Consider the following 144,179-nt stretch of genomic DNA (forward strand, 5'->3'; position numbering starts at 1 on the left):
ATCTAATAAATAGATCTGTATCTCACCACCAGATTGAGCCACTGCTGTGCCATCGTCAGACTACAGAGCAACCACAAAGTCACACATGCTGGTATATCTGCATATAGTACAACAGAAGATGAGGATCCCATTCCTCAAGCAGCTCCTCTTCCTTGCACGACTTTTTGGCTTTGGTCTGTACAGTAATACTGTGTGTGCTTGTTTGGTCCATGCAAAGCTATGAACAGTGTCTCGTTAAGAAAAAACGGAATTTATGTTGAAGAGGTATAGTTTCAGTTAATTTAGGATTAAAATGAAGTATCTCTCTGAGCACAGAATGGTTTGCACCTGCTCTTTCTGTGCATCTGTTTGAATGGTGGGGGAGGAAGTAGCTACTTAAGTGTTTTAAGCAACACAGCTCTTGGTGTCCAGACTCTACATAGGATACTCTGTTAGCCGAAGAGGTTAGTAAGGATTGTACTTCTGTTACAGCATGTGTTTGGGAAAGTACAGGCCGGGGGGGGAAAAACATGATCTGAAACTGGCACTTCTTTACCCACAGGCTTATCACACCATTAAGAACACTTTCACTCTGGACTATACAACATGGCAGCTGGGTTAAAACTGCAAACCGCATGTTTTCTATTGTCACAGGAATCAATAGCATACTTGAAAAAAAAAAAATGCTGCTGTTTTGCTGAATTGCAAGCAGTGTGCACATATGCCAGTTTTACAGAGAGATTTCCCATTAAAACAAACTTCAACAAAAACAGACCACGGGAAACAAACTGCATATTTAGTAAAATACCATTGGCACCACTTGCCAAAATGTACGATGCTGTAATTTTACAGTCCTGACAGAGAAGAGGGTGTGATCTTCACTCAAACATTTCATAATGGCGCGTTTGCCTTACACGGGGTATCATATCAATAAGCAACCTGCAGAGGAAAGCACAGGAGTGGTGATACAGAGACAGAGGAAAGCCCTGGAACTGGGGTGTTCTGTTTACTTATATTAATTTATTTTATGAATTAGAAAGAACTCAGAGGTAGTAACAGCCTTATCTTGCTTTCTCCTGATCAGGACTAATTCTGCCCCACAATTAATTCTGCCCAAAAGGGAGTGTAAAACAAACTGTGTGGAGAGGGGCTGTCCTTTAGGAAGCTGGGATGCAGGGCTGCACTGAGAAATGGAAATGCAGAGCAGCAGTCATTTTTGGCTGGAGAATCCATGAAGGGATTAGTGGGAAAGGGACTGTTGTAGCAACCTGTTTCACACCAGGCTGCTGGAAGAAGGTATCTAACAGTAGAGGAGAATAGCAGTAGTTTCACAAACTGTGAAAGCGGGTAGTTGCCAAAACAGAATTTAGTTTTATCCTTCATTAGCCTTCATTGTGTCTTGGTGACACAATGGCTGAGCACGCTGTCGAGGAGACTGATGGCATGTATGTATCGTGAGTTTCAGTGGCTGTACAAAATGTTCCTAATGCTGTTTGGTATGTTTAAATAAATACTTTTATATGGATTTGCCTCTACAGTTTTCCAGAACAGTTAGTTTTACAATGGAAATAGTAATTATAGTGATTTTTCCAAGAATGGTATTCCCCATTAAAATGGTAATTTAACTTTCCAAGTTTAAAAAAAAACCACACAGCTTCCAGATGACGGCTTACTGCAGCCTGGCCAAGGTCTGCTTCTTAACAGGCACGATTCCAATTCACTAAGATGCTACATCTCCCCCTTCCTCTTATGGCAGAAAGGGGGATAAAACACAAAACCCTTAGTTAGATTCCATGCAGCCAAGGGAAACTGTGGCAGCCATAAAGCGTGTGGTAGAGCTTCATTTGATTTTATTCTGTTTCTGGTGTTGTGAATCAAGAAACCATCTTAAAATTCAATAGAAACAATATTTGAAACATGACTGGCTAACCTTCAGTTCAGAAGTTGCTATAGGGTAGGGCTAGGATGGAAATCACTAGCAAGATCATTCTTTAAACTTGGGCACCTTACCTTTAACTTGGACTTTCTCTGGAAAAAAACAGTGCTTAGAAATGTGCCATAAAAGCAACAGGGACTGATTTTATCCAAGATTTGTGGTTATTTTTCAAATGTTTCAAACCTTCTATTTCCAAATTCAGGTATACAAAAGTCTTCTAAAATTATTCCAATTTCTTCTTAAGTCCTGGCTTCTTTCCAACTGATGTGAGACACACAATCTTTTATCCCTTTCCACACACTCTGCTTCAGTATTAGTAGCTAGCCTAATAAATTCCAGTGACTGATTTTACTGGAGTTATATAAACCTTTAAGAGCTATGGCTTATTACATTAAACAGACAGCCCATCTGCTGTACATACTGAAATACCTGCTAGCAGGAGATACTCACTTGATTCCATAGGCAAATATTGTAAGTCCAATTAAAACTCCTATACTGCCATCCAGATACCAGACAGAAGAATTGTGTTTAAAAACTTCTGCACTAAGAAGGATGGAAAATCCCATTATTCCACCTACAAGAGAGTTGAAACCTAGAAGGGGGGGGGAGAAAAAAAAGAGGAAGAAAGCAAATTCCTTGAGATTTGGTTAACTGTCTTGCCTAAGCAGCAGTAATCTGTAGGGAGATAAGACATTGTTATACCAGTACCACCAGAGAGGAGCACAGAGACCCTTGTGAGACATTACATAGTGGCACCTATGGGCTACTGCATTGCATTAAGGAGGAGGCAGGGCGATTTGTTCAGACAGTTAGCCAGAGGTCTTTGCCACGCTTCTCTTCAACAAATCAAAGACAGACCATTTGGTGTCTGACCAGTGCATTGCAAGACCTCTGTCAGTTGTCATGTCTGAGATAAATAACTTCACATTCATTTTGCTGTACTATCATCTTGATTTGGTCAGTCCTGAGTTTTTCATTCTCTGTTTAGTTCCAAATCCCAGTGCTAGCTGCTGTTTATTTGATAGGGCTTTCACCTCTTGATGCTCATTTTCCAAACAGCAATATTCCTTCAAAATACTGGACCTGCTCCACGTTGACTCCGACAGTCAAGTGCTTAGCTCTCAGCTCTCTTGTAGCATATCGTCATGAATGAAGTATCTTTGAGCTGGAAATAGTGGCTGGCTGGCTGCAGCCCTGAGTATGATTGCTGTAGCCCAGTTATCTTCCAAAGAACCTCTTCATAATGTATGTACCATTGCTGCATGTACAAATATCCCGTTAGAACTTCAAAGGCCACTTTGTAAGGTACCCAAAGGCTCTCACTTTCTCTCAAAAGGAGCCAACTGAAGTCCAGTATACCTGAGGAGCTCATGAAAAGGGAAATGGTTTTGGACAGTAATGTTTCAAAGACCTTCTCTTGAAGCTTTTTACCCCATCCTATATATTTATTTACATGTATTTGGCACTATAGCTTAGAGCTACATACACTGCTGAATGCATTAGGGAAGACATACAGGATAATCCTAGGAGTATTCTCCATTTATGCCTTATGTCACAGGAGCTTCCTATCTATTATTCACAATTTTTATGAACATCCTTTTAGATTCCTCTTTCTTTTTTAAACCCTTTCTCTTTGCCTCTGTGATTGTCCCTTCAAAATTCTCCTAGAGCTTTTGGAATAATTAATGCCATTTTGCCTTCAACTCTTGTTTGATTGGTTATTGCTTTGGGGTTCTTTAAGTCATTCCTTGTGTTCATTTTTTTTCCCCCAAATTCCTTTTTTTCTGATTTTTTTTTCCTCAATAACACAAAAGACATCACTATTGTTCTACAAAAAAAAAAAAAAGTCACCGATAATGCATTCATTTGGTAGATACATATACTACTTAACCTAGTTAACCAATGAAAAATCAAACTTGAAATAGTCTGTATTGCCTGGTGAGTCAACTCCAGTCAGCTGCTGCTTACAGTACTTAGACAGTTTTTTTCCAATTCCGCACAACTGCCAACAACCACATACATGACACTTATTCCTGAATGCCTCCTTTGATCCAGGCCTCTCGCAGCCAGTCCTCACCTAAATCATGTTAAGTCTTTCTGAAAGATGTAGCTTAAAATTGACCTTTCCTAGGTATCCAGCTGAAATACTTGTATAAACCATCAATATTTTGATTAAGATTCACCAGATCCCTATCAGTAGGTACTTAAATGCAAAGGAAACCCCAGCACGGAAAAGCATGTGTTACTTAGCAAGTCTGTGGCAGAATGGGGCATGTAAAGGTTTCAGGCCTCCAGTCCTGCAAAGAAAAGGGGGTTGGGGATTTTTTGGACTGTGGCAGTGCATTCTACAATTGGTATCACAGGCGTTGCATGTAAATGCCTGATTATTGGATTAATTATACCAGCATAGCTGAACCAATATAGACACGACTACTCTGTCAACACTGTAGTCTAGAAGAATCCTGATCCTTTTTTAATTCCCAGGCAATAGAACTTATACTGCTAATACATGTCAATGAAATGTAGTGTGTGTGTGTGTGTGTGTATAAAGAATATATAAAGAATATTAAGTATAAATTAATTAACTGTAAATTTTAAAAAGTGTTACTTCCCCGGCTCCAGCTTAAGTCAGAATCCATCAGCATGATATGCAAAAGGCAGGAATAATACATTTTATTGCCATTATTGGCTGATGGTTCCAAATGATCTAAAAGCTACTTAAAAAGGAAATTGTTCTCTCTTCCTGACTGTCATTCAGTCAAACCTTTCTTTGCTGGTGTGGCAGGAAATGATGTAATGGCTGCAGGTCTTAATCCAGATACCAAGTTCTGTGCGTAAGGCTAGCACAGGAAAAAACAGGTGGCTAATTCTGGGAGGGAAACAGGTCTTTAAAACCTACAGGAAAGTTGGCTGACATCATCCAACTGTTACATCTCTGCATTTGTCCTCTGAGAGGTTACAAAATTCGAGACAGGAAATGGCTGATTCTAATATCCAAAAGTCCATGAGCTTTTGCTATAAACAAATTGTACAAATAATGTTTTGCCTTATTAGGGTTCATACATTTAGGCTTTAAAGAGATATTATTGTCAAGCCCTACTGTAAAACAAAATTATTCTTTAAAAAAATAGTTAATAGAGGTTGACATCTATGAGAGAGAACTTGCTGTTTTGAAAATAAACCTCTTTTTCAGGAAGAAAAATGTATGCTCTTGTTACTCAAAACAGTTTGTTGGTCTACAGCCAGTGATCACAGGAGGTAAATTAGCAGGAAACAGAAAACACTAAAAAAAGATATGCAAGGGAGTGCTAAATCTGTCTCAGCTGCTGAATCACATTGTCTCCTCCTGCTTGTTAATAAATCAAGTATATATATAAAAATATATCTTGCAAAAGAAGATATTTAACCACACATGGTAAGAGCAGCCTCCTGCTTTTTCTAAAGTAGTTCTGAAGTTTTTTCTGAGAGAAAAACCAGACCGAGGTAATTGTGTACTTTATTCCCTTTTTTTTTTATCAAAGAATGAGCAATCTCCAGCTCAGAAGCAATATAATTAGCACGAGGATGTAATTATAGGGGAAGAGATTTCTGTGTCATACAGGAGACCAATTCAGAGCTAGAGTTATTCAGGAATTTTTCAGCTAATATTTTCTTTGAAAAAACTGCTCTGTTTCAAAAACAAGCTACATTTTTTTAAAGTAAGGGTTAATCATTTGCCTGCCTAGACACAGTTCTGAAACAGTTGACGTGGCCCACTTACACTCTGACAGCGAAGGCAGTCAGACTCACTGGTCTGTAGTTCCCAGGATCCTTTCCAGAATCCTTTTTGCAGGTTGGAGATCTTTTTGTTTCAAAATGTTTAGGGTGGCAGAGTCCAGAGTAAAGAATAAGATCACTGAACAGCATGGTCTGTTGGGAGAGAATCACAAATGCAGGGAGGCAGCAGCTTAGTTGTAACCCCCGCACTGCTGTTTTGATTACTTTTTTGCTTATTTTCTATTTAAAATATAAATACTCATGGAGCATTTATATAAGCAGGATGACATAAAATATAAATACTCATAATATGTGTTATCACACATCACCAAAAAAATTTTGAGTATGTTTAAATTACTTAAAATAAAGCAATTGTATGTATTTCTAGAGTAAGCTGAAAATTGGATTTCCTTAAAGGGAAATCTTCAGCAGAGTAAAATAATTTACGTACCACAATCCATGAACCGTTAACACCCTACCGTGTATGTTTACAGAGTATTTCAAACTGTCCTGTGCTTGCAGATAAAAACTGGTAGAGATTCACAGGGCACTGTGAAACCTCTGCCATGACTGTGGCCTCACTTGTTTGCAGAGTAGATCCCCGTGGCTTTCTGAAGATTCACAAGCTTGAGCCTTGTCAGTAAGAGGCATATCTGGACCTACTTTTAAAACATGCCTCTAAACATATCTTTGAAACCAGCAATAGTCAGGCCCTACATGCCTGTGCCAACAGAATACTGGCAGTGAGGTCTTCTAAGGATATAGTGGACAAGAGTCACCTTGTGCGGAACTCCGGCAGGGCCAGAGGAGTGCAGGGCAGGAGGCAGGCAAAGGCTTTGTTTTACACATGCGATTCTCCCCCAGCTCTGCTGAGTGGCAGGAAAAGCACTACAGTGTCAAATTAAGTCTACAGGGGGTATGTATGAATGATGGTTGTGATTCCTGCTCAAGGCAGGGAGGCGTTTTCTGCAACAGACTTGCTTCATTTTAACCGTGGGGATGGAATTGTTTACCGGGCATAGGCAGCGAGGATAGATGTGACTTAACCAAAGCTATATAAATTGGTGTCATAACCCTCCTCTGTAGTCTAACCTCTGACTAGTCCACACCTAATTTATTATGTGCTCTACCTCTAACTCTCTATTACTGCTTACTATCCACACATTAACTTTGACCTCCACCAGACATACCCATTTCAGCTGAGTTATCTATGCAAAAGGCTGGTGGTACCACAGGCTGTTCTGGGTTTTTTCCCCGTTTCCCAGTGGCTGCCTTATTTCAATACTCTTTCATAGTTGCCCTCGTGTGGGGGTCACTTGTATCCTCTGTGTCTACAACATTCCCTGGAAGAGTCCATAAATGCAGCAGGATCAACTTCACACTCACCATCGGTTATCAGCGCTCTGCTTGTAAGGACCTTTCCCAGCATAAATTTGATTACTGCCAAGACAGTGCAAAGTATTCCACTTAAAACGGAGACACTATACAGAAAGTCATCCTGAAAGAAAATATGTCAGGCATTAGTATATCTTCTGGTCATGCCCCATATATTAAATGACAAATAGTACTAGTTATTGTGCAATTATTTGTGCCACTGAAGTATACAACCTGAGAAAAAGATTTCCTGAGTTATGACTTTCAAAACAGCTGGTGCTTATTTTGCTTATACTGCTGTCTGTAATTGCTTTTGCAAACAGAATTAACGACGGTTCCAAGCAACAAATTTTGAACTGACCCAAACTCCTCAGAATCAAGAGGTTATATACCTGCAGGGCTTACTGCAGACTGCCTACTAATCTAGTGTCTAATGCAATCAGTAATGAAGTCCCCACATGCAGGATAAAGGCTTGAGAGTAGAATCCCACTTACCAGACCTTTGTTGATTTTTGGTGTGAGAAATAACCATTTAATATTGTTTCTGATTCTGCACTTGCTTTGGTTTCGTTTGGTTTCCTTCTTCTAAGGTAAAGTCTGGTCCAAGCTACATCCGCAAGAGTTTTGATACTGATGTGCAAAGTCAAGTTTAGCTCTTTCTTAGAAAACAAATTTTCCTTGGACTTTCATTTTGCAGCTACAGAAATATCCACATTTCTTAATTTAAATGTATAACACAGGCTCCCTAGGCTCCCTCAACAGAAAGCTGCATGTTTATGTAGGGCAAATAAGAGTAACTAATTATTGTTTAACACACATTCTCTAAAAGGTCATCTGGAGGCACCTACCTCTTTCTGCTTACTATTTTGTGTTTGGCTGGCGTGGGAAGAAACATTCCTGGGCGCCAAAACGCCAGCACTGCAATAAAGTGCCTAAAGGGAGTCCCTGTGCCTTCTCCCCAGAGGTACATCAGCCCATGGGCTATGCAGAAAAACCCAAGCGAGCTCTTAGCATGCTTGCCTGCCATCTAGCCACAGAGGTTTGAAATAGATTAAATTACTACTCTTAGTAGAAGCTTTAACTTAAGCTGTTGCAACATCAGTACAAATAAAGGAAATAGCAAGAATTTTTATTTTTTTTTTAATCTGCAGGTCTAAGTGGGCCAGTGCCACTGGGACCCTGTTACTGATTAAAACACTGGCAAAAATCCCTGTTGATAGTAAATATTGTCATGATGATTCATCATCAGCTCCATCCATTTTCATTATTTTAGCAGCAATTCAAAACCCAAAGAAATCAAAAAATGGTTTTGAAAGCTGCTTAGGAAGATACTGGGAATTAGATTACTGGTATAATGTACTCGCATCCCTAAATAAATCATTCAATATATTTTTATACAATTTTTTATGTCATATAATTTTTAACATCTACTTCATTCACTCTCAGTCATGAGCTCATTCTCTCTAGTCCTAGTATGATATTGAATATTAAGACAAAATGCACTGAGGGGAAGAGTATAAAATAGAAGCAGTGAGAACACAGAACTCAAGCACTGGGTAAAGGTAAGATAAAAAGGATTTGTAAAATTATTCTAACAAAACAACTAGAAAATACCCAGGCAATTTTGAAGTGCTATGGAATGACAAAGGAAGGACTGGGCATATTTGCTTGCTGTCAGCCTAGCAAGGAAAGCTGGGAGCTTTCAGAAGATCTAAGAAATGACAACAAAGCTCCAAAAGTCTGGATAATCTTTGCAAAAACCACTGGAAATTTGAGATCCTTGTCAAATTCATGCCTCCAAATTTTGTGCGTCTTTCCCAAAAATGTATATTTACCATGCCCAAAGACTTAATTTTCATAGCCTGACAAATTCGGATTGGTCTTGAGATTTTAATCTAATCTGTTCTTACACATTTTACCTAATATTTAATATACAACACATGTGTAAGACTTCAGAATAACCTGAAGCAGAATGATATGCTCCATCAACCTAGTCATGTCTACCCCAACCTGTCGAGTTAGCAGTCAGAGTGCCATTCCCACACTATCATACAGAAAGCGAGCTTCCATAGATGCATGAGTTTGGTTTTTACTTTAATCATTTGTAACCGTAAGCATGGCAAGCAAACCTGCTTGTGATGCTCTCAAGAGCATGAAGGCCCCTCACTCACTAAATGGTGAGTGAGGAGCAGATGAGAAGAGCAGTGCAAAGGGGTGTGCAAACTTGACGGGCTCTCAGCTGTGCACCAGCCAGTGGCTAGCCCCAGCTTTCCACAGGCAACTTGTGTTGGGTGAGTGCTCAGTGGAGTAATCGACAGTTCAACACTGTGTTTCTCCTGCATCTCGCTTGCCAGTGCTCAATGACTACATAAGATGTCTTATTTCATCATCACCCACAGACTCTCCAAAAACTTTCTGATGGCTCCCAGGCATCCCTACCTCTTGTCTTCGTCTTCCTCCTCAGCAAAGCACAAGCTTTTGTCATTAGCACAGAACTGAACATTGTAGACCCGGTGGAGGTGACAGCATAAATTACTTTTCTATCAAAAGCTATGTTACTGTCAGCCTTGGGCTGACAAAATTCAGTTTTCCTACACTGATGAAATTCTTGGGGATGGACCTGCAAACAATTACAAATTCACAGTTTGGAAAAAACTACAAATCCCAATACAAGAGAATTTGAAAATTATTGATACAGATGTTTAAAGTCCAATTATTAATTCAGAATCTTGGAAATGTTATGCCTTATTACTTGTGTTATAGTGCAAGGTTTCATCCTCTGCATGGCACATCATTACTTTGAGCTGGTTTGGTTTTTTCTTGCCATAGCATGTAACCATAGATTTTGGGGGTGAATTCAGGTTTTTTCCCTGCACGTGCCACTAAACTCACATTATGTGGAAATGCATCTTGCCATTTGTTCCAGCTGTAAAGTTGTGATCAAAATTAGTCTAGCTGCTTTACTGGAATCCAAGAATGACTTAAATGTGATTCAGATTTCTGAATCAACTCATAAAGTGAATTAATCAACAGGCTTTTTATAGAGGATTCAGGAACTAGAAATTCTTCATATGTTTGGTGTTTTTCTTCATAGAATCACAGAAGACAAGCTCATTTTGTTTCTAATACTAATCCAAGTAACCACTGATGATGCAGAAGACCTGAGAAATCAAAGCTCCTTTGTTATCGCAGTGGACACTTGAAAGGAAAAAATTAAAAATCCCTGCTCTTAATGCAAATGCCTCAGCAGTTTCTTGCTTTAGACTGTGCCAAACAGATTTGCAGAAGACGATACTCCTTTTTTTTAATCTCTAAACCCCTAAATCTAAATAATATCTAAAATCAACATCTCCAGTTGTGTGCAGCTTTTCACAACAGCCACGGGGAGGCGGCAGATACCTCAGTAACTGAGCGCACGGATGCATGCAGACAAACCCAAAGAGAATGAAAATCTTTTAAAAATTCACTTTCCTCAGTACTTTGCTATGCTTTCTGAGTGTCCAGGCACCCAAGAGCTGGAAGAAGAGTGAGGCTACTTGCTACTAACAGGAAGGTTTTGCAGCTGTAAGAGATGAGCCCAAAATCCGTGGCGAAGCCCAGCAGCGTAGACAGCCCCTGCGGCACGTTGCCTGAGCAGGTGAAGCGGTAACAGGAGAGAAACGGCTCAAAACGCTGCCTTGGCCCTACTTTGCTCCAATGATCAGAAGCTGGAACCGGTTTAGGACAGCGGCTGGCTGCACTGGTGAGCTATGAGTCAGGATGCCATGGTAGGTAGCGTCTGCCAAGAGGGATTCAACAAATTACCTGAGGGAGAGCTGCTGTGGGCTAAAGCACCTGTGCTGGAGCTGGGGCCTCCGGCCGACGACGGGACACACGACTGACACATGCACTTTGCTGCAGTGCTACAGGCTCCGAAGAGTTAAACACGTCATACTGTGGCTGTGAAATGATTCCCATTAAACTAACTCATCCTTTGGAGAAATGAAGAAAAGAGAAGCCATAATGGAGATCTAAATTAATAAAATAAGCCTGGCCATCTGGCACCATCTCCCTCCGGATCTTCCCGCAGTCCTGCCCTCTCTGTACCCCTTGCCTTCCCATCTGACAGTCATTAAGAGCACGAAGCACATCTAGCCAGGCTCACTCTACGCATCCTTGGTGTGATTTTAATTAAAGCAGCAGCAAATTGTGACAGATGATAAAAATTTAAATTCTGATCATTTCCATATGATAAGAGCTTCTCAGCGTGGTAAATAACGCTCTTTCCTTTTCCATTTCTTTTCATCACATTGCCTCATTATACTACACTGTACACGAGACCTCAATTAAAGGACACATATATCTTATTAGATGGCTTCGTGTATAAAACAGCACTGTATGTAAAGCAAGGTGCCCATCCTGGACTGCCATCTCATTACACAGCACTCTAATAGCTACAACGACCCTACTTAAGATTTATTTTGTGCAAGATTTTATGCTGTGACAGTTTCCCAAAAGAAAGCTTTCCTAGGATGCTCTTTTTTCAGTCCTAGGAAAGGAATAATAGAAGTCGGCAGGTAGCTTTCCTCCACTTTATCAAAACCCATTGTCCCCATCGGTCGAGCTCAGAAGAGGGATCTTCAAAAATGTGACAACAGTTCTGTCCCTGCTTTCAAGGATTTCAGCAAAAGCAGCAGTAATCTTATGGCTTAAGGAAAATTTGTTGATGATGATGTTGTGTCTTTGATCTCTTTCTGAAGCTATTGTAGAAACTAAAAATAAGCCACAGGGGACGCTTCAGTGCTTGGCTTATTAGGTGGAGATATTTTAACCCAATTCCCAGCCTAGTAACTAAATTTCAGCTGATTTGTGTTCCTAATTTTTTCCTAGAATGCATCTCACTAATTCTGACCCTAAAACTTTGCCCTGATTCCATATATTGTTTCTATCAACTCCCCTCCACCCCATCTCCTTTAATTACAGTCCTTTCACTTCTACTTCTGGGATGTAAAAATGTTCTCATTTCACCTGACGTGTACAGCGTTGAGTAAAAAGGTAAGTGTTGAGTAAAAAGGAGGAAGAAGGCATGTTCAGTGTTCCTCCTTAGTGGTCACAACACATATAATGTTATGATTAAAACCTATGTACACTCCTCTCCAGCTCTCCTTGGTAGCTCATTCCAGTGTGACCTCAGAACAAGCTGCTTCTCCTGCCCCCCAACAGCTGCAGGTTTCTTTCCACTCTTCTGCCCTCTTGGCTTCCTCTGTGAAACAGCCAAAGGCTGAACCACCTCCCCACTCCCAGAGGAGCGAGGAATTACCAGAACCCCATTTTTCATGCCACTTTTCCCCTTCCTGGTGAAGCCAGTGTCTCAAGGTGTTGCACTTCTCTGTTGAGCCTTGTTCATCTTGGCTGAGGAGGTAGGGTCGCGTTTCTGGAATGCTACAGATGCTGCTGGCAGAAGCTATGTCATGGCTAGCCCAAACTGAGCTGACTCTGTGTTATTAAATATTAATTTTGCCCATCTCTGCAACTCACCATCTGTCTCACAGGTCCTGACAATGACCCTTCTTCAGTCCAGGTGACTGGTCACCATCCTCCCCAGTGCCTGTCAGGTTCTGCTACCACCCTGCTCCCCATCCCCACCTCCACACACTTTCCACTGCCTCCCGCTCCTCCAGGTCCCTCAGCAGCTCTCACATCACCTGGGCCCGCTGGCTGTCAGGTCACTAAAAGCCAGTCTTGTGCAGCATGTTACTTAACCAAAAAGGACTGGTTTCCCCCCTCTCCTCCTGAAGGATTCTTTTTATATAGATAATAATGGAGATTTTTCTAATACAAACACTTTAAAAAAAAAAAAGTCCATGTCTCTATCACACTTTCTCCGAAGTAATAAATAGTTTATGTAATCAGTCTAGAGGGAGCTTCTGGGAAGCCAGAGGGTCTCTCTCCTCAGCTAACTTCAAAAGGGACAAGAGTTTTAATTGCACTTCACTGTCAGAAAACAAACCGACAGCCCAGTGTCTGACTCAGGTAGGAGACAGTCTCTTCACATGGAGATATAAAGATCTATTATTAGTACAAAAAAAAAAAAAAAAAAAAAAATCTTATGAATGTTTAAACTTGTATCTTTGGTGCTGAAGTGCTGTGACAAAGCAATTCCACAGCGCAGAACACTTCTTCAAGAAACAGATAACAAAGACAGGGTGTGCTGAATGCCACAGCAGCGGCACCAGGGCCCAAGAGCCGAGGGGCTATGAACTCCAGAGAACTATCTTAGGTGTCCTTAGGACTCCTGCAAAGGGTCTGCTTGAAACTCTGAAATCACTCGTGCTTCCTATTTTCCCAGAATTCATCTACATTGTTTCAGTATCAAACAGCTATAAAACATAATTTAAAATGGTATTTATCCACCCTCAGAAGTGTCTCTCTAGTGAGGCTGCCATTTCTCCAATTAGTAGGGAATTGAGACCAGCGATACATTTCACAAAACCTACTAAGTGGCTAGCAGCCACTTGCCAACTTTCATTTCTTATCACTGTGTGGTAAAGTCTGAAAACAAGACTTGCCACCGATCACCTGAACACAGAGGGATGTGTAGTTGATATGTTTTTCCTAACCCTGGCTTACTAGCTAGTTGAAGTATCCACAACATTCTCACCAACCTTTAAGAAGCATGTGTATTCTAGGGTTAAATTAATTATTTAAGGCCAAACACCAAACCACCAAACCATACATAATAGGTAACAATTATAAAACAGGATTCTAATGTATAATTAATGTATACAGTACTTTGATTTGAAATGGTAAGCAATAAATTATGTATCTATGAGAGATTAGAAATGTATAGGGAAGTATGTATAAGGACATATATTATGTGTATATAATCACAAGTACCATTTGCTATATTACTATTGACCTATAATTCAACTGTTGACATTATTAAATATATTTATGATTTATTTATTATAAGCGATTAAATTAGTAAATAAATTAGAACTCAAAGCTACACTGTACCACCCCTAGCTTCCCATTTCAACTTTAATCAACAGTGTATGACAGAATTACATGCGGCCTCATCTTTCAAGTGATTTCATTTATAAAAGCATTGGAGGCGCCACATCAGATGTGCTGCACATCTTTTGTACACAAACTGATTACATGTTTCCGTCTTTGTTCCGCAGAAAATGTCAGAAATATGGCATGATGCTTGCTTACTCTTGCAAAAAAGTGTCCTTTGCCATACTAATGAGGACAAATGCCAAACTGCATTGACATTACATGTGTTATACTATTACCTAGGGAAATGCAAGCAGTAACTGAATAGTAAATGGATATTGATTTACAACCCCAGGTGAAATTAAAACAGTCATTCTCAGTGTGGCTGGGTCAGGCTTTTTTAGCCTTCTTTAATAAACAAGAAAAGGTTTGCAAATTCTTTGTGGCAACAGCCAAAATAAAATACACCATGTACACTTAAATTATATTTATACTATCCAAGAATATATAGTAATTGACATGAAGAAGCTAAAGGGGCAAATGAAAAAGATTATTTATCAGGGAGATGGCAAGCATTAACACTAGCAAATGCAAAAGCAAACAATGCTCAAGACCTATGCTTGATTTGAGTTTTAAACTCCCTTCTCAATATATTAACAAAACGTCAAAAAATCACTAAAATTTACACAGAAATACAAGCATGACATCATCAACAATATGCAATATCATTATTCCTCCTTTTTTGTAGCGAAATGTGTGCATACCAAATCCTCAGGGTCAGTAGTGGCTGTGAATATAGCTCTCTGAAACATCAATAAAGGAATGGTAATTCCTTTTCCTAGTGGGAATTATCTTATTATGGCTAACATAGGTTGGAGAACAAATGCTGTGAGTAACAATAGGGGAAATATTCTAAATCTGATAGCTAAAGGAAAAAAAAAAAACTATTGTAAATCAATTCTGAGCCAACAAGAAGTAATTCTATTTTAGGTTCAACACGCAACATTGTAGAAAAGAAAACCTTAAATTACATGATCTGAGATATTCAGTTAAAATTAAATGGAAGGGTAAACAGAATGAAGGTTTTATATTCCAAATGCCAAATACCCATTAGCTTTCTAAGTCAGGTGTATCAAACAACAGCTAAAATTATCAGAAATCTTAATTCCAAACACCCCAGAAAGAGCAGCAGCCAGCCTACTTTTTCTAACACTTCCAGCAAGTGTATTACAAAGAAAAGACAGGGGGCGGGGGGGAGAAAGATCTGATCAGTGAAAAATATTTCCTTGGGCATCAACGATATGAAAATGAAGTAACTGTGACATGTCATGCTGAAGCAGACCCTCAAAGAGTAAAGATTCACAGCTATATAAAAAACAGAAGAACACAAAAAAGAAGTGGAATTTGTAGCTGTAAGGTTCCCACACATTAATGGCACACCTCTCTTTCCTGGAAAAAAGTTTGTTTTCTTTGGATTCCGTGATCTTTCCATATGTTTTAAAGTTTTCCAAGTGTACAATAGCACATTCACAGCTACTCCTCATTGCAAACACATGCATAGTGTTTGGGCAAATCCACTGTACAGCACATGCATAGAAAGTCTAAGACAGCATCACTTAAAAATTCTGCGGAGGGCTGGAGGCACTGTATGGGCTTTATATAGCACATGTACACCTGCTTTTTAGAGGAAGTCTTACCCAAATATCTAAGCATCCTAGTTACTTGATAAAAATAGGAGACAAACAGTAAGATTTCCTTCAAATCCAACATGTTCCAAGACAAGTGGAAAATGTCATCACATCTCTAAATTCATAAAATAAGAAAGCTTTAATTAAAAATATTTTCAGGCAAATGAGAATGGAGGTCACAGCCTGATAAAGAAAGCGACTTGCGCATATGTGTTGATGCAAGCAGAAACTGCGTCTACATACACACCCCCACACAAATTTGCTTCCAAAGGAAAATGAAGCACCTCTGCAAATTCAAGGTAAGGTTACATGACAGGCAGATGCTCTCTGGAAGGGACATGAAAGCTTTATTCTCACCATTTACTCCTCTGTCCAAAAGTCAGAGACCCATAATACATTTTCTGATGCTCACTAAAAGTAATGTCCAAAGATTCAAAAATGTGAGAGAAAAAATCCATTACACTTCTCACTATATATATTCAATATTGGCAGCTTCCAGGCTTTTTGGACAAATAGATCCCTTCAGTCGCAATATTTCTGCTACATCTACCTTATCATCAACCCTGTAATTCATGACTTCATGAATTAATACATTTAAAAACACAATACACAACACAATTCTATGGATCAGTTGTTGGAAAACACTGCTCTACACTGCAAATATTGAAAACGCTAGCACAAGGGATTGTATTTTGAACACTGAGGATTAATATATATCTCAATTACTTGAAAAGAAACTTTTCCCCATGATAGTAAGAAGTGTATAATTAGTACAAATACAGAATTGTATAGTAAGTGTATAATTAATTTACTGGCCAACCCTCCTGACACAGAATGTCATTTTTCAGGGCAGACTTCTTTTTAATTATAATATAAATATAAAGTACTATGCACAGGGAAAACCCTAAGTTTACCTAATTGTGACAGTTTCTGAACTTGCTGTTAACTGCAGGAGGTGGAATCTACAGTTAAAGATCTGTAAAAGTATCAGTTCAGTGCTCAATAGCAATTTGCAAAAAAAGAACATATTGCATAAATCCCTGGCGACCTCTATGCCTTGAATCTTGTGGGCTCTGCAGGCTTCCTCATCTAAAAATGGAGATAAAACTAAGAGGAAAGGTACAAAGAAAGTCAGTGATGATCAAAGATGGGCCTTTAGCCTGACCCAGTACATCCACAGTTGCTGCTGCATATAGAACACATACACACACAACCAGGAATCAAAATTCCAGATAAACATTTATCATTAACCTTATCCATATTTTAAACCAATTAATCTACCAGTCATTCATATCCTGTGTTATAGGCTATTTCAAAGTTAACTACAGTCCTTGGCATATCAAGCAAGAGAACCAAAAGGAGAAATACACCATTTCTGTTTCCCCCAAGGTTTTGTAGCATTCAAAAGAATGACAAAAAACATTCCCTGTGCTGAAAGCATGTATAGTGACATACACTACCTATTATTTATTTTTACTTAACACAGAGAAAGAGGTAAACCAAACAAAAACCAGAAAAGAAAGGCAGAAGCAGTACTAAGAAATGCAGAAAATCAGGAGCTCTAATTGTCCTCTCTTCTATGCCAGTGCAGATCAGGAGTCCTGTCATTCACGTTGTTTCAACAAAATTACATTCGGCATGGAATAAAAGAGAATTCAAATAGATGAATGAAAAATGCCTGACTGAGTTAAACTGAGGTCCTGTCCTGTAAATGAAGTAGCTCCTCTCTGCAGTCTAACAAGAAACTGTGGACATTTAAGCCCCTTACAGGATGGGGTAGACGAGCTGGAAATGCCATTAACGTGTAAACCTGTCATTCTCCTTTTGGTTCTCCGAATCCTCGTGAGGATCATCAGACCTGCAGCTGAAATCATCATATGAAATGACGACAATATTGAAGACTCCTCTTTCTAAATGTCCATGTAAGTAAAAGAAAATTTGTGTTCAACACATTTGAAAAAGCACTTTAAATGATTTCTTAGTCATGTGAATTTTATATCCTTTCTCATTGGTACTATTTTCATGAAAGCAACTCTTCTGAGATCCACTTCAAGGACAACAGAATCTCTGTATTAAAGATCTCATAAATTCCTTCCAAGGAAGTATCTTTCTTCCTACATGCATATTAAGAACCGAGAAATACATAACCGATATATCTTATATGCAACAAGAAATACAATGAACTTTGTATAATTGATCCAGAATTATTCAGAAGTGACTGACTATGCTTTTAGGATTTTAATCATAGCACCTTACAATGAGCAAGCAGATACTTAACTGCTTTATGTGTTTCGTTTCTTAAATTAAACTTGTCCATATCATACTATTTTCTCCAAAACTTACACAAATAAAAATGAACTCAGAGAATTATAACTGCTCCCAATTTTCAACTCTGACAAAGTCGCTGAAGTTTACCACAAATTAAGGTGTAAAAAGAGACTTTGTAGTTCTGACAATGAGGCAGTCAGTCATGTTGCTCTGCAGTAAATTACATTAATCTTGAATCCTCCACATACAGTAGAGCAATGTGTTCCAAACCATTTCTTTCTTCCAGACTGACAACACCAGCTTTGTGTTCAGCATCTGAACACCAAGAGCAACATTCTCCAGTTGGGTTTTAGCCACATTATCTGCCCTATAATTGAAGTCACACATCTAAAATTTCACAAGATGCTTTGAAAAGTACCCATATCTTCAATGACCTTTGCTTCAAGAAAGACTAATAAAAACATAAACTGTACAAAAAAAATCATGCGACTATGACTCATATGTGAAACTTATGTTGAAGCATATGTCCTCTTAATCTAGTGCAGAGCTCTTCACCCTAGTTTTATACCAGTTTGGGACACCAGTGGAGTTACACTAGCTGTCCTTGGTCTTAATGTTCTGTTCTTGCTCACACCATGAGGATACTTCTCTGGCATCAGAATAGTACATTAATATGAAATCCCAGCAATACAGAAATCACCATCAGAAAATATTTCAGGTCACTATTTTGATGCAGAACTGGTTACTTGACTGCTATGCAAAAAGCCACTAGCAGAAAACACTGTTCTATTATTTTTTCATATATGTCCATATATTACAGCTAAATTACATGATAAGATATTACAGAAATTAGGATCATTAGCAATTAGTTCATTGGTCATCCAAGAAGTAGAAGACAGCACCCTAGATAAAAGAGTAGAGGCAGAAACTTCTCCCCCTTACTGATTTAATTTGAGCAGACTTCCACTCTGCTAAGATGCTAATGATACCGCCTGGGCAGCTGCAGATTAGATGAGAACATACTCGATCAGCAAAGACCCAAACAACTTGGAAGAATGACCATTTCTGCTGAGACACAGAGCAGCTAAGGGAGCATTACACAAACAGAAAATCAGCATCAGTTTCAGGCACAGCTAGAGCAACTGAAAAGGTTTCTATTAAACAACATCCGTTTCCCCCCAACTATTTTAATACCTCCCTGGCCATGACTTGCAGCAGTAATGCTGTTCTCTCAGTCTCCCCATTTTTCAGTGTTATTTTTAGTTTACACAGAGATATTTCACCTGTCATGCAACCCTTACTGAATCAGTTTCCCACAGTGAGATGTACTGAAAGACTTTGAAATGAGAATCCTTGCTATGTCATTTAAGAGACTCTGAACAGAAGTAGCATCTTTTTTCATCCCTTTTTCTAACCTACTTTCCAGGCAGGATCACAAGGTATGAAAATACTTTACTTGCGTGCATGTGGCTTTCACCCACCCTGCCACTAGTCAGCCACAGTCCGTGCCCTGCCAGATAACATCTTTCAAACTGTTGACAGTACTTGAGGGCCTAAATGAGCAAGAACAGTCAGCCTGATGTCACAGGACAAAATCGTCTATTTATCCGGATACTGTGTCAAATATAAGTAGTGTCCATCCTAACTTCTACCTACTTGACACAGTTCTAGCGCATGGAAGTCTGAATCCAAGGTAGTCTGTGACAAAAGGCTTCTGTACAAATTATTCTTACAGGACACTTGAAATGTAATGGGATCTTCTCTTTGGGGATACCTTTCTGTATCTCTGATTTCATTTTTTTTTTCCTGCTGTAAACGCATTTCAAAATTAAAAATGAGGAAGTACAACATGTCTGCAAGTCATAAATAACTTTGATGCTGCAAATAGGAGACATTTCTGCCCATGTAAGAAACAGAGCCCTCACCTGTAGACAGTATCTGTAGTGATAGAAGAGTGAGATACAGATGACACACCTTTTAAACTTTTGTTCCTACTGCTAGAATTATTAGGACATTTGCCCACAATGAATTAGACTGAGACATCCAAATTAATCTGATCTACGCTACCATAAATTCACCAAACTAGTGTTTTAATTATTATTGCAGCCTCCCTTCTTACTTTAGTTCTGCTTCACAGAGTCAAGACTATATATTTCATTCTCTCTCTAATTAGTAGTCAAACTGTAGCCAGATGCACTGTTTGGGTACAGCCAAGTTAAGTGGTTGTCCTGTAGCTAGCCATCACTGCAGGGTCTCCCCTCACCCTTACCAGGATCTCCTTCAGCCTTACTGGCACAATGGCATGCACGCTCACTCCCTAACCCAGTTCTGTCAAAATGTTTTGGTTGAGTTTAAGAACCGACTATTAAAAGTGTTTAAGCTAACCTAGATCATTTTGACAGAACCAGGCTGGTGAACAACTACACGTGCTGTTATGCTGGCAGAGCTAAGGCAGCAGTAAATTATGAAGACTAGAAAAGAGGGAAGGTAAAATGCAAAGAGAACATGAATCACCTGTGGTCAAACAATGCACCTGGCTGTAATTCAGTAATGCATTAGTTCATGGGCTTTTGCTACGCTACTCACCTTTGCCCAAATTTTGCTAAACTACTCAAAGGAAGTTTCTGTAGTTGCCCAGCTTCTTGGAAGTTTCCATGAGAGCATAGGACTCACTAGGTCATCTGCACTGCTAACAGTGGGTAACAAGTTGAAATTCCATTTTGGCTTTTTTTTCCAGCTCTGCCTCCATCTCCTGGTTGAAAGTGAGGAGTTTAGGTTTCTCTTTAGTGATGCGTTGAGAATGGTACTTGGCAGGGTGAAGCCCCAACGCAAAAGTCTGCATGCACTTACAAATAGACCAAACTTCATCAAGACCGAATACAAAAGGTCCAAATCGGGTTATATATACAATAACTGAACTGAAGCCTCATTTTGTTTGAGCACACTAGGAAGAATCTTCCAGGAGTGGAACCATTGCCAAATAGCTCTCCCAGTGAGTAGCTGGTTTGGATGAGTAGAGCTCAGGGAAGTTAATACCCAGTACTGAAAGGAAGCAAGCAGGACAGGACAGAGCAGAGCTGAGAGAAAGGCCGCTGGGGAGAGCTGCTCTATAGGCCAAGTAGGGGCTGGCTTTCATAACCAAAAGAAAGCAGAGAGCAGGAGAAAAGCCCTTTGTGACGCTCCATGGTGAGCCAGTCAAAAAAACAGCTCTTTCACCCAGCATGCTCCCCTCACCTGTTTCATTCCTGCTACTCGTACATGGCTCTGGAATTGGAGGCAAGAGCTGGAAAACAAAAAAATACAATCCCAAAATACATTTTTTCCACATTAAAAATAAAATACTGAAGCCATTGGAGTAGTAAACTGTGGAGACATTCTCCTCATAAAATGCTACTACTTTCATTAAGCCTAGAGAGACTGCCTCTCTGTAAGTGAACTGCTACAGTCCTGTATAACAGCTTTAAGGGACTATGCCGAGAAAGATTTGGCCCATAAAGGTAACCATGGAGAAGAAGATATGGGGTCAAGCCTATAAAAACCCATAAAGACTAGACTCCCATCACATAAGGAGAAAATACTGCTTGAAGACTAGGACCAATATGTGCAGCTAAGCAGGAAATGCACCTGCTACAGCTTTGCCAAGTTCAATGGGGCTTCTTGAAAGGAGACGCTGGCCTTTCTCAGTCTCACTGGCAGTGTAGTGAATAAAGAGAACATTTTAAAGAACATGAATCACCTTACCACTTCTGGAAGCACCTTCTTCGCAAGATCATGGATGGCTTTGATCACAATACATATAGATGACAGGAGGAATATGACACCCAAGATAACACAAGCTCTGGGAAAAAAAGAGAAAAATTAAAAGAAACGTTAAGAACGTATTCAGAGTTGTCAACTCCCCCACTGAAGGATAACACACAACAGAATATTAATAATAAAAAAATCTTAAAGAGCTAGAGACTTGAATTAAAGAAGACAATGAAAAGAAGTGTCCAGTTCCTCTCCAGTTCTTAAAACCTGATTTATATGTGAGAAGACAGGGCAGACCAGACAATGTTTCAGAGTGAGAGAGAAACACATGTCTCTTCTGCTCCTGATGATTTATCATGAAGTCCTCTAGAGGTCTGTTTCTCTTTGTTTGTTTGTTTTGCTAGGATCTCACATTAGAAATAATAAGGGAACTTCATTCTCTTTACCCAACCAGGACAGATGTTTGGTAAATCTGGTCAGTAGCATAACAGAGCCTGAAACATCTGTTTTGTCCCCAAATGTCCAAGAAAAAAGATTTTAAGTGCAGATATAAAAAAAAAAAATCAGCAGGTTAGGTGCATCACTTTGTAGGTTGTCCAAGGGTCTCTCAATACCTAAATAAGGATCAGAGTCTCATCAGATTAGGTGTTTTGCAGAACCAGACTCTCTATTCATGCTCTGCAGAGCTTACGATACAGTCTTATAAAAAGCAAACAAATGGGTTAATGAAGAGAAGGTAAAGTAACAGAGAATAATTAGCAAAGAATAATTAAGTTTTCCATAGGACACAGGCACAATGAGGCTTACAAAGCACATAACGCATACCCATACTGTAAAAAAGAAAACTCTTGCTTTTGTTCAAACATACAGGCCGATACTACTCTGAGATCAAGTTCCTCTTGCCATGAAATACTACAGGATACGAGGCTTTGAGTCCCTTTACACAAACAATAATAGCCAGCCTTTTACAGTATTGATATATCCATAACTTCATTTTACTAATAACTCTTCATATAAAATTCTATTACTATAGGCGGATATATAGTAAGAGCCATTTTAATGTTTAAAGCATGAAATAATTAAGTGATATCTATATGTAGACTTTTTTCTTCAACAGTTTTATTTCCTTTGTTTGTTATTCATCATTTGGTACCTATCTGTTAGCTCAATTTATGGATGCTATAATTATTCCAGTAGCATTCTACTATTTTCAACAACTCAGACATCAGGCCATCTGGTGGTTGGCAGCACATGCAATGTTCACATCAAGCTCCATCTAGAGACTGCAGCTGAACTGGCATTGCTCTGCCTAGGTCAGAGGACACAGCTGCAGCAGTCATGTAGGTGAGTAGCTGGTCATTTTATCCCCCCACACAAGCAACACCAAACCACGCTGTGGACAATCCACATACTCCTATAGACAAGTCCTCAGTAAAGGGGCTGCCCTTCTACAGAGGAGTACAGACAACATAGAGGCTAGCATCCTTCCTAGCAATGGAGTAGAACACTAGATGAGGTACTTATCTCAGGTAGGCAAAACTCTGCCACACCGATTTTAAGAGAGATGTTTAACTCCTTTGCAGTAAATTGCAACAGAGCCCTCATTCTTGTTAAACGTAACCTGTTGTAAAAAGTAGGCAGAAAAGGCTTGAGACAGTCTGGTTACCCTAGTGTCCTTCCCCTAGACTCAGACGCAAGAACAAAAATCTGGCCTATCATCTGTGATAGAGGAAGAAACTTGCAGGATGGATGGATTCTCTGCAATCCTGCAGCAACAGGTGATCATTAAATGGTAATATGGATGGGAGGAAAGTTCATCTCCCAAAAAGAATGAGTAAAAGTGAAAATTAGAGGCCCTTCCATTTTCCATTGCGTATTTGTAAGCAGGTCTCTGTTCTGCAATAGCTTCTTTTCAGAGAATTGCAGTTTCACTCTATCTGAATGAATCACCACACAGACATCTGTCCAGAGCCTCTTGACCTACTTTTGTCAAACTCAAAACTTCTCGGTACAACCTTTATGTATTAGTTCTGTAATATTTAGCACTGCCATAACCCAAGAAGCTTATACTGCACAATCCTTTACAATAGATTCTGTTGTAATGAAATTTTTGGGGGTGGGGGATGAGGTACAGAAACATATTGAAAGTTCTGCTCATTTACCTGGGACAAATGCAGGCATTAGGTAACTTGAACACAGAACCGGTCCACAAAAGTTGGCTGACTTGTCTAAAGCCATTTGCTGAGCCAGTGACAGGCTGACATAAGATACATACACTTCATGCAAGAACATGCTGACGTTTCATCCGAAAGCAATGCTGAGACAAGCTTTTCTATCATTCCCAGCAGGCTTAAACCAACATAGCCACAAATCTGTGAGTTGGAAACAACAGATTAAACTTCCTTGTGCCAATACATATTGTTGAATGCCAAGGGTATGGGAAAGGGAAGATGGCAAAGCACCATCACTTCACCTTAGCATACCTTCTATTCCCTGCACACATCTTCTGAGGAAGACAGGCAAACATTCCCTAAGGGCCTGACAGGAGCCTTGCTGGCACAAGTCTAACGTGCCCAGGGAGCCAGCACTTGCCCTGACCACTGGCTGGAGTTTGTTCTCACGTATGTTGGGAGAGTTTGGGGTTGTGTCTGTAAACTCCAACCACCCAAGCCTAACAACAAATATTTTGCATCTTTGCCTATGTCAGCAGATAAGTAATGACTTCAGCAATCTTGAGCTGCTTCTTTTATTCCCCAGATCAGTTTTACTGTGTCAAAAGAATTCCCATACACCTACTTAACCAGAAATAGCTAAAAGTAGAAAGAAAAAAGGAAGGTGTTAATAGCAGTGACAGGGGTATTAATAGCAGACAGAAACGCAGTCTGAGGTTTGAATCAGCATTCAGTCGTCATATTTAGAAAGTCTAGCTTCTCCTTTATATGCTGGCTTTTGGAATCCATAGCCATGCAAAATTCATGAGCAATGGCATAGTACTTTAAGTGCAAAAATACATGTTTCTTGTCTTCTTGAATGTATCAATTTATCTGCAAAACCACTAGAACAAAATACTGCATAGTGTCTTCTTTCAATCTCATTTGCCAGAAAAATAATTTCTATCTAGACTGCAAATCATGCAAAATCCAGCTACAAATGTACAAAATAAGAAACCTTCAAAAATTAATCTGAAATTTTTACTGTAGTACATAATAAAAAAATTGTAATTGGTTATTGTAAGCTTGCTTTATTTTCAGGCCATTAGACAACGAAAACTTTAATACAAGCCTGCTAACTTCCATCTGCTAACAATTACTCAACTGATTTGTAACTAAATAATGTTTCCAACTGCACATGAAGGGTGTTAGTGCCAAGGTTGTTGGCAAATGCAATTTCATTAATAACATTCAATTAAATTAGATGAGCCAACTGCCATGTCTAAACAAGTTCAAGTCAGCTCAGAAGTACCCATAAAACTTAGTGAAAGAGGAGTTATACAGAAGTGAGGTTTGACTGAAAAACTAGCGAAGATTTTACAGATAGCCCTGGCTTGGAATCACCATAGTGTAATAAATGCTCCTCAATCTCCAGGTCCCCCATGATCACTGTCAGCTAGTCAGACACTCTGGAGCAACTGATGGTCCACCTAATGCCCTCATATTCCAGAGCATTGGTATCTTCTTGCTGAGACATGAGAGTGCTCTCTGTCCAGTGACACCCATGATGAACTGATCTCCACGTATCATATGCCACCAGTACCACTTACACCTGCAGCACCTATCGAAGATCATGTACTTATCTTACAGCCATTTCTATGTGAATTAGTGTAAGACCTTCCCACTAAATATCTACTACATCATTAGAGATATAATTGATCTATAATGCAAAATAATTGATCACTACAGGTTTGACAGGCAACAGAAAAGATCTAATGAAGAATGCACGAATCTAAAATCTCCTTCACTTCCATGTAACATATTGCTTCTAAAAATAAAGAGGAACAGAGACAATTTAGTCAAAACGTTTTAAAACATAATGGAAAACCATGATTTGATTTTCAGAAACAATAAGCTTTCTGGAATCCTTCAGAATGCAGTATTTTTTAAAGAACAATAGACTAATTCAGAAAGGACAAGGTGAGGGCATCTCTCTGATATCCAGGCAATAATCAACTTTTAGGTCAACTAGAGCTCAAACTTCCGAAGTTTTTTTTTCTTAGAGCAATGGCGCTTGGCATGCAAAAGTAATTAAAACTATATCATTAAGTTGTCGGTAAAAAGAATTCAGTATTACGATTTTAACAGTGAAACCACCAAGTCTTCTTTAGTTTGCTGTAGGTCTTGGTAGCAGATCATGATCTGCCAAAGATACTTCTTGATGTGATTTTGATGCAGTATTTCTATCTGAAAATCCAGAAGATAATATAAAGTATAATTCATTGTATTAAAAAATGAACTCATCAATTTTGTCAACTTTTCAATGTAACTTTGTCACAGATGAAACATACTGTTAAATCAGTTGTACTCAGCCTCAGGCATTGAGAATGAAATTATTTGGACTTTCAAAACTGCCAGACTTTATACAGATTTCAAGCTTCAGTTACTGCTAGTTCACTTCTAGTGGAATTCAGAAACATGATTATGTCTAAATCCTAAAAACTAAACGCATGTCTCCAATCTAAAGTTTGGTTCTGGGTGCGCTACAACCTGACAATTTCCAAAAGACATTCTTCTAAAAGCAGTATTACAACCCATATACAACCCATTTATACTTGTACAACCCTGTAAAACATCCATTTTCTATTACACCAGTCCTGGATATTTGCACTCACACACATCTAAATAAGATCAGTGTAACTGTATTACATGACACACAGCTGCCACCTCATCTTTTCTGTAACACATTCCCTGTATAGACCTCTAATAGCCACAATTCTTCATTTTGATAACAAATTCTCACAACTCATAGGAAACCAGAAAAGGAAATCTATCACTGTAAGCACCCAATAGTCTTTCCCTTAATCAAAAATCTGTTACTTTGCACAAGTTAATGGCTTTTAAGCAAATAGCTATGAAAAGTACTGAGATTCGGGGGTTCCATCTCCACAAACTGTCAATTTTCAAGCTGCTATTAGTAAGTTAACATTTTTCTTCCTCTTTTTATCAAAAAATCAACTTCTTAAGGTGAAAAAGTCCAACTATTCAATTCATTTGCATCTAGAAGACACAGCAAAACAGCCTTCTAATTAATGGATTTATCCTTAATTTTGTCTTATATAATTATTTGTTACGATTCCCTACAGGTAGTGATAAGACTAAAATTCCGTAATATTTCCATCATAGAACTAAATACTAATCTCACTCGGATCTCTATGGTGCTCAATCTTCAATGTAATAAAGCAATTTTACCTTTAGCATGGCTCTTGCCACACTGAATACTCTTTACATGAGTTGACCCATTCCAGCCAAAGGGACTGCCTTTCCATGTAAGCAGCAGTCAGCCTGAAGTAAGACTGCAGATTTAGACTCTCAGCTACTTGTTTTGTAACATTTTGTAAAAAATAAATAGATAATAATATTAAAGTCACAAACACACCCCCAGTTACAAGCTCTGCTATATACTACCTCAAAAGAGATCTGGGGTAAGCTACACAAGGGTGACTGGTAACAGGGTTTTCCTCATAATAATTGACTGGTATAAAACAGCCACTGCAGAAGGCTTCCTTTCTTAATTATCAACCTGCTATCTTTCTGGCAAATGGAATACAGTAACACAGTACCAATGAGGGTTTGTAATGAAGCTCTTGGTAATTACTCCTCTTAAGTCAATCTACTCTTATATGCAGCAAAGGTGGTGCAACAGAATTAAGGGTTCAGAAAAAATTATTGATGCATACAAATACAATCTGCAAAAATGTGTTAACTTTCTCCTAGTGGCTCACAGAGACAGTTGTTTTGGGGCAGTGGAGAGGGAAAGACATCTCACATACCTGGTAGTATGTCTGTTATATCCTGGAACCTATGTTACCACCACACTTCAAGTTCATGAAAATAGTCGCTAAGATGTGATGACACCATGTGGAATAAAACAAGATTGTCAGTAGCAGTCTAATTACTTCCCAGTTTTGTTAACATATGATACAACTAAAATGCAGTATTAAAAACCTAACGTTCTTGTCAAATACTGCTTTATTCTCCCACCTTTTTTATTCATTGCTGTATCCCAGATTACTTCATCTTTTCTGATTACATGGGTTATTTGGGTTTTTGTTACTTTTACCAGTGTAAAGAACCTCACAGAACCATAGAACAGCCCAGGTTGGAAGGGACCTCAAAAAATCATCTGGTCCAACATTTCATGGGAAGGGGAACCTAGATGAGATTATGTAGCACCCTGTCCAATTGCATCTTGAACACCTCCCATGATGAGAACTCTACCACATCCCTGGGGAAGTTGCTCCAGTAATTGATTGTTCTTACTGTAAAAAAAATCTATTTCTTGTATCAAGATTACTTATCTTATTCATTGAAAACATCACTTACCTTATTCATGGAAAACATTTTAATAATTTCAGCAGAGCTACAGAAGTAAACATGACAAAAAGAACTGTGAGAAAAGTCATTATAAACCACTAGCATTTGTGTTAATATTCTTGAGGTAGAAACTATATTCTTACATTTGGAAGCTGCCATCAAAACAAGCTTCAGTTCCTCATCCAATTCTCTGGCAGCTATGATACTATAAATAAAAGATAATACTCCTAATTCCTACAGACAATCCTGTTACCTTCCAAGAGCCCGTTTATATTAGTTTATTTTAATTCTGTATTTTCTTGATTGTTAAGAATCTTACCATGACGTATTTTTCTAAAAGAAATGAGTTTTCTATCATGGGAATAGTGAACCATTTTGCCCACAGAGGTTGTGGAGTCTCCATCCTTGGAAGTTTTCAAGGCCTAAATGGATAAAGTTCTGAGTAACCTATTCTGATCTCACAGCTGACTGCTTTGAGCAAGAGTCTGGGCTAGAGACCTCCAGAGGACCCTTCCAACCTGAATTATCCTATGATCCTGTGAATTTTTATTCATGAAATCTTTATCTCTGCAGGCTCTGTCAAGATCTTTCAGCTCTAATGGCTCCTCATAGCCCACAGAAAAGGAAATGTTAAAATCTCTACTGGCTGTTTTCACCGCTGGAGTGAAAAGGTAGTGTTAAAACTATACTTTGCAAGAAACTGTAACTTTGCATTAAAATGAGCTGCAGGCCAGTAAGAGCAATATGAGATCTAAGCCCAGGAGTAATCTGAGCTTTTTCAGCAAAGCTGAGAAAATCAGTTTTATGATGGACACAGGATTTAATCTCTGAATAAACCCACTAATGAAAAATCTGGAGTTTAAGAAAAAAAAAATTAAAAAGTAATTAATTTAATAAAAATTATAAATGTGCTAACTACTGTTTCCCTATGATTTGAAAGGATTTTAGTATTAGTGGGTGACAGAGTGAATATCATGTATGGAATCATTCAGGGGAAGTCATATGGCACAACAGGCAAGGCAATTGCCCAAGAGTTAGGAAAATACTTTTGAGCATACAGTTTTCATTCACTCTCTAATTCTCTATCTTTCTATACATTTTTCTCAATTGTTTTCAGTGCCTAACCACATAGAATCATAGAATCGTTCAGGTTGGAAAAGACCTTTAAGATCATCGAGTCCAACCATCAACCCAACACCACCATGCCCACTAATCCACGTCCAGAAGTGCCAAGTCTACGCGTTTTTTGAACACTTCCAGGGATGGTGACACCACCACTTCTCTGGGTAGCCTGTTCCAATGCTTGATAACCCTTTCAATGAAGAAGTTTTTCCTAATATCCAATCTAAATCTCCCTTGCCTCAACTTGAGGCGACTTTCTCTCGTCCTATCACTAGTTACACAATAGAAGAGACCAGTACCCACTTCACTACAAACTCCTTTCAGGTAGCTGTAGAGAGCGATAAGGTCTCCCCTCAGCCTCCTCTTCTCCAGACTAAACAGCCCCAGGTCCCTCAGCCGCTCCTCCTAAGACTTGTGCTCCAGACCCTTCACCAGCTTTGCTGCCCTTCTCTGGACACGCTCCAGCACCTCCATGTCTTTCCTGTAGTGAGGGGCCCAAGACTGAACACAGGACTCGAGGTGCGGCCTCACCAGTGCTGAGTACAGGGGAACAATCCCTTCCCTGCTCCTGCTGGCCACATTATCTCTGATACAGGCCAGGATGCCGTTGGCCTTCTTGGCCACCTGGGTACACTGCCGGCTCATATTCAGCCAGCTGTCAAACAGCCCCCTCAGGTCTTTTTCTGCCGGGCAGCTTTCCAGCCACTCTTCCCCAAGCCTGTAGCGCTGCATGGGGTTGTTGTGACCCAAGTGCAGGACCTGGCACTTGGCCTTGTTGAACCTCATACAAATGGCCTCAATCCAGCCTGTCCAGATCTCTCTGTAGAGCCTTCCTACCCTTGAGCAGATCAACACTCCCACCCAACTTGGTGTCATCCACAAACTTACTGAGGGTACACTCGATCCCCTCGTCCAGATCATTGATAAAGATATCAAAGAGAACTGGTCCCAAACCTGAGCCCTGGGGAACACCACTTCTCAAGGGGTATGCCATGAGAGACAGTGTCAAAGGCCTTACTGAAGTCCAGGTAGACAACATCCACAGCCTTTCCCTCATCCACTACGTGGGTCACCTGGTCATAGAAGGAGATCAGATTGGTCAAGCAGGACCTGCCTTTCATAAACCCATGCTGGCTGGGCCTGATCCCCTGATTGTCCTGCAACATGTCCTGTTGCAGGACATGACAGGAACCCTTTTGTATCTCCTCACTTTGCTGGTACTCTTGTTTTCATTCATTTCTTCCTGTAACCAAATACAAATTACATTCTGTGAATGCTCCTTCATGAGTAACTCAGAGCTTGCAATAATCTGCACATTTCTTCTGGATGAGAGGCAGTCAGCCTGTTTAAACAAAGCCAGGCCTACTTTCATTTAATATTTGTATTATGGCAGCTCTTATAGTCTGATTACAGTAGCCAAGTATAAAATTCCAGTCACACCCAGCCCAAGATTTCTCAAGCACAGGCAAAATTGAATGCTGATACTCAAAGGGTGAGAACTTGGGAGGAAAAAGCTCAATTTTTGGTCACCAACAAATGATTTTCTGGTGGCAAACCACTGGGTTCTGACTGATGGGGATGAAGTGGAGCATTGTAGAGAAAATGGAAGTGGACTCAGAACTAAGTCAGTGGACAAAGAATATGGAAAGGGAAAACATCAGAGGATGTTTTGGAAAGAAGGGGCTGAAAGTGTTTGTTCTGGTTTGCAGTCATTTGTGGTGCCAAGGGACAGCAGGGGATGTTGCTAGCGTGGGTCTCTCTTTGCTTTCTCTTCCCTTGATCTCAGCTGCAATCCATGTCCTTCTGAAACCCGCAGCTTTTCTTCTCCTCACAGCTACCTTCTCTTCCACAGCAGCCTCTGTTTGCTATCTACACACCCTAATCTGCTGTCACACAAGTGAGGAATAGGAGGAATCAAGCAAGGACCATTCCTGCCACCAAGGAAGAGTATGTAAACAAGCACGGGGGAGGCCTAAGCAGCCATGCTAGCAATATCTGCCTGCACAGAAATAGCCACCCCTGCACACACCCCAGACACAGCAGAGGCAGATGATAGCAAAATCTCTATGGCTGAGTAGCATATCTCTATAGCAGGAAAGGGCCTGTTCAGTCTACTGCATTCTATGCCGCAAGTACAGGTCTGCTGCCTATTATTTTAAAAAGAGGCATTAAAATTAAAATGCAGCTGTTCAATAACAGTTGTTCCTTACTACCCATTCTGCAATATTGCCGAGAGAATTCTAGCCACATTTTTCATTAGGGTGACATCCAGAACTGTGAAGACTGTAAAATCTGCCTCATAAACCCATTAAAGGGCTTACTCGAAAAATAACAATTACCAGCCACTGTGGCATATTACTGTAATACACAGGCAAATGATGTAATATCAGCCTAAGTCCTGAGATTCCTGCTTCTTTGTCATGCTCTACTGCTAATCTTAAGCTTCTTTGTGTCCAATTGGACAGTTACACTGCTTGTTTGTGTTTGCAGTGTAGCTTATCAATTATCAGGTTTAGATACTGAGGAGGGCTTGGACACCGAACTGTACAGAATCACAGCTGTTCAGAGTATTTACACCTGCCTGTTGCTGGGTGAAGAGGGAATAGAGTCACTTTCAGATGCACTTTAAAAGGAATCCAGTGGGCTCGCTGTTCATCGCACATGTTCCATAATACACCTCCAACTGCCAGAATCCAGACCAGCATCGTTACAGCTACTCTTTCTTTCCACCATAAAAAATAAAACCAAACCAGATCACAAAATAAAGAGAATTCAAGTAATAGTCCAAATCATCATTGAAAGCCAATTTCTCAATTATTACATTAAACAAATACACTGTGTTATCACATGGTCTGACCTCTTCTTAAACAACAGAGAGGGGAAATGCTGTTTATAGCTGAGATTCAGATTAGCTATGCTAAGGATCCATTTCATGTTGAAAATGTTACAGGCCTTCTAAAACTTTTATTATCCTCAGGAGTTCAACTAGTCACTGCAGAACAGGTTATTTACATCCTTTAAAATCATGCAGCTGAACTGAGGCAACAGTTCCATAAAGAATTTGATTCTCCAGGTATTAAATATCTGCCAATAAAAGCTAACAGACATTTCTACAACTCAGAGATTTTGAAAACTCTTACGACCTATTTTCTACTTCCCGGTCTGCACAGACTGTACAGTTACACTTATGATACACCTGCCTTATAACCACCCTCCTGGCTTATGAAGAGCTGATCACCCCTCCTAGCCTTGTAGCAGGTGATTGGACATTCTGACATTCCCCTGAAGCTGGACATTAAAGCCTTTTGAGAATTTCTGTAATATTCAGTTTTATGATGACTATCAAATTCCAGTACAGAACGCCACCATGTCCCTGATTTTTTTATATATATCTATGTGTAAATACTAGCCAATATACACAAATACTGCCTAATCAACTACTAGCAAAGTAAAAGGAAAGGCTTTCATAAATTAAATAGATTTTGGATCTAGCTCCAGTAAAATCATTGCCAAGTCTACAGATGCCATGCTTTTAGAAACAGATTTTAGAATGTATAAATATATACATTCGCTATTTCATATTTAATATAAATTCTATGTGTGAGGATTTTGTGTGTGTGCATGCATAAATGTATGCATACATGCATTTCTGCCTGGATAAGAGCAAAGTTTATGATTGCTTCACTTTTGCCTGAATATGGGATAATGGATATAAGGAGAAATGATGCAGTTTAATAAGTCAGCCTGATGAAGCACCTCTACAACTTGTTATCTAGCACTGTAGCTGGATGTAGTATTTCAGCTAAATATTTCAGAAGAAAGAATGGTTTAGAAATTTTCAGTGTGGTTAAAAAGAAACTATATTTCTCCACCTATAAAGTAGATATCCAAGCACAGGTGAACACTTATTTTGCAAACTCTGCACTGTGCTCCACTGGGTAGGAGGGACATGCATGTGCTTCGTGAGGACCAACTCATGGTAGCTGAGAACTAAACAAGAGCTGCAGTGGTAGGTTCTTAGCTATTTGTAGTTTGTAGGCTATCTCCGCGCATTTGACATTTTTCCAGATCACTTAGCTATTCCACTCACTCATCACAAAAGAGTTTTTCCTCCAGCCACAGAGGTTTGCCCTGAACTGTGGGTAGGTGTGGATTTTGCCATCTGTGCTTCAAGTCTCTTTCGTATGTATGGCATAGATAAAATTATCCACAGTTTTTTCAATGTGACTGATATGTTGGGTCTGAATTGAGAGGATTATTTTCATTCAACACTACCTAAATAGACAGTGCTCATTTAGTTGGGCTAACCAGTGCAGCAGAGCCAATCCACACATGAAAATTTAAATACAATACATGGCACTATTTCAAACACTAATATGCCTACTTGCTGCACTGCCCCATTTACCTGAAGAGGCTACTTACAATGAAAAACTGAACGCAAGGCATACTCTGTGAAAAGATAACTGACAGAGAGTACGTACCCAGGAGGCTATCAAGCAGCCAAGGAAAGGGATTGGTATACTGGTAATGTTGTAGTCATTGGGTATTATAAAAAGGCTGTTGATATCATTAAGATGCTTCATAAAATGTTTTTAAATATCCTAATTCCCATGTCATGCAGTTACACAGCTGTAAGTTTCACCCCTAGTGCATGAAGTCCTAGGAAAGGGTCAGAATATCCTTACTTCCTTTCTTCCTTCCTTCCTCTCTTCATGACATATGTAATCGATAACCCATATATACAGATATCCACATAGTGGATTCCTAGAGTTGTCTGACAACTGAAAACCCTGGTGAACCACCACCAGGTTCTTCCTTCATCAGAAAGAAAAAAAAGGCATAACAATGCTGACCACGTGTAAACTGAAGCTATATATACACACAGAGATTAGAAATAAAAATGTACATCTTTATCATTGAGCTTAATTAAACATAGTGATAGGGTAGTGAAGGATATAAGAGATTTTCTAATTGTTGCATCCAGCATTCTAATTATGAGTCAGGTTTCCTATTTACCCCGTCCCTGAGTAGTCGTCAAATATCTCTCTTAGAGATTGCTTTTAGCTCAAACCAAGCTAGAAATTCTTGGATTAAGCTCTTACAGTTGTGCTTTTCTAGATGTCAAAATAGATGAGAATACCAGCTCATTCTCCCCATAATTTAAGGATCTATTAAGAATCAAATCCTCAGGGCAGGCATTTTTCACTTGGCCAATGGGTTCAGCATTCTAACGGCATCAAATCCAGCTGCCACAGCTGAGGTATAACGTATGGAGATGAAAGTTAAACTACAGACACATAGCAAAGTTTTTAGATAAAGTCTAATTGCAAAGCTGCAAAGACTGCAAGACCTTCCCAATTCTTGATCCATTGTTTTTAAACATAGCATAAGGTGAGAAAAGATATGCAAAATAAATACATGAGCAGAGATAACTGAAGCCACCTACAGTGCCAGTTAACGTGTCATCTTACCCACAAAGAAAGAGCACTCCAGAACCATACCGTGCCCCACCTAAGATAGGAATGACTATTTTCTCCTAGCAAAAAGCTTTCACAGCAGCAGGTGGAGGTATGACAGATATCTGCACCTTTGTCTGCCACACAGTAGAATCCACCTTATTCTTGTTATTTTAATATTACTGCCAATGTTTTGGACAACAGCTTCACCAATATAAGGGGAAAAAAAAAAAAAGACATATCTGCATTCATTATGTATTATGTCATGGCAACACAGACTGCCACAAGTTCATTAAAAATTATTTGCCCTTGATACAATTTAATTTTCTTATTACAGTAATAAAGGAAAGAATAGCTGGAGTCTGACATACGCAATCCAAAAAAAAAAAAAAAAAACAAAAAAACCCGCACCCAAAAAAACCCACTTAACATTGAAAGAAATGTGAGCTTTCTGCTCTTGGCATAATCCAGAGTGCTCATTATGAGTAAGGTTTCCTATTTACTCTGGCACTGGGTTAAGAAAGATGTTGACAGATTGGTTCTTGGGAAACACAGAATTTAACTTGGTACCATCAACAAAATAATATATAATAAACACCAGCTGCAACTGTCAAGAATCACTATGTTAAATATGCTGTACAGAGTTAGTTTTTGCAATACTGAACATACAAGCTCAAACAAAATCCAGTAGCCAAAAAAATCCTAGGAGCTATGGATCCTACCGGCATAAGCAAATACTCAATGCTGCACTGCAATGTACGGAAATGCAAGATTGTAGCTCTGTAATGTAACAATAGGGATACTGCTTTATAGCCTAAGTAGCAGCACTACTCCATTTGACCTGAGCAGGCTGCCAACTCACTCTATTAACTTACCATGAGCAAAGTCCTTTTTTCCTGAGCAGGCAGAATCAAACAAGAGTTGTTTCCTTTGTTGACAGTTTTGAGATCTTTCCAACCAACTAGACATAAAAGCTCCATCTTTTACAGCTTTTTCACAAGGCTGTGTGCCTGAAGTTTGTTATTCTGTTTTCTCCATCTTTCCTTTTTTAGTGGTATTTCTCACTTTCTCCTCACACACAGTTCCAGCACTCCGATCCAAGTCCTTCATTCCTAAATTTAACAGATCAAAGAGCTGCCCTTTGGCTGTATAGCTAGTCACTTGTTCAACCTCTCATGAGACGTTTTTCCAGGTCCCTAATGCTTCAGTCTTCTATTAAGAAATTACTCCTACGGCTACTTACTGGGTTTATTTATGCACATGAAAAACCACTGTTACCACATCAATTTCAATAAATTTCTTCCTTCAACAGAATTTATATTTGCCTCAGCAGCTCAATAAGCTGTTATGTTGCTACAGATTTACTAAAGGGCAGAATATTCAAGAATACTTGTACACTGGTTATGGAGAGCAGGAAGGGGGACCATTCGGATTTCTTTGTGCATCTTGAATGGCTCAGTGATCATTCAATGTTCAAATCACAAAACAGAAGATTGGATTCAGACCTTTAACCTGACGACCTGCTCCAATAAACCCTGCTTTGAGCAAGGGGGTTGGACTGATGACTGCCCGAAGTGCCTGCCAACACCAGCCGTTCTATGGCATAGCACTGCATAAAACTCTTACCATGATGTAATAAGCTGTACCTGGCCCAAAGTGCACAGGTAGTGGGTCTACTATAGTTTTACAGTCTCTGGTTTATCAGCTACATCAGAGTATACTCCGTCTTAGTTTCTCCTCTTACAAAGAAAAATAGAGAATTGCAAAAATTTTATTTTGGTCATAAATTTTCATCTTTTGTTGAGATTCAGAATTATTTCTCAGGTTATTTCAGCCCTCTTCTCTTTCCTGGATTTCTTGATCATTGATTTGTTGATGATTTGTTCAGCACCTCTAAGTTTCCTGCATGTTCACTTGCAACCCAGCAGATCATACTGAGCAAATCAAGAACTCATGAACTACTCTGACTCTCCTCCCAGATAACTGTGCTCCTTCCCACCTCTTGCATTGCCTCAAGACCTACAATTCTTTCAACCACTCTTCTAAAATACACAAAAATGTAGTAGCCTGGTTTTACCCTCTTCTATTTGACTGCCAAAACAGAAAGATGGTGAAGTGCAAAACCGTCCAAAAAAGTACCAGTAACAAACACATCAAATATTCATCCCACTCCTACATACTCTTTCATTAATGAGCCAGCTAGGCAGAATCAAGCAGTGTCTCATATGGCCTACAATCTTACAGTGGTTTATACCTGATCTTGGTGAATATTCATTATATTTTCAAAGCCATTTGGTATATTTAAAAATAAAGCATAAAAATTTCATCATAATTTAAGACATACCTTGAACATATCCAGCTATATCTTTTTCACAATGACTTAAGAAAAATTCTCATCAATAAAAGACTTGAAAAGCCTGCCAGCTTTAGCTTCTCAGGCCATCAATATCAAAGACTTTTCAAGAAGGGTAAATTGCAGAGTTAAGTTAAAATATATTTTTCAGTTACTACATGTGAACCACCATAAGAATCAACAAAGATGTACATTGAATAACTTTGGTCACATATACACTGAAAAAGCACCTTCTCACCTTGCCCCAGAAAATTACAGAAATCAAACGATCTAGTAAAAATGAAACCCATTAAACTGAGTTAAACTCAGCAGGACAAATTTTCATTATAGTTTCAGCACTACAATTTCCCTGAAGTCAAATGGAAATGCATTGGTTCAGCTTAGCAGAACTTGGCACAGCAAGCAGTTTTGTAGTGTTCATTCTGAATACCAGCCCATGAAATGTTGCAACTCTAACTTCCATATGGCTACATCTTAAGTAAGATTACACAGTTCTCTTACATCTTAGCATTTTATTCTAAGTATTTAATTCATAGCACATCACGAGTCAAGCCGTATTCTCTGTGCCTTTTTCTGGGGTTTTGTTTTTCATTCTATCTTTACGTTCTCTCTCAACGACATCCAACAGTTAGGACTGGATCTAACGTTGCCCTTCCACGAAAGGCTTTCCACTGATTCCAACAGATTTTGGATCAACCTCTTGCTGTCAAGTTTATGAAACAGGAAATTTTATAAATTTGCAATACATAATTAATTGGCAATTCCATTTGACTTTTGTCAAGGAGCTCAATTCATTTTCAGATATGTTAGGATACACTGACAAATGTAATATTTAAATCCATAAAAGACAAGGCTATGAATAAAGAACTACCCTGAAGTCACTCTGGTAAACGATAGTAATGCTTTTGCAGAAACCCAGAGTTTTGCACAGGCTCCTCTGCTAAGGTAAAATATGGCTAGGCACACAGGGACAGGAATAACGCACAGCCTGACCTAAGCACCTAGATGAATTTGCACCAAACTCTCCAGGAGTCTGAGAGCAGATTTCCCCACTGAGGCACTGGCACACAGAAGACAAGGACTGTGACAGACCACATGTAGTTATAGGCACATATGATACTAAGATTATTTACAAGGTACGCAAGCAGCCAGGAGGAGTCATGAAACATTTTCCCAGTGCAGAGGAAAAATAATTGCATGCAATCTTTCAAGTAAGAGATTGATTAAACACAACAGGAAATTAGAAATGTGCCTCCCCCAAAAATCTGACACAGTAAGAATTGCCTTAAGAGACACAACCATCTCTTCACTTGTCAGTACTATGATGATTCTCCTGTCAATTCTAGAAATGGAGGGATAACCAGACTGCCTCTACAGTGATTCATATTCCCAGCATATGGTAACATTCTTTCACTCAGTACTAATCTCATCATGTAACCTTAGCTGTCTTCAACTACAGGGCATGGCAAGTAATTCATTGACTCAATTTAGCCTTATGAAAAGCAGAGGGATTATATGAAAGCAAATTAAAAATGAGCATAAAAAGCAGGAAGATATGTTTGCTACTTGGCTTGTTCACTTTATGGGCTTAGCCATAGGGATATGTTGTTTCTTCTTTTGTATTGGGATTTATTTTCTCTATAAAAGTATTTTACAAGGTTCACTTGAAAAAGCTCAACAGAAGGAGATTTCAAAAATATGTTAATTGAATGTTGACAGGAATCTCTGTAGACGCCCACAAAAGCAAGATACTCAGGAAATGTCTGTTAAGATCTCCAAATTTGTGCAGGAAGACTAATTTTAATCACATATTTCTGGATTTATTTTTATGAATCAATGCCACATCAATCTTCTATGGCCTTTTATTCCAAACTGTTATGTATGGAGCCCTGCCAGAAAGGAACTCAGTGCTGGTAAGCTGTTGCATGAGCCTGAGTTAATACTGCTTACTGTCTTCTTAGATTTTAGGAAAGGACTACGAAGACAAGTTACAGTCTCCTGTGTGGGGCTTTTTTTTTTTTTTTTTTACTTCATCCTACCAGTTATGTAAAAGCTCAGTTTCATCAGGCTTCCCTTCTTGTAGAAAGGACTTCACTAGACGTGTTTCAGAACAAAAACTACCTTATACCCCTTTATTGTAAAATTATAGTCCATTCCAGGGCATAGTTGAACTATCTTCAAACAAGCCAGATGGGAGGGATACTGCTAGCAATGGCAGCACAGAACAAAACCAAAGCAGATAAATGTACTGCAATTCTCCACCTAGATGTACCCAAAATTTGAGCAGGAGATTAAAGTCTTCTTTATACACTAGCTGGAACAATTCTTGAGCCAATCTCCACCTGATCTTCTCAGCTACCACATGCATTGCCAATAGAAATGCTGCACAATGCACAATGAAGCAGAATATTTTTCCACTGTGATCAATACTGCACTGAAAATTAAAGAACTTTTTTCCATAGGATCTATATAGCAAACATTAAACATACTTACTTTGCAAGCATATACTTTTTTCCATAAAGATGACATGCAAGTATTGATATACTCTTACCAAAGTGCGATAGTTCTGTAATAAAAAGGGTGTGTGGGTCTCTCTCTCTTTGCACAGCAGTTATAATAAACTGTATCACCCTACTACATATCACTAATGCAGGCTCAATCTTGTCAGATGTTCTGTAATCTCAACTTCTAATAACATCACTAGCAGTTGAAGTGATTTACATTCAAAGAGAAGGGGTTCATATTCCAGTCTTCTTAAGGGAAGCACAAATATAATACAAGCATCAATTTTAAAAACATACTCTAGTAAGAATAATGGAGTAAGATGCAAAATAAAAGATTTACAAATCCATTACAGATTGCAAACACAGTTCATTTGATACAGATGTTTCAAGGGAAAAAAAAAAAAAAAATCACAAAGCCCTAACAATTACTATCTTGGCTAAAATGAAACTGAAAATCACAATCACAGGGAGGTTTGCCTAAGTAAAAGCTGCATGTTTGGGACCAAACAGTATGAGTAAGTTGGCAGAAGGAAAGAATACTTGCTGACATGACAAAATGTTTTTTGTCAAAGCTCTGGAATCTGTAGCATCACAGCTTGACAGCAAAAGCTCTATAGGCCTCTACTAAAGCCAAAAGTAATTAAGTGTACTTACATGTACTCCCTGTGTGCAGAATGCACAGCAGCTGCGTTGCTGTAACGCCACAAAACTATTGCTGATGACAAAACATCCAGGGTAGCATCAAACTGAAAGAGATACAGAGTCAATTGTTTTGTGGGCCATTAAATGTGCCCTGTACTAACAGTACTGCATTTACTATCCTGCTGCACAGGCACAAAGCAGCTTCAAATAAATCATTTTAATGAAAGCAGGATTTACTTTTATTAAATTGATCTTCACATTTTTGCCATGTATTATCGCACAATGATACACTTCAGAGCTCAGGAAGTCACTCAAGGGATTAAAAACTTTTTATCTGTAATCCATCACCTGCAGAGAAGTTAAGGAAAAAAAAAAAAAAAAAAGAAAAACCCACAATCTGCCACTGTGGCACTAATACGATTCTTATGCAAAGACTCTTAAAAAAAAAAAAGTTTGAAAATGCCTGTCAAGCATTTCTTTTTCCTGCAAAGTCACTATTTTCTGCAGTAGAAGGTTTTGTCTCAAACCAAGCAAATATTAACTTTTTTTCAAAATCCCATTGTATCCAGAGTCATATTATTCTGTATCATCAGCAAAATTGTTGTGTTTGTATTTCCAGTTAATGAAGACATGATGTCAGGTAACACCAAAAACCAGGCTTGTCCCACTGTAAGAACTTTCATCCTTAAGTTAAACTTTCTACGGAGTCAATCTAACCTTCAAATTTGAAAGCAAAAGACAAATTATTGTAAATGAGTCATTTTGCTTGTCGTTAGGAATTTTTTGCTCTGCCACTAATTAGGAAAGTCATGGCAACTGCTAGAGAGGAAAGCTGTCATCCCAAAGTCAATAGGAGTTTCACCATAGACTTCAATAGCAAAAAGGTCACGCAAAGTTCAGAAGGGTACTTCAGAATTTGGCTCAAGTTCAACAACAGAACTGATTAAGCTGAGAGATATTGTAGAAGAAAACCATATCTGGTGGATAATATCTATCAATGATGAGATAAGTATTGATATTAACTCCAATATAAGACTTAGCAGTCAAACTGAAAAAGTATAATGAAAGTATCTTTAGGATTTGGAAAGTCCTTTCCAAGGTATGACTTCAACAGTACTTTTTCTAATCCATCATTGACTTTGCACACCTTGCCATTAATTTACAGTAAGAAAAAATACAGTATTTCACATTCAGAAAAAGCCTGTGAAAAAAAGTGGTAGGGAATATTGAAATATATCTCTACTTACAGCAAATCCAAATGATGATGCACTGTATCTCATTACGGAGACAGCTAAAGGAAAGAAAATATTATTTAGAATCACTTTAAATCTTTTTTGTATCCTTTCTTCTCTTGTCTGAGAGCTACAAAACTAGTTTCAACACACGGGCTTAGTTTCAACCAGTTCCCACTAAAATGACCTGACCGACACTTAAAAAAAGGTCTACAAGAAAGGCCTTGTGCTGCAGAAAATGGTTAGGTCACTCGAGAGATGCTTTTCTTTCTTCAAAACTGTAACATGGCAGACCTTGGCATAGCATTCAGAAACAGTCTGTTTATGAAACATGTTGCATTTCAAATGCAGTTTTGAGTAAAAATATGTTGCAACCACAATTTCAAACTCAGAAAACTTTGTCTCAAAGTGGTCCTTGCTCCAGCGAGGCACAGAAGTCCACCTGAAGTGGCTGACAGCACACTATGTAGGACCATCCAGACTTATTCACTGCCATCTTTTTGACAAAAAGCCTAAGGGTAATTCACAGAGCCCCAAGAAATGCTTCAAATTCCATCAGATCAGTGATTTCCAATGGAAAAAGCATTAGCAGGCAAAATTTTGACTGCATACTGCCTCTAAAAAATAAGAGACTTTAAAAATGGGCTAACATCTAGAAAAAAAACCTGTAATTTTTATAATTTTACTCCATGCATCCTAATTCTATCATCTCACAGTTCCCAATTCTAAGAGGTACTGTGCAAGGAAAAATACCTTTCAAGTAGCCCAGAGGAATACCAGGGAAGAAGCAGGCAGCAACAGAAGAGGCCATCACCTGGAGATGGGACTTCATCAAAGCACAACTCTGACAGGCTAACAGCAACACTGAAACTATGTCAAGCTCTCGAGCACTGAGCAGCTCTAGGCTTCTTGCTTTGTTTTGTAGCCTGTCGAGTGAGAACAGGACTAACCGAACCTGTGCTCCCTGAACAAAATGCACTGCACTCTAGTTCCAATATTAAGAGGGCTTGGAATAAAGCCTAAAAGAATTAATTTTACTACTCTTACAAATAGGTATCAGCTAACTTGCTAAGAAAAATATTTTTTTTTGTAAAAATAAAAATACATGCACTAAAAATAAAAAAAGGACTCATCAACAACTTTGTCAATCTTAGGCTGACAAACACAGTATCTAATTTTCAGCATTCATTAGAACAGCTTGGCAGAACAGAGCTGCTATGGTTTGACTGTTCTTTTCAGTAACAGCAAGCTGGAGTTCTGTGGCACTTATATGGATAAAAAGAAATTAAAATCTTGGAAAAAATAACCCTTTTCTTATTGATCTAAGACCTAGCTATGGCTACGAGCATGCCGGATATCACATATATTTGGACTTTATAACTACAGTTGGCCAAAACAGAAAGAAAAGTCATCAAGTTCATTTCCAGATTCCCATTTTCTCAAAGTTGAAGAGTATTGAAACAGTACAGATTTACATGTGCCTTTCATTGTTAAATCATGATTTCCCACACTTCATCTCCTAGGTGAAAAAAGAGGCTATATTTCTTGGTCAGACTTGCCAGGCAAGAGCTACACTTGACAAGCTGACACTAGCTTGCAGTGATCCAGGTGCAAATTTGAACACTTCACTGCATAATAATATATTACCTCTCAAATTTTCATTGTGTGACTCCTTAGCAGCATACGGTTTCAAAAACTGCAGAAGTTGCATCAAAAAAACCCACATGGGCATTCACAGGTACACATAAGCTTGCAATGTTCCCGTCATTACTGCTTTCATATGATACAGTTCAAAGCCACACTTTTACTCCTACTTCTATTTCTAGCCTGCCTCTGTAGTGGAATTAGCTCCTCAGTTTTTACTAAAATGCCATCTTTTTCCCCCAATCTAATCCAGACTTAAAACAAATTAAGTCTATGGTTCCCTTTAAAATGAATATATAAATTCTACAGGTGATGAAGTGCATAGAGATAGCCACACCTTTAGAATGCTTTAGGGGACATATTTGGTGTATTTAAAGTGTAAGGTCTTTAGCAAGAGAACTGTATGTTTATGTATTCTACCACAATGAATATCCACAGCACTACCACACAATCTGTTTAGCCTGAACTATCTAAAACAGTAATGAAAAACAAGTATTAACTAAGAGTGCCACAAGTCTGCCTAAACCTTTTTGCTAGCTAGTGAATATGACTGGAGGAAAGATTTTCCAAGGACTAGTACCTTAAAATACTAACTTGTAGTGGTAAAAGGCCATAATAAAAGTAGTAATGACCTTTTAATCACTGGAAAGATATGTTTTTATATTATTTATTTACATATGGGTTTTCTAATAGGAAAAACCCATTTGTCATCCTTTCAGAGTCAAATAAGAACATTAAAGCACCTTCAGCCCTGACTTAAGCACATTAATACTTCTAGCTGACAAGTACAGTCATAAAGATCACCAGTAAGTCAGCCCAGCTTAAACAGGATGTTTGTCCATAAGTCTCGCTCTATGGCAGAGAAAGCAACTGTAGTATTGGCTTACAGGGTATCAACCAATACAGGTTGCCACAGACTGAACACATACTCTAAAGACAACGAACGACTGGCTCCCGTTCTAGGCACCGAAGCTGAAAGGACTTTTAGGGAAGTACTTCTCAGCACCCAAGAACTTGAGACCCATGGGCAAAGGAATAACCATGGTCCTTCTGCTTCCAATATCACTGCTGTTCTCCAGGAGCAATGTATGGCACTGCAGGAATGGATCATAGAGCTTTTGCTGAAGCCTCACCTTCCTTCTTCTCAATACACATTTTCAGTTATTCCCAGACGAACCTCTGATGTAAAAAAACCCCAAAGATTCCTAATCTCCATATTGAATCAGTACGATGGTGGGAAACAAGCAATGAGGAAAGAACAGATCGGGCAGCTTAAAAATCCTGTGGAGCCACCTTATACATTCAGCAGCTACGCTGCCGTGACAGTGGGAGCCTGCTTTTAGCTATTTTATTGGCTAAATTAGACAGCATTTTATTACCTCCACAATAAAGCAGATAATCCTAATGCATTTTCCTGACATTTGTAAACGGAACTTGCAAGCAGTTAGAAACTAAAAATAGAGCCAGCACAGTAAGCCACATCTACCGCTGCCTCCACCTGCACAGCGACAATTTGTGAAGTCTGCCCACCTATAGGTCAGATTTTCCTGTAATTCCTTCAACCCTTTGAAACTGATTCCAAATAAAGAAAAATACCCCCTTTCCCACACATTCTACCCTCAGCAAGATAAAGGGTTTATTCATTTCCATGTGCCTCAGAAAAGTCATATGACTAGGGCCCTAACCCTACAAAATCATCCCAATTTAACCCTTCAGCCATCTAGTCTCCCACCAGTTTTTGCCAGGTTTAATCCATCTAAAATGTGTTCCTGGAGAGCGAGGATCCCACAGTGACCCTGGGCCTCTCATTTCCTTCTTTGCATTGGGAGAGGACCCTCATACCTTCCAAATGTAGAAGACAAGAAATAGTACAAGAAATTAACTCTGCCTCCAGTTCTCCCAAACAGAAATCTTTGGGATGAGTCTGGCTACAAATGAGAGGTGGTACACACAAATGGTTCCTCCATCTCTCATAAAAATCTCCTCTTGCCTACTCAGAGAGGGGAAAACTACTTTTAGGAAGCTCCTCTTGATGGGACAATCACTGCATCATGTCTGCTTTGAAATTAATCTTTTTGAAAGACACACCTGGATGCCAGCACATGAAATATCACGGCTTCAAAGCACATGACCTGCACTTAGCAGAAATCAGGCAGGCAATTTGAACAGCACTGAAAGTGTTGAGTTTATTTCTATATATATTACCATGCGTATCTTGCAGGTTGTACAGAGTCACAAGCAAGAAGAACTGGAAGTTGTGCTGAATCAGAATTGAAGCCGAAATAGCGTCTGTTCTCATTGCCCAGTGTTGGTAAAACATCAAAAACTAGTGTTACAATAAATATTTCTAAATAAATCCATTCTAAGCAGAGAAAACCAAATGAGTAATTCTTTCTAAAAATCCCTCACAACAACTGAAGGCAAAGAACAGACATGATTCTGATACCATTAATACTTGTAAAAAAAATGCTACTGACCAGACCAACAGGTAAACATACATTTCCCCAGGCACCTTCTCCCCTCCCTGAAATTCTAGTAGAGCAAAATTTAAGGATTTTTATGCACATGCCCAAGATTTCTGCAATCAGCACAGTAGCTACAAATGGCTGCTAAACATCCAATCTCTCAGACATAAGTCTGCCAGACATCTAATCTACATGGGCAGATCCAGTGCTATCCATCAGCGTCATCTTCCTCCACCCATATTTCCACCCCAAAGTCATTAGCAAAACTGTACCAACCCTATCTATACAAAATCTTCAGCTCATTTTCCCCAGCTTATAGTTGCATCAACATGGTAAAGACCCTTATTTCTGGGCAATACCATTATACTGTTATGTATGTATCTACCAAGTGGAAGCATAAGTTTAATGTATATTAAACCTGGATCTTGTTCTCATTAGAATTTATGACCAATTTCTAAAGAAGTCCCTAAGAGGGTTCATTTTTCCACGTGACTGAAAGGTGTCATAGTGACTTTGTGCAGAACAAACTGCAGCAGAATACTAGGAGACTTCTGTCCTTGTGAAAGGCTCAGCTGTGGGATATGACTCAGTGAATGGGGCTCTAAAGGAACCAGACAGGTCCTCAGCTCTGCCACTGCCTGGGGCATGACTGTTAGGCCAAGAAACTACTCTTCTCAAGCTTTTTGTTTTTCCAGTTTCTGTTTTTTTGTACAGATTCTACACACTTCAGAGCAGCAACTGTATCTTCCACAGTCTGTCGCTACTATCCCCTGGACTACAGGCAAGGCTGGAACTTTTTGCTTCTAAATGTGTACAAAGGCAACAGTGCTAAGGAACCTAGGATTTACTACTCCTTTCCTTCAAAAAGAAAGTGCAATCCCACCAAAACTATTAATCAGCTTTACCTTTTCCTCCATTTTTTTAAGGGACTAAGATCCTTGACATAAATGAGTGCCTCTATCTACTATTTAGTAATAATTTACTTTATTTCTTCCATAACAAAAAAATCCTCAAGGTATCCTAAAAATCTTTGCAGATTCAGTCTGGTAACAAATTCTGCTATTGGTAGTGGAAAAGCTTTCCAAGAATATCTTTCTTCCCTCGTCTATTACTCAGTTAATATTTGTTTGTTTGTTTTCATCTATTGCAATGGTCAAATCTTTAGCATCTGCGAACTTTTGTAACTTCATTTACTTCAGTGAACTACAACAGTGTATATCAGTTGAAGATTTTCCTCATTTCTTATTACAGAAACAGTAGAATTTCAGGGCTTTGTACAAAAGTTTTCCTTTGAGTTTAATCCAAACAATTCTTTCCAGTTTGCTGACAAGTTAGCAAAAAAAAAAAAAAAAAAAAAAAAATTACTATTATTACCATCATCTCTGACTTCAGGATTTTCTATCTTAAATTGTTCATTTTTCAATGTTTCAATTTCAGAATTTTTAAAAAACTTGGGGTTTGTGGTTCTTGCAAAGAATTAAATGTCAATTCTCCCTTAATTTCCTTTGTTTACATGTTTTCTGATTGTATTTGTCTTGTGGTTGCATGAGTGCCTCAAGGTGAAAGATAGAAATCTTCCATTTCATGGGTTAAATATTCACAGTATTGGCTTTCACACAGGCAGCACAGATGCAGTTTTCCCACACTGATCATTCACTATACCATGGTGCTCACCAATAGTAGCAATCTCAAAGAACAGCAAAGCAGTCCAGTCCTAAAGCTTACTCTGTCTCCTGATTCACTTCTGTTTAATTTGCTTTCATCTTCCCATTTACTACCAAAAGAGCACCCATGCCTCCACTAGCATTTCCCACAAATGAACAGAAGAGACTGGGCAACCAAGCAGGACTGCACAATCCTGAACTATGAAACAATCCTACTACAAAAATCAAGGTATAACTTATCAAATGATGAAAATATTATCCATGTGGAGAAAAGAGTGAAACAGCTTTTTCTACAATACAAAGTAGGCAGCCCCCAAAAGCATACCAGTATAAAAAAAACAAGCAAACACTGAATGATAGAGACACATACCCACCAAAGGTAAATCCATTCTGGATTTCAGAAAAAAATAATGTCTGGGCTCTCTTTTAACAGCTGCTGAAATATCTTCTATATACAACAAGCCTTCACTGCCACCCTTCAGTGAGTATAACACTAAAAAATGGTCAGCCAGCTATACGAAAGTAGTCAATTTTCTATGTCACTCTTTCCAGCATAGCTAGAGATGAACACAGGAAACCATTTGTTTAGGAAAAGCTTTTTGTAAAACCAGAAATCAGGGAACTCCAATAAGGCAGAGTTAACAGCAATTTCCAGGGTTGCTCAAAAAGTCCACGCAGGGGTAATATTACAGTATGTGCAAGCACTGTGCAGAGCCGTGCACTGCAGTGCCAGTTCTGGGAGAAAGCAGGACCCCTCCTGTCCAGCATCCCACTGCTTCACACACTCCCGTGCTTCCTTTCTCGGGTGCCAACCTTCTGTTTTCAAACAAGATCATCTCAAAAAAGAATGCAAATAAATCAGAGAAGAGGAGGAGTGGTATTTTTGGTTAGTTTGGTCTTTCCAGGGGGCAGGAACTAAAAGAGGGCCCATATGTTATAGCTCCAGTTGAGCTTTATCTGGATACTAAGTGCATACGTTTGCATTTAAGAACAGGAATAATAAAACTTGAAGGTCTAAAAGAAACAAACTAGTTTTCCTTCCAGATACATGGTGCAAAGTCTCTGCAATTGAATATACAGGTGCATAGTTTAATATGTTATATTTCAAATGGTGTCACTTGAACCACCCAAAATAACTCAGTTCAATGACATTAAAACACATTGCCTTTTAATGAAACTATGTATTATTAATGTTACAACTCCAAATATAAAAACTGAAATGGTCTAGAACGGTGCAAGTGACCGTAACTGCACATTTACCAGGGAAGCTTTCACAGCTCATACCTACAATCCACAGGCTTTGTAATTTCAAGCCTGAAACTAGCTTCCAAAACCAAAGAAAGCAGTTTGGCCCTGGACAGGGACAACGAGTGGTACCTTGGCTACAAAAGCCACAACCAACCAGCAATGCTGACTGATATCACACACAGTCAACAGCTGTTTCTAAAGCCCTGTGGCCAAGAGTTGTAACTCCATCCAAATGAAAGTTTTGTAGATTTAATGACCTAGGAGACTCTCTAAAGGCAAAATTTCTCCCTGGAAGGTTTCATACACCTTTTGTGTTTTAGTGACTGAAGGCAAAGCTAGCAGAGAAGTATTCAGGTTCTAAACAGCATAAAGAATTTATTCTTGGGAGTTTGGCCAGTTGCTTTAAAGCAGGTTTTACCTAAGTTAACAGAAGAAGCCAGAAGACTGAGGTGAAGGTTTGTAAATGCTTGTCTGACTTAAATGGGTTTCTGGAAGCTTCATAGAGATCCAGAGAACTCATATTTTATACACATATCCCCAAACCTGTAACAGCTTGGAGATAGCCTAAACATTTTCACTAGTCATTGAAGGTTTTGAAGAGCTGAAATATGGCCATTATTCTCAGGTTCTGGTAAGTTCCTGTCCTGTGGTCACACTAGAAAGTTGAGAGATCCTTTTAAAAAGATAATTAAAGAATGATATTGTACACAAGCTACAGCTCAGATATATTAACATAGAATTTACATGCAAGGAGTCACGCTAACTGCAGCACAACCAACAATAAATATATGAATATCGTTGGTTGTGGTACGTATTGTGCTAGGTATTGGTGTCTATATGAAAAAAAATCATTGTTAATTAGCTTTTATTTGGAACACAAGCACATTTAAAAGAACATAACCAGTAAGAACTGCATCCCCCACTCTGGATAAGGTTATTTGTCTCCATTACTGAAAAGAAGCCTAGTGGTTTAATTTTAAAAAGATGCTTAACTTGAAGTTTGCCAAATTTAGACTAAATGAAATATATCAGAAAAGCCCAAATGCCAAACCTCCAGATTCAGCACCTCGGCCCCCCCCCCATTTTTTATGCTATTATTTCAAACTTCACTTGATTGTGAATTGCATTTTCAACGGTTGTGGTATAGCAGGCGTCAAGAGCATCAAAACAAATCACCAATGCTGCTGTTAAAAAAACCAAGCAAAGTCCATTTTGAAAGTACTTCTGAGAAACATAAATAATTGTCCAACATTGTAAAACCTATTTCTCAGCAAGCTACAAAGATTCAAACCACAGGCCTTATGGTGCACACAAATAGTATTTCATCGGTTGATACTTCAGGTTCAAAATCCTCACACCAGCAGACAAACATAACACAGCTTTAAATACCTGGAATCATACTACAGTATAACCTCTACTCCATGTAAGTTGGTTGACATAGAGGATTTAGATCAAGAGAGGATTTAGTTAGCTTTGCCACATATCATATTTCTTTCTACAAGTATTCCACCAACTAGCCCATACCTTAAATATAGTTCTTAAATAAGATAAGGGGGGAAAAAAAGAAAAAAAAAAAACTATCCGTGGTTTAAGTGCACTCAAGGTGGATTCTTCCTGGTGTTCTTTAAACTTAGAGGAAAGAAACACATTTCAGCCATTGTAAGCATTTAAAACCAGTCCACAAAAGCACTGGCTAAATTCTCACTTTTCCACATTAACTGTAAGAACCCTTTCTTAATATCTGCTATTCACAATACAACACAGATGAATTTTCTAGTTCTAAAGAAATACAGACCTGCCAGATAATAATATTTTCTCTGGAGTTGCATCTGAGCTTCAAAATACAAACTTTTGACCAAAGGTCTTTTTTTCCTAGAATTTCAGTAAAATTTTAAGCAGCTCAATGGATGCAGCAATGAATTACAAAATTTTGTATTTACCATAGAAAGTTTTCCAAATAAATTAGAATCTATTTTATTTGATGGATTTTAACTTTTTCATTCAGCATGTGTGTGGAGAGTTATATCTTTTGAGGTCATTATAGACATATAACTACATTTACAACTACCTCAAAAAATAAGTCAAACCAAACTATTTCAGTAGTCTCTCTATTTCATAGATAAGGAAACAGAAGCAGATCAGGGATCTTAGGAGACATTTGAAGATTAGGGATCCAGAATAAGTTTAATAGCCAAACAACTGGACTCTGAAGAGAGAGTATAATTGTTTGAAAAGGCAGCTAGGTCTGGGTAGTTGGCACAGTCTCACACATCATACTGTCTTAATAAGTAACTTTTGACAAAACCCTTAAACATTCGCTTTTTTAGGATTCCTATATATAAAATGGGATGAAAGTACTTCCACACTTCAGGATGTTATACACAGAGAAAATCATTTCACCATATGGAAGCATCTAGTAATTCTGCAAAGAGTGACAGCAGGCACCATGAATATCTTATCCATTTGAATAAGCTGTTTGGTATTATGATCTGCCTTTTATGATATTTCACATTCTCAAAGCACTGCCTTAACTTTTAGAAATGCAAACTTTAACTATGGAAAATGATAACCCAATTAGAAATTATCTGCATGATCTTTATGGCATTCCCACAGCTTAACAGTTGTAAGATACTCTATTTTTATACTAGAAGTATTTCAACAGACTTCCTTTTATACAGAAATATAGCAATACTTCAGAAGTGTATCAAGTGCTGAAAAAATATTCATATTGAAAATAATTTTGTATTGCCCTTTAACTTGCATTAGTATAATGTAATTTTAATTATTGAAACTGATGTGACTAGTCATCCCCCATCAATGGGTTATTACAAACTCATTTTTGTCCTGCTGAAACCTCTAGAACACAAATGCAGTGAGACCCATGAATGCAAAGGTGACTATTTTAAGTATCCTTCATTTTAGACACCTTTGAAAGGTTCTGAATTTGGAACACAGAAAAATGAGTCCAAAATTGTCAGTTGGACACCCAATAATGAAGACACCCAAAATAATTATGAGAAAGAGCTATTAAAAAATACATTCAAACTCAGGTAAATAAGAACATACAGACAGACTGATTTTTTTTTTTAAACAATTTCTAGCGTAACGATTTATCCGTGTTCTATTTTTTTTGCAAAAAATCACACAAATGCAACAGGAAATCTGTCAGAAGGAATGAAGGTAAAATAAGATATTTGCTTGCCACTTTCTGTGGTATTTTCGTCTGGTTCCTCCCTCAACTAACAGGTGGTTAAGTCCTGCAATGCTGTTCTTGAGGAGAATAAACAGAATTCGAATAAATTCTCTGCAAATACACATTTGTGATTTAGAAATCTAAGACTGCTACCCCAGCTGGAGCCCATCCGTGACTGACCCTGGTTCAACAGATCCTGGAACAAGGAACGGCCGCTCTAACCTGGAAGCCAGAGGGCACAGATCACGATCCCACGCAGACCTGCCCCACACAGTGGTACAGCAGGCTGCTTCTCTGGAACCGACTGTTCTTCTCTGTCCATGGATCGGTGCCTGCCCCAGCACCTCCTACACCAGCCAATGACTAATGGCACAACTGAGTCCCTCTATCGTCATTGGGAATGACACAAGAGAGGAGCGTAATAATGCAAAGATTAACACGTTTTCCTTATCATAATAAATAAAATTAAAAAAAGAAAAAAGGAGGCTTATATTAATTTCTCTATGCCTGGCTTTCCTGAACACGCAAAAAATGGAACATGGTACGTGAAGACAAGACCAGAAGAAATTCACACTCGTGACATTTAGTCTCATATTAAATGTTTATTCTCTAAGCATTTTAATGACCTTAGGAATATGAAAACCAGGGAAGATTTGAACTGAAAAGCTTTGGTCATTGAAAAATAATTAGTCATCTTCACAGACTTTTTCATCATCCCTATCAATTTCAGAGACAAGACACATATCATGGTACCCCCCCATTTTAATTAGATGGCTAGTGAGCTGCTCCAGAACCAAAACAAACTGCCAAATACAATTAAGCAGGCTGCCAGAATATAGCACAATATTACAGAGATTTTCTTTTTACAAAGTGGGATTAAGAACGCAAACCATCCCAAACACCTCAGTGAATTAGTGGAGAAACTTTAAAACCTGGCTTTACATACACATTTAAAAAACAGAATTCCAATTTAAAGTTGCTTTTTGGTGTAAAAGGTTTTAGATACCGCAACTGAGTGTGGGAGAGGACATCCTATCAGACTTCTCCAGCTGCTGACATGCAGCCTGTTTTACTATGTAGGAGCCCAAAGGCCTGTTCTCAGAGGTATATTAGGCACAGAGCATGTCATGCTAAGGACACCCTGATGTACTACTAGACAGGAAATGAGCTATTCCATACCCCATTAAATCCTTCCATTTAATCTTCAATTTTAACAAGTGAAGGGTTCAGTTCCTTCTATTTATCATCTTAAACTTGCAAAAGTCTCACAGGGGCACTCCCACACTCTAAGAGGCTGCAGTTTTAAAAATGCAAAATCACTTGCAGTCCCTTTACTGGTCTATATGTTCAAGAATTCCTGTATGTGGCATATTTGACAAAGCACTAAAATTCAAACACAGAAGAATTATACCGGAATAAAGTAATATTTATTTTGGAACTGAGGGTAAATTGGGAAAACTGTCACAATTTTACACAATAAATTTTACTGGTCAATTCTGCTAATAAACCTAAAAAATGCCCAAACAACTATAGTAGTTCTGAATCAGCAAGTATTTTCATAATTTAATTTTATTTCAGTACTGTCCTATCAACATTTATTTACATTCACTGTATTGTCAGATAGTTCGTGGCAGTTTATCACCTAGATTCTTACACTATAAACTCATTTCTATGGTCAGATAACTGGGAAGCAAGAGATGACTGAAAATGTTACCTTGTTGTTTATTCAGTTAGACCAACGGGCGGATTTTTATCACCTATTTCAGTATAATGTATCATGGGTTCTGATCAAAGTGACATTTAACTTACATTCCTATCTCTATTAGGGAAGATTATTTTATTTTCACAAAATAGTTAAATAGTCCAGGAAACTGCAAGTAAAATGTACTGATAAAGAAGGGAGGAAATTGCAAGCTTATGTATTGCTATTCACTGTGTGTAAGCAAACTGATGAACATACTGACTTCCACCCAAGTCAACAGGGCTCTGAGGGACAAAAAGAGGTTTGCTCACAAAATAAATGATGAAACTAGGATCTAATATGTATAAAGCCATTTATTTGAGTCCTCTAAGCACAAAGGAAATAACATTTGCTGATCGCTTCTTAAAAAGGCCATTTTGCAAGCCCAAAAGAGAAGGTAGGAAGCCATACAAGTATAAATCTTTAGACAGGCACTCCCTACAGCTCTTATTCTACAAAAGCTATCCACTCTTAGTTTTATTTTAGCATTGTGTTTAATGGAAGGCATGTTGGTTCATTCTTGTATAATAATTTTACTCTTTTCTATTCCCAAATACACTTTAAAGTGCGCATGTCCAGAAGATTCTTTCTTTGCTGGACCTTATTTGCCTATGCTTTTATAACTAAAAGATATTTTATGTGTTTTGTTGGCACGATTTCAGCTGAACAACTAAAAGATAGCAGACTCTTTCTTTACTTCTCATATGGCTGCCAGAATGTAAAAAAATCTTAAAGTCTGAACTAGATTATTAATGCTCCTTTAATACAGATCACCAAGCAATGAAAATTCACCCTTCTTATGCAAATTTAATTAAACATCCAAGTTCTGAATACAGACAATTCTGATAAATAAATCAAAAGTCAGGAAGAAGAAAAGAAAAAAAAAAAAAAGGAAATCCTCTGTGTTATCTTTTTTTATCTTTCTAGGCTGAAATATAAACAAACCTTCCAGGGAAAGAAATCAACTGTCTGATAGCTCTCTGTTGAATTTAACTGTAGGAAGGAATTGCAAGCCCTTCAGACAAATCTCTTCCTCAGACGTGCTAATCTTAACAATCTATTGCTAAGGGACGCAGTAAAGCAGCCTGTCATCAATCCTACTTCAGGGTTGTAATATGGAGATGACACACACTGTACACACAAAACAGCACTGCAGTAGGCTTAGTATAACCACTCAAGAGCAAACCCCATATATTAAGTTAGCTGTGGGCTCCAAGTCATTTAGTTAAAATTACAATGAAATATGAGTCTTAATAACAAATTTCCTTTGTTCTGGGGTTTTAAATTAAGCTTTGGTAGTAGCTTTTTAAATGCAATAATTCTAAATAAACCTTTTTGGAAACATGAAATGCTGATTTTCTAACAAAAACATTTTAAAACTGCTACAGTTTTCTTCCAGTTGCACAGTCTTGACAACAGGTAGCAGTAGGAGATCCTACTCAGCAATTCACAAGACCAGGAAGATTTTAACAGCTTCCCTGAAGGATGCAGTTCTAAAACTAAAAGAAAAACCAGCAAATGATTGACACACCACACTACTTTGCATCTGTCCAATTTTAGAGTTATTGGCTTCACACATCTACTGCTAATTCTGATTAAAATAACAGAAAACTTCCAATCCTGTCTCTGTGAGATAAGTTTAATTTATTTGGACAAAAAATAGTTTAGATAACATCAGAAAAAATGTGATGATAAGACAGGAGGACATTACAAAGTTGTACATTGCTATTTACAACATGTAATCATGTCAATAAAACTTGAAGTACATCAATTATTTTTTTTATGTTCCATGCACAACTGCTCCAAGAAGCAAGCTCTTGAAAAGTGTTAGAAACATATTCCCAGGATAAAACCTTTATGTCAAGCAGCATACACCTCTTCTTTTAACATAAAGGGCTTTTGCTGTTACTCTTTTGGCGTTTTTTTTTGTGTTATATAGGCTTATTACTAGCATGAAACAGCTTCAAAACTAAGAAGAAAATTTCTACATTTCATTATACAGGGAATGTTTAAAGCAGAGCTGACATGTAGCTGACTTGCAATCAAAATTACTTTTCAGTGCAAGACCCTCAGCACCAACAATCCACGGAGTCATCTAAAATACTCTGACTTAATTTTTCAAAATGATAAGCATAGTCTCTGAAAATCCTGTCCCAAGTTTTCTGCCAGTAGCACTTCTGAAACTGGAGCTAACTTTAAAAGGGTTAACATGTCTTCTACAATCATGACACAAACAGTTTTAAAAATTTTTGTTGGCAGTGATATATTTTTAAAAACATTGCTTCAGTTTATTGGAAGTAAAAAACCACACACACATTTTTATCATTCTTAAATCCTCATCTGCTTTGCTTTTAGAGATCAGTCAGTATCTAGTCATTCTCTGGCTCCTTTTTTTTTTTTTTTTTTCCATTTGTAAATCACATTGAGGATACTTGCTTATTTATAAAAGCAGAAACCTAGAATTACTAACACCAGAATGCTGGACTTGTATTAAAAAAAATCCAGTGGTCTGAATTTGTAGTCACCAATCCTGATACTTGAATCTGAGATTAACTTACTAGAACTGGTAGGTTTTGCATTGGCTGAGAACTGTAACGCTAGTGTAGCATTTCAGATTGGCCAAAGATGTCTTGCTTGCTATTCCCACTGTGCCGGACTTACTGCTTTCCTTCCTTGGTGGGGAAAGGCTTTGAACTTTCTTGGCCTGATGCACCAATACAGCATCAGCCTGATTCCCTCAATGACGCAAACACCACTGCCCCTAGTGATATCAGTTGCCTGCTGCCCGATGAAAGAGATGTTCCTTTTGCAAAGCCTTCCAAGCCAAAATAGGTAGTTCATATTCAATTACAACTCTAATTACGTTAACTTATTCACTGCTTTCGATGAACTCTCAGCCTCCCTCCCAGGTAAGACACCCTTTTAAATTTACAAGTTATTGTATTGTTTTCCCTGTATTGCTCTTAGTCATCTTTCCAGCTGTGTAGTGGTCAGAGCCATATTACAACGTTGAGTATGCTTCACCACAAACAGAAAAGAAATTGCAGCAAGTTTATTCAGCCACTTTAAGAGAAAATCAACAATAAAATCAGCAGTGTAAAACTAATGTAAACGGTCTGAAGTTAACGTGTATAATCACAGAATTTAGATACCTTTGTAGTGGCGTTATAGAAGAGTCTAACAAGTATTTTCCCTCTACCCCCAAAGCAGGTCAACTCTCAAGTCAGAAGATATTATTGCAACATTCAAACAGGTAGACTATTACATTAAATAATACCATATGAGAAAAGTAGCTTGCTTTTGGAAAGTGGAAAGAGCAAGCTACTTTTTATTGACTGTGCAAAGAAAATTACTGAGAGTTCTGGAGTACTATAAATTCACCTCACAGTGTATTTCATGATAACGTGATTGCATACATAGGAGATAAGAGTCCAGAGTTTCAGAGTGTGTAAATTTACACCATGTTCTTCAGATATGCTTATTTATTTATACTACTTGATTATCTAGCCTTCATATAATTGACTGTGTTCATAACACTCAGACTAAATTTACAAATTGCCCGTTTTGAACAGACTGCAATAAAGTCATCTAAAAATTTCCATGGAAGTTATTGAGATAACTTTATCAAAGGTACTGCTGGCTAAAAGAATGCTTACAACTGAAAACATTATTTTGCAAATATATTTTTGAAGTGCTGGAAAGACAATATCCTTTCTTCAAATGAGAATTTGTAACAGCTTCTCAAATATCTTAATAATGAAATTTTCTTTTGCATGCTATCTTTTAAAATATAGCTGCCATACACTTCTTTATTCTACCAAAGAATAAAATAAAGAAAAAGCAATTGAAAGGAACAGCCAAGGAGAAAAGATTAATTTGGAGATAGAACTGAGGATCCTCTAGGGTAGGATGTAGGAATGACACAGCTGCTTCGGATGGAAACTATGGTATTAGTCACGGTACACACAGTAAGTCTTGAAAGGGCTTTAGAACAATTCTGAAATTTCTTCTGCAGCAAGGAGAGTAACTTTGTACACAAAAGGAGGTGATCGTTCTGTACATATATAGAATAGACAGTTAGCCCTAATAATATTTGTAAAATGGATTTGCAATAAGTTAAGGCAAATAATCTCCTACGTGCCAGAAAGCCCTTACGACACACAAGCTAATCTTTATGCTATACATGTATTTATAGGCTCATATTTTCAAAGAAAATCATTATTTATTTCTGGCCTCCTCAACACCTTTTATAAATCTATGACAGAAAAGAAGAGTCATGGTTTAGGACCAGTCACCAGGTAGACTACAACAAGCCCACTTCCTTTGCTGTGGCACATCGTACTACACCATACACTGAGTTATCAGCCACAAGACTGTACAAAAGATCCAAGACGGATCTTGGAGTACAACTCTCCCACCAGCCATGTTATCCAAAGGTCTGGCATATGAATTACCTCTTGGAATGACAGTAGATTTCCTACAGACATTCCAAACTGATGTAATCAAAACCCTGCAAGTGATCTCAGTTGCAACAGGGAAAATTTGGAGGGAGGAAAGGATCAAAAGCCTAAATCACAAACTCTAAAGACTCCATTTATTTCCTTTTTTCATTTGTTTTCTTCACATGCATTGTTTTCCCACAAATGTATAACAAAAGCATCTGCTCTTTTGTATAAAAGACTTGTTTGGAATTTGCTTTCATCATAAGCCATAACAGAAACAAAATGACTGACTCCTACCTGGACTGCTATACAATAAAACCAATACTGATTCGTACTTGATTTCACTGTAGGAGATATGCTTCAGTTTAAATAGACCAACAAGTTTCAAACTTTACAATCAGAATTATAAGCAAACTTGCTCACTGGCATGGCTTTTAATATTCTTCTAATCTCCAGACTAGAAGAAATACCTGTGTTGACTTGTTCTTGTACTTTTGACTAATCTTGACCATTATTAGCTCAAATACCTCATCCTCCCCCTGACTATGGCTTGCATGCACACTGACCAAGGTTAGCACCTCAACGGTGGACTGGCCCACTCACACTGGCCTGTATCTCATCTCACAACGATACAGCGCCAACCCAAGATTGGTACCTCATAGGTTATTTCCCTATGGAGATCTGATACCGACTGACTTGCATGCATTTATAGAACATTTTCATTAACATTTATTTAATTTAAAATATTTTCAAGATAAGAGTCTCAATAGATAATGACTTATTGAGGTATGCATACTGATAAACTAGGGTCCAAAATAAGCCACTTCATTAATAACTTGGTAATTACCTTCTGACAAATTATTGCTTTTGTTGAAAGTGAGGTGTTTTCTAAACAGCAAATACAATCAAGGAGTAAAAGGTGCTTATCAGGAGTTAGTAAGTAAATATGATGCCAAGAGCCTTAAATAAAACTGGGAATGATTTTTGTTGATGCTGTACATTACTCAATGGAAACGATTTTCTCAATTGTTTCTGCTATTATTCTATGTCATGGAACAACATGCAACAGTGATTATTTGATCCATATCTTTGATGTTCTTTAATAAATTCTGGATTAAAAGTTTGCAGCTTTATACTGATGCAAGTAGAATCAATGAATTCTTAAGTTCTACTGTGAAAGAACTGTAAAAACAGGTGTTGGCATTTGGGTACTGTAGTACTGAACACAGACCAGATGATTAATTTCATGACAGGTACCACTGAAAGCAGTCCTAAAGAGAAAAGTTCATCGAGGCAGCTAGAAGAATATATTCATGAAACAAATCAAAACAATTTTATAAATACTCAGTAAAATTAGATATTTAAAACTAATTCAAATTTGCTTAACATACAAATCCAGTTTCCCTTTATAATTCAGGTTCCACCTATCTAAAATACACAGTCTTTGTCATTTATTGATAAAATTAGTCTGTCAGATTCGGGCAGGAGTCTGAATTAGCATTCAACAATACACAGATTCTGATTTTTATGCCTTACGAAAAGGCTAAGTATTTACTGTAACTTTGATTATTTGCAATTTTGGATCTGACATTAGTCACACTAGACTTGCTAGGCCTTTAAACACCGTGTGATGTTCAGATAAGCTCTCAGAAAAGCCATTCTATTGGTGCTAAATTTTTTTTTAATTTCTGTCTTGCAGTTGACCTGAAGTGGATGTACAGCATCTGTTTCCTCTCTGCACCAATTGCAATTTATATGGTTCTATAAAAAAACAAACAAACAAACCACCAACAAACTTCCTACTGAAAAAATATCACTGCAAAACCACAGATTTAAACAATGAACCTCAAATACTTAATTACCTTTATATGACTCTTGGAAAGAAAAATTTTTATTCCTGTGTACAATGAGACAAGTTGTTTGGTTTTTTTGGTTTTTTTTTTTTTTGGGGGGGGGGGGGGGGGGGGGGCGGCGTTCAAAATAGAAATCTACCCCATCACCTTTTCTAGGCCCTTTTCAAAGCAAACCCACTGACAATGACAAAGGCTAATCACTCTACATGATTAGATTCCCTCTTCTATACCATGGTATTTACAAAACCTTGTTGACTTGCAATAACTCACCAGACTTGTATATGGTTCCTGCAGTTTGAAAAAGATTAACATAGCTTTACCACTGGATAACCAAGGAGAGAAATGAAGAACAATCACAAAATGTAAATGTAGTTATATACCCGTTTATTCTAGCTTGTTTTAATATAGAGTTTGTCATTAAACTTAGGTCTTATCCAGTGCCCAACAAAATCAGTGGAATGACTTCAACTGATCTTAGTATACACTGGATCAGATCTACAATTTGTTTAGAAATATTATTTTGTTGTTATTCATTTTCCATGTAAGAAGTATGTACACACACATTAGTGGATTTTTAACCTTTTCTAAAAATGCATTAAAACCTACAAAAAGTGAATCAATGGCCTAATTCAGTCTTGACAGTAGTTCACTACAAAGCTCTAGACCTAGATCTTCAAAGAAAATGTCTTATTTCTGAAGTTAATCTACTCTAACAAAATGAAAGCACTTAATGCTTTTTCAGTGTTACTTAAGCCCTACATCTGAATACCAGTATTTCAGTAGTTTTTCCACAACAACTTGTGAACATTTTCAATTCCTTATAAAATTAACTCAGAAGAAATTCTGATCCATAGGCAAGAAACTGTCAAATTAAAGCACATCAGTAAGGTACTGGTTCCTCCTTAAACTTCACGAGAAAGAGTTAAGAATCCACCTAAAAATTTATTACAGCAAGGATAATGAAAATATCCTTTCTTTCTTAAAGAAACACTAATGTAGCTTGAAGAACAATATGTAGCTACCTTTTATTTTACCACAAGACAGAAATGTTGGCTGAATAAAAATATCTAGAAACAGCATCAAAGAAAACCCTGTATAACGTTATTACACAGATTTGTATAGATTTTTAAAAATGTTGTAAGACAAAGAAATGTCTGCATAGCAAGTCCTACAGAGAAGAGGAGCTGATTTCCTTAAGAATTTGGTCAATTAATTATATACCTTTGATGTTACTTTAAATATGCAAGTTCTCTATTACAGATTTTAGTGTAATGTGTTCTTGTGACATATAACTACATTATTAGAACATGAAACTTACACAAGCAGGTGTTCTTATTTTTCCTTTGCTTTTTGGAACTACTGCAGAACAAGCACCATCCCCAAAGCTGATCCAGTAATGAAAAACACAGTAAAAACAACTGGCCAAAACCAATCCCTCAGCCCCTACACATTACTAAGAATTTGAGAAGCTGCAAATGAATTACAACAAAGCATAATTCACATCAATCAAAACAAACACAAACTAGTCATTTGTACACATCTTCCAACTACAGAAAAGGACCAGTTTAGCACATCAAAGCAAAATATGCTTCCATGTGTTTTCCATGTATATGTAGGCACAAATACACATGCATTGGGAAGAGGTAAAGTAAACCAAACTGAGCTGACAGATGTGGCAATGTACTACATTTGTAGAAACACAGAATGGTGCTAATACTGAGCTAGTCTGTGGGATAAGCTGGAAGAAGTAGACATGGCCTGAAACATCAAAGATCAAGAAAGAACAGTCACACTTGTCAACATCCATCACCAGAAGATCCTTCCTCAGGTCCCAGCCTTGTGTCATCAGCAGAAAATGCTTCAAATGGGGGAAGCAAAGGGAATTGTATACAGGCTTAAAGTCTTCAAATTCAACCACCCAAAGACAGTTACTCCTTTTCCTATCTAATACAATACAGGCTGCCAAAGCAAAATGAGAGAAGCAATGTTCAGGTGGTTAGGTTGCAGGTTCAAAACAATAGACAAGGTTTTGGCTTCAGCTTGGGCAAGCCTAAGACTTCTGCTTCATCCATTTATGACACATCTTCAGCTGTTGCCGTGACAACACTGACATCTCCCCATACTGTGAAGTGCTCTTAGTTTAAATATTGTATAAATGAACATAAATCTTTCATGTATTTCACACAGCTATTGTTTGTGAAATGGGGGCAGTATTCCTCTTCTCAGTTTTATTAGAGGAAGAAATATTATACAGATCAGTCATATTGTTATTCACTGAACACTGAAAAATTTCAACAGCCTAACCCAGCATAATGTTAATATTTTTTATGAAAAGCAGTGTAGTAAGGCTCTCTGTATCTTGAGCACAGGAAAGGACAGTTTCAACAGATTTGCTGTCCTGAAAAATTCAGGTTTGTTGGAAAATGAGACCTCTGTGATAACTTATTTTCCATGTAGAAACTTAAGCTAGCTCAAGTAAAAGATTTTTTTTAAAATGTTTCAATACTCTAAGTGAACATTTTGTGGAAATTTCCAATTAATAGTTTTTGATCTTTTAATTTTTAATTCCTTTTGGATATTATTCATAAATTTTGAAAATTTTCTTAGGATAACAACACTCCCATCTATCTCCAGCTGGGTTTCTAAGCATAAGCACGATGCCATGCTTTCTCTCAGGGCATTCTGCACTTCAGAATCAGTAAAAACCCTTATAGACAGGGTACAGCTTCTATTATCACGTACATGTAAACCTGTAACAGTGATTCCATTATTTTCAATTCTACATTCATAAAAGTATTTGATATAAACCTAGAAATAAATTAGATCTTCCTAGTTTTCTATGTGATTAAAGACATTTTAGAACAAATACACAACCAAAGAGAAAAAAAGAACAGTCAGCCCTTTAAAAAAAAACCAGTACCTTTCCACTGCAAAGGCCTATGAAGATGTTCACATAGGTATTACAATGTAAAACTGGCACCCGGTTCATATGCTGTTATGACTTTACATCACTGCTTTTGATACTGATTGCTTGTTTTAACAGGGTTGTCTTCTAGGGGGTAGACTTATGTCTTTGCAGACAGAGCTGATAATTTCCATCCACATTGGTACAAAACAAGGACGAGTTTATTTAGGACTAAATGTAGCTCACAGGATTGGGAGTGCATGTACTGCACCAAACACTGTTAACATTAGAGACAGTGTGTTTTGACTACCTTAACAAATTCACATCCTTCAGTTTCTTTGCCCACAACAGAAATCAACCTCCTGTGTGAGCTCTCTATCTCATGCCCTTCTTTCTATACAGAGAATCCAGAGCTTCTACTAACATCTTATAATATATATGTAGATTTTCTATTACTTATATACAGATATTCCAGAATGAGATGATGCTGTGGAGCAGGGTATTTTTGTTTATAAATACACAGCAATGCTGTAATGACCTATAAGGAAATGCATTAAGTAAGATCAGACTTATCTTTAATCGCTCCCTATATTTTCATTATAGACAGGCAGATAGATAGATATTTCATCTTCTCATTTTTCTTTTAGGCTCACTTTTCATGGCTGTTGTAGCATTTAAATAGAGTTAATCAGTTCCCTCCAGAGCAAAGGCAAGTACTATAAACAGAGCTGCATGGCTCAAGGGATGTTCAGCAAACGTGTTCAATCAACACTTGCTCCTTCTGGAATAAAGAGGATGTGCCTCTGCATCAGATTTAGCCCTTGCCTACTGTTTGAATAGCGTGGCAGTCCCTGTCTATGCCGTAGTATGATTTGCATTGTGGGGAAAAGGGCATAGGGTTATTCTAAAACTGTATTGCAAAGCACAATTTTCATTTAATGAGTATTATCTAATTTACATCCGAAAACCTGTACTTACTGCAAACGTGCAAGTTACAAAAGAAGGCATGCGCAGGGCTGGAGCTGCTGGTGGGAACACAGATTTAAATTTACTCTGCCAGGACTGTTATTCTATACAAGCATGTTAATTATTATCACTGGAATAAAGATTTTATTAAGCAAATGAATAATATCTTGAATCACACTATTATCCTTTTTTTCTGATTAAGTTAATTATAATTGAAAATAGTAACCTTGCGAGCATAGCAGTTGCTGGCACATGAGATGGTGTGCTGCTTTAAAAGGTGATAGCCATAGATAAGTCATTTAGTCGTAATATGCATTACAGAAAGGATCCTTACGAATGGCATCAATAAATAAGTATCAAATTGTAGTCCTGATTTTGTAAACCCCCACAGAAATTGGCAATTTCAGCCATGTTTAGTATCTCATTTAAGCTCATAAGATTACCTATTACTCATAAGCAACTTTCTCTCTCTCATTTTAGTAGATTATAGGTTAATTATGAAAAGATTTGGAGCCTTCCTGACCTATCCCTTTACATCCCTAAAATCCATTAAGGAAAGATAACACAGGGCCATTGTTGCACAGACACATAGGTTCCTTTCATCTCTAGAGCCAAGTTGTGTGACTCCAATTTCCCATTAATTAGGTAATCTTTCAGAGGATTATTTGCTAATTATCCTCAGTAGGATTTCAGCAAATGAAAAAATACACACACAGAAAAAAACCACAAAGACTTCTCTAAGAAATCTGCCATGCTATATGGAGTGCAGTATGTGAATACCCCAGAGATGCTTGGGGATCCTTCAACCATGACATTCCAGGTATAACAACCTAGTTGTGTTAACTGCTCCTGGGCAATAGCGTACCCAGGGTCTATTATACTTCAGAATCATCCAACACCAGGCAGGACTTTGATTATTTTACCAAAAAGCATGTGTAAGCAACTACTTGACAGATTGGGAAACAGCCACAAAAAATAAGTCTGATATCTGTTAAGAAATATTAGTTGTTCAGCTTAAATAAGTTTTAAATAGAATGAATCACTTAGACCACTAATGTTGTGTGATTTAGTATGCTGTTCACTTCCTTAGCACGAGTAGCTAGATTTGCTGAAGCTTTAGGCCGCAAGCTATAAACTTTCACCTAGGTTTGCTGAACTTGTACTGAACTTACATCTATTCAAGCAAGACAAGGCCTTCAGAGCCAGCACAAACCAGAAGATAAGGAGGGTACAACTGTCAACAGCAGCTGCAACTAGACAAGATAACGGCTTGCCTGGAGACAGTGAAGGAATCCAATAAGGAGTCAGAAGGTGTCAGAAGATCTCAGGCCAGAATCACTGTCAGACCAAAGGGCGCATGGAGATTGCATGAAGGGTGGATGCATAGTCTGTAAGGGTACAATTGCCTAGGGATTTCTTTGTTTGGGGTCCCTCCTGAGAGGCACCCAGCTCAAGCTGATCCTGCCGCTGTACCATCCTATTAAATTATTTATTTTTATGAGATTTGATGCCTGAGACTGCTTCAGGAAACCTAGGGTTCGAACTATGGAGCGACTAACACTGGTTGCCTGGACCAAACTGCGCTTCTTTAACAATATCTAATAGCTATGTGTCATTTATTAGCTATGGGAATTTCCTTCTTTTTCATTCTGCTTGCAAAGTTGAAGACAAACACAGGAGTGATTTTTGCACTTGTAATGACCAAGGACCAATTCTTAGGCAAGAAAAGCTTTCCAAGCAGTCTCTTCCCAAACAGAAATGCTTGCTTGGGTGGGAATCTTCCCTTGTAAACCTCCCTACTGAGAACTCCTTAATTTCTCAGTTTTTCCTGTAATGTTTCCTGTAATTGAGCAAACTCAATCAAGAAATATTTGCAGCTTCCTTACTAATCAAATACTATTTGTGGCAGTCTTTCTTTTAGCTATACAATGGTGCTTTTGAAACATGCAGCCCTTTCTACCAGACTAAAAAGAATTGGTTTATTAATAATATATTCATATGATGCAAACATGATTCATTCTGCCAGAACAGCTTAAGTCCTGGTACATAATATGTATTTTGAGAATCACTTCTCACACAACAAATGCTAGTGACACTAAGAAGTGGTCCTTACTATTTTGTTTATGATCAAAATTATCTGTGATGGATAAATTCAAATTTGAGGATTCTGATATATTTGGGCAAGGTTACAACTTTATCACAATTTCCAGGATTTGGAGGGCATGAGTTTCTATATGGTCTTGCTGCCTATATGCTTTTTGCAATACCACATAAGTAAAGGTATTAAGATGACTCAATGTACTGGTCAAACAGGCTAAACAAGAAATATTGAACTGCTGCTGCCACTAGAGCTGAACACGTGGTAATAAACAAGCACCATCAGACAGTATGTGCTTGAAGAAATCTTCTTTCTTCAGCCTTGCAATTATAACTATCCATGCTTTACAGACTTTCTTTCACAGTCCTTCACTTTCCTTCACAAAGTTAAACCACAGTTGCCTGATACTCATGTGACCAGCTAACATAAAAACTGTCTAGTTCTGGGGTTTGAGTTACTACATGTCCACCAAATGCTACAGAGATTGCATCTAAAAATCAGTAAATCTCTCCCAAACTGCTACTCAGTTGACAAATTGGACATCTGTAACCAGAAAGGATGAAACAGGGAGAGCTGTCAGACTTATCCTAGCAGTAGCAGAGTTTATTCCTTCACCTCCTCCCAGCTAACCAAAATGTGGCACAGAGTTTTGGCTGCTGCTGTCCTTGACTGTTCTGACTTGCTGCTGCCATATCCTCCTCTATTATTTCCAAAGCATAGCAATGCCCATTCTGTTCCAGGATCTCCTACACCCAAAATCAGAGCAGCAATGTGCCGCCACATGACTTGATGCAACTGAGATAAGCAAAATGATACCTCAAGCCAACTATCCAGCAACCAGAACAACAACAGATCAGTGCTGGCAGCTGCAGACCCGTCTCATTTGCTGCTGAGTCAAGCATTTGCAGCACATTTGACAGCAGCAGATACAGCCAACTGTGTTTAAGTTCCAGCAGCATGGAAGCATCCTGCCAGCAACTCTAGAGCCACAAAAATCCCAATGAAGACAACATCTAAGTTCATTAGCCTCCACGTACTTATCGGATGTGAACTTTGGTCACTGAATTCAAGAGAGCTATTCAGAGAAAGTCAAGCATTGTCTTTGCAGTTGTAGAACTTGGGTGCCTCGGGTACATGTCAGAAATTTGAAAACAAACCAAAAATGTTGTATACATGTCCATACGTGAAAAAAGCATCTACCTCTTTTGGTGACTTAAAGGAAAGGTAAAAATCCTTACCTATAATAGATTCATAAATACTTCTTACGCTACACTTCTGGTGTAATGTGCTGATGTCTTGAGTTACTGTAGATTGAGCATATTCAAGAAGATAAATATTACTGTCCTGAACCACTTGTATATAGCATTCTCCTGATGAGATAACAAGAATATTTTTTAGTTTGACAGAAAGAAAACAATGCTCAACTGCTCAACAAGAGCTGATGTTTTACCAGCAAAGACTTTCTTAGAACACTTTAGAAACATCTGGATTAAATGTGCACCTCACAGCGCTGCCTGTACTTCCTTGAGGGATAGCTTTTGTAAAGAAGTAAGGCACCTAAGTTTTGAAGTTAAATAATGAAATAAAAGATACTCTAGTCTTATATTCTTTTAATTATCAAGGAAGTAATGACTGTCAAAACGTGCTATATTTCGAAGTCTTGTTTTTAAAATTATCTACTCTTTTCAAACCCACCACTGAAGAGTCATATATGTTATTCAGCACGTCAATTCTTGTGGTAACATTTAGAAATCTAAGGGATATTTTTTTTTATCGTGGCTATAAAGATACTGTAAATAGATTATTCTTACTATACCCCATTGAAGATTTCTAAACACAGATAGTCATTCACATGCACCAAAGGTAAGGAATTCAGTCTTCAAAAAAGGAAAAATAGTCACCAGCACATATATTTAATGGAGGTCTGGTGGCCCAGCTTCAAAAATTGGTAATTGCTCTTTTTTCTGTAAACGATTTTATATTTATCTAACCATGTTGTCATGCATATGATCTGAAAGCAGGACACAAACACAATGTTACTTGTCCAACTCACCTAATGCCTCCCAAGGAAAGCAAACACATTTTGTTCAGAAAAGGAAAACAGAAATTACATCACATATTATGAAATTGTTACACTGTCCGTGGCATATAAATGAAAGGTCCATGAGTAAATATGGTGGGTATTCTGCAGATGTTACAGATGTGGTCAGCATACTGTCATATTCACAGAATTCCGAGAGCAAGCAAAGTGAACAGGGAAAGGGATATTCAAAACAAAGCCATCTGGACAGTACATTTAAGCAAAACAATGTCCCATATTAACGAATGTGCAACTAAGAGTTCAGCTATTCTTCTCTTAGTACAGCTAAGGTCGAGGAGGAGAATACATCACTAATCTCTGCATTACCATTATGAGAATCATTTTTAATTGAAATTCTCTGGTATATGCATTTGCTCCCCTTATCCTTGTTCACTGAGACTGCAAATGTAGTAATGCTTCAGACTCACTTCTGGACAGTGTAAAGGACTGCACATAGTGTGTACATATACATAACTATTACATTCTACTGGCATCAAACTGCAACAAAAACTTGAGTTCTTTAGTTGTACCACAGAAAACTGCTGGCATTAAAACTTAAAGAGCAGAAACAGTTGCATTTTTATTTTCTCTTTTCAGTTGTCTGCAATGCAATCTAAAAGGCCTTGCATCAGATCCAATATGCATATTAAAAAAAAAAAAGTATCTGTTTGATTTCTATTTTTAAAACAACTAGAATAATACAACAGGTACAAAGTTTCATATGAATAATAAGCAGCCCTGGAACAGACTTCTTCATTTTCCTCAGCAAACTTCCTATACAAATGCAGACCTCGAAACACAAATATTTATGTCAACAACAAAAATAATTAGTATTTATATCTATTTGTGGGCAAATAGATGCACTTAATGACATGAATCGTGCCACCATAGTCTACCGTAACAATATATTTTAGAAAATTATATAAATGCTCACCCTATAAGTAGGGTTTTTTTGAAAGACTCCGTATAATCTCCCCAACAAATACTGGATGTTCTAGTGTTTTTAAAACCACTGTATTATTGTAGTCAGTCCTTTCCCCAAAACAAGACTTAAAACTGCAATATATGGTAACAAGTTGCTAAATCGAAGCTAAGTTTAGAATTAAATTCTACACTTACATGATGTCAGTTTTGTTTATCCAAGCAAAAAGAGCAACCATGTATGTTCAAACAGATCAGATTTTATTTTACACTAAAACACACTCACAAAAGACCAAAATAAAACTTCCACATGAGTACAAAACTCATACTGCTCTGGTATAGTGCAGTATCAGTTTTGCTGCTGAAAACACTTCTGCACACACCAAGTTCCTAGAAACTTACTTTTTTCCACTGCTATTGAGGAGTCACATGCAAACTTTGATACAATTAACAACGTGCAGTCTAAAGTCATCTTGGAGATGACTAACACAATTTGGCTGAAAATAAGAATAGATTTCAATCATGAATCAACTTCAATTCAAGCTCTAGCACATGCACTGAGGCAGTCCCGTTTATGTCAAATGGTATCCAAATTTAAACAATTTCAAATAAGTAAATGTAAATAAATAATATATATAATATTGTTGCTTATTCTGAAACTTCCATTTCTCCCAATCACTCCTCCTCCTCCCACCCTTCTGATATAAGAATATATTCCAGTAAATCTTGGATTTATCAATGAAGTAGCCAAAAAACCAACCAAACCTGTTTATGAATAAGGTTCCCTATCTTTCCCCCACTGTACCTAATTTTCATGATCACCATATGAATCTGATGATCTGTATTCTTCTTTTCTCAATTTTTATATGCATTTCCTTTATGATATACCAGACTGATGAATTACAGGACTGACAACTGTCATAATAAAAGAACTATTCCTAAGATGAGCCCTAAGTATTTTTGAACTCTATTTTACAGTAAGCCAAAGCTGTCTGTGGTGGTTCAAAGTTCAGAATATCCTATGTCTGATTTTCAGCTGCTGAAATTCTGAATTTGATAAGCGGTAGCTGTTGCATCTTATTCTACAAGATGGAGTGTTATACAAACATCGGCCTATAAAACACCTGAACCTTGGAGTAAAACTGCCTCCTGGTGCTCACAGTATTAACACTTAGTTTTTACCACTACATAGGCAATCCATTAGTATTTCAATTCTTTACATAACTATAGCCATGGACAGTACAATCTATTAAAATATGTAACAAGCACAGGAAGTTGAATCTAACACAACAGCCGTTTGCTACTCCTCTGCCAAAACAGAGCCTCAAAGGATTTCCAATATCAAAAATCTGAATAAGAGGTGAGAAAAAATAATTGACTTGGAACCATTAATCTTCAGTGAAGGACCTTTACTGGTCAAGACTTACGGCAGCTGATGACAGCAGTAGGTATTGTACTACAAATTGAAGATGAAATCCTGGCTCCAAAGTCCATGCCAAATTCCAACAGTACTTTGAGCAATTCTTAGCCTTTCTGACTCAGTTTCTGAACTGTCAGTTGAGTGGGAGGTGTGAATTGAGGAAATGTTTTGATGAGTTTCCTCATTTAGCCATTTTTCCATAACATACATTGGCAGAGCTCAGAGGAAAAAAAAAAAAAAAAAGAAAAAAAAAAAAAAACCCACTCTGCAGACTGTTCACTGTTTTCTGAGTGAATTACTCAGCTTTTTAGCTAAGCCAACGCTTACACCTCCCAGGGTTCCAGAAATGCTGAAGCCTGCAATTCTTACCAAAGAACCAAAGCCCAGGAACAATTGTCTTTCTACAATGATATTTCTGCAGGTCCCTCATCATATAGATTTGACATGAAACCTATTCAACTTCAAGGTATTACTGAAAGGAAAAAACTGCTTGGAGACTTTAATGCAAAGAAGCAGCATGTATGCATACATAATACCAGTTATCATCATAACTTCAATACTTATCATAGTTTGAACTTCAGAAAAACCAAAGCAGGCTAGAGTAGGTAGGAATTTCAGAGCAAGAAGGCAAAGATGTCTCTGACTATCGCTCAAGCCAGGAGTTGGCAGTCTGATCTCTAGGGTCCCATTTCCAGCTCTGCTACTGCCCAATTCTGTGACTTCAGAGAACGTGATACAAAACATAAAACGTAAAGAACCCTGTAGGGCCCAATCAGCTCATTAAGTTTTGGCCTGCCTTTATGAATTCACAACAGAGTGAATAAGAAACATCTATCTGTCTTTGAAATGCTTTTTTGAAAGGGGACAAATCTTCAGCATTCCTTGTCTGAGAGAACAAAATGTCAGGATTCAAGTCATCACTACAGGATCAGCTTGGTGAGAAGGCAGATAAGAAACAAAGGACAAAGCTGCTGGGTGGAGTCATATGGAACAGGTGCACAAGGATTCAATTTTGTTCAGCAGAAGCCTTTTAATGGGTGGGGACATAAAGGCACAGAGGAAGCCATTACTAAATCTAAATAGATTAATTTCAGTTCTGATGGTACGGCACCTTTGGACACTGCAACAGCTTCTTGGGCTACGTATGACAAACAGGTGTTGGGGGAAAAAGGTCAGACCTAGAATTTTCAGCAGTAGAACTCTCCAGGCTTTAACTGCTTCATAGTTTCAGGACCCTGAGTATTTTAAGCATTTGCAGACATGCCTGCCTGGCCTACCCTTGGCAAAATGGCCTTAAGAACAGCTGTCAAGATATGGGTGCAAATGTAAAAACTATGAGTGAATGAAACTCTCCAAAAACTGTCTACCAAGTGTCTGCCCAATACTGACTACCTAAAGAACATGACATAGAGGAAGCATGAAGAAACTTTCGAAACAAAGAAACATGAACATTTGTAATAACAGCAGGGAAGCAGTGGTGGCCACAAGAGTAATCAAAACCAGGCCTGGCACTACCAGAAGTCAGCCCACCAGCATTACAACCTCTGCCTAGGAGCTACAGAGCAGCCTCCTTGTCAGACCCCGCGAGGAGCCAGCATTCCAAGCTGCAGGCTGACAGTATGGGGTACCACACGTAGGGACCCTGCATGCATATGACCTTGCATATGGGGGTGCCCAAGGATGTGCGTTAGCGGATCCATAAACTAAGAACACCCACATCTCTCCAACTGGAGGGGTGTGCAACAGGCCCAGCACACGCCCAGAGAAGATGTGTTCTCATAACCCTTTCCTTCTGTAATGAGGGGATGGGTACGCACATATAACCTTGGAGGGACTAGGGTTAGTTATAAAAGAGTATTTAGAAATTTGCTGTTGCATATAAATATTTTTTAAGTGTTTAATATTGTGGTTTATCCATTGCATTGCTGATATTGATCCTTAATGTACAATTTCCTGATTGCCAGTTAATTCCATGCCATTAATAAATCAATAAACTACTTCGATCCTTGTTTGATTTAATCTATGTTAACTGAGTAGTTTGTTGCTGCAACCAGCATTCAAATCCAGTGCCACTGCAGGAAGAACCCCAAAAGTCACTATTGCCTAAATAATTACCTGGACGTCCCCAGATAAAAAAATTCCTTTGTGTGCCACAACATACATGGAGAGCTCAAGGGCAGACAGCATTTCCAGTCAGAACAGCCATGCTCTCCAGATACACTACAGCTCCCCACACACATAAATCCAGGCTATCATTATATTGCTGTATGCCATTATGCATGCAAACTATTGAAAGGCTTTTGTATTTCTGCGCTCTATTCATAGAGTACTTTGCAATGGTTGGGAGAGAGCCCATACTCCAATAAATAAAAACTAAACTTTGCTGCAGTCACCCTTGGGAAAAGTGCATTTTAAGTACAATGTACCACCAAGAATCTTTGGGATCTCCTCACTTTGAAACAATATCGCTTTGCATAGCAACAGCCATTACGTGCAGAATCTGCAGAAATGCATTTCAATGGATCTGTAAGCCTATTACAGCCGGTTTTTTAAAAAGATAACAACAATGAAATTAGCAGGGAGATAAAAAAGTAGAAAAAAATAAAATCCAAATACATTTTAAATGTAATCCTTTCCAATGGGTCAAATTACTTATCTTCTCCACGTCTACCATTATGAGTGCAGTTTTCAGTTATGCTGGTTTACTAATTGTCAGTCTCCCCACAAAACATTAACAAAACAAACCCAAAAATAACAAACAGTAGAATACACAGCACTGGTTTCTCAAGGGACCCATATACATGTTGATGCATGACTGCAACATGAATAATTCAGAGTCTTCCTATCCGGAAAAGGTTTTTACATAACTAAGGTCTAAAACCCCTTACGTTCATTAAGAAAGACTACTAGCAACAACTGCAAATTCTGCGATTTCTTACTGTCATTAGACTTAATGGTTAGAATGTGAGTTTTATACAGGCAAGGGACAATGATCTCCTGTCCGTGCTCTGCATCTTCTGAATAAATCATTCAATAGCTTTTCTTTAAAATGCATTTTAATGATATTGATCGCTCAGGTGTGTCACATTAAAAATGCACCATTTAAAATACTGTTAAGGTAAACAGCTAAATAAAAAGCTAAAAGGAAGCTTCTAATAAGCAACAGCATTAAGTCTGTCAACCAGGCAACGATATGCCATTTTGTGTCATATCACCAATGAATCTGAACAAATGAAGTATATACTACATGGTTCTCGGACTCATCCTGATGCAAAAGAAAATCCTTAGCAGGAGGGAGGAAAGGCGGTGGATCCTACAACAGCCATCTTCTCTTCTACTAGGGGAAGACATTCCAGTTCTCTGCTTTTTGAAGACATTAGTAGATGGCATACATTAGGAAGTCCTACAGTGACTTTTATTTATGCCAGGGCACTCACAATTATCACAAGGATGCTGAACTTGGGATGGGGGTGGGGAGGGTAGCAAGAGGGAGAAAATGCTCTAGGCTACCATTTTTGCAGCGTCCTAAGTCCAGTTAACTGTGTGGCATGCAGTTCAAGTAGACACCAGCGAAACCCCACAAAATTCTCTACTATATTCTGTCATTTGAGTGTTAGCAAAGGATAATGTCCAATTATGGGTTAGCTTTAAACATTTTTTAAAGCAGAAAATGTGTTTATGCTTCCAAAGAGCTGCCTCTTCCAAGAAAAACAGTCAAAGCACCAAACCATAAATGAAATAACCTTTTATAAGTGATCCTCTAATATTAAATAAGGTTAAATGAGCCTCACTAAAATGATTCCATAGACGTATTTATGTTTTGTATTTGTGGCTTTTGTGTTCCTCTGCAGAGCCCACTAATGATAATAGGGCAATTCAATATACATGCATTACCCATTACTACCCCATTAGCAAAAGTATAAAGCCCAGCTATCAAAAAAAACCATCTGATGGTTGTGATCCTTAAACTGTATACCAACAATCTAAGGTCTGCCTATGTAACCCCATCAGATTTTTTAAGGATTTAAATGCATGAGAAGAGCAAATACTGAAATGTACTCAGGTTCCTCATGCCAGACTGATTGATATCAGACATCTAAGTCCACAGCCTAAGTTTTAATTCATAACTACTTCGGAAATGACACACACACTGACCAACAACTTACATATGTTTCTTTCTTCAAAGCAGAAGATTATTCTGTGAGAGACAAGAACTTCAGATATTATCACTTACTAATTTCTGGGGTTTGCTGAAAACATGTCTGGAGAACCAGTGTTGTCTTAACAGACCCTTGAGATTAAACTACAGTAAGACTCCTTAAAGATACACAAAATGAGTCAAACACCTCTTTCTGTGCATGTATAGTGAGACCCACATGAGCAAAAACATGTCAAAGTGTTGAAATGCGCTTGCTCATAAACCTGAATAAAACAGGTGATCAACTCAACAGATCCACTGAGAAAGTTTCTTTTTTCAATGAAGCTTTAAACCTTCTCCTTTGCAGGTAAAGTGACGGGTTCAACTGCTGTGGCTTATACAGAGCGACACAGCTGAGAGAAGGGCCACTATTTTAATAAGAGGAGCGAACAGTGAATGTCCAAAGGGACAAAAATAAGCAGGAAACCAGAGAATTGCTACAAGGTGACCAGCAAGGAAGCACCACTTCCCATGCCATTTGCTGTTTCATTGCTCTCTTCAGTACTTTTGGTCCAGGTCTGCACAAAGCCCACAGGCCAAATCTATCTTGCAGCCACCAGTAAGACTATACTGTATTATGTTATAAATGATATTTCAAGAACACTGAATAATTTATATCAAGTATCACTTGTACTTCCAAATGCTAAGACATCAGAAGGCACTATTCCAGGGTAGGAAATAATCACTGCTAAGTTGGAAGGAACTGTTCCCCCTAGGCAAAATATTAGCTACCAAAAATAAAAGTGAGATTTTCAAGTTCCTCCAAATGTTTTCAACTTGCAGAATCAGAACCAGAAAAGCTCATGCTATGAAGTCACTAGTGCGGCAAAGCACACAGTCCAACCATTCCCTTCAGGTGCAAGTATTTAATTGTTCTTAAAAGACTATAAATACATGATGATAAAAAGTCAGTATTAGGAAACAAACATATGAACAACTTGGGCTAACTTAAAATTATCCAGTAAAAACACTGCATCTGGGAGACAAAACAGACAGAATTCATTACAGAGGGAAACATTCTCATATTGCAGTACGGAAAATAGGGTCTCTTCTTGGATATATAGATTTTACACAGTATCCAACCAGTATCAAGATTATAAAATATTCTACAATAAGGTGGGCTTTCAGACCTTGCACATTAGATCCTGTAAGTCCGAAATTTCTGCAGGAAAGACCACTTTACTTGGTATGGAACTCCACAGTAGGCTTTTGATTTAGCTCAAAAAACATTTTGTCTCTAACGCAATGAGATGTTTTAAAGAATGGAATTTTTAAATGAAAGTTTCTAGTGGGAAGTCCTGTGCAAGACATTTGAACCACTGACGACAGCATGACAGTTTTAAAGTTTCTCTATAATCCTCTCATAGAGTTTCAGGTTACTTTGGAAATTTCTACACAATGTCTTTCAAGTGGTCTTTCTTATTTGAGGTCCATGAACATATTGTTGTTGATACACACAATTTTATGGAATCAAGAAAGTATACAGTACCCCCAAAGAAGTCTCTATTTCTACATAGGCTCTTCATTTCCAACATTGCCTTAACCAAACCTTTTCAAATGAACAGTTTGTTGCATAATTACCATTTAATTATCAGATGAAATAGAACAGACACCTTAAAGGTACTTCCTTTGATAGTCTTGCTGTTTTAATAGCAATGCGTCCTACCCAGCTGACATGTGACGTGCAGAAGCTGATGGTGTAGAACTCCACAGTGGTAGCACCTTCAGATTCTGACACAAACACAGCTTTAATCTATTCATTTATACAGCTCACAGCTTGTTAAAATAGCTTGGTGTTTTGAGTTAGTATAAATTTAACTCATGGTGTAATTTTTAAAATTAAAATTTCCCCCAGTAGAATGCTTCAAAGCAGAGCTGTAAATTTGTAAGATTCCTTCTGAACCGTTGCACTAATAAAATAAATATTTCATTGGAAATAATTTTGCTATTTTTTCCTCTTTTCAAAAATCAATGCACATTTAGGACTGCTATTCAGTGAACTCAATTATATTTATTATTGGAAGTACCCATGAGGACTATTACCATCCTCTGCTTTCTTTCTGATAATTATAGTGTTGTTACACATGGAAAATCAACACATGCCCAAATCAGAGTGCAGGTCAGATGCTGACTATACATAAATATTTTTTAGCAATTTATTAATATACTTCTCAGCTACACAACACACTTTTCATCTTTGATTCTAATGAAATGTGCTTCAACTAACATTTTGTGTTTCCCAAAGACATTTGTTGCAAAAACATGCCTCACAAACAGTTATTAAACAATCTCTTCGTTAACACTCACAGGCTTCCTACCTAAATTCTGAATGCTTACTGAGCATTGACTCAAACTTCAAAACTTCATAAACTTCAAAACCTGACTTCATAAATCTCAAAAACTTCCTGTCAACACAGGGCACACCATGACAAACACAATTTTAAACTTCACTGGTTTGAACTCCTGAGTTGCCAATCCCCAGCACATAACAGGTTAGATTCTGAAAACAAGAAACTTGATGGAAGACCAGTGTCCTGCCCTTTGAGTCCTTTGGAATTAATAAACATAAATATGATTTTGAAAATATTACAAACTTCCCCTAAAATGAAGAAGGTATGGAAAAAAGTTGCAATGTTTCTGTAACAACTCAAACAGTTTAAGAAAAACACCATGTCATGCAAAATCATCCACCGGGAGAACATTCAAAGAGGTGATCTGAGATACTAAGAGTCAAAATTAGGCCTCTGAAATCAGTATTCAAATTATTCTTCTTCAATGTAACCCTCGCAGTGGCACAGAATAGTAAACATGATCCAATTCACAGGCATTTAGTTGCTAGTGATAAATAATAAACCAAAACCATAAATACTCAACATAGCACAGATTCAGGATCTGAAGGTGTAGTTTTAAGACATGATCAAGACAACAGCAGAGTTAGGTCCAGGGAAACCACAGAAACAAAGAGGACCTGGTTAAAATGCATTTGAAACCACATGACAAGGTTATAAATGTTAATCTTATTTAAAGCCAGGCAATAACCTAAGAACAGGTACCTGCCCCTGAAGTCAATAATAGCTGTATATATAATCTAGACAGTAGACTTTCACCTAAGAATGATAAAACTGTAAAAAAAAGTATAGTGTTCAGAATGGTTTAAAACATGCTGTTTAAGCACTTGAACAAAGCATAGTTTGAGATCCAAAACAAATGGACACTTGAAAAAAAACTAACACAAGAAAAAAGGAATAGGGAGAAAAAGGAAGGGAGTGGAAGAGAAAGGCAATATGCAGTTCTTTTAAGTTTTATAACTTCTAAAATAGTATCTTAAATTATTAAGCATGTAATTTAATTCTAATGGAATTTTTATTCTAAAGGCTATTTCTTCAGAAGACAAAGATTTTTCTCTATTTTTCAGAAGATTTACACCCATAGGAAAATGAATGAATTAAAGAATCAAAGAATAATGATCAGAGGGGACAAATTATCCATTGATTTGTATCCCAACAACCCACCTTATCCACCAGACCTGACTCTGAGTTTGTATTCATCTTCCTTTAAGAAAAAGTAGCACCACAACAGAAAACTGAAATTTGGACTGGATCTGTTTTCTCATTCTCTCCAGCTGGGAGAGAACAGAAGCACACTACTTGTTTACTCCTTCAGAGGTTGAAGTACAGGCAAACACAATTTCTGTCCGTCTTAGGACCGTCAATCTCTCACTCAACAAACAGCATTTAGGGTAACATTCTCTTCCAGAATAAGATTGCTTCTCCTTCTCCAACCTTTCTTTTTCCATTTTAAACCTCAATTACGACACAATTGCTTTCTCAAGTACTTCTGGAAACCCTAATTTAATTTTTTAAGATGACAAGCTATTCAGTTGCTAGGGACTGAAAACTATTCAAACAAATGTCAGCTGCTTTGAAGTCCACTACTTACAAGGCTGACCTAACTCCAGCTAAAGGCAATTAACTGTATGAACTACATCAGCAAAACAGACGCGTATCATGAAATATCTGAAATACGACATCATTACTTGTACAGTGAGCACAGAAGAGAGGAGGTTGCTTAACATTCTTAATCTGCTAGATAAACATCTTTCCATTAAAAAAAATGCTAAGAAACTTTTCTGATTTGAAAAAGGGTTTCATCTGATAGATAAGAGTAGAAATGCATAAAGAATTCATGTCTCCAGGTTCTGTTGCTTTCACACCACCCCTTAAAGCTAAATTCTGCCTTTCTATAATCCAAGCAAATCAGGGGAGAAAGAAAAGAAATTGTCAATTAATTTTGGACCTGCAAACTTGACAGTTCTTCAAAGCAGCTACCCCTGCTATTTTTACTAACCTCAAAAATCAACATGCGCTATGTGCAGCGTTATGAATCACTACGTTATTTTCTAAACCAGCTCAGATTTAATCATCGTTTCACAAAACAGAAAAGTAACATCATGTTCTGGATCCTTCACCAATGGCTGTTGAAGTGGGCATGGCACTAGAGGCAGACACTGTGTATGAGCTTTTAAGAGTGATTCAGGATCATAGCCTACATAGAGTACAGCAGCCCCTGCCAACAAGAAGGTCAATGAAAAACTGAGGAGATTAATAACTATCAATGATGAAACTTTGTCATCTTTCCATCTCTCAAGTAGACAAAAGTTTGTCTCTGTATGGAGTAAGAAGGAAATTGGTATTGCCACACCTCTGTATTGCTGTTAGCCACTGAAAACAGCATCCAGCAGTATTTTTAGGCTTAGATTTTCAAACAGCCTATGTAAATGGATCCGGGAGCTACTCTGAAGTAGCTATTTTCGTATGGGAAATAGAATAAATATTACTAATATAAAAATGCCTATATCGTGTCAGATTTCCTACAACTACAAAACAATAATGAAAGCTTTGGAAGCTATTACCAAATACTAGAGAGAAACAGACCTCATGTTTTTTAATCAGAATGATTAGTTTAATATAAAGAAGTTAAATTCCAGAATGGCATATTTTTTCCAGGATGGAGTCACCTTTGAAAACACCAGCCTTAATTTCCATTTTTCAGGAAAAAAGAATTATTTTAAGTGATAAGGAAAGGTCTGTACCACATACTAAGGCATACACAGCAAAACAGACCACCTACTTAATTCGCAGCACAGCCCCCCCCCAGAACAAGCAGTCCTTAGAAAATGACAACATTTCAGAGATGTCATCTGAACAGTAACTGTGGTCTAGTTTGTGCTAGTCTCTTCTTCCAGCATTTTACATGCACTGATCCACAAGACCTTACACTATTTTAACAGTAATTTGCCTGAATGACTGTAGTGATGGGGGCAGAAGCAAAGATAAAATGAGCTGAGCTGTACAGCAATGTAGCCTTCTCCCTTTGCCTGCGATCTGAAGCAATTTTCTTACGGGGCAGCGCTAATGGGGTTTAGTAAGTCTCACTTTTTTTTGAAACAGAAATAAAGCGTTATTATTTCCATCTACTCCTGGAAAAAGGAAACAGAGGGTGTAAAAGCTTGGCCTAGAAAGCAGAGCATGCCAGTGTACAACTTCGAAGTGAAACATGATGCTTCCTCCTATAGGTAAGAAAGTCAGTCTTACTGTGTACAAAAAAGGAAGGGGGCCTGGTTTTATTATTCTCTATGTAAAAAAAATTAAAAATTAATAGCTATATTTTCAACAGTGGCTACTGCTTTTCTGGTTCTCAGTGAACACGATTATGTATCAAAGATCATAAGCCTCTCAAAACAGACCTAAAACTGCACTTAAAAATCCCAGAACCTAAAATTAAAGGGTGTTTTTCTCATAATTTTCCCATCAGTCCCCACTGCCTCAGTCAGCATTCCATTCTGTATCATCAGCAGTTCCATGAAAAAAATTATATAAATTTAATTTAATTTTTAGGCATTCCATAAAATCACAGCCCATTATAAACCATAGGAATTCACTCCAATTTCAGAGTCTGAATTTGTTTTTTCATTTTTTAAAACCCGTGCTTCCAGACACTATAACACAATAGAATTGCTCCTGTACTAACATACAATCCTTCTTTGCAATAACCTTTTGTCCTTCCAGAGAGCAAGTAGCAAAAAAAAAAAAGCAATGTTTTTCTAAGTAGCCATTAGATTTCTCCTAAAATAAGAATGGGAACAGAGGAGGTAACAGAGACATAAAGCACTGTTAAATGTAATTGTGGGACATGAAGGGCTAGGTTTTGTTCTTCCACTTTGAGTTGAACACCATCACTGAGTCTGAACAAAGAAAGATTAACAAATTATTCATGAACAGAAAACTATATTCAAGTTATAGATTTCATCATAGCAACCAAAGGCAGAAAACATCCCAAAAAGGCCGTATAAGCCAAGTGGAATGTTTTCAGAGGGGAAAAACAAATAATCCTTGGAATTCTTAAAACTGTTGGCAAATGACATTCTGGACTTATTGAAGAAAGGGAAAAAATCCTACAAAAGCTTCACTGGGACCAGGGTTCTCATCCACACCTCAAATTTTACCTCAGTGTTATACCTATGGGTAACATGGAAACAGGAAGAGTTTTGACCCCATCCCACCCAACCTCAGCAGGAGGACTGAAGATGATCTAAAAAGACAGTATTATAATTCTGAATTATCTTTTTTTTTTTTTTTAAATATAGATGAAGCTAAGAGGAAGAAATTCAACAAAACCATATGCAACTACATTAAAACCTCCTTCAAGGTCCTAGGTACCTTGTTCTGTGTTTCTGTGATTTCTACAACTATCCTAACACTGTCATTTTTACCTAAAACTGGTGGAATTCTATACTATATTCTACACTGTACCAACACTTCGAAAAAGATATTCTTTCCTGAAAATCTCAAAGCCTAAGACCATGATCTTACTAAGGCTTATGAATACGATGTGAATAATCTCAATGAAAACAAAAGGAACAACTACATCAGGCATTTGAAGTTCTAAATTTTGTTTAATTTCTAATTCTTCATCTTAAATTAGAATGACTAGAACTGAGTGCAGCCCTCAAAATCCAGGTGCATTGTGGTGACAGAAAAATTAAGCAACCTACCAGCACCAGAACTAGAAAGTGAATTCAGATTTTCTAGAGCCTATCATTTGCCTAAGCTAAAACAATTAACCTACGTTAAAAAAAAAAAAAAATGTGGATTTTACAAGGTAGTAAATGAAGCACAAGTAGTAAATGAATACACTCTGTCCTGCTAACTCTGTTGTAGGGCAGAGGAGACATTTGAGGACAGTTTACTGATAACTTCTTAAACCACAGTAGCAAGATTTACAGAACTTGACTGCTTCAGTGAAAATCCTACCTCTAAAGCATGAACAAGTACCCACTGGAAGTATCTTCATAAGGGAATGTCTTTCTCTGAAGTAGACTCATTCTCAGGTTCATTACTCTGCTGTTTCCAAACAGCTACAGTGCCAAGGGCATAGTGCTTTGTTTACCCTGCATGCTTATTGATTTAATTCTATTTTGTGGCACCTATGTAACAGTGAATTGGAAAACATAACCTAACTAGCTCTTTTATATATTTTTATTCTTTGCATTTTGTGCACTTTTTTGCAAAGTCAAATATTTCTAGCTATTGATCTCACCCTATGTCAAAGGATTTCTATTGATTCCAGTGAAGATAATGAATATCAAGTATCTCCCAAACAGAACCCCTTTGTCAACATTTTCTGCTGACCCAAGATGTTGACTTTCCTTATCTTAATATTTTCAGTATCACAAGACACATACCATAGCACATGAATGTAAAAATCAATTCTGATTAAAGTTACACAAGTGAAATCAAGGCAGATACATTACTGTGAGTAGGAGAGCTATGCATCATCATTAATAGGATACATTTTATTAACTTCCCTGCATCTTACCTAACCTAGTGAAATCATTGTATACACATACAGAAAGTTAGAATATAGAAAACAGATTGTAAATGTTTAGGTCTAAAAGGTGTTCTCACACCATATAGTAACTAATACTTTTTGCACAGAAGCCTAGGCCACCAGGAAAGGAAAAGCATGCCATTTGCATTCATTCCTAATTGGACCCCAGAGATGGACACATTCAAACCAAAGATCAAATCTGCTGCTTTTTGGAATAAAATGGCTGTGTAACTGCGAAACTGCCTGTAAAGCACAGGTAGCAATATCACTTCTTCAGCTACAGTTAACTGTGAAATGTACCACTCAGATGATAGTTAAACAGGTTCATTACTACAAGCAAAGGTCAGGTCCTCATGTGTCCTCTAATTTTGATGAATAACCTATTTATATTTGCATGAGAAATTCTTGGGCAGCGGGGGGGGAGGTGGGGGGGGGGGACATAGCTAAATACCATGAGCATCAGCACACGCAATTCTTTATCTCCAAAAGCGTCTTTTCTCCAACGATTTCTGAGTGTTTCAAAAACTGACTGACTGGGATGCTCTCCTGAATTAAATTGGTTTTGTATCATCTGCCATAAGCAACCTTGCTCACTGTGCCAAGCAGGAAGGGAATTGACTGTAGTGCACAAGAGTACAAGCCTGGTTTTATAATCCTTGTCCCTTAGCTGCCCCAGCTCTCTTGAGAGCTTACTTCATCTGAAACTGAGAATGATTTTTTAGAAACACTGCATCCATGTAATGTAATTCCTTATTACATAGTACTCAGCAAGACGCCACATAGTTTGTGCTCTTGCTTTAAATCACAGTGTCTGCACGCTTATGTTTATACATTCACATGAGATTTCCAAACCAATTTATTAGTCCTGCAGCTTCTTTGCACCCCAGTTGCGCAATTTGTTTTCTCATGTGCCCTTTATTATGTAGGACAGGATGACTAAATATCACCTCCTTGTTTATAAAGTGGTGTGCTGCCAAGTTTGGTGGGTTTTACCCTGGATGACCCACATAAGAGTCCATTTCCCTATGTGTTCAGCAATGACACTACCAGATTCCATCCCTCCTTTACAACTGGAAGCATGTCTGCTTTCTTGAACTATGTGAAAGTCATGGAAATCCTCAGGTCCACCTATATTTTTAAGATTGTCATTAAAAGAAAGGCTGATTGTGCTCACATCTATACAATATCACAGTAAAACCAAGAACACCCAAAGGGAAAGCAAAAATCAAAAAAACTTCCATCTTTAAAAGGATTCATCTGTCCCTGATGATGATTAGACAAGCCTTTGGCTTTTCCTTATTCCAGGGATGCTGAGCATTGACAATGTACATGAGAACAGTGAAGACAGTGGGACTGAAAGCAGCTCTGTAAACAAAGTCTGTTTCAAAGACTTGACAACCACAACTTGTAACACACAAGACACCAAAACCTTCTCAGGAGTGACCTGTAGACCCAGCAGATTCACTGTTAGCATGTAATCTTCTATCCCTAAGAACTCCTCTGTAGGTCTTCTCTAATTCCCATCCACATCTTCAAATGCTGACTATGCCATATGAGGCTGCAACAGCTGTAAAGATTAGGCAAGACAACAATTCTTTTGTAGCTCTTCCTCAAATCATCTACCTGAAGTTCTTCTCCATGCCAGGCATGAAATGACAAGTGTAACAGGCTCAAAAAAGAATACATCATCACAGAAACATGTACCTTGTACACTCAATAAGTGATGTGCATGTGATCATGAGAAATGGATGTCATGAGTGATAAGCACTGTCTTAATTTTTAAACAAACTTAACAGAGTATTTAGGGTGCTTGTTTTGTTTTAAATCACTACCATATTTAGGAAACCTTTTTTCCTGTACTATAGAATTTTACATATTATTTTGGCTTGCTTTTTGTAAGAGCAAAATTTAGCAAGCTTTTTTTCTGCTCAGCAAACTGCATTGCAGCAGGAAGCCTATGCAGAAAATGCACACAATACTTAACAAGAGCAACAAATCACCAACCCCACTGAATTTCAGTGTGTCTAACAGTCACTGCAAAACAGCATTTATTTCACGGTGAACTCTAAGCATACCAGGAGGAGAAATAAAGTGAATCTTCATATGCAGAAAGTTGTTTATTATGTTTCTAAGACAACATGGCAAGACTGTCTTCTCCATTCTAAAATAGGTGGATACAAACTTTCAGCCACCTAAGAAAACCATCAGGGACACCATTCTGGTTGACAGTATCAACATTCATGTTCATAGACTTCCTTTGCCTTCATAAATGGATTCTTGCTTAGTTTTTAAGCTACAAGGATTAGGTGGACTTCCTCCAACACCATAGCAATCTTCAGGGACATACATGCTTTAGCTACTCTGACCCATTAGACTCTCATTTCACTTCCCTGTGTCATACCCTGAAAAATATTCACAGCTCAGTTACAAATTATCAGCAGCAGATACTTACAGAGTAGTAAATGCAGTGACCAATCTGTGTATATAGTCTGTGAAAGATGTAACTTACCTAGTTTTAGAAGGGCACACCTGAGCCAGCCAAACACCAAATGCCTGTTCAACTCCTGGCAAAAAAAAAAACAGTGAAGAAGAAAAGAATAAAAGAGAAAACATTTGGTAACCTTATGGAATCCAACTGCACTTTTGATGCAGCTTTAAAACCTTACTTTTGAACTGTGGAGTGCCGAGCTTTGTTACAAAAAACTACAATTTTCAAAACCTCAGGCTCAGTTTTCACAAAAAAAGTAAAAGTACGTGCAACAAACCTAGCATAGCCCTGCAAAAAATAACATCAGACTTGTGCTGACATGAAAAGTTACACTGAACATCGTGAGGTCAAATGTAAAGCTAAAAAAATACGTTCTCTCTTGAAAGTCAAGGTCTCACTAATGTGTTCCTGACAACTGTCAGTGGTTAAAACCACCTTACTTGCTGCTCAAAGAGACTTTAAATTTTTTTAAACTGCCAACCTCCATAAGAATCTCTTCCTTGATCTCAAAAACTTCATGCACTTAGAATTCGAGGCAGGTTATTTCCTAGTGTTCTCCTGTCTTCTTTTATTTCTCAATGGAACTCATTTGACAGCAGTTTTAAGTTGTAAAAAGTTCTTTCCAACATCTATCTGACCAATGAAAATGGTTACTCAAAGAAACAGAAGAAACACAAGTTTCCCAGCACTGAAAAAAAAAAAGTTAATAGCATTTACCTCTCTCTACCACCTACCAAAGGGAGAAAAAAATAAAAAGAAAAAAGAAAAAGGTCCAAGTCCCTAAGTACTTCACTTCATGAACCTCAAGAGGCACTGCACCAACAGCCACTACCATTACACAACTGCACAATCCTGTCCTCTTACCCTTAATTGTCTAGCAGAGCCTTTACTCTCTTCCAGTTCAGCAGCAAGTGGGCTAACTGCATCACAAAAATACAAACAAGAATAAGACCACATTCCTCAACACCCACCAACCCAAAACACATCACTCAACTGTAAAATTACTACTGCCTGGGCAACAAGAAGTCAAATACATCTAAACACATTCAATCACAAGCATTAGAGCATTAAAAATTCTGTGACTTTGAAATAGTTTTCACAAGGTAAACCACAACAAATGATGGAAATTATCCTACAAATCAGGAGGTCTAGTACTGAGACGAAACAGCCTGTAATACCTGCCTAGAACTGTACATACAAAATTCAGTGCGTGTTGTCACTATGGAAGACTTAGGAGACGCATAAACATGTCAACTACTATATAGCAAAACCCTCCAATTTTTTGGCAGAAAATTCAATTCCTTTTTCATGTATCAAAACCTGATGTGTGCAGATGGAGAACAAGCTTACGGCAGTAAAATTATTTTCCCAAGGCTACAAAGAAAGCTTGGGCTATGCCCCGGATTAGAATAGTCCCTGGAGCAAATTCTTGGCCCGGTCTCTGTGAACCTAGCAGGATCAGAGTTAGCATTGATTCACCTTTTTTCCTCAGCTTGTGAAAGTTTAAACAGGCTGCCTTAAGCAAATATTATCTCACAAAAATGAGGGACAAAACAAGAGTTACTATCAAAAAACCAAGAAAAATGCTAAAAGGAGATAAAAGTCTGAAAACACCTCATCTAGTGTAAGTTCATCCTATCATTTGCCATAAGCTTTAGGGCTAGATTCTTATCTGTTTCAAATTGAAATCAACTCATGGAAGTCAACAAATCTATGTACTCCAGCTGAAGATCTGTCCCTATGAATTACTTTAAGTGTATTTAGGAGATTTCAAGCCTAAAGATTCCATAAGCCATTAAACATTACTTGCAACATTATCCCTTAAATCCAAGCCTTGTTTTCATCCACCAGATGCTTCTCAGCAGGGAAATGTACACACGATAACCCAATGCGTATCTCTTAGTGGGAGAGTAGCAGGAAATCTCCCTTTAAGCAGGGTTTGCTCAAGTGTTCACCAGGATTCAAAATAACAAAATTGGATCATTTTGCTGCCCACATCTCAATATTAGATATGGTTTTTTTATTTTTTTATTTTTTACACATGCAGAAGCAGTAACTACAGGTTTCCCATAATCAGAACTCACGTGGTAAAAGAACATAACTATGAATTTTACCTCCTTAACTAACAATCTGTACAAATTAATTTGCTGACCTATTTTTTCACGGCTAGAAAGAATTGTTCAACAATCTCTCCTTTTCTTGTTGCAGCTAATTACACACAGAAATATCAAGTCATGACAAATAAAAGGGAGACACAGTTTATTATTAGTTTCTAATGCACCACAAAGATGAGCAAGTGAATTGGCTCTTTTGGGTACTATTAGTTCCACATAGTTAGACATTATAGACTGATACATGGTAGCCGCAGCAGCAAGTCAGAGAATAGTGATGTCTATCAAGTTGGGAGGTAGCCAATACTCCTCCAGGCATACATATAGCCCTCATTCGCTCTCTTACAAAACAACAAGCTAAGACTGATGCTTCTCATCTGCCTTTCTGTATCCCCAGCAGCATGCACTTACACACATACAAACCGATCAGCATAACACAATGCTAGTACGGGCTGTCTTATTTTTTCTTGTGCTGTTTAGCAGTTTTCTCGTAACTCCTTAGCCATGCAATTAGGAAGTGATCTGCCACCACTGCAATAAGTTTTGTCACTAGCTTCCATGATGCCAGCCAGGTCTGATGCTGGTTACTTGGCTCTGCCCTATGTTTTTCATGGAACTGTTAGAAACGTTTTTCTAGGATTAACTCAATTCACACTAAATGTGAATTTAAGTGTTCCAAACATCACAAATCTATTATAAAATATCTGAAGCCATTTGTTGCTTTGAAAGACCATTCTTTTCATGGATCACAAATCATTCTTTTGATCAAGGTAAAGTAAGTATTTTGTGGAAACCACATAACTATTTCTAAGGAACCCCTTTCTAATATGGACTTCAGCATTTCAAGTATACCTTAAACTGTCTACCAGTTGTCTACCGGGCCTACCAGAATGGGAATGCATGGAGCTACCTTTATTTTCCCCAGCTACACATCCTAGCTGAAACTGCAGGCTGCATTTCCATTCTATTAGATCTCCCACTGAACAATAATAAATCTTCCCTCTAAAATTTGAGATTTTTCTTCTCAGAGCCTGGGGAAATACTGTCATTCTTTGGCCATTGAAATGTTTCATTAAAAAATGCGATCTGAGGACAACGCACTTAGAGGTATATTTTCTTCACCCAGATATATTGAAAAGATACATTATACTTAACAGTTCCTTGATGCATAATTTTTAATAGCAGAAGATAAACAGTCTTCATATCTCATGAGAAATCTTCATTTAGGTTCAGCTGAGGAATTTGTTCTGCCATAGATATTTCTCATGTTCTCAGGATAGCACCTAGCATGAAAATGGACCAGAGATCTCTCCAGAAAGACAGAGTTCGTGGTGCAAAAGCCACTTATTCTGCAGCAGTTCCTGGAAGGAAGATGCCTCTTGTCTAGCTATTTTTATGGTATTTGTCAGACTATACCCCTTCCTCTGCAGTTTTTCTGTCTAGCAAAAATACCAGCTGGTTATTTCTGGTCACTCTTCTTTGACTAAGCACTGACTAATCCGTTTCTTCTAACTCCGAAGCTAAGCTTATCTGTCCCTTTTTCTCCACATCCAGAGAAAAAAGAACAGTAATGGGTCATACATGAAAGTCAGAAGAGATACTTAGGAGCTCTTCATGTTTTTCTGTAGAAGGTTGGATTGCAAGTGAAGGTTAGCGCCTATTAAAAGTTATCTTGCCTTACCCTACTTCCAGACTTTGGTTTCAGTCTTTAACCAAGACTTGCGATAATCCTCATTTGAACAAAGCTAATTTGACCAGGTTGTACTACCCTTTTAATACAATGTATCAAAGTTTTCCAATCCTTCAACCTGAAAGACTTGACCAACTGACACTACAGTTGCTTGACAGAATATCAAGTTCTATGAATGCAAAATAGAGATCGGAACAACTATAGGCCCTTATCATCCAAGTACCATACCCTCAATGAAAAAAAAAAAACCTCAACACCACCAAACAAGCCAACCCCACAGTATTTTTACCTATTTTTATTTTAGACTAATATTTGTGTAATATTTTCAGTAAGGTACAATAATGTATTGATCAAACCACACATTGTTTTACAATGCGCCAGAAATGCACAACACTACAGTGGACAAGCACAGCTGTTTAACAGAGCATAACGGGGTTCTAGTACAGTTTATCACCTACAATGATAAATAGTAATTTTTTCAAATAAAATAGTACCTTAATTTATCAAACCGGATTTTTCACAAGATCAGTACTAACATGCCTTTTCTCAAAAAGTATCATAGCATGTAACAAATAGGAATATTTAGGACATAAGCTTTATGCTCTTGCTGGTGGTGTTTTCAGAAACAAAAGTGTCCCTCAGTTAATACTGGGTTATTAACCTCAGAAAGGGCAGTGCCACCTACTGAAACAACATCACCCTCTGTTATAATAGATTTTCTCCACTACCACTCTGTATGTACCCACAGTCTCTCAGATGCTCCCATTTCTCATCTAGCACTACCACTGCTTCACCAGAGTTGGCAACAAGGAAGCACATGTGTCAGCCAACCAATAGTATGTTCTACTGCAACATTGTATAGGTCTGCTAGGAGCTATACTGCACTGTAAAGAAGCAGATATTATTTATGTGATTATTTTACTGTTATTAAGTCCTCCTACAGTGCAGGCATATACTGTATGAGTCATCTGCAAATAAAATTCTGTACTGAAAAAGTATTAAAATCTAACAAGCTCCAACTTTCAGTGAAGGGAACTCAAACACTGTTACTGAAAAATCACAGAGAATAAGTGCCAAGAAGTAAACACCAAGCACTATCAACCTCCCCAGTAAAGCAAAAGTTTTAAGTGTTATTAAAAAATTTAAATCAGGTACAAGTTCACATTTTGTTGTTTACTTTTGTTGTCTACTAAGTTAAAACACATGAATATTTTAAAATTTCTGGCAGAAGTAAAGAAAACCTAAGGGAAAGAAAGCTGTGTTCTGATTTTCATCACTTTCACTGCTGCTCAATAAGTTGTTTTTAATTCAGTAGTGCTTTACAACCTCACAAACTTCAAACAATAAAGTGATATAGTACAATGAATATAAAACATCCATTTTCTTTCATTAATCTTGATTTTCAGCTCCAGATACAAAGAATTACAAGTTCATCTTTGCCAATAAGCAAAGCAGCGCATTTTTAAATTGGGAGAGCAGAGAAAATATCTCATGATCTACGAAAATCAAATTCTACTGGTATATTCAGGCATTCATAAAGAAATCTGCTAACACATTCATGCCTTTGCACAAAAGGTAAGCCTGCAACAGCTGAGGTACTACTTTGTGGAACTGATACTACAGCGATTGATTGAAAATACATTTGACTTTTAAGACTGCAGTGATGATCCTTCAAAGGGCAGATGTACAACCACTTACCTATGCGATATACCAAATAAACCAAGAGCAGCAACTGAGACTTGTACTAGAGGATTATTTAAATTCAATTTTACACAGAAAAAGTCAAACAGTTCTTCATGGACAACAGTTAGTACCAATCACATGCAATAAACATAATATTCCTTCCTTTTCTAACTATTTTTGTCTATTTTAGCCAAGAAACACATTTTTCATCCACTACAGGCTAGAGATGGCTGTAGGGCACATCATTCCCACACCACCCAGTTATTGCCAAGTGGCATGCCTAAAACCCTTCCCATTAAGTGTTCAGTTCTTCTTTTCCCGTATGCAAAATTCACCCTCTACCTACATCTATGTCTAGTGGCACAGTATAATTCTCTCAGCAATATGAGTAGGATCCATGACACCAGCCCAATTACTTAATACTGCCAAGTTATTTACCTCACTTATTTGTATATTGTACCTTGCTACACAACTGTATTTTCATAGTTAGAACCTCTGAATCATCAAACACAAAGTTGCCTTTAATGGAACCCTAGCAGAGATCTGATGGCAACACTGAAGACCAAATTCTGAGTGTCTAAAGTCTCCTGCTACGAAATAAATATAATAGAATATGTATATTATATATATTTTATATGGTATAAATTATGTAATATGAGATGTTAATTCATTTAAAGGACATTACTGTTTTAGATATTGCACACACTTATTTCAGACTTTTGCACAAAAAAAACCCACAATCTCAGAAAGGAAAATTAACACAACAAAGGAAAGAATTGTGTTTATGATTTTTACACTAAATAGCCTAGACTTAACATACTTGCATGTTCCTCATTCTTCATGAAATGATGTTAGAGTGCTAGCTCTCTCTCAATATCAGCATCCTGGTTTAATTTCAAAATTCTTCAGGATGATCTTTTCTTATGAGAAAGGAATCAGTACTTCACACAAGGAATGATTAAATGGCAATTTTCTAATGTAAAAATACAACAGGCTCATATGTTTTAAAGGTTAGCATTTAAACACAAACTCAGTTGTTTTAATACACTTCTACCGCAGCAACAATTTTTCAAATTGTTTACTGTTCAAATATATAGACAGAGATCATTATATAGCCTGTTCTAGATTTCACAGATTTCTATCATCATTTTGCCTGCCAACTAAGGAAAAGATTTCATGATGTGTGAAGCATTGCAGATTTTAGACCTATACTTCTGTTCAACAGCTATCAGTCTTGAACTTGACATCCATATGCTATTTTCTCCTCCCAAGAAAGTCACTTAGATTTTTGTACGCCTAAAAAAAGACAGGCCCTTACCGGTCTCTCATCTCATTTTCAGTGAATGAAAATTGCATTTTGCTCTTACTAAGTACAGATTGACCTATACAAAAGGCTATCTTTTGCCAGTGCTGCACAAGCAATGGATATTTTTGTCCTTTAGATCTTACGTATAACATGGTTAGGACCAAATTCTGGTTTTGACTGTAGTGATGCAGCTATAACGAGGATAATAGGGTTGCACAAGTGTCACCAAAATCAGAATTCTACCTTGGGAATTTAAGTTCTATATTTCATTAACACTTCTGTGAGACTACAGCCCTGAAGCATCTGTCTTTTTGTAACTGATGTAATTAAATGCCCTAAGAAATATGCAAAATGAGGGATCTGCATACTATCACACAGCAGCTCTACTCTGTATTTAGCCTTTACTTGGTTTTAAGGGTCTGCATGGTATTGTGACTTGAAATGTAACTTTCTGAGTAAATGTAGTGTGCTCTACTAAACAAAACAAAACAAAACACAACACAAAAAAACCCCACAGCTCTCAGGTCTTCAGGAGCTAGAAATGAAATTCTATATAGCTCCTGGAAGTGAAAACACAAAGACCAATACTTTTCCTGTGGTCAGTGGTCCTGGAGAATTGTTTAGTTACCCAGCTGAGACACTCTAAAACAGGCCTGAGTTCTGAATGCCCATCATTTCTCTGAAATTCAGTGACCTTTAAAGAACGTTGAATTGGATATCCAAACTAAAGAGCCTCAGAATCATGAACCTTCACCTATATTCTTTATTAGTAGGATTATTATTCACAGCTGTGCCCAGGGTATACTAAGTATTGGCCAAACATAAGGGAAAGCCCGCATATATTTAATTTTTCAAGCAAGAATAGGAATGGGTCATTGGGAAAATGATATATTCATCAATAAATTAATATAGTCACTCCCCAACTCAGTCGTCTGAGTAGTATGCCTGAGATGAGGAGTGACAGATTACATCAATAAGTTCACATCCAAGCATCCAGATGATAACACCTTCAATTGCTCAACGTTTGTCCCATGTAACTCCATTTGCAGTACACCAGAGTAGCATAATAGGGAAGGAGAATCAGCAGTCATGTCCTACAGCTAACCAAAATGAGATTTTATGGCTCAATTTAGTCATTCCAATGAAGGAAGTAGACCTGGATCCATACTTCCTAAGGTTTGCTGGCATTTGAATCCATCTGTTAGACTGGGATGGCATGTCTGAACTGGGATGAAGCTTTAATCTGAAAGCAAGCTCTACCCTGAAATTTCTAAGTGTATGGACCATGCATTTCAAACATAATGTCTCTCTAATCCCAGTATGTGGAAGCTCACTTTAATAAAACATTTTTCAGCAATTCATTTTGAAACACAGATGATTTTGTATACAAAATAAGAATGCCAGTTTCTTTGCATTTACTTGTAATATCTTATGCATGGGCCAATAGTTAATCCTATAAAATATTACCACCTACAGAACTGTATCTACCAAGTTTCCACAGAGATACCATACAGATTAACAAAATCATAGAATCATTTAGGTTGGAAAACACCTTAAAGATCAAGTCCAACTGTCAACCTAACACTGCCAAGTCCACCACCAAACCATGTCCCTAAGCACCACATCTACATGTCTTTTAAATACCTCCAGGGGTGGCGACCCAACCACTTCCCTGGGCAGCCTGTTCCAATGCTTGACAACCCTTTCAGTAAAGAAATTTTTCTTAATATCCAACCTAAATCTCCCCTAGCGCAACTTGAGGCCATTTCCTCTTGTTCTATCACTTGTTACTTGGGAGAATAGACCCACACCCACCTCGCTACAACCTTCTTCCATGTAGTTGTACAGAGCAATAAGGTCTCCTCTCAGCCTCCTTTTCTCCAGACTAAACAAGCCCAGGTCCCTCAGCTGCTCCTCAAAAGACTTGTGCTCTAGACCCTTCATCAGCTTTGTTGCTCTTCTTTGGACACGCTCCAGCACCTCAATGCCTTTCTTGTAGTGAATAAAATTCACCTTCTCAAAATAACAGTGCATATTTACCACACTAGACTAAACACTTATCAGAATAGGACCTCAAATCATGGACCTATTGATTGCACTCAAGTTTTCACTTATTTCTATAAAGCTAAACCCTTAAATATGTCTGTGGTGATCTAAAAGGAGTGATCTCCAAGACAACCATGAGGACAGATTTCACAACCTGCCTGTTATTTCTCCAGCATTTTGCAAATAGCCCAGCATCGACTCTTCCCGTGATGCATTAGCATGCAGGGCCTATTCAGCACATTCAGACCACACTGGGACAGGCTGTCTGCAAGTTCCATCTCAATGGCTGCCTCATGAAAACCCTTAACAAAGCTTACATTTACAAAGGCCCACATTCTAAATCTTTACTCCATCTCTGACTACAAAGAGAGCTTTTAGTACAAAATTTGGTCTATACGTTGTTCTGATATATCGATATGACTACTCCATTCACTGTGAAACAATTTTAGCTAACCAAATCAGGAAGATGAATGAACAAACTACGTTCTGTGAATCACAAATCTACACTGGACAAGAAATACCAGATAGAACGAGAGTTTGTTTCTGCTTTGACAATATTATCAGAGATTAGCTGCTTGAGCAGAAATTAAACTTTAACAGCAAAAGCTCTATTTGCAGATTTTTCAAAATCATGCTTTAGTAACATAAATGTCAAGAAATTAAGAATAATGGGTTTCAAAACACCGGAGTTCCATTCCACAGTCATAGTCCCTTGTCCTCTACTATGATTCTGAAACTAGGCTCAGTATGAACCTACAATACTGCAGCTACAGAAAGGAGACATTATAGTTATTATGAAATGATTTAGACTGCAGCCTTATACTACACATATATATGTTGAAAAAAATATGTTCATATTGTATATCATTCTTTTCTTGTATTATTGTAAACCAGAAACAAATAATTATATCAAAATAATTAATCCAGTACTTACTTGGGATGCTGAGGAATAAATTAATGTTCATTTTAGTAATTTTTATCATGCCTGTCTCAGTTTATGACTATATATTTATAAAAATGTAAATCCACTCTTTATAAGAATTCTACAAACATACAAATTTCAGGCAGCATCGAAATGAAAAGCCAAATGAACTTATTCCTCAGGCATTGCTCAGTATCTGACCATAAAAGTATTGCACAAAACCACAAATGTCAGAATATGCATAACTGATTCTAAGTAAGCCTAAATTTCAGTTGTTAAAGATGATACCATAGGGCTCCACTGACCTCAAGGATCTTACAAATTTAAGTCTATAAAGATTTTACTGAAGCCTTGTGCAACTATCTGCTGGAAAGCAACACCTTCAACAGCATCCAAGGCCAGTGAGACCGTAACCATTATCACAGAGCGCAGAAGCTGCATTTCGAGACAGCAGCCAAAGCTTCCAAATGGTCTTTTATAAGTACCGCACTTCTGTGGTAAAAATCAGTATATTAAGTTCCTGATAGCAAGAGATCTGTTCTTTCAGCTAAATAAAAAAGCTGATTTTATGGTCTGTGTAAATCCTACTTCTCAATATTAGTGAATGAAAGATGATGATTTCATTTTCCCTTAAGCAGACATCCTGCTCCATATCCAGCCTAGCCTAGTTTAGATTTCCACACCTAAAGAGACCAAACTCATTTTGATGTATACACCAGCATTTCATCTTCTGTGTTCCAATATGTCAGGCCACAAACAGCCCATCCCAAAGAGAATACATACTATACACCTGTTATGTAGCAAATATACAACATGTATATAGGTACATCATAATTTGAATTTATATACTTTTATAATACACTATACACAGGTTCTTAATAGTAAGTCTAACACACAGAGTTCAGATCAATGGATTTCATGCCTCATGTGCCATAGATCATTACCTAATAAGGAAACTACTTTGTGTATTCAGGTCAACATAAGATTTGTCAATCTCTTTCAATATTACCAAGTGAAAGTTCAGCTGGGGCATCATCATAATCCCACCGAAAGCAAACATCTCGTACCAGTCAAGATAAACCATTCCAACTTACTCTAATGCTGGAAAAATATAGCTTTGGAAGCAAACAGAGTAGTCTTGAAAGCAAGGATGGTGATAATGCTGCAGCACTCAAGGGAGGGAGCAGACCATAAAAAAGGAAAAGTAGTCTAGTTACAAACACTTGGTTGGAAAAGGAGACTCTTGAATCACTTCCCCACTCTCCACACAGACCATGTACACGGGTATCACTCCCCTTAGTATTTTTCTTATCCTCCATGTCCTCCATTTCTTCAACTACAGTTATCAAGTAATGTCAGTTCCCTGGCCTACTACTATCTTTACTATATCATGTGCTGCGGCAAAAGCGGCACCAGAAGAGAGACTTGCAATAAAGTCTTTCAAAGCATGTAAGAGGATAAAACGGAAATTTACAGGAAGAATTTATCAGGGAATCAGAAACAGTAGTGAGAATACAGTCAGTGTAGCCCAACAATTAGCACAGCAGGTCCCCATTTTTCACTGAAATTGAACGTCAGGGCTGTACTGCTAACACTTTACCATTACAGACAAGGGTAAAACAGAAACAGGACACTTTAAATAGCAGGTGACTACAAAGAATTGGCAGTGTCAAACACCCCAAAGTGACAACTCGTCATTTATATCAAACAGGTAGCAAACCCTGGTCACCTGGCATGTCTCCCAACTCATGGATTGGCTAGAGAAACCTGCTAAAAGGACAGCACAAAGGAAAAGAGCAGCCAATGTGAGATGATAAACTGAGTAGAACTGCTGAAATTGCATGGGGGAGCAAAGCAATTCTAGAAGAACATATTTTCCTCAAAGATTAAGAAGTTTCAATACTAAGCATATCAAAAGCCCTGGCAATGTTTTTGTGGCATACAAGTTAACTGTCAACTGTCTATTAAGAGTCTGTGTATACATACAGATTTAATATGTATCTGCGTGCTGCTTCCTCTTGTTTTTTTCATAAATTTAGCCCCTTCAAACCACAAGGAAAGATACATTCCAAAGACATATAACTAGTCAACTACTAACAGCTGATTTCAATGCCTGAGTTCAATGCCTATCCACTCCAGCTGAGTACGCAGTCACATTATATCCAGGCAGGACTACCTTATCTGCTGGGGTTTGTTGTAGGGTTTCTAAAACACTGCCACAAATAAGGAAAACAGAAAACAAAAGCTTTCAGATAACCTAACTAATCTTAGAAAAATTTTTAAAAGACCCTTTTAAAACAAATGGAGTGGTTTCATTATCCATTTTATACTTAAGTCTCGCAACTCTGACAAATGAAAATGTAAAATAAAACTAAGCCATTTCTCAATATTCCCTAAAATTGTATTGTTAATTATTCTATAACATAGTACTTACTTTTATGTTGCTTCAGTAGCAAAGACAGACTATTGCATTTTCATGAAGCAGAACAAAATGGAAACTCAGATGTCCTGCTTTCTTCTTAACATTAAAATTCTTCACAATGTTAGATTCTGCTTTTAAGTGTTCCTTCTCTTTTCTCTTTTTTGAATCAAGTTATTGTACCTGTGTTTCTATATAAATCGCTCTGAGAAATGTATGTTGAGTTTTCAGAGACCATTTGGTCGGATTCTAATAATCTCTCCTGGGAGCTGACACCAACTTCCAGCAGCAGGTCGTACACTGCAGATTAGAATAATAAAGCACATGCTGCTGCAGCTTCAAACCACCTCCCGCCCGCCCCCCCCCCCCCCCAAAAAAAAACCCAACAACAACAAAAAAGCAAGTCTGTCTTTATCAAGCTGAAGAATGATGTTTTGAGACATCTCGAGATGTCTTGTCTCCTAGGCAGAGCTTTTCTTTTGTTTATATAAACACATAAATTCAGTCACTTCTGGTTTTTCCTTCTTTTAAACAGAGAATATGCCATTGCAAAGATTTTGTTCCAGATTCCACATTTCTTTTTGTCCTTACAGTAATGCAGTGTTACTTAATTGACCAAGATAGAAAGCTGCTATTTTAAAAATTTGCATTGAACTAAAATATATTTTTATTTACACAATGTAGCTTTTGTTCCTGTTGTGAAATAAAAGAAATATATTTCATTTTTTCCATATAAAAGTGGTTTCGGGTTTTTTTCCAAATTCTTTGTGTAAACTAGGCAAATGTCTTGAAACTTAAAGAAAAACACTGGCTTAAAAAAAAACCCTAGTATTTCTCCTCCAGATTAGCATCGTGTTAGGGTATCTGTCAGTGTAGTACAGATAAATTATATATTTCTCCCTTACAATTCACTATTCTTTATTATAGCGTTACCACTACAAATCCCAGGTGGATTAAGACTTGTCATATTTGACCTCTTTAGTTAAAGGCAATCCACTGCATAATGATTTTTACACTATTTTGTAAAATGAACAGTTCCACATGCATAAATGCTAACAGGAATCAACATCTCCTGTTTCTTTCTCTGACCTTCAACAACCCTATCCTCTGCAGAAAAAAATAATAGTTTTACTAATTTATAAGCACCATGCAGACACAGGCAGTCTAGAGAAAAACCTCTTTAACAGTTGTAAAGAAAAAACATGAGAAAGCTTCCACAAAGAGAGAAATTCTGAGAGCCCAAAAGAAAAAAGAAAAAAAAAGGAAGAGGTGTGAAGGTTTAAAATATTCCCAATACTCACTGAAAGCAGCCACTGCAAGAGCCAGTGTGACAATAATGGAGACCCAGGAAACCCACAATGCCTTCTTTCTGTAGCTTTGAGCTTCATGAGGTTTTAGCCTTGTACTGCTTTCTAGCAAACCTGATAAGCAATAAGCAAAGAGGGTATGAACAATACATTGCTCCTTTTAAAAACACAGCTGTGTTAGTTCAGACCTAGATCATATATTTACATTATATATTACATACAGAATCAATGCAGAATCAAATCCTGCTCACATTATTAAGGTTAAGTGAATGAAGCCACCAGAAACATATGAGTAAGCAAGGAGAGCACACACAAGTTGTTTTGATTTCACATAGAAAGACCCACACATCAGTCCCTTAAAAAGCGCACTGCAATTGTAGGGCAGTTACAAAATTCACATCCCTTACATTTTCCACCCGTACATCTACACAAGAAAGGGCTCTGTCCTATACTCACTCAGATCAAAACTCGTTTCAGAACTTCAGGATCCTGAACATAATTAACATAGGAGAAAAACTTGTGCTCACCAGTCTCTGTGAAATAACCTACTGATGCACAGGAATATACTGCACATATTGAGCACTGAAGTAGAAGCAGGCATACCTTAGAATCAAAGCTATCACAGTTGAAAAAACCTCTTGAAGCATAATGTCCTTCATGTGAGGTAAGAATACATCCCCATCTAGAACTAACTGAAGAACCAATTCTATCATTATTGCAATCAGCACAGAAGTCCGTTGAACACAAGTGAATGGGATTGCTTTCTCTCTTTTTTAAAGCTTTCAATTTGTGGAATTCTTTTGTCCACTCATCTTAAATCACAGAGAAGAATTCAGGTTAAAAATAAAGAAAATAACAACATTCTTTGTTTTTTATTCTCTCAGTCTGAGTCTTAAGCCACTTTTAAAATGCATTCAGAATTTAACATATTTGCCTTCTGTATATCCCATGCAGATTCTTTTGTGCTTAATATATTCATCTAATTTGAAACATACATTCTTTTTCACTAGCAAGTTCCAGCTCAAATCTGCTTAGTTAGAGAGAATGCCTGATAGCTTTTAACTTTCTTAATTAATTACTCCAGAAAATGTGGGTGCTTCCTCTTAAATGATGATCACTTTTCAGAGGGACTTGCCTGCACCGAATGCATTGAACTGGGGCACTGGTTTAATAGCACAACCTTTCAGTAGCGGGTCTAATGCCTTAGACAAAGGGTTGAGAACAGGGGCTCTGGCAGACTCAGCAGCAGATTAAAACATAACAGCTGAAGCTGTTACTGTCCTCACCTTCCCCAGTTTTCTCTCTGATGGCTATTGCCACTTTCAAGGCAGGGACACCTGATCTGGTTATTAGTATACTCCTGAATCCACACCTTGTTTAACCAAGTTTATTAACATTAACAGATATTAATTTCAACCAACTGTAATATACTGGCTGAAAACTGCAATGGTTTAGGAATCATTTAGAAGTGAAGCAGACATTTCTGCCTCAGGTGCAGCAATGTGTCAGCAGAGGGGCGGGCATCCAAGGGTGGTAACAATTCAAGTCACCGGATTTTATTCTGCCACTTGAAGTCTGTCAAAATTACTGGTTCTAATCCTAGCACAATCGGTGGGATTCACGTTGTCTTGGAAAAATTCTTCATGCTTTTTTCACCTCAATTACAATAAAGGAGAGAGAGTTTCTTTATGGTAGTTCAGAAAGCCACTGGGAGAATTTCATGCTTGTACTGTGTTTTTAGAAAATTTAAAATATTACCTCATTTTTGTGCTACACACTCCCCTCTTTATGAATGGAAAAGAATTTGCAAACTTGCATGCAGGAGAATTACTAGACCCTATATTGAAATGATGTCTCTTTCTTATTACGTGCATTCTTTCTTTAATAGATGAAAACTACCAGATGACAACTCTGAAGGGTTTGAGTCTTTTACTGATAGTACTGCACAGCTATTTGTCATATAGCCTGCTTTCATTTGTGTGAAGAAATATTTTTTTTCCCCAATGTTTGGCCTATTTTCTGCCACTACATATAATGATGCACAGTTTAACTGCTGTCTGATATGAGGTAATTTAACAATACATCTTGAAATATAGGAGAGTTTTCTACTAATATAACCATAGAGAAAACACATCTTCTCACGTTTTGCACCCCTCCTGCCCCCTCCCCAAACCAAGGATTTTAAATTACAGCCCAAATCTTGTTGGAATGTAAAGCAAAGCAGGTTTTCTTAGCGAAGTTTTGATTCTCAATATTTCAAACCTCAAATAAACATGGATCAGAATGACAGACATCCTCACCTGTTTGTTTCTTTAAAGACATCCTGTAATTCATGGCTACAGCTCACTATTACCTGGGAAGTCCAACATACACAGTGGATACTTACAAATCAAATAATACCCTAATTAAATTAAGAAATTAATAATAAGCCCCATAGCTAGTGCAGCACTGCTGATTACTATTCACATGTCAAGCACGTGTCCAGTATGACAGAGACTGCAATCCTTATAAAACTGAACCACTTCTGCCATGTGTGTGTGTTTGTCTTTCTCTCTCTCTCAAAATGGCTGGCATATTCTAGCTGTCAGAGATGTGATCCCTTCTTTCCTAAAATAATTCAAATAATTTTTTTGTATCTACAATTTTCACCCCGAGAAAGATCATATTATTCTTACGAGTGTCCTAGGGGACGGCACACAAAAATACAAACTCATTCACGTGACTACCAAGCCCATAGCATGAAAATTATTTAGAAGCAACAACAGCTCCTTAATTTACACACAACAACACAATTCACAAGGTAAACCTCCATATTTTTTCCACTGACCAGTAGAAAACAAGTTTAAAGCATCCACAGGAGGCTGAAAGATAATCTTTCGGTATGGCCTGCATTGCTACAAAAATAAAAAGCTAGTATCTACTGATAAAATTCCACCGCCCTGAAATTAACATACTGAGTAATTTTATTGCCATTAATTTATTTAACACATAGGTATCCTCAAGGTAAAGAAGAGATGATGAGCTGGTTAAATCCACTGGATTTTTACTTTATCTTTCAGTACCTTCCTATATTAACAGATTTTCTTCCCATAAAAAAATCAGAAGGAGAAAAAACCTGTCTAACAGTTGCAGAACACAAGCTTGGCATATTTGTGAAGTGATTCTAGGATATTCTTTACCATATGCTGACTTACCAGAAGTACTTTTCTATTTGGCTAAGGGATCATTTTAAAATGTCAAGTTAGAATTTGTGGAAGAGATAAGACTAATAGAAAAATTGTTCACCTAAGATGTTAATTTAAGGACCCATCCACAAAATTATCACTGATTTTGATCTGGCTCTTAAAGAGCAAATAATCTTGTTCCAAAATTTAGGGTTAGTTTTTATTTTTAGCAAACATGGAAGTATCATCTCTATAACTGGATCTGCTATGATTCATTGGAAAGGATCATAAGAAAAAGTACAACCTAAAGGACAGACTGTAACGATTTCAACAGGCACAACCTGCAAAAAGCATACCAGATTTCCCTCTACAATGGTAGATGGAATCGGTGACTATAGGAAAGGCTAAAAGAAATCTACTGCAAGGGCCACAGAAAGAGCGTGAAGGCAGAGAAGGAAATAGAATCAGCAGCTTCAGTCTCATGTCCCTCCTAGAAAGAGATAAGGTTAGGTACAACAGACTCTCTTTTTGGAATTACCCTTAATACCAGAAGAGCCAGCTTTCATCTTCAGTTCTGTCATACTGGGCACAAATTAAAAATCTCTGTAATCAAACTTCTATGTTTGAACCATAATCAAAATTCCTGATTCTTGTTATTTAAAACAGAACTGAAGCCTCAAATTGCCCCCAGTCACAATGTCTGTCCCCTGCCATTGGCGGCGACAGTGAGGGTACTCCTGGAAAAAGGGCTGCTGTCCCCAGCCCCAACGTGACTGAAACCTGTCAGGGAAGATGGTGACTGCTCTTCCCCCTTACTTCTCTACTTCGTGTCTAGGATTTGTGGGCAAGCACAGGCATTTGGAAAGCTGGGGAAAGAACAGGGGATACGGGGGTTACGTGTAGGATTAAGACCGAGAACACAAAAGGGACTCGGGGACGCTGAAAGCAAAAAGAGAAAGGAAGTAAAGGCAATAGAAAGGCTAAGGAAAGCCTATACGTGAAATAAAAAACGGAGACAAATTGTGTGGAAGAGGAGCCTGGAGGCATTGTGGAGGACAAGGCAATGGGGAGGGTTAAAATGGCAGCTGCCTTTATGGGCCGCAGGTAAGCTAGCACCTCACACATCGTTAACAGATGTCCAAAATAGGCGTGCTTCACATTAAAGAGTAACACGGTTTGGAAGCAGGCAGCTTTCCATCCCTGGCCAGATATTTAGGCAAATACTAAAAAACGAGTTATCTGGAAGCGCATTGCACGGTAGGGGAAGGGAGACAAGGAGTGAGGTAACCGCCCTGACTTCGCTACCCAGCCAGGGCCGTAGCGGACCCCCACAGAAAGGCCTCGTTGTGCCCCTGCTCGGAAGGCGGCTGCCACAAGCCCCGCCGGCAGGTAACCTCAGCGGCCTCCCTCCCTCTCTTCGGCGGCGAGAAAACCCTCCGGCCCTGCCTGTCCCTCCCGGGAGCCCGCGGGGCCCCCGCCGCCACCTGCGCCCCTCAGCCCGGGCTCTCCCCCTCGCCTGTGGAGCGGGAGCGGCGCCGTGTGCCGCCGCCCGCCAGCACCCGCTCCCCCGCCAGGCAGGCAGGCAGGCAGGCAAGTTTTCGGGCGAGGTGGGAACGGCCACGAATAGAGTTTATAAAAATATTTTAAAGCTGTCGCGGGGTGCTCGTACGAGAACTAAAAAGGGGTAAAAAAAAAAAAAAAAAAAGCTTCGAGGGCGGTGCGGGGGGGGAATGTTAAGCGAGTGCCAGCGGCGGGCTGAGGAGAGGCGGCCGGGGGCGCTGAGGCGGCGGCAGGGGCAGGGCGGGAGAGGGGCCTGCGGGCCCTCACACGGCGGGAGGCCGGGGCTGCGGCGGGGCGGGGGGGTGTGAGGGACAGCGAGGGGGTCCGGAGGAGACCGGGGCGCTGAGAAGCACGGCGGGCGGCTGCGAGCAGAGAGCGGCTGGTGGGGGCAGTTAGGAGGAGAGGAGCCGGTGTGGGGCTGCCAGGGCTGAAGAAGAGGGGGCGGGAAGGGCTGCTGTGGCGGAATGAGGAAGAGGAGGGCATGGGTCCAGGAGAGCGAGGCGTGAGGGTGCTGCAGGGAGGGTGTAGGAAAAGCTGTCGGGGGTGGGTGTCAGGCGTCTCGGGACGGAGGGGAGGTGGTGGGGCACGCCACGGAGGGAGGAAGGCGGGTGCGGGGTGAGGGACGGGCGGGTGCTCACCTCTGTCCTCCAGCCCCTCGCTGAACTGTCCGCTCTCCCCGATCCGCAGCTGCTCCTGCTGCTCCCGGGGGGGCACCGGCGGGCTGGCCCCGGGGGGCTGCACGATGGCGGGGTCCGGAGTGGTGTCCAGGGGGGCAGCGGACGGCTCCATTTCTTGCGGGGCGGCGGGAAACGGCTGGCGACTGTGGCAGCGAAGCGAGGAGCGAGCGGAGCATCCAGCCCGGGTGCGAGCCCGGGGAGAGGAGGAGACTCCGGCTCAGAGCATCAGGGAGACGGGAGCAGGCAGCAAACAAACTCCTCCGGCTGCTCCCCGCCAGCCGCCCCCCGCGGCCGCCTCATCACTAACCTCGCCGGCGGCGGAGTAGGGGGGGGGGGGGGAGCAGGTGGGAGAGCGGTGCCGCCTCCCCGCGCTGCCCTTCCCCTCCCCGCCCCGGGGAGCACCTCCGGCGGCGGGAGCGGAGCCCGGCTCCGCAGCGGGGCGGGGGCGGGAGCCGGGACCCGGCGGCAGGTCGCCCCCGTGCGGAGCGGCGTGTGAGGGGAGCGCTGGGGGCAGGAGAGGTGGCGGGAAGGGCTGTGGTGAGTCGCCGCCGGGGGCTCCTCGCCTTCGAGAGCCGGCAGGCACCTGCGAAAGGTGCGGCAGGACCTTGGGCTGAAGGTACGTCCTCGGGGCCGGCCGAGGATGAGGGAGACCTGTCAGCCTCCCCTCGCCATGGCGGGCTCTGCCTTCCTCCTCTTCCTCCTCCTCCTCCTACCGACTCTCGGGGACAAGGGTTGTCCGGTGGCTGTCCAAACCCGGAGCCTTTGAACAGCAGAGCGAGAGGCAAACGCCTCACGCTGCTCCCGACGAGGGCTGCGGGTGCTGGCCTTGTGGTGCAAGGCCTCGTCCGCCTCGCCGCCCCTCACGCAGGTAAAGACCCTTTCCTGGGGGATTTGCTCATTCTCCCTCTGCTGTGGCCCTTTTTCAGGATCAGAGGCGAATCGCCACAGATACGCACTTCTCGGACCCCCCAGCGCTGACCTTTTGTTACGCCGACAGTTGGTTTTAACAATATTAGCCTAAAAACTGCCCTAGAACATACAGCGGTCTCATGCCAAAGCACGGGATTAGAGCTGGAGACTTGCTGGCGTTCAGGGCCGTTCTCGGGTCGCTCACCCGCCGTTCCTAGGGCTGCAGAAGATCATAGGGAAAAAACTAAAACCTTAGGAGAACAGAAACGTAAAAAAAAAAAATGGAAAATTTTACTGAGAGATCTGTGCAGCCTGAGCTGCTTGCTTCTTCTCCACTGGTTTCTAATGACTAGATAGAGCGGTGCAAGTAAACAAAGGCATTTTCTGTGCTACCACGGTCTCTCAGTTGCATGCTTACTAGCATGCAGATAAATTTTGAAACTGCATTGTGTTTTGATTTGCGTCTAGGAAAATATCAGAAGACAATTAGACATTGCAGCCCGGGTCCTCAGCTGATATGTATGGATATAATACCCATTTAAGTTATATGAAGATCAGGTTGCATTTCTCTTTGGGCAAATTAGCAGATTTGGGGAGTACAGAAAGGCCAGTAGGAAATTAATATTTATGCTAGCATAGGGACATGATTTTATAAACTGTCAGAATCTTGCTGATGTCAGCCTTAAAAAAAGTTTTGCAATAGTTTAGTAATACCTCCTTGGCAATGGTTAGTGAAACGTTACTACCATAATATATTAATTTAAAAAAATGCCTCTTAATGCTGTATGCTGACTTTCAAAATCTTTTCAGCTGTATTTTAAAGCATTAATTATTTGAAAAAAGTAAATATAAGTAAATGTTAAGGTAAGTGACATAAAATATTGTTTTAGAAACTGATTGGCATTCTGGTAGCCCTGTGGAATGGAGATGGCTGTTGTGGTGTGAGGGATTGGTGTTTGCTTTTTACCTAATCTTATGATTTCTTTGTGTATAATCTACCGTACCTACTACATGAAATGTTGTTGAAGTCTTCGCCTCTCACCTAAATTTCATCTTCACCCTTAGCTATCCTACCCTGCTTTGTGATCCCAGAGCTCTCGCTCTTCTAATTGGATCAGCATTAATATGAATATATGCAATGCTGAAAGTATTTTCCCTTATGTAATGGATACTAAATTAAAAAGTGCCTATTTGATGTTAATGTCAAAAGAGGTTCTCGGGTGCAGAAGCTAACACAAGTGAGTTCTTCTGAGGAAAGTGTTGCTTTTTGGGGTTGGGCTGAGTTGGGAGGGATTGGAAACTAGTGATTCCATAAAAGAAATACTGTTATTTTCTTTACAGGCTGTTTATTAAGTTCCGATGACCTTGAACCTGTGAGATATGAGACAAGATCTATATGTGTATACATGTGAGAGAGAAATGAAAAGTAGAAAAGACTTACCTTTTGTTACTTGGCATAAATAATAGATTGTCATATGTCTCTATCACTTAAAATGTGTTTGTAAAGTGAGAATCCTTAAAGGAGTAGAACCAGTTTTGTAACCTGGTCAGAGACAAGGGACTGGGGCCAAATCAGGTTTCAGGACCTGGCAGGGATACAGAAACCTTTGGTGAGTGAGTTTGGGGAGACACTCTCCCATGCAGAGTGCATCCACTACAAGCCATGAAGAGTCCCTTGAAATTGCTGCAACGGATATAACGGTCCCTAATGCAATTATTGCAGGATCCTTCCTTTTCTAGGGAGGTAAGTCCATATCTGATCCGTTCCAGTAGGAACTTTCTTATTCCTTGCATAAATGAAAAATTGACTAGTGACTCCCATTGGACACTACCTCCTTTCTGTAAGTCTGTCTAAGCTATTTTGGTATTCTTAAAACTTCCAGAAATCAACCCAACAGCAAAGTGCCTGGAGATTCCTAATTCCATTTCTTTAAAAGGAGGTGAAAGGAGTAGGTTTCCAAATGATTTGGAGAAAAACAGGAACTAGGAACACCAACCCACGAGTTTTAAAATTTAATATGTTCCTTTTTCTTTTTTTCAGTTGTTCTCAATTGCTGGTCTTACATAAAACTGTGTCTGGCAGGGGCTGCAGCTGTCTCTGTATAAATGCTATAGTGTTCAGGGTATAGCAAAGAATATGAGGCTTGCAAAGAGTGTTACAGTTTCTTTTAAATGACTCTCTTCAGTGCTTCCAAGCATGTCCTCATGTGAGAAGGGATATATTCTGCATTTAGCAAATACAAATTCAAAACATTAAGCGGATCCACAATGAAGAGCCTTTCGGATCAGACCATTATTTATATAAGCTAGCTACTAAGAAGCAGAAAGAACATATCATAGCAGCTGGAAGCTGCTTTGCAGCATTGCCTCTTATTTCTCATGACACCTCTTTCACCCAAAATACATTCCACTGGATAAAGATGTAGGGCTAGGGCTTTAAAGACATGGATCCTATTTTCCAGCCCTGTTGGACTTCTTGTCTAAGAAGCCTGTGGGCAAAGTCAATGAAGAGAAAAAGGCCTGACCCTAATAGTTATATTATTATATGATTTTATTTCTTGGCCCCTCAACCCTCCCTTTGTTGGATATGAATAAGGAGAAGCTAAAATCAATTTAAAAAAAAAAAAAAAGCACCACATCTCTGGATTCAATTTAAATAGACTGACGCCATCCTGTATTATATATAGCTGCTGCAAGATTAATACGCACTTGCAGAACTTTGTTCCCAGCTAGAACTGCCTGTAATTTCCATAATATTTAGACTTCCAGAGAAAGGTGATTCCAAACAAGATGGAGGTGTCTTGTGCCAGAGCAACCAGCAGCAATGAAGAGAACTTATGTTTTTCTTCATCTGGATTGTCTGTGGTCTGGTTTTGCTGTGGTTATTTGTGGTGGTTCTTTTCTTTATTTCTTTCTGCCCTTCCTCCTTCCTTCTATTGAATAAATGAAAAATATCAATCAGATTTGAGATTCTTCCTCCAGGCCCACCCTAACTCTCAGCAATGTCAGAGAAAGAGTTTCAATTATATTTGGTGAAAATTGGATTAGGTCCATCATTTTATTCTTTTCTAAGGTAGGCATTTTCCTGAGGGAATAAGCAATCTCTTGCCAGTAGGTTGGCCTGGTTTTCTAAGTTACAGTCCCTTTGTTTCACTGAAACATTATTTCCGTGCTACCATCAGCACCCATTATGTGATGACAAAGAGTAGCATGGTGCAAAAAGGCAGAAAGAATGTGGTGCTATTGCATCATGTAGAGTCAAAGTAGAACCAATGGGTGACAATGGCAAAACAGGTCCTGGTCCATCAGTGAGATAGTAGTCACTGTATGAATGCACAATATTTCTTATTCCTCTTCAGTCTATGTAGAGCTGAAATAAATCTGTTTTCATTGTAAGCAAGTTTGGATATGTTAACACTCTATGTTCGTTTGTCATTCCAAAAATGACAGCTGCATCTATTCCGGACTTCTTGGTTTTCCTTTTCTTTTTAGCACTACTGACTGGAATGTTTTCACTCAAATTAGCAGAACACAATGGTGCATCCAGAGGCTCCTGAGAAGGAACTTTGCTTGATTTCATTGATGTTAACTCGTCAGTGTTGCATATTGACCATCATCTTAAGTGCAGCACTTAATTTAAGAGCACTATTGCATATTTGGAAAGAGTTGGTCAGCTGGCCCAGTGATTATTTTTTAGTATGTTTAAAGGCATAAGAGTCAGATAATGATACTGTCACCGTTCACTATTTTGTTTGCAGGGTTGTGTTTCATACACATATTAAACACAAAACTGCCTTTATCTGGCAACAAAATACTTTATTTGTCACTGGCATTGTATTGCAGTATCAGGGAGTGCTAGTGTAAGCCAGGATGGTTTATTAGTTTGGTCTGTTGACGTCTCATGCCTGACATTCAAACAAAAATGCTCACTTCTTACTTTCATCAGTATGCCTTTCGTGGAATAACAGCAGGAGGTAATGGCATCCCTGTTCAGTTTTATGGGAGACACATCTGAAACAAAACCAAGTACCAATCCAATTCTAAATGGACAGGCAGACATCGGTCCTGTAAAGGTCATCACTATAGATCATCTTCAGTGTTACTCCTCTAGGACCAAAGTCTGAGACTAATTTATCCCGATATTCCTAAAGGCAACATCTTCGAGTAAGTGTTTATGCCGTTTAAATGCTCTGATAGTTTGCATGACAGCTACCATTTTGTGCCTGTTGTGTGGATGGGATGGTAAGATACTTCATATCATTCTTTGCCATTTAGACACGTCCTCTGCTGAAATGAATAGATTAAATAAGTCTCATTAGTGATGAAAACCTCTAGATTCTGTATTTCACAGCCTTTTTTCATGAACCTAATCTTTTCTTTTAATAGTCCCTTGATCATCTTGTGCAATGTTGGCTACCATAGTTTTCTTTTACAAACAAATAGAAATTAGGCTACATTTTGTAGGATGTTTTTTAATATTTTTTTTTTGTTTGCTGGCTTACTTGATGGCACGTAGGCAGAGGCAGATAGGTATTTTCCTGTTGTTTTGTAGGTCACCTGTAGTCCCACAGTGTGTTCAGGGGTCAACAGGATGAGAAATTCTACGCTAGGTTCCTTTAACTTGGTCTAGATACCTCTCAGCCTAGTATTAGTCACCCTATTTTTTTAATTTAAAATAAAACGATAATTATGATGTTAGTACAACAATGCTACATTAATTTTTAAACTGCAGAGCATGCTTAAATTATTATCCAGTGTATGTAGGTCCTTTACTGTTTTTCTCTTGCACTGGGTTAGATGGAGTTTAAATTGAAATCATCTCTCTTCTTGGCATTTTTAGACTGAATATTAACTTGGGTCAAAAATAATCAGAATGTTATTTTGAAAAAAGAATATGATAATTCAGTATCTTTTCCTTCAGGCTATGAAAAAGTGCCTATAATATGATTCCCAGAGAATACAGCATGCGGTGACCTTGGTAAGTAATTGATGACACCTCACATAAGCACCTACTCTTCCTCTATATGATGTTGTTGCAGGATCATATTTGCAAAAAATGCCAAAGCTAGCAAGAGCTACAGGCATTAATAAATTCCATTGTGGCAACAAAGGAGGAATAAAAACATAGGATGCAAAATATGTCATCTTAAAGTGATCAGAGGATCTTGAAAAAGCTTCTTCACAGTGAGCATTTTCCACCTTGAAACTATTTAAAAAGCTGTTTTTAATTTGAGTTAAAGTTGCTATGTAAATATAGGAAACCAAAGGTTTACCCACAAAAACTGAACTTACTATTTTGTTCAGAGAAATATTATGCAGTCTTGCAAGATTACATGCCTCTGTTCCAAACAATGTTATTTCTTTATATGATTGAAGACATTTTGTTTCCAGTTTTTATGTTACTGAGTAAAACTGACTTATTTGACAGTGGCTTTATTTCATTGGTAATATTCACAAGTATTGAAGAGAAATGGAAGGGAAAAGGAATTTAATTTTAAAGAGGTAGCAACCTGTTACTTAAGTAATAATCTTCCTCTTTTTTTCTTTTTTTTTTTTTCCCCGCTTTCCATTCTCTCTTCCCAGGCTATGTGGAGAGATCTTTCTTCTTCCAATGAGACTCTAACCATAGTCTAATTTCATTTATGCATCAAAGAAAAGAAAAAAAGAAAGCTGGAAATTCCTAGGAAGCAAAAGTCAATATAGTTTTCTAATAAACTTATCCAATGACTTATAATTACTTGATGATAATTCCTATCCAAAAGCATCTTAACGACTAGACACTTCCAACATATTTTCATAACTTCATGTTTTCTCCCATTATCTTTTAAAAAATTATACACAAATTTCCGTTAAGTTTATATGATTAACCGGGAGATGAAGTAAACTACAGAAATCACAAAACATTCTTTTTATTATACATAGGTTGAGTCACTTTTCCTATTGCCAAGCCAATGCCCATTTTTCCTGATGTACCTGTCTACCAAGGCCTTTTCCCACCATGTCAGACCTAAGCTTTGTTACGAAGGCTGTATCCAAAGGCAGACGTATGTTTGTTTCCTAGTCACGTTAGACTTATGCATTTGTGAAATATTTATAGTTTATAAATTTAACTCTATGCATTAAAAAAAAATTAACAGTCATAATCCCTACCTTGAAGGTAAGGATTTAATGAGAAAAGGGACTAATTGCATTTACTTACGGGATTTGCCTGTGTCAGAAAAGAAATGTAATAGGTTTTATGGGGAATAGTGCCCAACTCGTCTATTTTCTCTTCCGGTATTTTAAACTCTAATTTGTGATTTGGGTTAATATCTTATTCCTTGGCAATTAGTGTCATCAGTAAAAGACTAAATTCTTCTTTCTTTTTTTTTCTTGCTGTATTTTTATCTTTTATCAAAAGACCATGTGTAAGTATTTGAGGGGATGACCCTTCTACTAATCTACAGCAATAATATTTATATTGCTTATACTCTACTAGTAAGTAAGTACTCCACAGGTCACTTTTGCTGTGAGTTGTTTGATAAAATGTATGATATGATAATATTTATGTGTTGTTTTGAATAGCTAATCCACATTGTTTAGTGAGTTGGAAAAGAATATCTTATCCTTTTCTTATGCCAAGTGAATTGTAACTAGGGTTCTGCACATTCCCACTTGAGTATGTAGCTAGGATGATTATAGAAAGTGTTTCAAAAAAGAATGATAGCCACAGCCAAAATGAATACTTTACAAAATATGTTCTTCATAACCAGGAAACTATACTCATTTCATTGTGTGCCAGTTTGGTTCTTTTTTTTTTTTTACATCTGCTCAAGCAGATGTTTGACACTTTAAATCATTTAACTCTTCTATGTTTTGATGGACATCAAATTCCCAAGTAGCTAGTGGAATCTGTTACCCACTTAATGTTTTTTGTCTGTTTGGTTTCCCATGTCCTGGCATGCAATTAGACTGTGAATAGTTAATTTTAATGGGAGATGCTGTAGGTAAAATCATTACATTCTTCAGATACTAATTTTTGGAAGAGGCAAAAATAACATCAACCACATATACACCAGTTTTAATAGGTTTCTGCATCCTTTATTCTCATGGTATATTCATTGTTTCTCATCCTTTTAGGTAAAAATTTCAGTGGGCCGTGGGAAAAACAGGAGACAGTGACAATCCCTTTTGTAATTTTAAGGGAGTGAATCACATAATTCATGGCATTCTTGTAAGAAGAAATGGGAGCCGTTTTTTTGTGGTATTCAACCCCAAAAGTTTCTACTCTATTGCACCCAAGCCTTTCTCCATATGCAGCAGTAGCAAAAGCAAAGGATCTCCATTTGATCTAGCGTGATGAAATACACTGTGAATATTGATATTTATCTATCCATAGTGAATACTGTCTGATCTGAATTTATATAAAATGGATAGGGTAGTTGGTTAATAAGCCTACTAAAACATTTATGTTACATTTAGCAGCTGATTCGGAGTTGCGCATGGCTATTAGCATTTGCTAATTTTACAAGGAAGAGGAGCATCTTTAAGAAATTGAAGTGGCACTTTTCTCTGTAGAATGAAGAGTGTTAAACACACTTCACCTATGAGTGTCTTTTTAAGCAACCAGTAAAATTCAAATTTAAAGGCAATTGAAGGTTGGAGTTCAAAATGTCAGTGAAATTTTGAACCTCTGCTGCAATAAAATTGTCCTGTAACCAAAAAGGAAGAGGGAGATGTCAGATTATGATAAGATTCAATTTCTGCCTCTTTCAAATTTTCTCTAAAGCTGTTGATGGTGCCTAAAAGCAATCAAGGGACAGGCAGTCATATAGTAATGCAGACAGCTTCCTCTCCACCATCAAGACTACACATATTTTCAGTATTGGAGTACAGGAATGCTTCAATAGCCACAGAAGTTTCACTTAATTTTCACATCATTTTATTAGAAAATGTATATTTTAAGAGGTTTTCTTTTACTGATAAAAGTTTACATACTTGGATTCATTTTACTTTATCCATTGACTATCACAGTTGTCACTGGACTATACAAATCAGGTATAGTTGTACTTACAAATTTAAGCAAACTGAGGCAAGATCTGTAAAGAGAAGTAATATGCTTTATTAAACCAACTGGTGTAATTAATTTCCAACTATTATGCTCAGAAAGTGTAGCTAGGTGTACAGTCTTCATGACTTCAGGAAGGATTTGTGTGTCTAGAAGTGCCTGGTTTTTTCATCCGTTGTTTTAATTCAAAAAATATCCATAGACGTTGTCTTATCTTTGTACCAAAGTGTCTTCATTTCATATGTCTGGGTTTTGTCATATTTAGGATGTCCATGTATAATTTGTTAGCAGGAGATGCATCATAAAATGACTTTTCAGGTTGCATCAACTATGAGCCATATTTAGGCCAGATAGGACCTTTTTGCATCACAAGGAAAATAATTTCTTTCTATAAAGTTTGAAATTCTGCAGCGGTCAGCTCCCGGAAGGAAAAAAGGCATGAGCACTCAACTTTGTTTTTTATTTCAGTTCCCAGAATCACCTCTGTTTCACTTTAGTAAGTTCTACAAATGTAATTCTTCATTTGAGACTCGCCTTGTTGCTTACAAAGAAGCATTTAGTTGCTGTCTTGATAATGTTATCTACCAGCACTGTATCTTGCCCTGCTGGTTAGTGAATCATAGATTGGGCTGGCAAGCTGAATTTAGTAGGCAGTTAACCATGGCAGTATGCCGTAAGTACAGGAAATACGGACTTGGCTGTAGGGCAGTACTGATGAGGAGTGCATTTGCCTGGGGTCCGTGCTCAGTATATAAGGCTTGACGGTTCTGCCTGGCACTGCAGGTGGATGTATGATTTTCATCACTCATGATGGTCATTATCAGTTGATGATTTGAGCTGCTAGAACTGATGTAGCTGATGTCAGAGCTTGGTTATGGGTTTTGGTAGTTCAAGTCTGGAATTGTAATAGAGTGTCTGTGCCTTGTCCACATCTGTACTCCATGCCATCTATGTCAGCAGCTGTTCAGATGAAGGTGAGATCAAGATGCAAGGGGGTAAGGTGACGTGTTTTTTAATTAGCTGAACTTTTAACAAGTAGGCTAATATTATAGCACAGACACGTGAAAAAGATAAAAGCCTCACTCTGTCTGTTCCAGCCCAAAAATACTCTTGCAGACCCACTATACATTTCCTGTGCAAGAGGAGCACAGTTACTGCTCTTGGAGCAGCCGGAAGCACTTCTTACATTAGGCAATACTTGTCAGAGGTTATTAGTGCTTGAGTATAGTTGTTATTTAGTTATAAAATAGATCTGGGTTTTTCCTTCTTGGCTCTTAACTTACACTTCCCCAACTTTGCTGTGCATCAGCACTATCTTCGTCATTTATCTGAGCATTGCATGGAGACTGAGAATTGGACACACACAGTCAGTTCATGCCCATAAGATACATTTTTTCCATTATTCTTCTGTCCAAAATCTGTTTTACTTCTTCAATAGAATAGCTTGTTCTTCTTCCCTTTTCAAAACTGAAGAGGAAAAATAAGCAACATCGTAAGAATGTATAGCCTGGGCCAATGGTCACAAACCGTGTCTTGAGAGGTTCAGATAGGCCATTAGGAAAATATTCTTCAGTATGATGTTAGTGCAGCACTAGAAGAGGTTTCTGAGAGAGGTGGTGGAATCTTCTTCCCCCTTGGAGGATTTCTAAATTCAGCTAGCAAAAAAGCCACAGGTAACCACAGCTGACCTGGTATAGTGGTGCTTATAGTCCTTCTCAGAGAAGAGAGTTGAACTAAATGATCTCCATAGGGTCCTTCAGGTCCACACTTGTATGATTCAACCAATATAAACATCGGGGGGGGGGGGGTATGTAACTGTAAAGTTTTACCTAGTAAATGATAAAATAAGTAATATCAAAATAGGTTGACACAAAAGGTGCAGAGGTTTAGAGACAGTGCTAATTCAGGCCTAAGAGCAGGTTAATTGACCAATAAAGGGCAAGTGCTATGTTTTTATGAAGGATAAAATTCTCATTACTTCCTTCTCTTGGATTGTTCCTTTCCTGTTGATTTTAGAAGGGCTATTAATGGAGTATTTTACTTATCTGATAGTCTTTGTAAGCCCCTGTTCTACTCTAATCTTTTTATGACAAGCCTATTTCCTTTACCTTATATAACTTTGATTTTTAGACTCTTTTTTTCACTGTTTCCTTTTCTATCTATTGGCATAGAGAAGTGACCTCATAGTTATAAAGATAAAGATCATTAATTGTGAAACTCTCTGGAATTACAGGTTGTTCTAGCTGATGTATCAGTAAACTTCTTTGAATTGTCTCCTTTATTAGCTTGAAGTGTATGTCATTCTGTTGACAAAAAAAATTCAATCTCTAAATAAAATTTAATTAGGAAAGAAAAAAGAAAATCAAGAGCTTTCCAAGGTCTGTTTCACATCCTACAATCATTACAAATACACAAAACAATCTCAGTGAACTTGTATCTTAACTGTGAGGATAAATATCTTTGGAAGATACTTAAATTTTGTGAAGATCTTGTTTCATGGAGGTTTTGAAAATTAAGTTATAATTCTTTTGCTTTAAATTTAATTCCGTATTAAAACTGTGAAGTGATTACAACACTAATTAAATTCATATTGCATGGGATAGCTACACAGAGTTGTTGCATCTATGCTTGTTGATTTTTCCGCTAGATGGCGTTATGCATTAACGGCATGTTAATTTATGAGTTTATAATTGCACGCGCTAAAGATTAAAAAATAAATTATCTGTTGTGCTTGCTCTTATTCTATGCAAGTGTGAAAGAACTGTGGCTTAAAAATCACTTGACCTACTTCTACCTAACAGTAACCCAATCCATCCTTAATGCATCAAATATGGATTTACTCAAAGCAATAAAGTCAGCCAGCCATGGCAACAATATCTGATCCTGTGTGCAGTGCACCTTTTAGAATAAAACTCTTCCAACCTTTTCTGCATTTAATGTTTAAAGAGTGACTTCAGTGCTGCAAATTGCTTCCTTTCTGGCTCCATGGCTTCAACTGAAGTGATAGGAAGTGTCCTAAGTAAAGCTGCAATGCTGAAGATTGCTTTTAAATAAAGAGGCCCATATGAGCATTTTTTTTATTTAGTAGCTAATTCAGGATAGATTATCAGTATAATTTATCACTGCAGTTTTAAATATAAATATATGCTGTTGTTTCCTCCACCCAGATTAAATGAACTACTAGCGATCCCTTACAAAATTATATGGTGCTCAAGAGTGAGGTTTCTAGAATCATAGAATGGTTTGGGTTGGAAGGGACCTTAAAGATCATCTAGTCCCAACCCCCCTGCCATGGGCAGGGACACCTTCCACTAGACCAGGTTGCTCAAAGCCCCATCCAACCTGGCCTGGAACACTGCCAGGGATGGGGCATCCACAGCCTCTCTGGGCAACCTGTTCCAGTGCCTCACCACCCTCACAGTGAAGAACTTTTTCCTTACATCTAATCTAAACCTACCCTCTTTCAGTTTAAAACCATTACCCCTTATCCTATTAACAGAACTTAAGGTCCTGACCAGTGAAGCACCATCTGATGAGGAGCAAAGGTGTAATACCTTCAAAAGAACTGACCAGTAATCCCAAGATTTGTCTTGACTAGATGAGGAGAAATTGACAGTCCCAGCAGCAAGGAGGCAATGGCAAGGATTTGGTATGAGAAACAAAGAAGCAGGACTAGTGGTTTTGGGGGTGAAGAGGGAGGAAATGAAACCGGTGCAGATAGCAAAGCCAGAGGTGGAAGAAAAGAGGAACCACGGAGCAAGAAGAATGGGGTGACAGGAAGGCCCAAATCTTTCATGCCAAGCTTGCTGATTTTTTTATGCATGCTAGTGTGTGTAGGTACATGGGTATTAATTTTAAATCTGTATTCTGGAGGAAGAGAAGAGTGGTCCTTTGTTTTAAACTTGTCTTCCAGAACTAGAGATAGTATTCACAAAAGAGGGCTCATCAAATTGCTGATCAGATACATGTTATCTAGGGTACACTTCCCTGCATTCCATATTCTGAGCTGGCTTTTTCCTTGATTCTTTATGTGGAATGTAAGAGGGTCCAGGCTGGAAATGGGTAATCTAATATAATAACATTCAACTATAAGAAGGAGTATAGAATACAAGCTGGACAAACCAGATCAGTTAGCCTGGGCCAATAATGGAACAGTATCCAAGGCCAAGAAAACACGTAAATACTAGCTTAGTATTAAACAGGTCTTTTAAATTCTCATGGTGGTTGAACACATAATAGAAAAATTGTTAAGCTTGCACTTAAGGTTGTTTCTGAGTTGGGCTTTTGTGAAGAGGACATACCAATGCCACTTGTAAAAACTTAGCAAAAAACATTGCCATAAATTCAGGCTGTTAAACTATTTCTGTTTTCTATTTAAAACTTTATTTTACTTATGCTACCTCCTGAGCTTTAATAAACTATAATTTTAATTGTCCTAAGTAGTGCATGGCTGTAGATAATGCAGTATGACATAGAAGTGTTTATGGTTTGTATTTGCCTGTGATGGTCAATATGATTCAACTCTTTTGTAACACTGATATAAAAAATACGTCATGATACCTGCCTTCTACCACAAAGCTATTAAGCATTTTGGAAGCCTACATCAGTAGGGTGGGCGGCAGGAGATTTTGGACAGGCATCATCCATCTTTTTCCTAACACTAATCTCTCCTTTCTTAATCCCCCAGCTCATGTTGCGGAGGCCAGACTCTGCTCGCAGGTACATTGCTGTATGATGGAGACTGTAACACAAGATAATGCTGGTGGTAATGTCTGTCACCTCCTGTCACACTGAGGTATGGGACCATTTACTTATTCCAACCAATTGTGCTCTGTTCTTGCAAGATCTTGCATTTACCTGGGGGCTATGCTATTCTCCAGGTTTTTGCTATGAACAGAGGGAGGCACCACCAACTAGAGAGGAGGGGTGCATATGTTTGGAATTGCAGTAGTATCCTGCAATAGTATCTGTACTTCTAGTCAGTGACCAACAGCCATGCTGTGGAAGAAAGAGAATGCAGGAGCAAATAATTCACAACTGGCTCAGTAGGGGATCCTGTTTCATTCCTGGCAGCACAGGTCTTGATAAACTCGTGATTCCACTGGACCTAACTATAAGCATCCAGACATTGATATCTGAACATTATTTTTTCTGGTTCCCAAAGGTCAAAATATACTTGCAGTGTACATAGCTTTTGTGTTAGGAAAAAAAAGAACAACCTGCCCCCACCCCAACGAACCAATAAAAGAATTAAATATGAAGTCTCCATGGGAACATAGCAGAGGGTCCATCTTGCTGTGGTGGCCCTCCTTTGCTATTTCCTGAAAGAGGCAGCACACACAAAGTATAGTAATACAGATAAGAATGAAACAAATTCTGAGGTTTTGAGTGAACTACAGAGAACCACATAAAACAGACTAATTTAAGAAGTCATTTAACTATATTTCAGTTATATTGTTGAAGTGCCTGCAAACTGCGCCTACAAACTGCAAGTATGGATTAGTTCCACTGAATTAGAGCAACTGGTTTCCTTTTGTCACTTGAGATGAAGAGACTGAATGTAGGTTTTAGTTTGTTAGTAATATTAGAAATTAATTATTGTTAATGTATTATTGGTTAATTTTTAGAAGCACATGTATTTTGTTACTAGGATCCAAAACTTTACAAATGATATCAAATCTTATTACTAACTAGCGGATTTTTGTATTAAAAAGGTTAGTGACAAGGACTTCCTTTATTATTTGGTAAGTGGTGAGCATTTGCTGAAAATCAACATACGAATCCTAGTATTTGAAGTGTGTATTCTACATTGTGATCCAAATGGTAGCACTTCAAGCCCCGAGGAGATTTTAATATACCCAGTTGTTTAGGAACATACAGCAGAGATGAGCAAGTGTGTTAGAAAAATAGATATTTGGAAGCATGTATTTTCTTCTGTTCCCAAAAATGCTGCATCACTAGAGACAAAGGAATTTTAGAAGACCCGTTCACCAACCAGTGAATTGTATGAATAAAACATTCATTACAGATCCACCGTACTTAGCAGCAGTTCAATCCAGTTGTACTTTGACATTGCAGCGTCAGCTACAAATTCAAACAGCACAAGCTTGCGTCACTTACCGCAGGCAAAATCCATTTCGGTCAATATGAAATAAGTGCTCTATATTGCAATCACTGCTTGGTGCTCCACTTAATGCACTACAAATTGCAACCTGTAGTATTCACAGTGAACTGCCCAAATATTATTAACAAATTCATGATTTATAATGTAGTTCTCTTTTTTGAGGTACCATACTGACATGGGCAATCAGACATAATCCAAAACCAGCATTCTAAACTGCCCTTGCATTTAATTACTGAACTCTGGGCAAAGTTTACCTGTAATTCCTCATTTAAATTCATCTGTCTTTCCAGTGGCTCAAAACTACTTTTTGAACCATTGCTTGATATATAACTTCTGAAATGACTGGATTTCCTGGTGACTTCAGTGGGCTTTCTGTTGGGTTCAAAATGGTTAATTATAATGAGTACTTCGAAAACACCTGCAATATTTTTAGATCATAAAAAAGTTAACATGGAATATTAAGTTGAGATGAGTAGCAATGTCCTGAAGGCGAAAATACATCTGATTTAGGAAGTGGCTTTGTTTATGACCTTCACACTCAGAAGTGAACACAGATGTTTTGATGTATCTGCAGTACAGTCCTGGCTGTAGCTGTGACCAAGAAAGTGCAAATTTCTTAATCTTTTTCAGCAAATAAAGAAAAAAAAATCGAGCAAATTAGTAAAGCACACTTAAACATAGCCAGGAAGTCATGGATCTTTTTTAGTAATTGTGAAGAAGGTTGTTCATCCTGAGAGGATGTTGTTAAATTCCAAAAGTTGGAATTAAAAAATAAAAAGACAGTACCTGCTTTTTCCCAAGAGGAAAACTGAGTATGATAGTTGAGAAAAGAATTCAAGTTGCAATGTTAGTTCTACATACATCAGCAGTTGCATTGGATTAAGTCTTTTGTCTGGATTTTGTATGGCACAAATTGTAAATCAAAGGGCGCCTTACAGGCTTCTCAGTGAAAAGAAGTTTGTTTTTTAAAATGGATAACATGATTGTTTACCTGTGACCATAGTATAAATTTACTGAATCATTTTTGAAAACACACACTTTAAGACTGTAACTTGTTGGAGCTTTTATGCTTCCTAGAGCATATGGAACCAAAATGACTCCTCAGTGGAGTCCCTGAGTTAGCAGTCTGGACTCACTCCACAGTGCTTTCAGTATAAATCGTGAAACCACTCTTTCTGTGCTCTCTTTGTGTGCATATAATAGTTAGTAGAGCTTGTTGCATGTAAATATAAGCAGGACTGAGGTGAACACTCAGGTATGAATGCAGCTATTAGCATGTGCTTAACTTAGTAGTGCTACCAATTCTAGTGGTCCTACTGTGTTTTAAAATTAAGCTTAAATTTAAATATTTATTGGTGAACATGAATCAAAGCATATGTTTCCATTTAGAATAGAACACTCCCCAGGAAAGGCAGACTGTAGGTATCTTATTGGGGAAACAAAAAATCTTTCTTAAAAGCCATGGTAAAAATGTTAATGAGTAGCCTTCTAAAGGAGAAAAGCCAATACAACAGGTAATATTCTTTCCTATTCCACTTGTGGAACTCACAGGCTAAAATAAAATTATCAGAGCTGGGTGACTGAATTCAATCAAGGTGTAAACCCACGAAATTGAGTTTTCTAGTCAGTGATGGATTTGGCTTTGGGATTATAGTTATTTGTAAGAGTAACCAGGATTTGCAAAACTTTTCTTTTAGCTGAAGCATTATTTCTAGAGGTGTTCTGTGTTATTAATACACAGTCTTATGTTGCTTTACATGGTTGGTTTACTAAAGTAATCCTAGTCCTAGCCACTGTCATGCTAGGACTTGAAATAAATGGGCACATCAACCATGTATGTAACTATGCTTTTTTACCTGCTATGTAAATGTCTTACTGCATATTTCTAACTTATTTGTAAGTCAAGAGTAGATTGAAATGCATAAAGCATTTTGAAAGATTACTGATTTGATTTTGTATTTTGGAATAGGGCTTTCGTTTGGGGACCAAGTTGTTATTTGTACCGGGATTTTATTTTTAAGACTTACAATGTAAAAAAAAACCAAAGGATATTCATCTATTGACATTCATCTGATGAGTTGAGAGCTACATCTAGTAATGGTGGGGCGCAACTTTCAGACAGAAGGTTAGTGATAGATTGGATATTAGGAAAAATTTCTTCACTAAAAGGGTTATCAAGCATTGGAACAGTCTGCCCAGGGAAGTGGTTAAGTCACCATCCCTGGACATATTTAAAAGATGTATAGATGTGGTGTTTAGGGACATGGTTTATTGATGGGCTTGGCAGTGTTAGGTTTACGGCTGGACTTGATGATCTTAAAGGTCCTTTCCAACATCACTTTAGCTGAAGAGTAAAGAAATGATCAGATAATTTGCAAAGAAATTAGGTACCAATTTTGCTGTCTGGTTAACACATTAGTCAGAATTTTGCAGTTTGGATATCACTTTTCAATCAAATTGCTAGGGAACTTGTTTTACCTAGTAATACTTTTTTTGTGTTGAACAGTTACTCATTAAGTTACCTTAACACTATGACCTGCTAATAGGATATTCTTTAAACCTTTACTAAATAACAGTTCTGAGTCTGTGGAGCAGCAGTATGGCTTCTTCTGTGTTACAGAAATGCAGTCTGACCTGTAGCATCACCTTCTGATTTAACTGTAAATTCGCTTATGACCAGACAACACAGCAATGCTTCCAGCAGTATTCATATTAGATTTGCTTGAAGTAATGCTAACCGTCATGTAATCCTCCATAGTGCTAGTCTTCACTCAGGGGCAACACCAGTGGGAGAGTATGAGTATCATGACTATCTCCTTATGGTCCCCCAGCAACAGACCGTATTTTTTCCAACTGCCAGCATTTTCTGTGAGATGTTTGCATTAAGGTGGTAATCAGTAGGCCGAAAGTTTGCTTTGACTGCTGATACGGCTTCTGTGGAAGAAGCGGAATGAGTGAAAGGTTCAATATTTGGATCTTTCTTAATTCCTGTGATAATCTGACCTGTATTCTCACTCAAGTCTATAATTTTAATATCTTGTGGATTTCAAAAGAAACAATTTTGAGGCATAAATCTGATCTTGGAATTAATGTATGTGGAGAAATAAATCCTGAAACATAAAAGATAGAAAAATATTTGTATCCAAACTCAGCAGGTGAAAGCAGGCTCCAGAAATCAACTGTGGAGGCATTCCTCTGCCAAGCGCCATCCTCCAGATGAATGACTAAATGCAGCTGCAGTACTAAACCCTAAACATTTACATCATAAACATCTGCATAGTTGGAAAGGTCTTTGCTTTGGCGCTCACTGCTGTAATCTACAGATATCAATATTCCTGCCTCTCAGAAACTCAGTAAATGCGTCAGTCTAAAGCCATGGCCAACCACTTGGCCAACACTTACTGGGAACCAGGGTTTCATCTTAGTCCCTTGCAGAAGATCTCTTTGGTGACAGGGATTCACAGCTACTCAGAAATGATGGAACATAAAACTTCATGCTCAAGCAGACCTTGAGGACCCAGGAAGAAGCCTGCTTCATTAGCCCAGTGCTAGGACCACAGAGGAGGCATAAGCACATTTCTGCAGTGTTCTAGAGGCAGGTGTAGGAATTTGTTGAAGCAGCTGAACAAATTCAGATACTAGGTTTTTCTCTTGGTTCCTTGGCTTCCTTTCTGAAGCAGTAAAAGCTCTGAGAAGACAATTCTTATCCCCAGAATTCAGATACCCCCAAACAGTGGCACAGAGAGGCCTCTGCAAGGAAAGCTGGGGATTCGAGTATCTAGCACACAGGGGAAAAAAGTTGTTAAGACAGCATTTGTCAACAGTTACTACTTATTTATTTATTTTAGACACTAACCTTCCAAATAATTGCAACAATCTCAGATGTTACCATGGGGTATTAACTTGAAAATTATGACTTTTTAATATCAGTATCTGTAGGCTCCATTCCATCTGTTTTTTCTGGCCCACATTTATGCTACTGATGTCTGTCTGGTTGCTCCTGCTGCCTGCTGCATAAGAGTGACGCTTGGCCTGATACGTGCTTAAATAGAGTCTTTTTTATTTGTTTGTGTCTACACATGGAAAAAAAAAAATTCTATTTTACTTGTACTCACACTTTGGAAAATTTCTATCTAATTATCATTTTTGATAGAACATTTCTATGCAAGATAAATGCATGGTAATTGTAAATTGCAGAATTGAAATTGTAGTATATTAAGAGAATAATTATATTATTTAAAAGATAGCCATATATTTTCTTTGGTTTAGAATACTAGATGAGTTTCAGCAATATAATATTTTCTAGAAACCTGAAAATAAATGAGGATTTATTACAGCTTAACTTGCACAGCAGAGAACACGGTAATGGTCAGGAATTTGGCATAGGACACGTTGTTTGCTTTCACCACTGTGTGATTCATCAGAACTCTTGCTAGGCTAGTAGTCACAAAGCAGTGCGGTGTGCTGCCAAGGGCGTCAGCAATCTTGGCCACCTTGACACTATAAATTTTAGTGACACAACTGTGGTGGCTATGGCAGGTCTAAAAGAGAGACCACCTGATGAGCATCATCCTGAGCTTGTACAGCCATGAAGCTTCACTACGCAAATTTAATAGCTGAGATCTTGGAAGCATCAGAGATGCATCAGTACAGCATCACATCTGAGCTAAAAAGCCCAGCTAAACTGACTCAGATACAGACCAGCATCAGCTCTGACGTTTGTCTAAACAGAGGCTCTTTCAGTTGTTTGTTTCTGCAAAGGCTTTTGAATAACAACATGAAAAATCTACTCTACTTGTCTTCAGTATTTAATGATGAATATACTTGCACTGCTGCCATCTTGAGCTGATATAGTTGGCTCTAGATTGGAGATATGTGTACCTTATCTATTGCATCCTGTAAATGTGTCTAAATGAAACACAGACATTGCAATCCAGCTAGCTGTGCAAGCCATCAGGAGTTTAGACAGCCACACTGGAGTGTTTGGCACGTGGCATTTAAGCACAGGGAATCACAATGCCACCGGCTCTCTGGGATACATCTTACTGATGTAACTGTACCTGGACATGTCCTCCTGGTGTAGCTATGCTAGGTACACTAATGTCTCCCTATCAAAAATAGCACTGACTGTAAAGCACTTGAGGTCTATGTATGGAAAGTGCTACATGGGAACTGCATAATGTTATTCCTCATTAGAAGGGAAACCATAACCATTGATATTATTCCCTGTAGAAGGGAAAGCATTTAACTTCCACTAAAGTCTGTGTTCTCTGGAGTCCCAGCAGAGGATTAAGTTCTGTGATTAGGCTAATTTAATAGGAGATGTTTAATTATTTGATACCAAACAAAAAATAGGATTACCGACTTTTGCATCCTTTCCAAATGTGACATTTCCAAGCAGGTCTGTAATGGCAGTCTCAAAGGACCGGTGCAGTCCCCAGCACAGCCAAAGGACAACCTGTTGCTAAGCAACCAATACAAGTGCGCTGCTCAACATTGTATTTCGTTTGGAAAGGGACGTATTCTTTAAGTACTTCATCTTAGCTACTGAGCACAAAGAGTTTTTCCATGTGCTTTTTGAGAGCTGTGCATATGTGTAAAATAGCCAATTTGCACAAACAAATGTGCAATTTAAAGAGCAGGTGCCAGAGAAGAACATGCAAAACTGAAGGTCTGAAAAACTGGCACAAATATTTTAGCCCTTTCTAACATCAGCGCCCTGAATTTGCCTCTTTGTTTCTGTGTTCATCCTCCTGAAAATGGGCTGCCTTGATAGGATGTATGTGCCAGAGCTGTCTACAGAGTTTACCAATGTTTGTTGATGCACCCTCTTTTGAAGAATGCTTTGTCATGGTTTTCCCACTGATACAAGGAAATACTTTCTCCCTGATAAACAAAGGCCAGAACTAGACCCTGACTTTCCAGCGTGAAGACTCTAAATCTCAGATTCTGTAATTGTTTCAGAAAAGCAGCTAAATAGCTTTGGAAAAGAGCATTTATTGCTCTACATCTAGCACCACTTTCACTTTACTCCTTGTCCCCATAGTGAAATGAAACACTATAGTTCTGCTAGACTTGTGTCTGTGTATCTGAAATCAGCCCTGGCCTGAATAGTCTCTAGCTAAATTGTCCTGAAGGAGTTGTTCATCTTGTTTCCCAGTCTAAAACCACACAAATAGAAAGAAGGCAATGCACAAAAAAAATATGGGAAGTTGATCAAAATCAAGAATGCAGTTTGGTTTCTAATGGCCATAATAAATGCATGTTGTATTGCATTTGATCTTAAAGACACATATGCCATGCATAAATGTACTGAGGCAGGTGGGGCATGCCATTTTAATGTATGGAGGAGGCTGGGAAGAAGTCTGTATGCATTTTAGTTCTCCCTAGCAGATGTAGCAAGTACATTCATTGAGTGATCTCTTTTTTTTTTTTCTGACTAGCTTTGTAGTCTCATCCAAATGCTCTAGGATGTAAATTATTTGTGAGCAGCCCAAGAATGGCTACAGTTCAGGTCTTATATGGGCCCACAAATGGTAAAGTATAACTTTCTGTTGCCCCAGACATTGTGCATGTGAAAGTTTCCATCTGGTCACAACCTCCTGCCAGGCAGATAGCACAGTGAATTTAAGCTCAGCTCTGCCTGTGTAGGGCCATCTAACACAGCTGTAGGTTTTCCTGGCTGCTGTCAGCAATTCCTGCACCTCTGTGTCACTTTCCAAAAATTCACAACCAGGTGGAGACAGATAGCAATGGCCATGCTAAAAACCGTCGTGTTGCACTAGGACACGAACTCAGCATAGAGACTGAGAGGCATAAGTCACTCACTGGTATCAGGCAGATTGTCCAAAACGTCAGTGAAGGTGTCCTGTTTTTCAAACACATGCACTCAGAGTAGGTAGGGTGCCTGGGTAACTGAAGATGCTTTTGTTTGTAGCCACTGATGATCTTTCTGCTGATGATCCAATGGATCATATCGGATATAGACAGATGTCTTACTCTCCCTTTGATCAAGTGAAATGGATACAAATTTTGCCTTTGACTGGTATGGTTTCCAGATGATGTGTTTTGTTAAATGAAATGCAGTGTGGGAGTACTGCGCTGTTTGCAAGCTAAGCTGTGTCTTGCGAGCAGCACCTAACAACTACATCTTTTTTTAGAGCTGAGAAAAGTAAAGCACAGTGTTGAAGAAATGCTGCTGATGCCTGCATGGTAGCCTGCAGCTATGGTGACTCAGGAGAAGAAACTAGGTGTCTTAGATTATTTGGATGCACAAACCTCTTCCTGGCCCTCTCCTTGGCTAGTACCTCTGCTTTCTGTTCTTAGATAGGGAATTGCCTTCCTGACATCTCTTTATTGAAAGACTCACCTTCACTCTTTGTCTTGTGTCTATAGATCCATAGGATTCACGCCATAGAGTTCCCACAGCTGAATCAATACTTCTTTCTTATCTCTGCTGTTGTATATGCAAGAACATTGCTTGCCAGCAGGCTAACACTATAGTGCTAGATCATATAATGTAGCTGTCACATTTGGGAGCAAGAGAGCAAATTTGCTGTTTAACCTGGCAGCCTGGTCATGAAGAGATTGGTTTTGATTTTTAGATGGAAATAATTGCTATTTTCAATCCCATGCATTTGTTCTGTTAAAGTGAGTTGTTGGCTGTCCTGCTTTATTTAGGGGATACTCTCCCAAAGCTGCTGCTTCCTATTTCTTTTGGACATTCAGTCTTCAGCGATCTCACATTGCAGAGAAGCACACCATCAAGAAAGCACCCTACCTTGTCACAAGGAGTTGACTTGAAGAATAACTCTCAGAAGGTTAACTGACCAAATCAAAAGCAGACTTGCTTAATCAGTGAACAAGCAAGGAAATACAAGAATCCAATTTTTTTTTTTATCAAGTCCAAACAAAATAACAAAGAAAAAGGATGAAACAAAATCAGCCACTTGGTTTTCAAGTTGCTTAATTTCAAGTTGCAAGGTTCACAACAGCACGTAGTTTTGAAAAAATCAGCATTTTTCACTAGAAACAAATAAACCAAGAAATGGTTAACCAGCTTTTGCAAGAAGACGCCATGTGAGTAGCTTACATTGAAAGAAAACTGTGGAGGAAATAAATTACAGAGAAAAATACAGCACAAATAAAAGGCAGGGGTATCTTGAGGAAAGAAGTGTAATACTAAATTGAGTAAAGGGCAAAACATGAGAAGTAGTTTCACAGAAAATCTGAGCTAGCTCCAGTTAAACTTAACTTAGGATACAGGAATTGTTTGCCATATTAGCTGGTGAACTCCAGAAGCATTAATTACTAAGGTAATCTGAGCCATTCTCCTGCCAGATCTTGAGCCAGCTTGAGAGGCTGTAAGCACCAGTGTGCAGTAGCATGTGTAAATATCCTGAGTGAACCAATAATCAGAAGGGGGAAATAAAGCGCAGAGCATAGATTTGGCTACAATTCAATATTTCTGTGGTTTTTTTATGTAACTTTAAAGAAAATGCAAGGGAAGGAAAAGAGGATAGATGAGGAGGTATGACTATCTACCAAGGGTATATTATATGCTCCCTACAAATTTTTTCAGAATCTAAGAGGGAGAAAGAAGGAAATTCAAGTCAGCATGTTTAATACATTTATTCTAATTCAATTTTATTGAATTATTTTCAACTGTAAACAAGCTTGCATTTTAGATTCTGTGTAAAATTAATCCCTTCATAGTACCAATATAAACATACATTTACCCTTTGCCCTCAGTCAACTGTAGTTTATGCATTAACAGGGACTTTCTGCTAGAAGCCTTTGTTCTTTCGGAGAGCCACTCCTCTGGGATTTAGGCTCCCCAATTGGCCACTGTACCGAGCTCTCCTGATAAGACAGCAGGTGGATCTGAACTGCAGCCAAAGTTAATAACCTGCTGAACCAGAGACAGGAAGGATAGTAGCAATTACACAGAAAACATTTTCATTGAAGGAGTATTTCTCCTTTGATACTTCGAAAATGAAAATTGATATTCATAGCCACATTCTACCTAAGGAATGGCCTGACCTAAAAAAGGTAATAAAAGTTTAGATATTCAGTGCCTTATGTTAGCAGCAACCATTTCTACTAATGTAATTTTTGAAAGAACAATGAATGAAGGCTTCTGTTATAAATATCTCTAAGGTTTTGTCTAATTTTTTTTTTCAGATATAAGATATTTTTATTGGATTACTTTGCAAAGCAAGAGTTCCAGTAAGAAAGGGATGGAAAACTGGGCTCTGTTGCCCACTCTTTATTTAGTCTGAAGCAATTCGTATCTTATAGCTTGGTTTTTTTGTAAGACCTAAAATTGTCAAATGATGAGGTGTAAATTCCACTTTCGTGATAAAAGCAGAGCTGTCAGGTTCCCAAATGGTACTCACTTTTGTTTTAAATAAGAGAAATATGCAAATATTAGACAAGATTAATGTTCCTTAAGACAAAAGTCATTCATATATTATACCCACAGGTATGAAGGTCATTAACTTCACTAGGGCTGGGGTCACTCTAAGTACAGTTAACTGATGATGATCATTTTACTAATATCTGTTATTTTTTCAGTTACTGGAAAGAAGTAGCATATTGTATTAAAAATACAAAATCTCAGTTGTCAGAACACTGAAGCGATAAGTCAACTTGTCTAAACTTTTAATCTTTGTATGGTATTATTATTATTCAATGACATAAATTTATTCTTGTCAGTAATAATTTTCATGATCCTGTGAAAAGTATTTGAGAATGGAAGGTGTCATTTAGGTTTTCATGTAATAAATCTAATCCTTTTTAGATTATCAAAATCCATGTAGTCCTCTCATTCTGAATTAGGTTTTAGAGTTATTGCCTAAATAATTAAAATCACAATTCAGTATAGAGATGTCTGATCACTTTTTGACTCATAAGGGATCACATCTCCAATGCTACAAAGGGTACTGGAAAAGATCACACGAAACTATATTTATATATACTATATTTATATATAGTTTATACACACATATATAAAAAAATTATTTGCAATTAAAAATTGCATTCAAATTTTCCATATAGCTATTTTTTATAACTCTTTAATGTTTCCATTCATGATAAAAAATCAGAGTAAAAAAGTGAACACCTGTGTTTTTGCTTCTTTCCTTATTGTAATTCTCTGTTGGTCGTAGTTTGAATGAACATTCCCTGTGTCTGACAGTAGTATGGAACCATTTGATTTCATTGTGCCTGTCTTTGACAACAAAAGAATACTATTATTTCAGCCATGCTCTTAGGCATCAGACACACTAAGTGAAACTCTGTTTAACGCTATACTTTCTTTCACTTACTTATTTTGAGGTTGATGATGGCAAATTCTCACGTCAGTGTTTCATATGTATTAGCTCTGTGTTTCTGTGACTTTAAACATGACAATCCAGTATCAGTTCAATATTAGCCAGAAAGCAGCTGGAAAATGTAAACAGCATATTAAAAAAAGTCACGAGAAAATGTGGCATTAAGAACATACGTAGGATTATTTCTTCATTAGTAGTGAAAAATAACATCATTATGCATAAAACCTCCTGGAAAGAAATGTTTGTTTCCTCATTTACCTAGAAAGGTCTTTTTAAACATCTATTTGGACTTCCTATTTTTAATAATAAGAGCTCCTCAATGAAAAACACATATACCTGCTACTTTTTGTTTCCTCTGTTCTAAAGATTGAGTGATTCAATGGTTTATTAATGGGCCCAGAATAGAAAACAACTCTCAGAATTCCCTCGAGTCCTCTGAAAATTCAAGCCATTAACATAGTTCTCTGCATCTCATACATGGAAAACCAATGACGCAATCCTAACATGCACACAGTGCTAAACTTTTCTTTCTTTTTGCAAGCCTTACAAATACTGAGCCTTGAACCTAGAAAATTATACTGTCAAGGTACTTATTTAAGAGCTAAGGAGCCCATAATAAGTATAAAAATTCATAGAAATAAATGAAATTAGGACTGTCAATATATCCAGCTAGTAACTGAGGGGAAGAAAGGAGAAAGCAGGTTCAAAAACAGACTGGTAAGTTTCTCTATTGCCTCAATACTCCTTGAGCACCTTTAAGGTACTCGTTTTCTGCACAGCTTACAATTGCAATTAGCATGGAGCTAGTGAAAACTTAAAGTTCTCATTAGGTGTCACTCACAAAATTTTCCCTAAATTTAAATATTTTTATCTATATGTATATAAACCTATAAATTTATAAATTTAAATTAAATATACATAGCTACATAGCTAAACATAGCTAAATAAAACATACATAGCCTCAGTCATTAGCATCTCTGATTGGCTGACGTCAGGAGGCTTGGCTCTGCATGCCTACATTAGGAAAGCTCACAGTGGCACTAAGTAATGATTTGCTATCATAAGAAATTCAGGACTGTATTCAAATTGTTTACACTTCAGTGAAAGAAATGCCTGCTTTTACTGAGTTTCCTTTGAAATGTTTCTTAACAGAAAAATGGGAATTCTGAGCATTGTTTTCAGTCTATTATGATATTTCAAGATTTCATTTATTTCTAATCTGATTATTAATGAAAGTGAAAGGAAATCAGCATTTTTTTTAGGTTTTGGGTTTTGTGCATAAACAATTTTGAATCTCTCTGGAAGAATCAATGAGCATCTAAGCTTCTCCCTTTTAGCTTCTCTTGGCTGTTTAAATATTAATAGATGAGAGACTGACCTTCAGTCCTGCTGCTGAATCATGGAAGCTGAAAAGTGGAATCAATACATCTTTGTGCGATTAACTGATCACAGATTGGAAAATTGTCAGCTCAATTTTCATATTGCCAAATGTTTGATTTAATTTTTTCTGTGTTAAAATCATTCCAGTTAGAACCTTAATATAGTAAGCAACTTCAAGCACTTTGAAATCAGTTCTAGGACTTAGTTAAAAATGTTGTTGAACTGGGAGCTAAAAGGTCAGATCTACAAACACCATTAGTCCAGTCCAGTTAAACTTCAGCACTTCTGCTGACGCCAATGGGGCTACTCATAAGCTCGAAGCTGAGCATATGCGTGTTTCTCCTGAATGAGGTACTGCTGGATTGTAAGAACTGAGATTTTTCTTATTATTGTGGAGTGCTAACTAGCACTGGCTTTTTCTTCTCTCTTTCACAGAGATACGGATATGGTGGATGGGTACAGCTGGATCATCACTGCAAGGTTTGGGCTGTTTGGTGCTCTAAGCTGATCTTGTGTTGTCATCAGGAATACAAACTCACAGTAAATCTATTAAAAAGCAAAGTGGCAATAAGATTGGCTATGTCTTTGATACAGATTTATCTAGAGGTCTGTCTCCTATGAAGTAATATCACTCCAAGTCCTAATATACCTCAGTAGAATTTTTTGCTTGAGAGATTAAACTCACATTCTCTTGTATGAACCAGTATCAATTTTTCATCATCATCTCATTTTAACACTTGGAATGGATAGCTCTAAGGAATTCTTTTCAATAAGACCGGTCAATCTAAAGCAGATTACATGTAGATTTTTTTTTTCGCTTAAATCCATTCATCTGTATGAGAAGCAAAACCAAAAGGAACTGGTATTTTAATAAAAGTTAAAAGAACTCAGAGGTGAAAATATCTTCGCATCTGAGTGAAAGGGAAAGTAATTTCTGTAACTTCATGACAAGGAGAACAAGTAGCAGAACAATACAGACAATCCATAGATTTGGGGACCATCATGTAGAAAAGTAGGAATGTGAGTTTTATTGGCAAGTAAAAAGCAGACTGTGTCTGATTTTACTTCACCTTTTTATCACCGCCCACTCTATTAACTTTGCAAAGGCACTTCTGAACTACCTTAGTACAACTGGAACAACACGTCTCCAGGTGCCGTGAGTCAATGCTAACACTCAGAATCCATCTTGATGGTACTGAATGTCAGCAGAATACATGTATTTACTCTGATGGGGACAGAACTGGTTTCTTAAAGGCTTGATTCTGGTCTCACTCAAAGTAGAGCAAATCAGCAGTAATTTCAGTGACATTCACAGTAACACAACAATGTAAAACTTCTGCAAGCAAGATCAAAATGTTGCAGTTCATCTTTTGATAAGAGCATTAAAAAATTGCCAGTATAAGTGCTTTTTTTACAGAGGGCACAAAGACCTAAGAGAGGTAAGGCTGATATGGCAAAATAATTCTCTTTGTACATTACTGTGTACATTAACTGTACCAGCTAGTTTTAAAGATGTTACCTCTGTTACCATATAATAACTTTGGCAGTCAGATATCCCTGTCTATCTCAAACACTGTCACAGGAGGCCAGCTTCCTCCTGTGACCTGTCAGCTCCCCACATCTAGGAATCTTTTGGAGAACCTGTCACTGCAAATGGCATTGGCCTCTGGAAAGAGGGAGATTAGAAAGATGGCATTAAAAAGAGGTCTCAGGAGACCTCAGTTCACTTTCCACCTCACTTCGTGTGTACCTGTCCTAACTTGAAAAAAATTCATCTGTACTTGCCTACCACAGGAGTGTTGAGAGTTGTACAGATATGGAAGGGATAAAAGCAGTGCAAGGTATTAGCCAGATAATTAAGGAAAAAATACGAAGACAATAGAGGTTGTGTGGTTAAGAGCAGAAAGAACAATGTGGATATAGTAAGCTGCAAGGCAAAAGATGCAAAGTTAAGAGCGTGAATAGGTCAACAGAGTGTCAGCACGTAACCCACCTAAAGCATGTGAAGCGTGCAAATAACTGGCTAAACCCAGCTATGTTATATAATGGCAGGCTGTATGCACAGTGTTTTAAAAGGGTTAATCTGTCTCCATCTTCTGAAATTCAAACATGATCTCAATATAGGAATTCTATGCTGAAAACTAGAGGGATAAGTGATAGAAAGATTTAGTACTTAGCATTTTCAGGGTGATAGTGCCTCTCTCTATTTGGGTGACCCTATAAAGAAACGCAGTCTTCTTCATTGTTCCTTTTTGTGACTTGGCTAATTTATTCATTCTTTGTAGAGATTCAACTTTTATTGTCTTTAGAGAAGCAAGACTTGCATCTTCCAGGTAACCAAAGTATTTAAGTATATAATGGCTGTTAATTTCAGTGAAACTAGACATTCCCTCATCCCCTCGTCACTTTGCAAAATCAAACTTCTTTGTGATTGTATATATGCTTATGTTAACTGACAAAAAGCTGATAAAATGGATACAACACTGTGTCTATTTATCACAATCTAATGACATGTACACACTGTTGTCATTCTATAACATGCAAGGTTATGCTGTCAAATGCCTAACAGTCATTTAGGAAAAAGGACCACAGAATATGAAGGTTGGGACCGAGAATGAGGAGCAAACAAACGTTATGCTGAAATTTCAGATCTGAGTCTAAGCAGGCATAGGGGAGAACAAGCCACCTGCTGAACCAAAGTGTGGATGGCACAGCTTCTGAGCTACATGGTAGGTGCAAGAAGGAGAGAATTGTTGGAGACATTTTTAGCAGCTTAGCTGTTTGTTACAGGTCTGATGCTAAAATTTCGTGCTAAAAATAGTTCGCAAAGGAACTTTGTGGCAAGTCAATAATAACCTTATACACTCTGCAGAGAATTCTGTCTACCCTACTTCTGTCTGAAAACATTGCATGAAAAAAGTGCATGGCAAAATAAAATCCTGTTCGGGTGTGTGGAGCTGGGGAAGCTAACTCTTAAGATTAAAAAAAAGCAAAAGCTTCTCCTATCATTCTGTGAAGAAGCATCAGGGTCAAACTGGAAGAAAATAATTACATGCATTTTTAAAGAAGTGCAATTTGGGATGTGACTAAGTAGTTTAGTGATGGGATAATTTTAAAGGTAGCTTGCTGAACCAAACCACCCTGCTGGACTTAAATCTCTCTCTCTTAATTTCTACATAAATTAATTAAGCCTTAAATATCAGGTGATGTTTAGAACAGAGTGGAAAAGGAAAAGAAAAGAAAAGAAAAGAAAAGAAAAGAAAAGAAAAGAAAAGAAAAGAAAAGAAAAGAAAAGAGAAAAGAAAGAAAGAAAAGAAAAGAAAAAAGAAAATAAAAAAAGAAAAAAGAAAAGAGAAAATAAAATAAAAGAAAAAAGAAAAGAAAAAAGAAAGAAAGAAAAGAAAAGAAACAAGAAAATAAAAAAAGAAAAAAGAAAAGAGAAAAGAAAAGAAAAAGAAAAGAAAAGAAACAATGATAGAATTCTTTGGCTGTGCCCTTAGAAAACTGTGTTAACCTTGCAAATAAAAATCTCAGGTCTTTTGTGATATTTTCAGTACTGCATCCGTTGCTTTGGAACCTGAAAATTTTTTCCTGATCCATGTTTCATTCTTACAACTGCAAAAAACTCTGAGAATTTTTTTCCCAGTTGAGGTGTCTGAGTAAATACTCATTTTAAAAATACCAGGTGCAGATTAGTGGCAGTGTCTAGAGACTATAGCAGTATGACTCATTTTCCAGTCACAGTGTTGGTGGACCAGATCTTTCTATCATTACGTATACAAGCATGAATCTATTCAGATGATCATGTTTTGCTTTTCTGCATAATCAAGTTTGTTGTTGCCAACATACAATGCTGTGAGCTCAGCCTTGACCTGTAGTGTGTTCACAAAGAATCAGTTAATGCAAATTAAAATAGCAAACTGTTCAAATAATTCTTCAATGAGAATACCACATAGCTTATTAGAAACCTTTCCTATATTGCAAACCCTGTTGCAAATTTATCTCAGCATTTAAGTATGAGCACTGTGAAAGTTGCTAGTAAAATTACTATCCATCTAATATGGTTTTCAGTATTAGTGGAAGAAAATATGCATGAGCAGGTGAGCTGCTATGCCTTAGCTATGTCTGAGGAAAGAATTAAGTCGCCTGTGTTCACAGAAATACTCCCAGCGGTAATCCAGTAAAGTCCACACGATCTAGTCATGTGTGATGCAATGCTCAGTTCTACTCTGTCTTTTTCTCTACTCACACCCCAAATATTTTTCTGTTTATTAGGCAATCTGCAGCAGTGCACTGATCTTTTTTTAATGTATTTGAGTGTATGGCTAGAGTAAACATTTCTGTCAGGTTGGAAAATCAATTTTACAAGAACCTGAAGTATTTTACCAGAGGATCAAGACTATGTAGTTGTTATTACTGACTGTAATATTTCAAGTAATTTTCACAACTGTGATACAGCTAACAAGTAACTTGTCAGTTTGCCAAGGCAGCACAGTTAGATTTGTTGAAGGGAGCTTTAAAATATTCATTAGGGCGGTATATTTGGGAATGTATGAAGTTAATAACAAATTCAAGGTTACGAACAGTCTAACTTCTCAGAAGGAGGCGACAGAAACCAGCTCTGTGAGAAGTAGTAAATTTTATTAGTTATTTCTGTTTTAGCATACTAGTAGTGATTTAACAGGTTTTTTATTTAGAAAAATAGACAGGATCCTAAATAAATGAATTTTATGAGGAAAAATAAAGTGGCCTTTGGAGAGAGAGAATTCCCTTTCCAGAAGAGTCAGAAGACTGCCCTGTACTTAGCTTCTGTTTACTGTGAAGGTGAAGGAATAGCTGCTGTGTTTTCTCATTTTCAATTTTCAACTGCAGATGCAGTGTGTTCTCTGTCCAATACATCTGCTGTATGACCGAGCTTACCCATTCCAAATACACAGGGTCTGTGGATCTTCTGACTTTCCTCCATTCCATTTATCTCTATAGGAGCTTCAAGCAGCCAAGAAATACTCAGGCCTTGCAAGTATTGGTGAATTGTGTCTCATCAATTTGTGCAAGTGTAAGCCAACAGAAGGACTGTTTTGTCTGTCTTTACAAGTCCATAGAAGCATGTGGATACCTACAACTGTAACAGACAATTTACTTTGCTTAATGTGATGACACTGTGCATACTCAACCTCTTTGGACAATTGACAAATCAACCAAAAATTAAGTTTAAAAAGGAAGTTTCCATGTTCATAGTTAAAGGAACAGTATTCAATTTCATGACCTTGATAATATTTTGAACTTTGTAAGTTTGGGAATTGATGGCATATGGGGAAGGTATTACACTAATTCAGGTAAGGGTTTTATACTGCAGTTAGGGTTTGTTTGGGGGGTTTTTTCCCCAAATACAAATTCTTTAATAATTTTTTTCTTCCCAAGGAGAAAATGTAATCTGAAGACAATAGGTCTCCTTTTTTCTCAGTATCACTGGTGATACGAAACAACTGGACTGAAATTAACAGAGTTGCACAATTATTTCTGTAGTTACTGGAATCATCATGATGCTATTGACTTTAAAAGAACACACGCATACCCAAGGGGAAAATTTAGCACAGATTTAATTAGAGCATTGTTTTGAGGTCAAAATTTGGTTTGAGGATAAACTTGGATTAAGGTACCTGATCTCTTTTCCAAACAAACAGAGAGTGATATACATTGCAAAAGAAAAGGGATTTTTTTTTATTATGAAGAATTAAATCTGAACTATAAATGACTGTTTTATTAATGACTTTTTAAAGTCTTTGATTAAAAATACCTACTGAATAGAAATAAAAGAATAAAATTCTGTCACTGAATTTCTGCAGGGAGCACAATATACTCAAGCGACTATAAATTAGCATGCACTACTTTGTCACATTTATAATAGATGAAAAATGTCATTTCACAGGGACAGGCAAAGATGATGAAGGATGGAAAGGTTTTTAGAGTTATTCAAGAGAACTGCTGGGATCCAGAAGTACGGATTAAAGAGATGGACCTATCAGGTATCTCCATAAATGAATTAAAAACATTGTGCCTCATTTAGAATAACAGCAACTTCTCTGTTAATGCATCTGAAAGTGCTCAATAACAATATCAAAATTAAAAGGTTTAGCATACTGATTCGTTAGTTTAAATCTGTTGAAAGTCAGTGAAAACTGGTATGCTTTATACTCAGACTCAAATAGGACATGTTCCCATAACTTTCCTCATTTTCAGTAGCAATTTATTCCCCACATGGGCTCATTAATTTTGGTGGGATTTTTAAGGCAGTAAGGAACTAGTTGACATAAGTAAGGATGACTGACTCTAAACTTGAAAAGGCAACATGAATTCCAGGTAGAGAAGTGATTTACGTAAAAGAGGAAGCCCTTTCATTTTTGTTCCGAATGTTAAAAAGATTCTGTGTACTCATAGGATTTTTTGTATGTTTCCTTTTCTAATATTTTTTTCAGCTTAGGTGTTGCAACTTCATTCTGTATTTTAGCTAGAGGACTCTGAGCCTAGAGAACTGGTACAATTACTTTCTCAGAAAAGAGAGTTTTCCTGATTTAGAAAGAAACTTAACCAGGTGCCAAATTTCGAGATTTATTTTCCATCAAGTTACTTACATGCCACTAAATAAGGTTTGTAAGATGGGAGACTGAGGGTGAAAGAAGGAACTTCTAGGATGATCAATTATTTTTGTTAGTTCTTATTGACAATGTAATTCCAAATTACTTTTGTGAGAGAAATACTATGTTACTAAAGATTATTTTTTCTTAGATTGAGGCTTGAATAAATCCCTACATCAGTTTCTCAGTAGACTAAACTTGAATATCTTCTCCAACTTTTCATAAGGAATAAACTTCTGAATTACCTCGAAGACCAGATATTTTATAAGTAGCATCTTTATGATTATTCATGGGATAGCATGTTAGGAGATACTTTGGGTCGTTCTCCTTACAGAGGTTTACTGCAACACGTAACATAGGCCAATTTGGGAACTCAAGGGCTGGCGTGCAATTTATGTAAACACAATTTAGATAATTTTCAACTACCTCATTTTCACCTTGGAGAAGCAGTATTTCAAACTCCAACCATTAGATATTTAATGGGAATGCTAGAATGTCTTTGCAACCTTTCTGAAATATGCTGTCTTGACTAGACTGTAATCATTCCCTGAGTTAGCTCAGGGATTTTGGGGATTACCATGTCATTCAACCACAGTGTGGACCATAAATAGCATTTGGGCATCTTTCCCTTTCAGATATTTCCCTCAAGCCTAATGGCAAGTTTCTACAAAAGAATTCTGCCCCATCTATTTGCTGTAGACAAAGGGAAGACACAGGAGCAATTTTTTTCAAATTTTTGCCACAACTTTCCAGAAAGAGAATGTATCATAAAGCCAACACCGCAGTATTTCTCCACAAACTAAACAATGCTCACTGGGTTAAAAAAAATATAAAAATCTAAAACTGTGTGTTACAGCACCATCTGGTGACTTGTGCCATAAAAATGTCCCCTTTTATTAGTGCACTCCAGAGATACAGGCATCAGCCAATCAAGTGTAAAAAAAAGTTCTTAGTGTTTTTCATTCTTACTGTTCACCTAATGATAAAGACTATGGGCCACATTTACTCTTTTTCAGTTTACAAGGCTGTAGCTTTAGTTCAAAGACCATTTTCTGTAACACAGGCCAAGATAGATTATACCCAAAAATTTAACCTCCAAACATGGCATAATTTTGGAACAAAGATGCAAGGAGTATCCCAGCTGAACAAAACTAGTATTGGTCACTGTAAGGTATTATTAACTCAGTGAGATAACTTACAGCTTGGTTGCTAAAGGCTTTGTTTGTGCAATGCCCAAGCAATCTGGCCAGTAATAAGAAATAGTAGCCAGTATACCAAAGAGACTAAATTAATTCTCATATGTCCTAGGTCTGTTTGGTATATAAACCTGTGTCTTGATCCACTCAATAAAACAAGCTGTCAAGGTAACTCAATAAAACAAGCTGTAAAGGTAATTAACATCACAGTTCTATGATAAAAATCATCACAATTTTATTGGAGAAAATCCTTCAGTTAATCCTAACTGCCTTTTCTTATTATTTTCTCCTCTGTAAAACCCTCTGTAAAGAGGGTACGAAGTAGAGGTTTTTCTGTGCTGATTCTTCTTCTTCCTAAAGCTAGTGTCTAGGAAAGTTCAGCTTGGAAATCTACCTTTAAGGTTTATGTTAAATTTGCTCAGAAGTGTAAAAATGGATTGAAACCAGATACAATGCTTATTGTGGAAGATGTGGTGAACGTTCTCAAACATGCTAATCAAGTGTCTGGTAGCATATTGATGGATAATACAACTTAGGCTGTAGTTCAGTATATGTGTAATTTTGTAGACCAAATCCTTAACCCCACACCATTGCTGCTGTACATAATATTAATCAGATCTGGTAAGAGATCTCTTGTAAGAGAGGTGCCTGAGTCAGCTTCCCCTCTTGTATCCTACTTAAAATACTGAGAAGGAGGATAAATCATTTTGTTAAACATTCAACTGCTTTGGCAAACTCATTGTCTTAGAAGAAATTCTCCTAAGTTTTTTTCTGCCATCTTTTGCATTTAATTACTAATAACCAAGTTAATTTTTTTTAAAACATGACAAAATATATGCATAAATATTACAATCAGAACTGAAATTTAAAAAAAAAATAGTTTTGCGTGTAACTATTTAGTGAAGTCCTAATTACTGTTTATTGTTTCTTCTGTTGTTAATCTGCTAGTTTTGTTGTGTTCCTTCCTGTAACCTGTCACACACAAAATTATGATATAGATTTGTGTTTGAACAGAAACCAAACAACATAGACTTAATGGACTTTATTGCTAACACCAAAGTTATTTCTAAAAACAGACAGATTTTCTTATACTTACAACCTCAGTAGTCCAGACACAGGATGAATGAAACCTGACACAATATAGCTTTGGGGAACACCTAGGAAAACATTGTTTAACAACCATTATTAACATAACATTGTTTATCTTTAAGCTGATTTACATATTTATTTATTAAATATATATGATAAAAGTCACCCCAAAGTAAACTTAAGATAGAGTATTCTGTTGGTTTAACAACACATTCATTTATGCGAGAGTAACATGAGATTGCTGTTTTAATTAATTGTACACATACGTACCAAGTAATTCTAAAATCAAAATACTTAGTTTCACAAATAATCTAGTATGAGTACAAAGTCTTATTTTTCTTTCTACTTAGTAAAAATATTCCAATCCTAATAAACTGATACACTACAAGTTTTATTACCATAATCCTTAATTAGCAAAAAAAAAGATTTTATCCATGTCACTTTTAAGTCATTTAAGTCATTCCTTACCATTAAAGCTTTTACCTTCTACCTTTCAAACAAAAGTGCTTTCTTATTTAACATTTTACCAAAAAAAAGGAAACATTAATAACTGCTTTTTCTTACTCAGGAGTCACAGTCCAAGTCCTTTCTACAGTCCCTGTAATGTTCAGCTACTGGGTATGTTCCTACTAGCATGTTTTGTAATTCATATGTTATGAAATTTTTTAAAAATGCATGCATCCTCCTATAAATTAGGTGATTGAAGTAGTCACTAGAGCACTGAAGTAAATGGGGAATTGTTCTGCTGTGAAAAACAAAAGACAAAAAAATAGTCCTGAAGAGCCAGCAGGGTGTCCTGGCAAAGCTCCACTCTGGAGTACACTCAGTAACAAAGAATGAGATAACAACAGAATTTCTTCTGGGGACCTTATGGGGGCAGCTGGAAACAGGGAGAGAGAATTTACACAGCATGAATTCATGGTTAGCAGGTAGACATACATGTACAGATTCCATGAAAGCTAGACATTAATCAGCATTTCTCATGAAAAAAAGAAGTAAAAGATATATTTGTGGTCATATCCCACTTTCTTTTAAATGTGGTGTGGGACTCATTAACCTAGAATGCTTCAAATCTTAAATTTTAGTAGCAAATTTAAATTAATATGTTCCCTGCATAGTGATCCTGAATGCATCAAAGAAATAAAAACAGTCTGAGAAGATAAATCATAGCAAAATGCTGTTCTAAATACATTCACAATTTGACTATTTAGCTATGTGTAATAAGTCAAATTGTTACAAGTAAACAGATATGCTACATTAAAAATCATTGTGTTAAGCCCACATATAAGTAGTACTACTGATCTTCAGAATTTATGGGAATATTTTCCATTAAATATGTATTCGGGGGGAAAACGGGAAACTTTGTGTGGATATTGCAGTTCCCTTATTAGAATTACGACTTATCTCCTTCTAAATGTTAGAGAGGTTTGCTCAAGTTTTCTCGGTAGAATTCTCATGCTCCAGCATCTCACATTTCTTATTTTTACCTCTTCAACTCCAATAATAGGAGAGTAAATATTCATTGCTGTGTTTAAAAAGTATATACTGAGGCTTTTGCATTGGAATAAACAAAAACAGAGGACTGGTTTACACAAAAGACCAGACACTTAAGTGCATCAGCAACCTGGGATTTATTACACTCATCCTGAGCAGTAAAGGCAACATCAGTTGATAAAATATTCAAGATAAGAAGCAGAACTGCACCCAGAGGTTTTAAAGCGAGGCAGAATTTAGCTCTACTGGCTTCCAGCTATTCAGAACTGTAAAGTAAATTTTAGTTCAAAACCTGTCTCTGAATTGTTTGCAGTGACATTTATCCAGTATTTTCCAAAGGTGATAACATTTGAGAACTATATTTTAATGTATGATTCTGCTTAATATCTTACCAGGCCAAACCTCAGGATACTTTAGATCTAGCCCAGATATTAAATAATGACTTAGCTGCTACAGTAAAAAAGTACCCCAAGAGGTTTATCGGCTTGGGTACGTTACCTTTGCAAGCTCCAGACCTGGCTGTGAAAGAAATGCATCGCTGCGTGAATGAACTTGGATTTCCTGGAGTACAAATAGGATCCCATATCAATGAATGGGACCTGAATGCACCAGAACTGTATGATATTTATGCTGTGAGTAAATGTTTCTTTCCTTATTTTGGGGAATTCTGTGGTATGGAATTCTGTCGACAAATATCTTGGGGCATACTCAGTCATCAACTAAATTTATAGATATGTTTAAACAATTGAGCTTTCTAATCTGCTTAGTGATGAGAGAGTTCCAGCTTTAATTATATATGATAATTCATTATAGGATATAATGACAATAATACAATGTAAAACATTCTGAAACATACTTTATAATAATGAATAACAAAATCTTTTTATGATGTGAGTTCTCACTGTAGAGTTGCCTTCTTGGTTTGTGAGGATAAGTGCAGTATCAAATAAAGCATTTCTGCACTGTTTGCTTTTAGGTTCAAGTTGCTGTATCCAATCCTATTGAGATACTTGATAAAACTCCCTGAGATTTTCAGAGATCCCCATAGAGGCAAAATACCATACAGAATTACGCAAATTGGACCAAAAGTTCCAAACTGAATGTATTGATTATAAAATGAATTTATAGATTGCATTTCTTAAATAGCCTTAGGTCCAGATGAGGATGGTCATTTGTCTAAATTGTGGGGTTTAATCAATGTACATTCTGTATCTGTTTCACAGGTTATTATAGCTGTCAGCTTGAAATTGATCCATAGAGGTTATTTTTCAGAATGCTCAGTTACTTCGAGAATTCTGTTAGCGCAGCATCTGGAGTATTTGTTTTTATGGTCATATACAGTCAGTTATCAGCTTCCACTCTTGGAGATGCAGGCATTCACAGAATCGCAGCATGGCTGAGGTTGGAAGGGACCTCTGGAGGTCATCGGGTCCAATGCCCTACTCCTAGAGCCAGATGCCCAGGACCATGCCCAGATGGCTTTTGAATATCTCCAAGGATGGAAACTCCACAAACTCTCTGGGCAACCTGTGCCAGGGCTCCGTCACCCTCACAGTAAACAAGTGTTTCCTGATGTTCAGAGGGAACTTGCTGTGTTTCAGTTTATACCCATTGCCTCTGGTCCTGTCACAGGGCACCACAGAAAGGTGCCTGGCTCCACCTTCTTTACACCCTCCCTTCAGGTATTTATATACATTGGTGAGATCCACCACTGAACCTTCTCTTCTCGGGGCTAAACAGTCCCAGCTCTCTCAGCATTTCCTTATAGGAGAGATGCTCCAGTCCCTTCATCATCTTTGGACTCTCTCCAGTAGCTCCATGTACTGAGATCCCTCTCTTGTACTGGGATCTCTCTTATACTGTACATTCTTCAGCTTATGTTTAACACATGTAGGAAGTTACCTCCATCACTTCTAGAAGCATCCCTGGATAAGAATGATCATGAAATTAAGCCATATTTGATAATGAATTTTATCAATCTACCAAGCCAGTTATTGAATTGCTATTTTTAGTTTACAAATGTAGATGGCAATTACTCCCTACAATCCAAAAGTTGCAGCTTTATTTATGCATGTATGGGTAAATAAACGCAAATTTTTCAAATGTGTGATAATCTCCTTAGCAACAAGGGGAGGTCCAGAAATACATCTGACAAAACAAAGCTGTTAAATCCTGGTTAAGCATATGAATGACTCTGATAACTATATATTTAAATTTAAGCACATAGTTAAATTACTCAGTCAGAATCAGCTTCCTATATTGTTCCTCTGTTTTCCTTTCCAAAGATGTCAGTAGTTTTGGAGATATTGGTATACTTGATCAGAATACAGCTCGATTTTGAACTCTTAGGGTAGATTAGGAATAGTTTTAACTTTTTTTTAAGCCAGGCAGAGGGCCAAAGGGGACAAATGTAGTGCAACAGCAATGAAAATTCCTGAATGCAGCTGGAACGATTCTGTAAAACCATCCCAAAATGGTTCTATAAAATAGTATGAGAGTTCATCCTCGTATGTGTAATGAAACCAAAACAATGCTAGTTTAAGCTGAGTTTTGTATTGCTGGATGGCTGACAAACACAGCTGAAGCATTTTTGTACTGCATTAATCTGAGGAACACTTGGCTTATTAAAAAGATATTATCATCAGTGTTTCCAATCCTGTAGGCTCAAAAACAACTTTGAAACTGAGTGAGGACTTCTGGATATGGCCCAGAGAAGTAAATATAACCAACTATTGCTTATAGTTCTTACTTCTGGGCTTATTCTCATTACTAGTACTAGTGCTCAGTACAGTTTTGCAGGTAATCTTTAAAGTGTGGTTGAGAACTAAGATGCATTTTGGTATGATTACTTAAGATATAGATTTTTTTTCTTTTTGCTGCAGGCTGCTGAACAATTAAATTGCTGTCTCTTTGTGCATCCTTGGGACATGCAGATAGATGGAAGGATGTCCAAATATTGGTTTCCATGGCTAATAGGTGAGTGTATATTCGTTTTGCTTAACCTACATTTATGAACTGTCACTGGATTATGCCCAGAAGATTGTTGCAAAGGTACTACATGAGTTTTCTATCAATCTTTTTTTTTTTAATCAAGAACTACGATTAAATCTCTTGTGTAAATTCAGCAGTCATTTGTTTTTAAGCTTGTATAGTTTGTCTAACTTTTAAATACCTAGAATTAAAATTATACAGACTAGCAACAGAATCTGGTATTCTCTTTTGTCCTAAATACAAAGAGCAGATGACTAGGGAAAAGTGACTTGTCTCTGAAATCAGCTCCTCAGAAATAACCTGAATAAATGAAA

General features: G+C 37.9%; 2 protein-coding genes across 3 annotated transcripts in view; one reads left to right on the forward strand and one right to left on the reverse strand.

The window, feature by feature from the left end:
* Positions 1-857: 857 nt before the first annotated feature.
* On the reverse strand, positions 858-103,778 carry TMEM163 (transmembrane protein 163). The gene is made up of 8 exons (XM_075029378.1): positions 103,628-103,778; positions 98,260-98,379; positions 41,581-41,624; positions 40,346-40,437; positions 21,721-21,817; positions 7,058-7,169; positions 2,366-2,507; positions 858-918 (listed from the first exon to the last, which is right to left on the reverse strand). The coding sequence occupies exons 1-8, from the start codon at positions 103,776-103,778 to the stop codon at positions 858-860; spliced, it is 819 nt and encodes a 272-aa protein (XP_074885479.1).
* A 23,791-nt stretch (positions 103,779-127,569) lies between these two features.
* The window catches only part of ACMSD (aminocarboxymuconate semialdehyde decarboxylase), a 23,950-nt gene continuing 7,340 nt past the window's right edge, over positions 127,570-144,179 (forward strand). The window contains exons 1-8 of one of the 2 annotated variants that reach the window (XM_075029376.1): positions 127,570-127,797; positions 130,896-130,940; positions 132,746-132,793; positions 135,444-135,516; positions 136,390-136,486; positions 139,949-139,998; positions 141,270-141,506; positions 143,757-143,850. In XM_075029376.1, coding sequence (XP_074885477.1) covers positions 130,906-130,940; positions 132,746-132,793; positions 135,444-135,516; positions 136,390-136,486; positions 139,949-139,998; positions 141,270-141,506; positions 143,757-143,850 — 634 coding nt within the window. In that variant the 5' untranslated portion in view covers positions 127,570-127,797; positions 130,896-130,905. The remainder of the gene's footprint in view (positions 127,798-130,895; positions 130,941-132,745; positions 132,794-135,443; positions 135,517-136,389; positions 136,487-139,948; positions 139,999-141,269; positions 141,507-143,756; positions 143,851-144,179) is intronic. The other variant, XM_075029377.1, reaches the window with a different exon arrangement.

The sequence above is a fragment of the Buteo buteo genome, chromosome 5 (genome assembly GCF_964188355.1).
Source record: "Buteo buteo chromosome 5, bButBut1.hap1.1, whole genome shotgun sequence".
NCBI lineage: Eukaryota > Metazoa > Chordata > Aves > Accipitriformes > Accipitridae > Buteo > Buteo buteo.

What these genes read in the sequence shown, in the direction of transcription:
- TMEM163 (XM_075029378.1), bottom strand. Translation starts at nt 103,778, where the DNA reads ATGGAGCCGTCCGCTGCCCCCCTGGACACCACTCCGGACCCCGCCATC. An exon ending in CATCATCATTTGGATTTGCT is followed by an intron (nt 40,438 to 41,580) that starts GTAAGTAGAGAT and finishes TATCTCTTTCAG; the next exon opens with TTTGATGCTACCCTGGATGT. An exon ending in ATATTTGCCTATGGAATCAA is followed by an intron (nt 919 to 2,365) that starts GTGAGTATCTCC and finishes TTTCCTCTGCAG; the next exon opens with GTTGCTTATTGATATGATAC.